Genomic DNA, 139,725 nt, shown 5'->3' with positions numbered 1-139,725 from the left:
CACCCGCCCCTGCCCCTCGCTCTGGGGTCCAGAGTCAGCGTCGAGGCCCCCCCCGCCCCCCGCACACCCTGCTGGCTCGTGGGGGCAGCCGCGTGCGATTTTTACATCTGCGCCCTCCACCGCCTGGTGGGCCTCCTATCTGCGTGTGCATTTCCGGGGAGCCCGGTTTTATCCGCCCCTCCTAGGTGACAGCCTGCTGCATCCCCTGGATGCCTAGGGGTTGAACGCCCTTTACTGGAGCATCTCCAAGAGAGTTTTCAGGCTAAAAGCCTTATTTTGCAAGAGCAAATTGGTTCTTTTCATTGTGATTGCGCTAGACCCTTGTAATAACGTTGGGGGCAGCTAGAACGGTCAGTATATGGGAAGCGTTTAAAACCTTTCTTCATCTGATCTTCGCTTGCCTTCTCGAGCTTATTCAAGGATCTATAGCGCTCAAATCATTGATCAACTAACGTATTTTGCTTTATTAGGACAAAAGTTTGATTAAGCCATTAAGTGATCATTAGAATCCCGAAGACAGCTACAGGTGTAAAGTGAAACCCTTTCGCTTCATCTCTGACATGGGCATCCTGTCCAGACCCTCAGACTCACCGGGAACAACCCAATAGGAACATACAGTGCTTGTGTTCAGGCCAAACCTAAGAAAATCTCATCCTTGGGGCACATGCGTCATTGGGCTAGGACTGTGCAGTTTGAACCAGTAATTTCTAATCTTTGGGGCTGATAAAGCTGATATTTACACGAAGAAAGAAATGTATTCTGAGGTGAGGCCTCCTACTCTGCCAAAAGGGTAACTGGGACTTGGGCTTTACTAATTAAAATTTAAATGGAAATATTCTTTAGAGGGTTTGCTTTTTGCTTTTCAGTGAAATGATGTTTTGTGAGAGCAGCAGGAGAAAGGAGGCCCAGAGCCCCAGGACAGCCCATTATGCTTTATTTCAGTGGGGACCACTGGACTTCGTTATATACAATGTCCGAAAAATGAGAGCGTTCACTTTCTGGGGTCTTTTATTGGTGATGTGATTTTCAACCAAATAATTAACTCACTTTCACACTTGCTTTGAAAGTGAGGTCGTTGGTGCTCATTACATCTGAGCCTTCTGAATATTTTATTTGCCTTTCTTTTGGCATTTGATGTTGAAATCCAGACAGTTCCACAATCAGGTTCAACTCCGTGCACAGTGTGTGGGTAGGAGCGTGACGGAAAGGAGAGGTGGAGGGAGGGTTGTTGTAGTTGTGAGGTGTGGCCCAGCTGGGCTCTGTGGGCTGAAGTCTGAGAGCTGGACACCCTGTAAGTGGGTGGTTCTTGTGTAGCCCTCTCCCCAGCAGACTGTACAGGCCACTCTGCAGTGGTGGGCTTCACTGGAGAAGGCTCTTCTCAGCATGTGTGGAGGTCTTATTTTATGAGATATGCCCTTTCCAAATCGAAACAGAAGCTGTGTGCTATCACTTAGAAATATTTTCGAAATTGTATTCTGGCGTTTTGGGAATTATAATTACAAATGAGTTACACTGTCCTAACTCAATTTGCACAGGAGTGTAAACCTTAAATTGCAGGGAAGAGAAATGGACTGAGGTTTAAGGTGGCATTTTAATGAAATATTAATACTTCTAAATACTGATAGGATGTAGTATTTAATCTCATGCACGTTAACCGGTACACTTGTAGCTCTGCAGGAGTGTGTTACGAATGAAGATGTGTGTACAGTCATTATTTAGTGTTGCTTAGAATGCCTGCGTATTACAAGTGGAAGGTGAAGAATGGTCCATCAGGTGGAATTGTGGGGCATTATCAGGTGCCCTGACTTCAAGTGGAATTACTTCTGCTCTGCAAATGTAGACATAAGCTGTCATCCTGGGGTTGCTAAGTCTTTCATTCACACTCTGCATGGTGTTTGAAGCCTGCAGTCTGTGGAGTCCTGTCATGTAGAGGGCCAGTCTCTCCCCACCTTCCAAATCTTGGTAGGTGACTAATTTAGGTAGAAATCTTCAAACTTAAGAAGTACAGCTATTCAGTTCAGATTTTGAGAGTTACTGAGAAATCTTTTAGGAAATTTGGAAAGTATAGGTAATAAAGTTTTTAATTTTTTTTTTTTTTTTTTTTACTTTATGGTTTATTATAACAGGGGCGCCTGGGTGGCACAGCGGTTAAGTGTCTGCCTTCGGCTCAGGGCATGACCCCGGCGTTCTGGGATGGAGCCCCACATCAGGCTCCTCCGCTGGGAGCCTGCTTCTTCCTCTCCCACTCCCCCTGCTTGTGTTCCCTCTCTCGCTGTCTCTATCTCTGTCAAATAAATCTTTGAAAAAAAAGATTTATTATAACAACAGGTGATAATGAATTTCTTATTGGATTCAGGGGTAGAATCCAGTGATTCATCAGTTGTATATAACTCCCAGTGCTTATTATACCACGTGCCCTCCTTAATTAAGCCCATCCCCCACTTACCCCACCCCCTCCCCTCCAGCAACCCTCAGTTTGTTTCCTATTATTAAGAGTCTCTTATGGTTTGCCTCCCTCTGTTTTCATCTTATTTTGTTTGTCCTTCCCTTCCCCTATGTTCCATCTACTTTGTTTCTTAAATTCCACATATGAGTAAAATCATATGGTATATTGTCTTTCTCTGAAGTTTTATTTTAAGTTAATTTTAGTTTTTTAGAGAGTGCGTGGGTGCAGAGGGAGAGAGAGAGAGAGCCTCAAGCAGGCTTCACACCCAGTGCGGAGCCGGATGTGGGGCTCAGTCTCACGGCTCTGAGATAATGACCTGAGCTGAAATTGAGTCAGATGCTTAGTTGACTGTGTCACCCAGGTGCCCCGTTTTTAAGTTTTAAAAGAAGACTTTCTGGCTCTTATTCCCTTTTTGTCACAGTGGTTGCATGGGACAAGAGTCATTGGAGCCCAGCTTAAAGACCTTCATTTTAGGTCTTTCATTTTCCCTTGATTATGTTTATAGTTTGATTAGTTTCCTCTGTGAAATCCTGGACTTTAATTAAAAGTTGGAAATACCCTGCTTTGCGTCTGTATTTCTTTAAGCTGTATTTTAATGCAAATTGATCCCATTCAAAGTAGAACACTTTGAAATTTCTACAAGTAAATAGCAACAAATACAAGTAAATGAGATGAATTTGCTATCTCTTATCTTTGTTACATAAAAATACTTTTACACGTGTTAAATTTTTTTTTCATGGCTTAAATATAATGGCTAGTGTTACAGTTGGATGGAGCTGATGTTTGAAGTCCCAGCCCATTGGCAGTGGGTGGATCACAGTGGCTCTGTGCTCTGGCCCTGAGTGGCCTGCAGACCAGGTGGGAAGCCTAGAGCTTGCAGCTGGTGGAGGCACGCCTTGGAGACGTGCACCTCAGTGTGGGCTTCCCCATTTGCAGTCCAGGGCACCTTTTTTTTTTTTTTTTTAATTTTATTTATTTGACAGAGAGAGACAGCTAGAGAGCACAGCAGGGGGAGTGGGAGAGAGAAGTAGCCTCTTTGCTGAGCAGGGAGCCCGATGAGGGGCTTGATCCCAGGACCCTGGGATCATGACCTGAGCTGAAGGCAGACGCCTGACCCCGGAGCCACCCGGGCACCCCCAGGGCACCTTCCTCTACTGTGCCACTGTACTTCAGGTATAAGGAATAGAATTAATCCTTTGTAGCCCTCTTTACTCTCCTCATTTGTGATTTTACTTGTTACGAATGCAGCAGTACCTTCTTCCATGTGAATTCCTGTAGCCGTTAGCCCGGGGACCTCAGCCCAGGTGCGAGCCGCGTGACTCTACCAAATTGAATATGTTCGGGCTTAACTGGTGCTGAGATGCTGAGCATCTCAAAATGCATTTTGGTTTGATACATAACAGTTCTTCCAGATGGAATGTTTGTGTAACATGGGAATGGCTTAAACAGGTTTTTTGAATAAGATTTAAATTGGAGGGAAATACTGGAATTGCATGAGAAAAATTAAGTTAACATAATTTAGACTTGTAAGTAGCTATTTGAAATGCATGGTGATACTGACTACAGGGCATGTGATGGGACAATTGAAACCATTAAACCTTAACAAGCTAGCCTTACTTTTTCTCTCCTAAAACCTCGTCTGTTGACATTTGGGTGTCGAAGTGAACAACCGTTTCACTTCGTGTGTGACACGCTTGGTGTGTTAAATCTAGACTTTAAATAACTAAGGTTGGTGCCGGAGTGGATTGGTTTCAAGCAGGATACCGCTTTGTGAGCCTCTTGAGAAGGGTTGTGACTTGCAGTGGGTCACGCTCCATGCGCGCTACTCAGGTGCGCCTGAGATAAAATCATCAGAATGCGACGGTGTGGATAGAGCTGGCTCCTTTTGCCTTTGCCCTGCCTCTGGTTGCAGAGCCTGGTGCCCTTAGAAATCTCCTGTCTGTGCTGACGTCGGTGATGCTGGACAAACACAGGAGCAAACAGGACTGTTAATTCCAAACTATATTAAGTACGGTGAAACTATTGAGTGCTTTTCTTGGTAAAGAGACAAAGTTTTTTTATGACTAATAAAGTAAAAGGATCTTGCCGGAGGAAACCAAATTGAGATTTTTTACCTTTTTTTTAATCAAAAAGAAGATAAAATTAAGGTTTTGAAGTAGTTTTTAAAAAAACCCATGAAAACCCCGTAATCACATCACCCTAACTTGTTTAGGGTTATCTTAAACTTGGGTGAAAAGCTCACACAAATGCTCTCTTAATAAGGAAAATGGGTGAGAGGAAAAGAACACTTTCCTTAGATTTAAAACCAGAAGTGTTTTGACAACCTGAACTACATAAGTACTTAAAAATCTACCAGAGACAACTGTTTTTTGAAGACAGACAGATAGTACGAAATAAAGGTCGTACTTTACAGCAGGATCTGAAGGATCTGATCTGCGCTTTAGGTTTTTGGTCAGTTTCATTGACGGGTAGGTAGCTGGCAACAAAATTGTTTTTAGATTAAAATTTTGCAGGGTGCCTGGGTGGCTCAGTTGTTAAGCGTCTGCCTTTGGCTAGGTCATGATCCCAGGGTTCTGGGATCGAGCCCCATGTCGGGCTTCCTGCTCAGCAGGAAGCCTGCTTCTTCCTCTCCTACTCCCTCTGCTTGTGTTCCCTCTCTCGCTGCCCCTCTCTCTGTCAAATAAATAAATAAAATCTTTAAAAAAATTTTTTTGCACAAAGGATCAATTAGATAATAGAACTTCGGATTTTGTTATCTTTAGAAAAGAATTAGAAACTCAGAGAGAAATTTGAATTGGATCATGTTTCAGTCCAGTTCTGTCCTTGTATTGGAGCTGCTTTGGAGACCTGTGGAACTTGCTCAGAGGTGACTTCAAATGTCACAGGGATGGCAATTTCTCTAGCCTCCACAATTACAGAGTCATAGGTTTGTGAACACTATTAGAAATTGGAGTGGCCATGTGGTCTGCACTCCACCCCCATCCCTGCTCTCCCTTGGGTAAACTGGGCTCAGGACATTTTCCCTGATCATTTTGGAGCCAGCAGCCTTCTAGCGGGGGTTTTCTTGTTCACCGGACTATGACCAACCTTGGGCTACCTTGTTGGCACCTGCTTTGAAATATCTGTTTTACTGTAACCTTTTCCTTCCATTCCCATCATCACTGGCCTAGCTGAAGCTCTCAAGCCCACAGACCTAAGTGAATGCCTTTCTCAGTCTTAGATTGAAATACTTCTACCAGTCAGCCTTAAGACCCTGCTGATCCTTTCATCACTCCCTCTTTCAAATACTTCATATTCTATTGCCTTTAATAAATCAGGTAAAACTGACCTAAAAAGACCCATATAATCTTGGTTTTAGAAGTTGAGATTAACAGCACTTCTAACCATACCCTGTGATTTTCTTCAAATATAATTTTACCTTTATTAAAGTTATGCATTTACTTAGTAACTCTGGGTTTTAACTTTCATAAGCAGCCGCTTCTAACCCCTCTGTTTCTGTTTGATAATCATCTGTCTCAGGATCGCATTCAGCTGCCAGTAGCACAACCAGCTAACAGCAACTTAACCAAAATCAAGGTGCCTTCTGTCTCCTGTGGGATTGGGATGTGGGCAGGGCAGGGCTAGTAAACAGCTCATTCCAACAAGTCCTCGGGGACCTGGGCCCTTTCCTGCTCTTGGTCTAGCATCTGATGGTGGCTGTCCCCTCTGCATTCCAGGCAGCAGGGCGAAGGTGTTGTGTTACTGTGGAAGAGGGGAAGGATCTGGGATGTTGTGCTTACTTACCAGTTCTTGCCTCAAATTCCACGTTTCTGTACAGTGTGCTTTATATTACTGATTTCTGATTTTTGTGTTTTAGACATTATCTATTGACTTCTTACTGTGGAAGAGAAGCTTACAGAACTTGTATATACCTTCTCTGCCCACCTGTCCTCTGTCTCCCTTTTTCCAAATATGGTTATGTAATAATTTGTGTTTAAACTGGTAGTGTTTATGTTGTTCTCGCTAGGTTAAATATCTTAACTAAGCCACACAGGATGCAGTTAGTTCCCTCTCTTTACTGAGACAGGGAATTATTTCTGTGTTTATTGGAATGAGTTATGTTTCTTCCTCTAGCTTCGATGCCAGCGTACGGTGCTAAGTATAGTCCTTGGTTTGAAGCTAGAATATCTCAGCACTGTAACGCACCTTGCACGTGCCCCACTCAGCCTGTCACCTTCCACCCCCGAAGCCTTTTCTGTTCCTGTTCTCATTGAGGCTGTGCTCTAGGCCCAGTGTGTAGCAGTATTCCTAGCATTTCTCTTCATTCCTTGTGGGAATTTTTTTGGTGTCTCTCTGTTGAATTCCCCTTTCTGGATTTCATGTCTTTCTCCTTTTGGTACAGTGTGTCTTCTAGTGGCTTCCTGAGAAAGGGTTCATCAGAGATAAATTTTTGAGACCTACACTGTCTGAAAATGCCTTTTCCTCCCTCACAGTTGAGTGATAGACTGCCTGGGTACTGGATTTAGGTTGGGAGTCATTTCCTCCGAAGTTTGAAGGTGTTGCTCTATCACTGTCCACCTTCCCTTGTTGGTATTGAGCAGCCAGACCCCACAGTGACCCCTAGGACTTTGTGTGACTTGTCTTATCTGGGAATTCTGTCTACTCCCAGCGTTCTTGGTGGGTCTCTCTGGTGGGGACACTGGGTCCTTCAGCTCTGGAAAATTTTCTATATTGTCTCTTGGTGATCTCTTCCGTGGTTTCTCCACTGTAGCCTTCTTGATCCCATGTTGCTCACTTGTTGGACCTTCTGGAGTGTTCTGCTAATTTCCTTTTCCTGCTTTTTTCTGTTCATTTAGCTGCTGCTTCTGAGTTTTCTGGAAGAGGTCCTCAACTATATCTTCTAGTCCTTACACTGAATTTTTATTTCTTTCGTCGTATCTTTCATTACTAAGTGTTTTTGTTCTCACCATTCCTTTTTATAACATCCTGTTTTCGTTTCATGAAGGCAATGCACTTTTTTTTTTTTAATTTTATTTATTTGAGAGAGACCGAATGCCTGCACACAAGCTAGGGGGAGGGGCAGAGGGAGAAGCAGATTCTCCGCCTGATGGAGCCTGATGCGGGGCTCTACCCCAGGACTCCAGGATCACCACTGAGCCCAAGCAGACATTCAACCAACTGAGCCACCCAGGCGCCCTGGCAATGTACTTCTATAAAGATTTTTTTAAATTGATTTATTTGTACACATTTATGTTATATAGACATTTTCTTTTGTTTTCTGTGTTGTCGCTCTTCTGAGTCCTTGTTCTCCTCTTTCCTGCTTTGGTCTTTGTCTTTGATGTCACAAGCATTTCTCCAGATGTCTGCTGATTATTGCCTATCTTTTCATAATTGTGAGGGGGCTGATTAGAAATTCCCCATGTGCACGGACAAACTTTTAAGTGTTGAGTCTCACCGTTAGGAAATAGGATGGGGACCTGCCAATTTGAGGGTCACTACCAGAAGTTGCTAAAGTAATTCTTTCTTTGGGCCTGTCAGTTTCCCCAGAGAGGGGTTTCTGGTGTCCTGCTTGGGCAGTGGGGAGTAGTGTGGGATATGCTGGCTTTGGGGGAAGGTAGGGTAAGGTGGAGAGTTGATGGAAGAGGGAGGGAACAGAAGGAGGAGGGTGTCGCTGCTTCTCGTATAGATTTGAAGCCAGTCCTGTTTTCTCTCTGTTCACATTTAGACCCTCAGAGATCCCAGTGCTTCTGATCATTCCCGAGTCGCCTTACCCCACCTCACACACAATAACTGTCGGTTTTCTAGCTTTGCTGAATTAGTCATGGCTTGTGCATTGGCTTTTCCCACTGTGCAGAGTTTTGCTGACATTTCTAGGCTGCTGTCATCTCTTGTCACTCGTTCAACAGGTATTTTTAAGGACTTTAAAAGTCCTATGCACTGCAATGATGAACAGAATCCCTGTTCTCCTGGGGCTCATGTTATCCTTGAGGCTGTGTCCCGTGGTAATCATAAGCTATCATTTTAGTAGCATTTTCATGTGGTGTAAGGCTAAGGCGGGTGTTCTGAAAGGTATCCTAGTTTTTTCATCACTGTGTGAAGTCGGAATGATTTCTGTTTTCTTTGACTTGGTTGTATTGGCATTTCTATTTGTATGCTTACTCATGTATTAGAAGGCTTCCCCTGTAAGTAGAAGGAAGACATGGGAAATAAGGACAAGTTTTTCTCTAGGAACTGCATCCTAGTGGAAGGGGAGTAGGAAAGGGATGTGAAGAGTGGGGAGTTATAGTATGGGTGTGCTGAAAAGGAAAAGGGGTGCCTGGAAAGTGCTTCTTCAGTTGGCTGGGGAGCAGCTCCTCTAGGGTGGGCGCAGGGGTGAAGCAGGGAGGGACCTCTGGAGACCTGCAGTGTGGAGATGTTTGCAGTTGGCGTGGGTGTGTGTGTGTGTGTTTGTGACCCAGAGACCATGTGCATAAGCTTTGATCTTTCTTGAACTGACATGGAGCTGATTCTGTTTAAATTCTTGGTATGAAGGAAGGTATCACCAACTATTTATTTAGGTATTTATTTGAGACAGAGCATGTGTGCGCCTGCGCCCCATCGAGCACACAAGGTGGGGGGAGGGGCGGAAGAAGAAGCAGACTCCCCACTGAGCAGGGACCCTGACCAGGTGCTCTACCCCAGGACCCTGAGATCATGATCTGAGCCAAGGGCAAGTGCTTAACCAACCAAGCCACCCATGCGCCCCAGGTATCACCAGTTTAAAATCAAGAGCAGAAGAAGAAATGTTCTTGCCACTCATAATTTTCTAAAAATAAATAACAGAAATGAAATCCAAAGGTAAATAGACCTCCCTTACCATGACACCCAAATTACATTTTAAGGCTGTTGCTCTGTTGTGTTTTACCCTTTTCATGTGAAAGAATTAAACTGAAACATTGAATTTCTCTCATTTTGTTTAAAAAAATTAAAATCAGGGAGCTGAATTTATTTTAATTTATATGTTATTTTTAACTGGAAATAGTATTATTTATTTATTTATTTTAGTTTAATTTTTTTAAAAGTAGGCTCCACACCCAATGTTGGGCTTGAACTGATGACCCTGAGATCAAGAGTCACATGCTTTCACACTGAGACAGCCAGGCGCCCCTGGAAATAGCATTTTTATTCTTCGCTATTGAGAAAGATGTTGATTTCATAATTAGTGGGTATACAGTAATCTTTTAAAAATAATTTTGCAGCTCTGTCGCAAATGGACTTGCTTCTTTTTTAACTGCAAGTATTTGAGATCAGATTGTTGAAAAGTCTTTTAAGTGTATTAACAAGTCAGTCTTCTGATGTACCTTTAAAGTTAATCTGGGAAAATGTCAGTAAAGCACTGCTTTTGAATATGTGGGATATATTGTCTCGCAGCAAGTTGGAAAGTTACTGGGAGTGCTCTATTCCCAATTTCAACAGTTAATTAACGTATCAAGAATGGCATTTATATTAGACTGTATCAGGACAAGAAATGTTTCTGAAAACATCAGCATTATGGTTTTATGTAACCAAAGTGATAAGCCTGGGTATATTTCCTTCTACAAATATTTAATTATTTTTTTTAAAAGCAAGGTTTGCCTTTATGAAGTTTTGATAATCCTTGTGAAATAATACGTGAAGAGGGTTACTGGAACAAAAACTGATGTCTGTCAGCAAGATGAGAGAAACTTAAACTGCACGGCTGATTGAGTTTATTTTAGTGGGAAAGAAAGATTTCTCTGGCATTTACAGTTACCAGCTAGTTTATTTACTTTCTTTTTCTTTCTTTTTTTGGTAATAGCGTTATTGAGATATAATTTGCACACAATTTACCTGTTCAAATTATACAGTCCAGTAGCTTTAATATATTCATAGAGTTATGTAACTACCTCCACTGTTGAATCACAAACATTTTCATCACCTCTGAAAGAAACCCTGTACCTTTTAGCTGTCAGCCCTAAGCAACCACTGATCTCGTCTCATTATATATTTGCCTGTTTTAGACATTTCCTGTGGTCTTATGTGACTGGATCCTTTTCACTTAACATAATGTTTTCAAGGATATTTCTTTTTTTTTTTTTTTAAAGATTTTATTTATTTATTCGACAGAGATAGAGACAGCCAGCGAGAGAGGGAGCACAAGCAGGGGGAGTGGGAGAGGAAGAAGCAGGCTCATAGCAGAGGAGCCTGATGTGGGGCTCGATCCCATAACGCTGGGATCACGCCCTGAGCCGAAGGCAGACGCTTAACCTCTGTGCCACCCAGGCGCCCCAAGGATATTTCTGTATTTTGTCCCTTTCAATTCCAAATAACATTCCATTACATAGATAGTTCACGTTTTGTTTATCCGTCCATCAGTTGATGAACATTTGGGTTGTTTCTGCCTTTCAGCTATTACGAAGAATGCTGCTGGGAACATTACTGTACCAGTTTTGGTGTGGACATATGTTTTCGTTTCTCTTGGGTGTATACCCGGGAGTAGAATTGCTGGTTATTCAGTAACTATGCTTAGTGTTTTGGGGAACTTCCAGACTGTTTTCTGTAGCTGCTGTACCAGTATACATTTCCACCAGCAGCATGTAAGACTTCCAGTTTGTCCATATTCTTGTCAACACTTGCTATTGTCTCCTTTATTCTAGCCATTCTAGTGAATGGTGTCTCATTTTAGTTTTGATTTACTTTTCTGTAAAGGCTCATAGTGTCGAACATCCTTTCTTGTGTGTGTTGGTTATTTGTATATATTCTTTGGAGAAATGTCTGTTCTTTTGCCCACTTTTAAATTGTGTTGTCTTTCTGTTGTTGAGTTGTAAGAGTTCTTTATATATTCTGGATATTAAACCTTTACCAAATGTATGATTTGCAAATATTTTCCTATATACTGTGGGTTGTCATTTCACATTCTTGATGGTTTCCTTTGAAGCACCTAAGTTTTAAATTTTGATGAAGTTTATTAAATTTTGTTGACTTCGGTGTCATATCTAAGAATCCATTGCCAAGTGGCACCAGGGTGGCCCAGTCCGTGAAGCGTCTGCCTTTGGTTCAGGTCATGATCTCAGGGTCCTGGGATCCAGCCCGGCCTCCTCTGGCTCCCTGCTCAGCAGGAAGTCTGCTTCTCTCTCTGCCCTTCTCCCGCTTATGCTCGCTCTTTCTCTCACACAAATAAATAAATAAATAAATACATACATACATACATACATACATACATACATACATACTCCATTGCCAAATCCGAGGTCACAAAGATTTATACCTGTGTTTTCTTCTAAGGGTTTTATAGTTTCAGATCTTACATGTAGGTCTTTGATCCATTTTGATTCAGTTTTTGTATATGGTATGAGATAGGGAACCACATTTGTTTATCTTTCTTTTGCATGTGCATATCCTGTTATCCTAGCACCATTTATTGAAGAGACTGTTCTTTTCCCAGGGAGTAATCTTGCATCCTTGTCAAAATCAGTTAATAAATGTATGGGTTTATTCTGGGCTCTCAGTTGTGTTCTTTTGATATTTATGCCAATCCTTATGCCAGTACCAATACTCTCTTGATTACTGTTGTTTTGTAGAAAAGTTTAGAATTCAGGAAGTACAAGTCCTCCAACTTTGTTCTTTTTCAAGATTGTTTTGGCTATTTTGAGTTTCTTGAATTTCCATATGAATTTTAGGATCAGCTTGTCAGTTTCTATAAAGAAGCCATCTGGGATTCTGATAGAGATTGTGTTGGATCTGTAGGTGAATTTGGGGAGTATTGCTATTTTTTTATAATAATTTATTATTATGTTAGTCACCATACAGTACATCCCTAGGGGGAGTATTGCTATTTTAACAATATTAAGTCTTCTGTCTGTGAACATAATGTCTTTCCACTTATTTAGAGCTTTACAATTTTTTTTTTCAAAAGTATTTGGTAATTTTCAGAGCTTAATGTGCTTGTTTTTACTTTTTTATTGTGGCATAATGTGTATATATAAAATTTGCCATTTTAACTTTATAAGTGTTTTTTCGGTTACATTAATTTATTTACAAAACACAGTATAACATTTGCAATTATTTTGTTAAATTATTCCTAAGATTTTTTTCACGCTATCGTAAATGGAATTTTTTATTTTTTAAGATTTTATTTATTTGTTAGAGAGACAGCCAGTGAGAGAGGGAATGCAAGCAGGGGGAGTGGGAGAGGAAGAAGCAGGCTCCCAGTGGAGCAGGGAGCCCGATGCGGGGCTGGATCCCAGGACCCTCGAATTACGCCCTGGGCCGAAGGCAGACCGAGCCACCCAGGCACCCCTGGAATTGTTTTCTTAATCTCATTTTCAGATTGTTCATCGCAAATGTATACAAACAACAATGGATTTTTAAAAATATTGATCTGGTATCTTGCAAAATTGCTGAACTCATTTATTCTAATAGTTTTTAGTGGATTCCTTAGGATTTTTATATGTAAGATTATGTCACCTGTGACGAGAAATAGTTTGCTTTTTCCTTTGCAGGCTGGATGTTCTTTCTTGGTGTCACCTAATTGCCCTGGCTAGAACCTCCAGTGCAGTGTAGGATAGAAGGGATGAAGCATCGAAGTCTTTCACCATTAAGTATGCTCGTAGCTGTGAGTTTTCATAGATGCCCTTTATCAGGTTGAGGAAGTTTCCTTCTATTCCTAGTTTATTGAGTGTTTTTTCATAAAAGGGTGTTGTGTTTTGTCAACTTTTTCTGGGTCCATTGAGATAATCATGTTGCTTTTGTTTTTTATTCTGTTGATATATGGTGTATTACATTAATTATTGTATGTTAAACTAACCTTACATTCCTGGAATAAATCCCACTTGGTCATGGTGTACAATTCTTTTTCTGTGTTGGCTGGATTTGGTTTGCTAGTACTTTGTTGTGGATTTTTACATCAATATTTGTAAGAGATACCAGTTTGTGGTTTTTTCTTTCTTTGAATGTCTTTGTCTGGTTTTGATATCAGGGTTAATACTGGACTTATAAAATGAGTTAGAAGGTGTACTGTCTTTTTTTTTTTTTCTTTAGAGTTTCTGAAAATTTTGTATTCTTTAAATGTTTGATTTTCAGGAACTGCCAGATTCCCAGTAAACCTGGGAAGCTGTCTGGGCTTTTCTTTGGTTAGTTTTTGAATTACTAATTCAACCCCTGTACTTGTACATCTGTTCACATTTTCTCTTTCTTCTTGAGTCAGTTTTATAATTTTTATCTTTTTTAGGAATTTGTCCATTTCATCTAGATTAATTTGTTGGCGTAGAGTCCATTCATAGTACTTCTTAATCCTTTCATTTCTGTAAGATCTGTAGGAATGTTTTTTTTTTTTTTTTTTTGGTGATTTGCTAGAGTCTTTTCATAGCGAGGAGAGGGTGTGTGTTACATAATTACGTATATATGTATATGTGTATATGTGTGTATATATGTATGTGTATGTAACATTCCCCTTATAGAGATCAAGGGTAGTAATCTTTACAAGCTATTGAATGTCTAAAAATGCCTTATTGTCCCCTCATTTTATTGGTGTTTGCTTCACTGAGTATGGAATTCTAGGTTCACAGTGTCTCCCTCTTGAAGAAGTTTCTGCTTCGCGATCGTGGTGAGGTGGTGGGTGGCCATGAGTTCCTCTCTTTTTGAGGATATTAATCAGAATGTTTTAACGTTTTCTTCTCTGATTTTTCTGTTTCTTTTGAGACCAGTTCTTTGTTCACCTTGGAACTTTTCCTTCCAGTGATTTTTTTCCTTCGAATACGGGTAGTCGTTGGATTTCCATTTGTCATGGATTATTTAGGAAATTTTCCAAAAATAATATAAAATTACTAGTGACCATTGAATGGTGATAAAAATTTTTGAGTATTGCCAGATCCTTAGTTGATCAGATTTTATATTTCTTCTTCAGTAGCATTTTCATCACAATTGGTTTGTAATATAAATAAAACTTCATTACCTCTAAGACTAAAAGCTTCAAAAATCCATGTCATTCACCACCATTCTTATGGTTTATTTTTTACTCGCTGTAGTAATTCTTGTTGACTGTATTGCAAATTTAATGATGCTTAAAATATTATATATATATATTTTTAAAGTTTTAGTCTGAAGACTTTTTTTTTTTAGATTTTATTTTATTATTTATTTGACGTAGAGAGAAGCAGTGAGAGATGGAACACCAGCAGGGGGAGTGGGAGAGGAAGAAGCAGGCTCCCAGCAGAGGAGCCTGATGCAGGGCTCGATCCCAGTACCCCGGGATCACGCCCTGAGCCGAAGGCAGACGCTTAATGACTGAGCCACCCAGGTGCCCCTAAAACATTATATTTATTATCTGAGAAAAATATTTTGCAATAATGAACTTTAAATATTTTTAAAAATAAAGATTGGTATGGAGAAGTATAACTCTTTTTCACTTTTCATGAAGTGTTCTCCAGCACCACAGTTGAAAGGGAGTCTTTGGGTAAACATTTAGCAATAGGAGTATCTCAGTTCGCCTTTTGAAAGCAGAGTTCAAAGTACTGCTGTACCAGTATGATTCAGGTTCAGGATATACATTAGTATGCTGAATACTGAAACCATTAGTCATGTCAGCTTTGCAGAGTTTGTCAGAATTTTTACCAGCTCATAAAAGTGTTTTATGACCAGAAGGAATGCCAGCAATAAAACAAACGAGGTCATAACAAACAAACCGGGTGTGTAGCTGATTTTCATGTCCGGATATGCTTCCAGTGAGGGGAACTCCTGTGTCCTTTGCAGCAAGAGCTGGTTGTGGTTTCAAGTCAGTCATTCTGGTTTGAGTATGTGTACAAGGAGACTAATTTTTCAAAACTGGCTAGCCTAGCGTCCCATGTCAAGCCTTCAGCTGTCCTCTGTTTAGATAAGAAATAGCAGATGACCCCCTGTATGAAAATGTCATTCCTTTTTTGGAGTGGCTTGAATTTTTCATCTGTTGATATTCTTTATTTTCATAAATAGTATTAATAAAAGTGGTAGCAATTGGAAGTATTTCCTATGCAAATTTAGATCTCTTTTATTATAGGAAATTTCGGCCATTAAGAAGTAGAGAGTGGAATGATGAACTCCTGTGTCTGTCGCCCTTAATTCAACTGTTGTCAGATCGTGGTCAGTCTGCGTCATTTTTACCCCCCCATTCCCCAAAGAGCTTTATTTTGAGGCAAATCCAAGACATCTGTGGTCTCATTTGTAAATATTTCAGTATATACTTTAAGAAGATAAGGGCTTTCTTTAAAAACATAGATGGGGCACCTGGGTGGCTCAGTCGTTAAGCAGAGTTAAGTGTCTATCTTCGGCTCAGGTCATGATCCCAGGGTCCCCGGGATCGAGCGACGCATCGGGCTCCCTGCCTAGCGGGGAGCCTGCTTCTCCCTCTGCCTCTCTTAGTCTCTCAGATAAATAAATAAATAAAATCTTTAACAATAATAATAATAATAAATTTTTAAAAACATAGCCATAGTGACATTACAACATTGAAAAGCTAACAGATTTTTCAGTACCACCACATACTCAGTCATGGTTTAAATTTCCTCTTTCTGTTGGTATTTTCAGTCACTTGTTCTGTAGCAGCCCTGACAAAGTCTGGTTTGTATGGCGTGCCTCCTGAGTCTCTTAACCTGCAGGCTCCCCCCCCCCACCCCCACTTTCAGTTCTTTTGTTGAAGTTCTTTGCCCCATCCTGCTCACACCATTTTAACTTCTTTTTAGTGTTTTCCTAGCTGGACAAATAAGGTTGGTGGCAAATCATTCTTACACTGTTGACCTAGTATATTTTGTGGGAAATAGAGTTATTTGGGGTTAGGCAATCGTTGTAAAAAATGAGATATTTTTTACTTTATTTCCAAATGTTTTGTTGGTGTTTGTGTGTTTGTGTGCGTTTTTACTGTTGTGAGGTGTGTTTTTCATCAGCGGCTAACTTGGCTTAGGATCCTGAGTGCGGGCCGGGTGTTGGGTCAGCTGTGACTGAGGTTGGTGGTTAATATTCCAAATGGTGATGCAGGGGTGGGATCATTTACTGCCTCCTCCTCCGAGGTCCTGTTGACGTGCTGCCTCCTGAGCGTGGCCATGGGGACCCACCTTTCCTCCCCTACCCACGCCTCTGATTCACCCCCCCCCATGGCTTCCCCAGAGGGCATCTTAATGAACACTATGAACATTTAAAGAGTTGATTAATGTTTAGCTAAAATCCTTCCCTTTTCCCCATACTTTACATTGGCTTGGTCAGCTTTTTCCTATCAGTTTCTTAGCACGCTTTAGAGTAGGGAAATTAACCCCTTTTTTATATATGTTTTTCTTTGTTTGCCTTTTGTCAGCACTTGCTGGTTTTATTCTGAGTTTATGACTTTAAGTTGAAATATGGGGTGCTGGGGCCTGAGCTCTCAAGTGCTGTCCTCCTTTGTAGCTGGATGTCCCCCCTTCCTGGGCTGGCTGGCCCCCTTTCCTTTGCTGGGTGTCCCCCACCTTCCTGTGCTGGGTGTCTCTTCCTCCCCCATTCTTTGCCTGGTGGCCCCCCCTTCCTGTGCTGCATGTCGTTCCCCCCTTTCTGTGCTGGATGGTGGGGAGGGTAGTCTCTGTCACCAGTTTCCGACAGCCGCAGAGACAGACAAAATACTATGCGGCCCCAGGTTGCGAAGCAGGTCCTTTGGTTTTCATTGTGTCTGGATGTGTGAGAAGTCATGGGAGCACGTGGCCTCCCTCCCTCCCTCGCTGGGGTTGGCAGGTATCGGGCGGAAGTGTCCCAAGAGGCGAGGTCCATGGTGGCAAGCCATGGGGGCAGGGAGAAGCCAGAGGTGCAGGCCGGGTGACTCAGGGCAGCACAGAGGGACCCTGCAGAACACGGTGTGAGGAGGCCTCCGTAGATGTGGTGGGGTGTTGGTGTTGAAGAAAGTGAGGAGTCTGAATGTCATAAGGCCTTTGGTTCTGTAACCGAACTTAAGAAAAGTTAGGTCATCCTCATCCGTGTCTGTGCTCTCTGGTATATCCAGCTCTTCATTCCTTTAATCCAGCTCCGAAAGGTTGAGCCGGGCGGGCAGTCCTGCCCGGGAGGCCAGGGGCAAGGCTGTGCTTTTGAAGGGTTAGGGGAGGGAGGTGGTGGTCAAGAAGGCAAGAAGGCAAAGCAAGAAGGCAAGAGCTGAGTGTGGGTGTATGTAAATATTCAGTTCACTCAGAAGCCCCAGAGATTCTGGGAAAGTGTGATTTTGTGTGTGTGTGATCAAATGTTATAGTTCATTTTCACCAAAGGACTGGTTTAAGGAGAATGTGGTTTTGATGGATCTTTTAGCATGCAAATGCAGACTGCACAAAGCTAGATGTCCTTTTCTGAAGTGTTAAACATTTGCCCACCTTCCAATAAAATTATACTGATTTACGGCAGTCTCCTGTCATTTGCCATCTTTTTAGTGTGTCTCATCTCTAGCCATCTAGTGGGAAGAGGACCGGCTTACCAATGGCTGGGTGAAACCAGAGTAATACTTTAAAAAGTCTTAGATAAAAGCAGCTTCCTTACTCCCTATTAATTAATTTATTTTGGGGACAGTGATTTAAAGGTAAAAGATTCAAGAGAGCATCTATCCTTCTTCTCTCCCAAGTGTCTCGATTATTTTCCTTTGTGTTGTTTTTCTTTTATGCTGTCATTTTTATATTACTGAAAAAGTATCAAACACAGAGGGTTTGTTTTCTTATTTAAAAACATACCTCAGAAATGCATAGGTTCAGTTGGATAATATGACATACCATTTAATGTGGATAGTGGACAAATTTAATTGTTGACATTGAATCGATTTGCATTTCAAACGAGTGAAGCTTTTTTTTTTTATCACATCTAAAATATTACTGCCCCTCAAACAGTTTTTATAAGCCTCTTTTTAGGAAAAAGAAAACTAGATTCTTTTACATGTTTAGAAGCATTTTGATAAGGCACTGTCTCCGCCTTAGCCCCGTTGGCCAGTGCACCTGGGAGCGGGAGCCTCTTTGAGCTGAGGCAGGTGACAGCTGGTGGAAGGTGGCCGCTGGCCCTCCTGTTAGGGGTCGAGATCAGGTGAAGAAGCTGGGAGGGAAGTGAGTGTATCACTCTCAGAGCAGCGTGGTCAGTTCCTCCCTGTGGTTCAGAAGCAGTAGCCTTAAAGTCCATTACCTACTGGAGTGGCTGCAAGGGCTGCCCTTTCGAATCTTCCTTTCCTGCTTGTTTCCACGTCAGGCTGCTGGGGGCTGCACTCTGGTGTTCCTTTGTAGCCTCAGGTGTCTGGCAAAGGACTAGGTTCCAGAAGAGTCATATAATTTTTTAAAAATATTGTATTTATTTGACAGAGCACAAGCCAGGGGACAGAGGCAGAGGGAGAAGCAGGCTTCCCACTGAGCGAGGAGTCAGATGCAGGACTCAATCCCAGGACCCTGGGATCATGACCTGAGCCAAAGGCAGACACTTAACCCACTGAGCCACCCAGGCGCCCTATATGGAAGGTTTAAATGGGACTCTCCTGGTCTCAGGGTGTGTGCTAGAGTTTTGTTTTTTTTTTTTTCTTGTATCACTGGCATAAATTTGTTTTTCTAGTATTTTACAGTTGAGTGAGTTTACATAACAGTCCTTTTATACAAGAATCCCGTGTACTTGTATTCAGATTAAAGAAGGATGCTCCATACGTAAAGGTCATGAGTGTGCAATATAGTGAAGGGCTTAGATGACATTGAAATAGGGCGGGGCTGTGAGGTCAGGGGCTCTGTTAGAGCCCTCTGCTAAGTGCTAGTGAAAGAAAGGAATGACAGAAATGGCGGGAAGGACTGGAGCAGCTGGCAGGCTGTGCACTAGTGGCAGTTTCCGGCTCATGGCGACAAGGGAGGGAAGGCTTGTGTCCCTGGGGAGCACCAGAGGTGTGGTGTCCACACCTCCTGAGCACAGACTGTGTTTCTGTGAGAAAAAGAATCAAGAGTGGGAAGGGGAGCAGTGAGTCTTACAGTGATGAACAGGTGATCATAACGTGATTCTAGTGGCTCTGTGTATTTTTTTTTTTAAAGATTTTATTTGTTTCTTTGACAGAGAGAGAGCGCACAAGCAGGGAAAGCAGCAGGCAGAGGGGGAGGGAAAAGTAGGCTCCCTACTGAGCAGGGAGCCCAATGCAGGGCTCGATCCCAGGACTCCAGGATCATGACCTGACCCAAAGGCAGACCTCAACCAACTGAGCCACCAGGCGCCCCAGGCTCTGTGTATTGATATAGTAGCATTGTGCTTGCTCATGGCTTATGTCCACGGTCTCACTTAACCCTTCCAGTAACCCTCAGTACAGGGTTACCCCTCATTGACTGAAGAGGAGGCTGGAGCTCAGATGAAGTAGCTTGTGACACCAGTGGGGTGGCTGAGTCCAGCTCCCGTGTCTGCTCTCAGCTGCTGTGTCTGCTGCTTCATTCCAGTAATTTCTTTAAATATTCTTAGTACCTTTTGAATAAATGAATGAATGAATGAATCATGGACCCTTGCAGGCTCCGTCGTGACCCCCCCTCCCCCAGTGTATAACCCCTTTTCCCAGTAGTAAGCACTGTTGTGAACCATGTCACAGATTAGTCATGCCTGTATTTAAGTGATCTTAATATCACGGAATTGTACAACAGTTACCACTTTCTAGTTCTAGGACATTTTTACCACCCCTAAAAGAAACCCTGTACCCATTAGTAGTCCCCATCTCCCTCCCCCTAACCCCTGGCGTCCTGCTCTGTCTCTGTGGATTTTGTATAAATGGCTGTGCGCTGTGTGGTGCTCTGTGGCTCCTTTCATTTAGCACAGTGTTCGTAAGCTCTGTGCATGTTGTACTTGTATCCGTGTTTTCCTTTTATGACTGAGTAATATTTCATTGTGTGGGTAGACCACATTTGGTTTATCCATGCATCAGGTGATAGAGTTGGGCTGTATCTTGTTTTTGGCTGCTCTGGATAATGCTGTGAATATTTGTGTGCAAGTTTTTGTATAGACATGTTTTCATTTCTGTCGAGTATGCACCTAGCAGTGGAATTGCTGAGTTTTGGGGTAACTCCACGTTTGGCATTTTGAGGAACTACTAGACTGTTTTCCACCTACATCATTGTACAGTCCTGCTAACGGTGTATGGAGGTTCTCGGTTTTCCACCTCCTTGCCAACACCTGTTATGATTTGTCTTATTTTATTCTAGCCATCCTGGTGGGTGCATTTCTCTGATGCTGGTGTTGAGCATCTTTTCACGTGTCTGTTGGCCATCTGTATGTCTTCTTTGGAGAAATGTCTTTTCACATCCTTTGGCCATTTTTAAATTGGATGATTAAAATAAATTGGATGATTTTTCTTTTTTTTTCTTTTTTCTTTTTTTTTTTGAGAGAGAGAGAGAGTGGGAGGGGGTGCAAGGGAGAGGAGCAGAGGAAGAGGGAGAGAGATAATCTCAAAGGGAGAGGGAGAGAGAATCTCAGGCAGGTTCCATACCCAGTGCAGAGCCCCATGGGGCTTGTTCTCATAACCCTGAGATCATGACCTGAGCGGAAATCAAAGCTGGACGCCCAACTGACTGAGCCCCCCAGGCGTCCTGATTTGTCTTTTCATTAGTGAGTTGTCCGTGGGGTGCCTGGGTGGCTCAGGCGGTTAAGCCTCTGACTTCAGCTAAGGTCATGATCTCAGGGTCGCGGGATCACTGGGCTCCCCGATCAGGGGGACGTCTGCTTGTCCCTCTCCCTCTCTCTCTGCCCCTCCCCCTGCTTGTGCTTACATGTGCTTGAGCTCTCTCTCTCTCTCATAAATAAAATCTTAAAAAAAAAAAAAGCAGGTATTAGTGAATTGTGTTTTGGTATATTTTGGATACAAGCTCCTTACCAGATTTATGAATTTGTGCATAATTGCAGATTTGCATGTATTTTTTCCATTCTGTAGTTTGTCATTTCATTTTCATTGGTGTCCTTGGAAGTGCAAACATTTTTAGTTTTGATGAAGTTCAATTTATTTTTAAAATTTTTCTTATGTTTTTGGTTTCATATGTAAGAAACTGTTGTGTAATCCAGGGTCACAAAGATTTATACCTATGCTTTCTTCAAGAGTTAAAGTTTTAGCTCTTACTTTTAGGTCTTTGATTCTTTCTTTCTTTTTTTTTTTTTTTAAAGATTTTATTTATTTATTTGACAGAAAGAGAGACAGCCAGTGAGAGAGGGAACACAAGCAGGGAGAGTGGGAGAGGAAGAAGCAGGCTCCCAGCAGAGGAGCCTGATGTGGGGCTAGATCCCAGGACTCTGGGATCACGCCCTGAGCCAAAGGCAGATGCCTAACGACTAAGCCACCCAGGCGCCCCAAGGTCTTTGATTCTTTCTGAGTTACTTTTTGTATTTGGTGTGAGGTAGGGGCTCATATTTATTCCTTTGTATGTGGGTATCCAGTTGTCTTAGCACTATTAGTCTCACTTCCTCATGGCATTCTTGCGGTGCTGTGTCTGTTTCTGAGCTTCCGACAGTGGAATCATGTTACAGTATGCATCTGCTCTCTTCAGCTTCACACTGTGTCCTTGAGATTAATCCGTGTTGTGTGTAGACGCAGTTCATTCTTTCGATGTGTGGTGTTCCATTGCACGAGTACTGCACATTATTTATCCATTCTCCTCTTAGTGTGCGTTTGCATTGTTACCGGTTTATGATGGGTTGACTAAAGCTGCCATGAACACTCCTGTATTTTTTTGGTAGACATAGCTGGGTCGTCAGGGTACACATATGTCAGCTTGGGAGATACAAACATGAATGGGGGAACAGAAGGGTGATAAATAATCTGTTTAGAGGAGCATGAAAGAATTGTTTACTTTGGTTCCAGATTTTAAAGAATTTGAATGAAATACTTCCTGTAACCAAAATGTACTGGCTACCACTGACTGTTCGTTCCACAGAAGGTGTACTAATCACGAAAGCAGAAGCAGCTATGATTTTACAGTGCGGTACGAAAGCCAGACTGCTCTGAATTTGTAGCGGAGGTGCCCACAGAAAATCTGATTGCACATGGCCGACTGGATGCCAGAACAATAAGAAAAATAAGTGCAGTTTTTTGTCTCATTTTAAAATTGGAAATTTTTAATGTAAGAAATATGAATAATTATATATGTGAGAAATAAAGATAAAAGAAGAATTAAAGTACCAGACATTTATATGAACGTGGACTTTGTGTTTTCTTAGTTTACTTCTCTGTCAAAAGCAGGTCATAATCTCTGTCCTGCAGGTTTTAGACATTGTTTTGCGACCTCCCTGACCCATGTGTAGATGTTCAGAGAGTGGTAGCTGTCATTCACAATGGGATAGATTTAATATTTTATCAAATATTCAGGGTGGAAGAAAGAGTGAAAGACAGTTGTATTCAGCCAGTTTCCTACCTTCTCATGCCTCTTAGTGCCGTGACTGTGGCGTAAATTTGAGTGGATTGTAACGTAAGGTTGGTGGATGTTATTTGGTTGCTGAAAGTTCCCCCAAATTACTGATGACTGAAATTCAGTCACCTTTTTTTTTAATGTGTTGATTTGCCAATGGAGGCTTTGCAGACTTCCACCTTCTGATTTTACTTCCCCCCTACTCCCTTCTCTTACCTGAGAGTCGGAACCAGGAGCCGCAGGTTAGGACTCACTCTGTCCCAGGACTCCAGTCTCAGTCACACAACACGCCCCATTCTGGGGGGAAGAGATGTAGACAGTTCCTGGCCTTGCTGTCCTGCCCGGCTTCCTGCCCCACCGGTCAGCAGCCCAGCTGTAAGCGTACCAGAGGCATTTCGTGTCTGGTCGGGGTGGCTCTGGCTTTGTGCTGGGCAGCGGGGAGGAGGCCATCTTTGACTTGCCGTCCTGCCGTGGGGACTGTTTCCCACGGTCCTCGTCCTGAGCACTCCCAGGGAGGCCCGGTCTTGGTGCTGGGTGTGCAGGCTCTCCCCCCGCTGACCTGGGGGCACCCTTTGTAGCCAGAGAATGCCCAGCACTGTGCGCTCGTGGCCTGCTTTTTGTTTTTAACTAAATAGAATGCTAAAGGTAAACTTTGTCCGTCACTGAGATTCCTGGATATCTAGTTAACGCAGTAAGACTGAGATTATAAAACCACCTCTGGGGCGGCTGTGGTGCCGTATCGCTGGACTAAAGGGCTGCACTGATGGCAGGTGCTCTCAAGTACCTCGGTTTGGCACACTGGGGAATCTGTGTATTATCAAAAAAAAAAAAATTGTGTGTGTGCGTGTGTGTGTCATCCCAGCAGTTTACTCGATAAAGCAGTATGTGTTGTGCTCTTTATATTTCACCAAATATATATATTTTTTACCAAAATTAGTTTTTTTAAATTTTTTAAATAATTTTTTTAAAGATTTTATTTATTTGACAGAGAGACAGCCAGCGAGAGAGGGAAGAACACAGGCAGAGGGAGTGGGAGAGGAAGAAGCAGGCTCCCAGCGGAGGAGCCTGATGTGGGGCTGGATCCCAGAATGCCGGGATCACGCCCTGAACTGAAGGCAGACGCTTAAGGACTGAGCCACCCAGGCGACCCTAAATAATTTTTAATATATATTTTACCAAAATTAGTTTTTTACTCAAAATTCAGTAGAGAAAGATGAGGAAAAACTAAAGAAAAAAAAGCTTTTGAGTAAAATCATTAATTTCTACCCAAAAAACCCAAAACAAAATCCAAAGAGCTAGTGCGGGCGAGCAGGCCCCTCCCAGGAGACACCGCTGAGGCACCGGGCAGAGCCACAGAAATACCGAGTGTCCTTAACGTCCGGTGTAAGGAGGTGGCTGTATTCTGTGGATTGCTTATTGAAGCTTGGGTCATTGAATTGATGAGCTTGGATTTATGGTTCACTGTTAGCATCTAAACCGGTGAAAATGAACTGTTTGCTTATAACATCTTTGATGTCAGTTATGCAGACGCCTTCCTGTCCCTACCACCCAGCTCGATGAGGTTCATTGATCGGCATGATGTGAGCTTGGTTTTGGAATGGATCACCTTTAACCTCTGTTCCAAGATGAATGGTTTTTGTTTTTGTGTTTACAGAACATTTGTTGAGAATGACTTCACTCAATCTAACCTATGTGCTTTTGTTTACCAGTAGAGTCTTGAGAGTGACGTGTTCTCCCTGTGTTCACTGCCTCTTCTCCCATTCTCAGGCTCGCTTGAATCAGACTTTCGTCCCTCACTACTCCCCGAAAGCTGCTTCTGTGTCAGGGTCATCTGTGGTCTCTCCGTGGCAAAAACCAGTGCTCAATCCTCAGCCCCCACTGCCTTCCGGACGCACGTCCCAGTTCTCGAGCACTGTGCAGCTTCCTTCTCTTCCCCTCAGCCTCCCAACAGCGAAGGGGGCCAGCCTGTGGTCCCCCCTGTATCTCTGCTAACCCCCAGGGATCTCATCCGTGCTGGTGACTGATGTCAGCTGTATACGAGGACCCACACTCAGCCTGAGCCCAGGCTCCGGTATCCAGCTGCCTTCCGACAGGCTGGTGCCTCTCACCCACGGTCCGCTCCGTCCACGCCTGCCCATCTCACTCACTGACAGCTCCGTCGTCCCTGGCGCTTAGGCCAGCACCCTGGGTAATTCTCACTCGGCACATCCAATCCTGCAGGAAAGCCTGTGCGCTCCACCTTCAAAATCCAGTCAGAACCTGACCCCACCACTTGGCCGGCTTCTGTCCAGGCTGCCGGCGCTGTAGAAACGACTCTCCTCCCTTACTCTACAACATTTCCCAGTTTCCCTGCTTTTTCTCCTTTTATCTGAAGATGATTATCTTCTGTATAACTGACTTGTTCCTCACACGTATGAGGAAGGTAGGGACTTTTGTTCACAGATCTACCCATACTGCCGAGGATAGTTCCTGGAAAACAGCAGATGCTTCATAAGTATTTGTTTCATTGATTCTGATCAATTTTAGAACCTGTAAATAAAACCTTTTGGGTATTTATTGGTGAGGTGGTAGTCACTCCATTAGGGACAACAAGCGCTTTCGTACAATATTGTAGTTTATGAAATGCTTTTTTTTTTTTTTTTAAGATTTTGTTTATTTTAGAGATAGATAGAGATAGCAAGAGAGAGCATGAGCAGGGAGGAGAGGGAGAAGCAGGCTCCCCATGGAGCAGGGAGCCCGACTCGGGAGTCGATCCCTGGGCCCCAGGATCATGACCTGAGCTGAAGGGAGACACTTTACCAACTGAGCACCCAGGTGTCCCTCGAAATGCTTTCACGTGATGTCTTGTGTAGTCATTTACTCAGTCAACAAACTTGAGTCAGCATAACGTCCCCCGGTACAGAATCCTGGTGTCCTCGCTGTGCCGTTCCAGGTGAGAGGAAGATGCTAGTTAGGTCTGTGTTCATGTTGGCCCGTCCCACCTGCTCAGCCCCTGCATGGAACTTACACGACACCCTTGCCCTGCTTCTGCCCTCTCGGACGGAGAGCGCGCGTCCCCGTCTCCGTACGTCTGCTCACACTGCTCCTGCTTACACGTGTGCACACACAGACAGTCTCGTGTCTAACACAGAAGCAGGACTTCAGGATTGATTTAGCTTTTACTCATTTTCCCTCCTTCCTCTCTCCTCTGCGTCCCCCTTCAAAGAAAATATTGTAACGTTCCCTCCCTTGCACCCTCACAGCTGGTTTCTTTTCTCTTTCACCCACACAGCTTGTTCCTTAAAATTCTTTGTAGCTCTCACCTTGCTTGTGCATGTGCTGTGTTCAGTGCGTCCCTGTCCCTGCTCTCTGCTAAGCCAAGAGGATTTGATGTCAGGGTGGCCTTCCCTAGGTGTTCCCAGTCAGGCTTTCCCTAGGACATAGGGTTTGGATTGAATTTGGACCAGAGGCCTGCGTTCCTTGCATCTGGCAGGGCATGTCTGAGATGGCTGAGAAGCAGGTCCTTCCACTGGATCGAGCACTCCAGGACAAAGCCAGAGGGTCACGATGAGGTGATGCTGTTTACGACAAAGGTGCCTGTGTGTAGCCGCGGTCCACGTGGTTGTGGCGGGGGACTGGCAGCCAGCCTCCACTTCTGTCTGCTCACATAGCTGGGCCTTTTTGAATTCACCCTCCTGGGGAATAACCCCAGATGTTAAAGCAAAATATCTTCAGATCTGTGGCATTTGAAGAGCAGTACAGGTGAAGGAAGGGTGTGGAGGACGGCTCAAAGATGGCTGAGAGGCCCTGGGGGATGCACAGTGCTGAAGGGATGAGGAGCTGGGCTTGGTCCTGGTGAGAAGGAGAAGCAGCTTATAAATGGTTTCACTCGGCGTTTGGGTGGTTCTTCATCCGTAAGCACGTCAGTGAAAGAAACAGACAAGTCCTGCACTAAATTGTGATTTTTCTGACTTAAACTTTGGGGTCGGGGACTTTAGAGGGTAACAGAAACCTGAAACATGTCTTCTCTCTGCCTGTGCGAGTACCAGTCCCAGAGCCCGAAGGTCACTTAGCCCCTGAGGGAGGGCGTGGGAAGGCCCCTCCAGATCAGGCCTCGGCTCCATAATCTGAGACTGCCCAAGGGTGAGACAGCCACCCCACCAGGACTCAGACACCCAACCCCAGTGCCCTGAAGAGACACAGACTGTGGACATCGCATCAGCCTTGGGTTCAAGCTCTGCAGCCGGGGGCACAGATCTGGGGTTTCTTTCGTTATAAAAGGGGACAGTGCTCCCAACCTCAAAGGATTGCTGGGGGTGGGTGGGCAGCAGTAAGGCGTTTGGTGCAGACGCAGGGCCTGCTGTTTGTGGTTTGACCTTTGCAGGTAAAATCCTCCTCGTCTCCCCCATTTGAGCAGGTCCAGGAGCCACTGGCCGGTTGCAGCCCCGACGTGGAAGCTGTGTGCATGGGCTGCCCTCCGCCCTCCCCAGAGCAGAGCACCACCCTCCGGGGCTGTGGGGGCCCCTTTTCTAGTACTCGGTTTACAGGGCTACCTAGTGGCGATTACTGAGTGCCACCTGGGTGTTACCCGGGTGTGATCTGCCTGGTGAAACGTGTTCCTAACAGCTACACCTTCCTGGTTGGTAGTTCAGCCGGATACTAGGGTAATTTTGGTGATAGAGCTGGTTTACTTACGGCTTGATGTGACATCTGAGGAACACTCATGTCTTTGATGAGAGAACACTGCCACCCAGAAGCTGGGGCTGCTGTTCCAGGAGGATGTACTGTGTGCCCCACAGAGAGCTCAGTGCTGGGGCTGGGGGGTTCGGACAGAATGCAGCATTCCCACTCAATTGTTGGGTGAGCACTGTTATTCTCAGCAGGCGAGGAGACAGCCTTCGAAGAGCCGAGTAAATCTGCCAGGTCCACGCAGTGGCCCAGCGGTGCTGCGGTTTAATGTCTGGCCCCAGGTTGTTTGCCCGGCCGTGAGGATGTGCCTTCTGCTCAGTGATGGAATGGTGACCTCGGGGGGATTCTCTCCCGCCCCCGCCCCCTGCCGTCTGATAACCAGCAGGTGTTCTGTACTGTAGATTTTCCTGTTTCTTAAATTTAGAATGTACACATTCGGCATGCTTCCAGTGACTCACGGGAGAAATGGCCTGAAACTGGCTTTCTCGCTGGCGTAAGCACCAAAGCATCATGCAGTCTCCTCTTTGTGCCTTTGGTGCATTTGCGTCACTTGTGTATATGCCTCAGTTGGCTCTGTTCCATGACGTTCTGGCGTACACTTGGGTTTTTTTTTTTTTTTTTAACTTAAACATATATTTATATTCATCTCTGCAGGGAAGTTGGTTTTACAAGACAGACGTATGTTGTGAATTTCACTCACTTTGCATAATTTCTTTGCTTTGACAGAGGAATCCCAAAGGACAGTGCCCCAGCAGTTTGTGGGGGAGACTTGCTGTTTTGGAATTGTGGCCTCCTTCGCTGGGCTGCCGCTTTCAGGTAGAGAGGACAGACACTTCTAAGTGATACACAGCAGTGAGGCAATAGGATTTTATTTCGGTAATTTACAGAGCAAGATGGACAAGTGACAGTGATTTGAGAAAAACAATCAGCCGTTGAGTGGACGCGAAGAGGAAGGGATGAGGCTGAGCCTGAGTGCGTCCTGAAACCAGGTCTGAGCAAGGTTAGCCCAGGTGGGGCGAGCTGGCCTTCGTGTGAGAGCAGGCTGTCGGAATGAGACCTTTCCTGGTTTATTGTTGACTCAGTGCAGCCTCCCCACCCTTTCCCCCACCCTAGCTTCTCCGATTTTTCCTGACTCAGTCTCTACCTTACTTGCCTTCTGAGTCAGAGCAGTGTAAAAGGGCTTCCCTTTCAGGTCTCTAAAACCTGAAATTGCATTAAAATTTAATGTTTGTTTACTTTACAACAGTATAGTTCCTGATTATCAGCCTGTGTGGTCAAGTCCAAATTTACAGAACTTTATTTGGGAGTCGATAGGGCTTCCCGGAAGATTCAGAACTGGTGATTTATAACCAGACGGATCTGTGACGGACTCCCTACGGAGGAGAGTGTTCTGTCATTTAACAGAAGTGGGTATTAAAACAAACCTTGTTTGACGTGAGTTAAGCACGTTTTCAGAAACTACGACGGGTGTGAGTCTTCTGTAGGTGTATCCATCTGAACTGTGAGGTTGAATTTGAAGCAGTTTGGGACCTGGAACTCTAAGCTGGTACTTGGAGGAAAGCGTCAGCTTTCCCTGCCACTAGCTAGATGGCATGCCGACTCTCTCCATCCTGCCCCGCTCTCCAGCTCTCAGTGTGTGCTCGTCAGAGTCGGGCATGCCCTGCCTGCTTTAGTGTTCTGCTGTGGACACACTCCTGGTCCTTGGGCTGCTGTCCGGGCCGCTTCTCCTCAGCAGACACCAGGTCCCTGGTCTACCGGCATGTTCCTGGCCTTCTGCCTTGGGGCTTCCAGTGCCCTCTGGGCTCCTCCCCGTACCCAGCCAGCTGGGGGGTTGCTGCTCTGTGCTGTGGCCTCTGGATGGGACCACAGCTGCAGCTGACAGCTGCCAGGGGAGGACTTCTAGGAGTGGAGCACCCCACCGTGGAGCGGAGCTGACTCTTGGCCTTTGGTCCCTTGGCCTTTGGGGCCCCTGTTTCTTTGGTAGTAAATGTAGTATTTGGACTGGATAATCTGTAACATTTCCATTTCCAAATATATGACCAGTGAGTGGCTGAGGCTGGAGCAGCAGAGAGAGTAGGTGACGGGGGTGCAGTGCAGGTCGAGTCCAGGGGGAGGCCAGGGTATGTGCTAGGAAGGGACAGAATGGGACTTCCCGTCTGCCTTCCTCTGTGCTGCTGCCCTGTGACACAGTCCTCTTTCCTCTGACTGTCCCTCCCTGGGCACTCCTTCCAGCCACTCTGATCTTATTTCCTCTCTGGCTAAACACACCAATGAGGAGGGAGGGGGCATCAGTTTCTCATTTCACAATGATTTTCTGTCAGTTTCAGCCAAGGATCCTCCCTCTGCCCCCGGTTCTTCCTGGCAAAGTGTTTCCTGTTTAAAGGGAACACTGGACTCCAGTTTTTCCTTACTGTTGGGATCTCCTGTTGGCCAGTGGGTTGCCCGCGATGGATTGATTAATTCATTGCTTAATTCAGGGCATCAAGAGAAGTTCTACTGGGGACAATCTTGGGTTGTGGAAGAATGAGGAGATTAGGGGGAAAAATCTAATAAACATTTAGCTCTCTAAGGGCTAAAGCTTTATTCAGTCTTTTTTGGTGGAAAGTGCCCCAGGTTGTTAAGTATTTTTACCTTGGGAACTCTGCCTGGCCATCCTGTAGAGGAAGTAACCTTTCCTGATGGCGCATCATGACGCGGTCCCTCAGTCAGCTGTGTTCCCATCCTTGCGCTAGGAGCCCGGGGAGCAGGCGTTAACAGGGTGGAGGTAGCCCTGCTTCCTGGGACTCCTAGTCCAGTGGGGAAGATGGCAGCGAGCCTACTTCTGAGGGGATTCACAGGCTCCTGACCTGGCCAGTTGGCTGGAGTTGGGGGTCACCTCCCCTTCTGCCTCAGGGATCCCAGGGATGAGCAGGAGCTGGCGGGGGTGAGAGGGCTGTCCTGGGGAGAGATTCTGCTTAGGAAGACCCAGGGTTGACTGAGGGCCTGAATAACAGAAGACCCCAGGTAATGCGGGATCGAGGGGAACACAGGGGTGAAGCTGGGCGAGGCTGGAGTGGGAGCGGGGGGAGGCAGGAGGGCCTGCACATGCAGTAGGCTCTGTGAGCATGCACATTCTAGCCAAGAGCCATGGAAAGCTGTGGAGGAATCGTAAGTGGGGAAGTGATGTCATTACCTTGGCTCTGGCAAAGGCGGTGCTGTGGCCTTGTGGGACCAGAGCACTGGAGAGGCTGGCGAGTGGGGGCTTGGGGCACAGGCCGGCGAATGATGAGGTCTGCCTCAGAGGGACAGGAAAAGGTGGCTTTGGGACTGACCAAGGGGTTGGGGGTGGCGGGGAGCGGTCTGAGATGGTGCACAGGCGCAGCTGCAGGGAGAGGTGTGTGTGGTACACGACCCGGGGCGGAGCTAGGCTCCCACAAGGGCCCGCTGTCAGCCTGGGCCACCGTCAGCCTGGGCCGCGCTGCTCTGTCCTCAGTGCGGTCTCCAGGTGCTGGCGCATCGGAGGTGCCCAGTGAGTACTTGCTGAGTTCGTACCTTTTGTGTGTGTGTCCATGGGACGCGAAGGAGAGGTAACTTCACCCTTCACAAAATTTATAACAGTTATCTGTGTCGTACTTCAGAATCTACAAGTTCACCATCACCGTGAAAATGAAACATTTTAAGCAGTACAGCTGATCTGTTTTCTTCAAGTTACGTAAGATGTCCGTCTTCTAGGAGAACCTTGGTGTAAACGATACTGAAAACGAGTCCTTAATGGTGTTTCCATTGCTGTGGTTTTACTTTGCATCCTGTGTATTTTAAGAATGTGACAAGCTGTGTCACACCCCAGTGGATATAATTCATAAAATTTTGCCTGTAACATTCTGTTCTGAGAGCATCCCGAGCCCTGGATTAAGTCAGTAGGTAACGTTGGTAGACAGAAAAGTGTTAAAAAATGCCGGTGCCTTCCTTCCTCCCAGGGAGCTCTGTCTCCAGTTTCCTGGCAGTAGACTCTTCTCCCCTCCGGGCCTCACCGCTTCTCCACCCCCATGGCAGCTGGTGCTTCCGAAGTGATGCTTTTTTGAAAGTATGAAACAGCAGTAGGATTTTACAAGGTTGGTCTCTTCGCTGTCTTGGGCTCCGCAGCGGAAACTGTGGAATACTTTGACTCCACGGCTCCCTCACTGCTCCCTCCCCCACCCAAGCCTGCTCATTCCTGGGTCTGTCCGCTGTGAGTTGGTGGCACCATCCACATGGGCAGTCCCCCGAGTCTCCTCTGCTTCTCCCCCCATCGCAGATCTTTGCACTTCGGGAGCCTAACCCGGGTGCGGCCTTTTCCTCCTTGTGTCCAGGGAGCACATCGCTGTCACTGTCATTGTCATTGTGGGCCTCGAAGCCACCGTTGCTGTCTCCTGTGGGGAGGCAGCACCCTCTGCTCTCTCTGCTTCCACTCCTGCTCCCTACAGACTGCTTTCCAGATCGCAAGAGAGAATCTTTAAAAAGATGTTTAAAAATTTTTTTGAAACATGTTCAAACTCAGAGAAAAGTTGCAAATAACAAGCAGTACACAGAAGTGCCCCCAACTCTTTGAGGGTGAGTTGCTCTTCCAAGCCCATGGAAGGGCCACCAGCCCGCTGATATTCCCCTCCGTGGCACCCGGGCCTGCACAGAGCCATACGCTGCCCCTCCTCGGCCTGGCCCTTCCGTTCCCTTCCGTGTGAACAGTTCCTCAGACTTGGCCTTGACTTTCGTGACCCTAAAATTTTTGAACATTGCGGGCTGCTTTGTAGAATGTTCCTTTAATTTAGGCTTACCTCCTGTTTCCTCATGATTACATTCAGGTTATGTAACTTTGGCAGAAAAATACAGAAGCGACGCTGCCTTTCCTCACTATGTCCTGTTGGGTGACGGCACAATTGCACTTTGCCACGTAATGGTGATCACGTTCACTCCACTGGCTTGACTTAGGTACGAGTGTCTGCCAGACGTCACTGGAAAGCCACTTGTTTCCCTTTGTCACTGAGATCTGTTTCGTTTGGATGTGCTTTGAGACTATATATAAGTCTCTCATTTCTCATCAGATTTTTTAAATTTATGAATATCAGTATGGACTCCTGGTTTCCTGTTTCATTTGTGCAGTCTGTGACTGTTAGTGCTTACTTTGATTAACCATTACTCTTGGACCATGTCTTTCCTTTCTGGCACAAGATGTCCCAGCCTGGGCTCTGGAGTGGCTCGAGGAGCCCTGGTTCCTCTGCAGGAGACCAGGCGCTCCATGTGCTTGTGGCTGGGGTGTTGCTGCCCCCAGGCCCTCTGTGGGTGGAGCGAGGTCGCAGTGGATGTATGCAGCCATTTATGTCTGTGTTTTGATAGCTCTGTACGTTGAAAATCAAGAGGTCACACTGATGCCTCTGATTCTAGTCCAGTACTGCACGATTCGTAACTTATTCACAGTTCCCTTCTCTGATGGCGAGGAACCAGGCTCCCCTTCCCTGAGTCTGTTTACTTATTTGATCCGTCCTCCTGGATAGAACAGATCTCCCCTCCCTGTTCACCCTGTTCCGTTTCCCTGCAGGGACATCCTCCTGACCTCAGCATCTCCCTGGTTGGGCTCTGACCCTGGCTCCCTGTTGGGCTCTGCCTAAAGGGTGCTAGTAGGAGACTAGAGGGGGCGGAGGAGGCAGAAGGGACTGGGGACTTTCTGCCTGCTCCTCTTCCCTTGAGTGATGCCCTTGGGAACCCTTCCTCCTGCCCAGAGTGCCTGCTAGCAGTAGGCCGCTGGTCCCAGGTGGGCCTTCTCCCACACTTGGGGAGACCCCAGCATCAGCTGGCCTTGGCTCCCTCGCAGCTCCCTGGCTCCCAGCCCGTGGGATCCACCTTTGAGCTTAGAGACCCCAGTACCAGCGGTAGCAGCCCACCCTCAGCTTAACGGAGCCCTTTGCCGGGGTTTCCAAAATTTCAGCATTTTCCCTCGGTTCCCCTGATCCTTTGGGCAGTAGAGTTGCTTCCTGTGTCTGCTGTCTCTGTGGTAAGTTCCCTTACTGTTTTTTAGTTACCTTGTTAACAGTTTTTTATGTTAGATTTTCTTATTCATATAACGGTGTGTTTTCTGTCTCTTGACTCTACAGTCCGGATGGTGGGGTCACCCTGTTTTTGTATTGATACTGATTGACAGCCCATTTGAAATGTCACCCTTTCTGCTTTTCACCTGTTAAGTCCTGTCCGATCAGTGTGATTTCATGGCCCCTTACACCTGTGTGCTTATTAGCAGGGTGGTCTGCTGCTACCGTGTGGTTCTCTATTCTGGTTTTAGTGCAGTCTTAGTAATTTTTACACACCAGTGTCATATTTTTACTGTTCTCAGAACTGCTGGATATCGTTTCAAGTGTTCATCTCTGTTTCCATGGTTTTTCCCGTTTATCTGACTGGCCCTGATGAACCCATGTCCATCCATTTCAGGGAAATCTGTGCAGAACTGTGTACAAGGCAAAAAAGGCAACAAAATGCTTCTATCAAAGAGTAGGAGGGGGCATCTAGGTGGCTCAGTGGGCTAAGTGTCTGCCTTTGGCTCAGGTCACAATCCCCTGAAGCCCGCGTCCATCTGCTTCTCCCTCTCCCCCCTACTCTTTCACTTACTCTCTCAAATAAGTAAATACAATCTTTAAAAAAAAAAAAAAAAAGGAAACTTGATGAGGAAGGTAAGTAAGATGATGTGGAAAGAGCAGAGACAGAGGGATTAGGGCATGTGGGTGGCAGCCTTGCCACGAGGCCCTTTCACCTACCTTGGTGTCATTGTTAGTGGGCCTGGGCCCCTGATGTGGGCAGGGAAGGCGTTTTGCCCATTTTATGGGTGAGGAAAGTTAATCACAGAGGACGGCATGACTTCCCTAGGATGGCCGGCTACCAGCTGGTGCGCTTGGGGCCCTGCGGAGCTCTCCCCACCCCTGCAGACTGGGCCACTTATATATGCAGAGATGGTTATGGGGGAGAGTAACCCTTCACGCTCCAGCAGCAGGCGCCAACAACAAAGGACAGGTTAATGACTTTCAAAAGCCATTTAGCAAAAAGCAGGATTGAATACCAGATCTGGAAAGAGTTGATAACTTTCTAAGCCTTTTTTTTTTTTCTTAAAGATTTTATTTAGTTATTTGACAGAGAGAGGCAGCCAGCGAGAGGGGGAGCACAGGCAGGGGGAGTGGGAGAGGAAGAAGCAGGCTCCCAGCGGAGGAGCCCGATGAGGGCCTCGATACTAGGACTCCTGGATCATGACCTTAGTCGAAGGCAGACGCTTAACGACTGAGCCACCCAGGTGCCCCTCTAAGTCTTAATAGTAAAGTGACAAAGGAAGAATGAATCAATTCGGTTTTATTAAAAATACTTTTATTAAAAGTAATAATTTCTATGCAATAATATAATTCAGATGAAAAGCGGGAACATAATGGAGGCGTGGTATTTACAGGTATGAAGTCTGACAAAGAATAAAGCCCTACGCAGTTGGTTAACAAGATTAAAACCGATTAGCAAGCAAATGGGATGAGTGGATCATCCCAGTAATAGGGCAAACAGCTGGCTTCACTGGGCCTCAGAGAACTGCGGGTTTCAAAGGCAGGTGAGACGTCCTCCTATGGTGTTGGGGCAGGAGTGGTGACTCAGGAGATAGTCTGGAGGCAGATTAGGAGCCGTAGAAAACAACAGTGTGCTTGGGAGAGTCCTGGAGTTTCATCCTAAAAGTTATTTTAAAATAGTAAAAAAGCTTGTGTGCATGAAAATGTTCATCGTGAAGTTACTCCCTGTTAAGAAAATAGTTTTTATTTAATTATATTTATTTATTTGTCAGAGAGGGAGAGAAAGCACGAGCAGGGGGAGCTGGAGAGGAAGAGGGAGAAGCAGGCTCCCCGCAGAGCAAGGAGCCCCATGCGGGGCTCAGTCCCAGGACCCCGAGATCATGACCTGAGCTGAAGGCAGATGCTTCACTGACTGAGCCACCCAGGCGTCCCAAGAAGATAATGGTTTTAAAAATGAAATGTTTAGGGATGCCTGGGCGGCAGCTTAGTCAATAAAGTGCCTGACTTCGGCTTGGTCGTGATCTCAGAGTCCTGGGATCCAGCTCCAGGTCACCGGGCACTGTGCTCAGCACTCAGTCAGCATCTCCCTCTCCCTGTCCCTCTGCTCTTCTCAGTCTCGTGCATGCATACACTCTCTCTCTCAAATAAATAAAATCTTTTTGAAAATAATGAGGGGTGCCTGGGGGGCATGGTCGGTTAAGTGTCCCAACTCTTGGTTTCAGTTCAGGTTGTGATCTCAGGGTCGTGGGGTTGAGCCCGTGTCAGGCTCCGCACTCAGCACAGAGTCTGCTTCGGATTCTCTCTCCCTCTGCCCCTCCTGCTCGTGTGCACTTTCTCTCCTCTCTCAAATAAATAAATCTTTAAAAAAAAAAAAGTTTAACCTGTCTGTCCAACAGATGTACCATTTACAGTTGTTGGTGTGTCAACTTAGGAAATAGAATGCATCTGTTAAAATGATAATTGAGTACAGAGACATGAAATGTCCAAGAAAATAAAAGAATACAGAAGATATGAAACATGGACTGTGTCTACGAGCAAGATGGAATGGGGACATGGACAAATTAAAGTGACTTGTGGCATGATTCCGGGTGGAATTTTCTTTGATTTTCATGACTGTTGGTTTGTACAACAGGGGCTACCACATTTGGTGAGTGGTTCGGGTATTTGTGGAAGAGTCCGGAGCGTTGCATTGTGCCTCTGCAGGCAGATGTTCTGTGGCGTGTGCTAGCCTGTGCTTGGTGGTGGACTTTGTTCGTAGCTGGTCAGCGTGCTTTCCTTTCTGTAGCTCTCTCCTCTGGTGGTAAAACAGATCAGATCAGATTTGGGTTTTTTTCCTTCATTGTAGAAGGAATGGTACCATGTGGTTCCCCGAGAAGAAACCAAGAGAGGTTGAGGTTTTTGGTGGCTTTTTGAAGGACATATTCCCATTTGGAGTTCTGGGAATGGTTATTTTGGGTGATATTTGAAAGAAATAAAGATGAGCCATGATGACCTTTCAAGTTGTAGCTCAAGGGTTTTCTTTAGCCTGGCCTGTTTTTTTTTTAAACCAGGCTCTATGTGTTCTGTTCCCTAATCTCTGTGCCCATGGGCATCTACCCCAGTAGTGGTAATAGTTCACTATCTGTAGGCACCGAGAACCTTCCGGTGCTCTGGCTTTTGTTACCATCATCAGTGAACCATGGTGATCGAATCTTAGTGGTATTTATTAAGCCTCTAGTTAGGAAAACTATAGCGTTAGGTTAATAATATGGAGCTCAGTTAGAAGCCCAGGAAGTGTCATACTGCAGGTTTTGTTTTGGCTTGTTTTGGAGATGATGGTAGATGCAGGTGTAGTTGCAAGAAATAATACAGAAACCGCCCTTGTACACTTTGCCCAGTTTCCCCCAGTGGAAATGTTTCACAAAGCTAGTAGTGGAGAATTTGAAAAAAAGAACTGTATAGAATACAGGTTAGCATCAAATGGGGATTTAGGCCTGGAGGTGACAATAATAAGAACAGGTGTGAGAGATGTGATTAACTAAATGGATGTCAGACCAAGGGCAGGACGGGTGGCGGTGGAGAGGGTGCTGCCCCTGGGGTGAACCGCGTGAATCTGTCAGTGTGCTGCCACTTGCTCTGTTCCTGGAAGCAAGTTACCCGCGCTCTGGAGTGGTTTCCATGAACTGGGGGGTGGTGTAACACAACTGAGCCCTCTTCTGCCCACAGTTCTGGAGGTCAGAAGTCCAAAGTCAAGGTGTGAGCAGGCTGTGCCCCCTGGAGGCCCTTGGGAGGACTCCGTCTCTTCCAGCTTCTGGCAGCGGCAGTGTTCCTTGTCTTGTGACAGAATCGCTCCAGTTTCTGCCTCCATCTTCACGGGACTTTTTCTTTCTGCGTCCAAATTCCCTCATTTTAATAAGGACTCCAGTCCTATTGGATTTAGGGCCCATCTCATTCCTGTTTGTGACTTCACCTTAATTTGCAAAGACCCCACTTCCAAATAAGGCCACGTTCCCAGGTTCTGGGTGGACACCATTGATTGGGGGGCGGGGCAGGGGGAGACACGACACTGTTCAGCCCGGTACACTGTCCACAGAAACGTGGCTCAGTTTCCTCTTCCTAAAATTCAGAACATGTGAGTACCATGGCAAGTGCTTCTCCCCATTTCTTACTGAGGTCATGGTTAGGGGTTCCATGCTGTTAGCAAGGATGGTTACAATGTCCGGGAGCACTGCCCGCACTGTAAAGGTCGCCACCATTCTTGGAGAATGTCTCGTGTTTCCCCAGCTGCCCTTTGGCTGCGCTGAGCTGACGGGTGGAGCCCGGCGCTCACTCACCTGGAGGATAGCTAGTTTCGTGGGCTGCAGTGGGCAGTCGCTGCGGGGCAGCTGGGAATGGGCCCCGCAGTTGCTTTCCCAGCGAGGTAGACCCTAGCTTTAGTGATTTTTACCCGGGGATCTTTGTGTGGCACTGTTTGTTAACAACAGAGAGTGACGTGTAGGCACGATGAGAAATACCTACGTTAATTGAGCATAAACACGGACTTTCTAAAACTTGCCAGATATTAAACATTTAAAAAGTAAACTTTTTTCCTAAAAAAGCTGTGTGATTTAGTAGAATGCCCCCAGTCAATTGAATTTTTATGTAGTCTCAACTTAAAAGAGTAAAATGTTGATTTCGCTTTTTTAAATTTGTAGCCAAACCATTTACACAACTGGTGAAGGAGATGCAACTTCATCGAGAAGACTTCGAAATAATTAAAGTGATCGGAAGAGGGGCTTTTGGAGAGGTAAGATCAACTCCACTGTGCTGACTGTGCCTGACGGCCAAAACAGCAATAGCTCCCATCCAGCATTTTTAGGACCCCTTGCATTGCTCTGGGAGGGGGTCATTATTGAGATGGTTGGGAGAGTGGTTCTTGGCGGGCGGGCAGAGTCTAAAAGATAGAATTAAGAGAAAAGGAGAAACAGAAGCTTGTGACAGGTGAGTTGCCCTGAATATTGCTTTTTAGAGACAAAGAAGTCTATTAAAAATCCATCTGTTAATTGAAAAATGGCTCGGTGGTCCTTTTCTACAGAGTGCAAGGACGGCAAAGCAACAGCCCTTCTCCTCCTGGGCAGCTCAGCTCGCCTGCTGTCAGTGCTCAGGCCGCTCACGAGCCCGGCTGGGGAGGGGATCTACAGCGAGCAGGGTCCTCCCGACCTCCGCTCATCTCTGGCATGCTGGCCTCGCTGCCCTGGGCTGGACAGCCAAGCCCCGGAGGCCATGGCCTCTGCCCCAAGTGCCGTTGTTGGCGTCGTGCCCCTGCCAGGGCTGAGGCTCAGGTTCCCACAGTGGACCAGGATCAGGTGGTTTTACAGTCAGTGTGGAAGAGCTGCATCTCTTAAACTTTGACATGAATTGACCCCTCTGCTTAACTTTCCCTTTAGCTCTCCTGGGCTGGGGAAGCCTGTGTGTGTGCATATGTGCGTGTGTGCGCGCACGCACGGAGGGGGTTCTGAGGAAAAATCCAGCAGTGACACGCTGTCCCACCATAGCAGCAGATGAGTATGTCTCAGGAAGGGGAGGGCAGAGGGGCAGCAGCACCACAGGGAAAAAAGTGAGTTCTGCTCAGAGATAACATATCTCTGAGCTTAGGTAGGTTATGTGATGACGTAAGATCTGGTTTTGTTGTGTCATGAGGAGAAAGAGAAGGCCTTTTGAAATTGACACCTGACTCAGGGCAGTGTATACTTTTGCTGACCGTCTTCCTTGTACCAGGACCTGGGCCAGGCTCTGGGCGCAGACACAAGCAAGGCCCAGGCCCTCACAGAGATCTGTGGTTACAGGCTGTAGCCATAGCAGAGGGTTCAGGAGGGGCAGGAAGATGCCCAAGGGCAGGACAGAGAAAACGAAAGAACTGGAGACAACAGTATTGTTCCCAAATATGTTAGTTAGTTTTAGTGCCCTCCTCTGCCAGAGAACTTAATGCAAAACTCAGTTTTCTGAGTTTCAAAGAAGATGACCTATATTACCTTTTAAGTTCTTCCTAAACTAAGAGAAATCCACCCTTGCCCGGACCTTTGCAAAGGCCTCGGATTCTCTGCCTTCCCTTTGCTCCTGTCCAGCCTTTAGCAGCCTGTGTAAGTCTCGCCCCCACCCCTGCGCCCCACTGCCATGACTAGAATTTTGGATTCTTAATGGTTCTACCATTACATGGCACTCTGTGGTAATGAGGCATTATTGCCGTTGCCTCCCTAGGATATTCTTGTCATCACGTACCTGAAGTGTGCCCAATTTCAGTGCCGGTCAGTGCCGGTACTGAGCAGATCACAGAAATGAGGTCTTTGTCAATGTTGGGACCGTCTGTATGAAGAATATGTTCTAACTGAGCTATTTTTTCCTAATGACATGCCAGGGGAGGGTAGGTGTCTGTGAGTGTCTGCAGTGGAGCCCAGGTATGTGGACCCATACCACCGAGACCACGGGATGTGCTGCTCGGGAGCCCCCTCCCAGAGTGATCAATCAGTCCAGAACTCCCTCCACATCCCATGGCGGGAGCATATGAAATGTGGAGCTCAGAATTGCACCCCCCGCCACCACCACTCAGAGTTGAGAGAAACATTTCCGGATGATTCTGTAAACAAGGTTGGGAAAATTTGGGGTGTTACCCTTTTCCTTGAGCACGATGGCTTTGGAAACACTTTCGGGATCGTGGGGACAGCTGGTCTGGGAAGTGCTTTCATCAGTGCGGGAGCACCGACACCTTCTAGCCCCCACCTGTATACCGCTCCACCAGAAAGATGACAGACTGAGGCCTGTGGGCCCAGGGTGGCTTGTGCTGGAGCTGGACTTGAATCCCACCTGCCTGACCCAAAGCCCATGGGCTCAGCCACTCAGCACTGCTGTCTCTTATTCCCAGAATGACTTTTTAAAAAGAAACAAAGCTTTGAAAGCTTTGTTTGGAAGCAATTTCAAAGTAACAGAACAGACGCATGAATAAAATAGTTCAAAGATCACCCTAGCCCTTTACCCAGATTGCCTTTTGTTAGTTAACATCTTGTCTCATTTGCTTTATCGTAGGGGCTATGCTCCCCCCGCAATGCAATGCGTATGTTAGTGTTTGATTCTTTCTGAAGGACAGAGAGTAATGTGCCTGCCTCAGCAAGGTGCTTCCCCTGATATTTCAGAGACTGTTTTCTCATTGGAGATAGTCTTTTAGGTAGTCACAGTTCATGAATGTGCATTTTCCCTTAGCATACTTTTTTGTCTGATCTGTCTTATACCAGTTTTGTCAGTTGACGGTAACGTTCTCCACAGCCTTCTTTCTGGTCCCTCCAGACCAGACCTGGGCTGGCAGCAGGTATCACACACAGATGGTCGTCAGGTCCCCACGCCCCCAAATCGTTTTCTAATGTTTTATAAAGTTATTTTAGTTTGTATTTCCTTATGGAAATGTCTGATTTTGGAGATACTTGTAGTACCATCATCACCTCATTTACACAGTTAAGACTGAGTTTTGGGCCAAGAAGAAGCTTCTGGTAAACTAAACAAGATTTTTACAAACTGTTTATTTTATAAGTTGTACGATAGAGGAGGCTTGTTTAATATATGAGGTTTTTTTGTTTGTTTTTACATTTGTTTGACTCCTACATTTCACTTCTACATATTCCCTACTTGACAGGTGTTTTTCTGTGGACAGATACATTCTTTCTCCTTCTGGGTATTTATCAGATGCGTTGGCGTGTCTCCTGGACATAGCCTGTGTCCTGGTGAACCCTTCTGAAGAACTAAGCTTCTGGTGAGCGTTCAGACTGTACTGCATCTTGTTTTAGCAAGATCTGGATTGTTCCTGAGGCTTGTAATCTTCCGAATTTCATTACTTTCCTCAAATGTTATCAGCTCCACCATTTCTTCCCAGTTAGACCACGTCTGTAGTTAATACTGTGCAGTGTTTTTCCTCCCTGTTTCGCCCACCTGGCAACCACCACGTTGTTCTCGCATCTGTGCGTCTGTTTCTGTTTTGTTCCATTCTTTAGATTCTACATGTAAAGGAAATCATATGGTGTTTGTCTTTCTGTGACCGACTGACTTCCCTTAGCATAATACTCTCCAGCTCCATCCGTGTTGTTGCAAATGGCAAGACTTCATTCTTTATATGGCTGAATAGTTTACGTTGTGTATGTGCCGTCCCTTCTTCATCCGTTCCTCTGTTGACGGACGCTTGGCTTATTTCCGCATCTTGGCTGTTATAATAAACATAGGAGTGCTTCTGTCTCTTAGAATTAGTGTTTTCATTTTCTTTGGATAAATACCCAGAAGTGGAATTGCTAGATTGAATGGTAGTTACATTTTTTATTTTTTTTTGAGGAACCTCCATACTGTTTTCCAGAGTGGCTGCACCAGTTTGCATTCCCACCGACAGTGCACGAGGGTTCCCCGTTCTCCCACATCCTTGCTGACACTTATTTTTTCTTGTCTTTTTGATAATAGCATTCTGACAGGTGTGAGGTGGTGTCTCACTGTAGTTTTGATTTGCATTTCCCTGATGATGAGTGATGTTGAGCCTCTTTTCATGTGTCTCTTGGCCAACTGGATGTCTTCCTTGGAGAAATGTCTGCTTAAGTTTTCTGGCTATTTTTTAAATTGGATTGTTTGGTTTTTTTATATTGAGTTGTGTATGATCATTATATATTTTAGATATTAACCCCTTATGGGATATATCATTTGCAAATATCTTCTCCCATTCAGTAGGCTGCCTCTTTGTTTTGTTGATGGTTTCCTTCATTGTGCAGAAGCTTTTTGGTTTGATGTAGTCTTAATAGTTTTGTTTCCCTAACCTGGGGAGAGAGATCCAGAAAAATATTGCTAAGACTGATGTCCAGGAGATTACTGCCTATGTTTTCTTTTAGGATTTTTATGGTTTCAGGTGCTATATTTAAGTCTTTAATCCATTTTGAGTTTATTTTTGTGTTTGTGTATGGTGTAAGAAAATGGTCCAGTTTCATTCTTTTGAATATGCCTGTCCAGTTTTCCCAGCACCATTTGTTGAATAGACTGTCTTTTCCTTATCGCTTATTCTTGCCTCCTTTGTCGAAGGTTAGTTAATTTTATAAGCATGAGTTTATCTCTGGACTCTGTTTTGCTCTCTTGGTCTGTGTGTCGTCTTTGCGCCAGGACGTGGTGTTTGACCACTACCGCTTTGTAGGATAGCGTGAAATCGGGGCATGTGATGCCTCCAGCTTTGTTCTTTCTCAGGGTGGCTTTGGCTCTCAGGGGTCTTTGGTGTTCCATACAATTTTGAGGATTTTTTGTTCTAATTCTGTGAAAAATACCATTGATATTTTGATACGGATTGCATTATAGTAGCTTTTTTTTTTTTTACACTAATAGTTCACCTATTGATTGTAGCCGGTTTCCAAGAAGAAACCGACACTCCTGTTGAGATGACAGACCACGTGCCCAGAGTTGTTGTTAGACACGTTGGGGAGCTCGCAGACCTTCTATTCAGACCCTCTGTTCTTTGTGCAGAACTGTAGCGAGCTTGGTCGGTGAATCTAAGGCCATGGCTAAGACAAGCAACTTGAGGAGGTGTGGTGTGCTGAGTGGGGCCGCCACAGTGAGCGCCAGGCTGGCAGTGAGAGGGATGACCAAGGGAGGTGACCGGAGGACGATGTCATTCCACAGGGTCCACACGGTGGGCAGCGGGAGCCTGGCTGCAAGCCACAGAGTGTGGGAGGCGCCCACGACGCTCAGCAGGCTCTGGGGTTCCTTCAGGGTGTGTTTGTTGTGGACCCCTGCTCCCCCCACCCCCCGCCGGTGTTCAGGCCCATGGAAGGTGACATTTAATTGTGACTATCTTTATAAGGTAATGCTCACCTGCATGCATTCGAGGGTGAGCCTCTGCCACTGCTTAGCGTGTTGTTTCAACCTCCCCGCCTTGGATTCCCTATCTGTAAAACAGGGCTGGAAACACAGCTGCCATGGAGGATCATGGTGAGGATTACCCAAGACGGTGCAGGCCAACTACTCAGCACGGTCCAGCGTGGGGAAAGTGCCCAGGGCATGTGAGCTTGTGTGCTTACTTTGATGGTGTTATTGTTTAGAAAGCCAGGAAGTAAATAATTCAGTTGATACGTGCTGTGTGGCTGCCTGCCGTTGGCCGCAGAAAGGTACAGCCAATAGGTAAGCAGCTTACCGTTCTGTGATGGAGACTTAGTGATGCAAGAGCTCATCTGAGATTTGGTGGGGGTCAGGAAATCAAGTGGGACTTCTTGGAAGAGGTGGCATTTGAGTTGTACCTTGAAGAATGTGGCTGACAGCCAACATGCTGTGTGCCTAAAACCATTCTGAGCACATTTAAGCATATTGGCTCATTTTATCCTCATACCAGTCTTAAGTCAGTACTGCTATTACCCCTTTTCTAGTTGTAGAAACCCAAAGAAAAGAATTTGCCCAAGTCACACTCCAGAGCCCATGTGGGTACTCATCACATCTTGAAGATCTCAGGGGCAAGAGCTGGCACATGCAGAGGCTGGCGGTGGGAGTGCGAGAGAGGAGTGAGCACCAGTGGGGCGGGTAGGAACACTGTGGGGACGGAGCCGTCGAACACGGGGAAGAAGACTTGGGAGCAGTGGTGGATTTTTAAAGTTTTTCTGATGAGAATCCCAGGCATGCACCAAAGAAGACGGCGAACCCCCTGTGTACACACGGCTCACCACGGGGGGTTTTGAACTGAACGAGTGAGGTGCCAGGCGCAGCGTGGTTAACATCAAGTCTGATGCTTAAAAGGGCAAATCTTTGTTCACATAAAAAACTCTTCTTTCCTCAGCAGCTCATTTTCCAGCGTTTCATTTCCCCCAGGCAATTAAGATTTCACTGTAGTTATATGACAATGTGCTGGCCTTTTGTTCCATTAACTACAGTTTTGTTAAAGCCCTCTTTGTATTCCAGGTTGCTGTTGTCAAAATGAAGAACACTGAACGGATCTATGCCATGAAAATCCTCAACAAGTGGGAAATGCTTAAAAGAGCAGAGGTAAGTTTGGAGTGGTGACTAGTCAACAGGTGAACGGGGGCTTATGTGAGAGGAGAAGGGCCACGACGCTGCGTGGGGTCTGGACCACAGCCCTCCCAGACCTGGGCCTCCCTTCCTGACCAAACCGAACTGCTTTTTGTCGCCACGATGCCAGCGCCGTCCTGGCGCGCGCTCCGTTCTGCCCTGCTGTCCGCTGCACTGCGGAGCCCCTCCCCTGCGAGGGCTGTTTACTGCAAGGGCACATTAAAGCCTTCACGGAAATTTTAGGCATTTATTGCAGTTATGCCTCATGCACAAAAGGCATTATTGCATTTGGAGCCTACTTGAGTACAGAAATGTCTTTAATCCTCGCTCCTAGGAGGAGGATGGAGATCGTAAGTAGAAGTAGATGCTGACCGCTTGGGGGTTTCAGACGTGTTTTTCCTGAGTCCTGTGTCCATGTCTGGGGTGCCTGTCTCACGTTCCCGGCCCCTGACGGAGACAGGTGAGGCTGCGGAGCGAGCCCGAGCTTTTCCCCCGTGCTGTCCAGACTCGCCCCCCAGTCTGCCCTCACCAGCCTGTGAGGCTGTGCTGCTCCGCTTCGCGTCGGGGAGCCGAGCATCCTTCCTTTCCCGGGCTCCGTCACTTACTGTGTGTCCTCTCGCTGGACTACCCCAGGCACAGTGCCCTCCGCGCACCTGTGGCAGGGGCCCAGCCTCGCCCGTTCCCCCGTCCTCGCCACCTCTGCGGCGTCCCAGCTGTGAAGCAGGCTCACCCTGGGCCCGCACGCCCCTAGGATTGGCCGCCTCCTGCTTTGAGAACTCCTTCCCTGGTCCTGTCACTCTGAGCCTTCCTTGTAATTTAGGCGGCCCTTCCTCCTGTGTTCTGTGGTTCTTACCTGGGGCGATGGTGCCCCCTTGGGCAAATAGCAGCACACATGTTTATCCTGGTCCGATCACTCTCCTGAGCGCAGGGTGTCATTAACTAGGTGGGTGGGCATTCTCACTCAGCATCTTGAGTTCATCATGTCTGCCATTTACAGCTTGTTCTGTCCCGTGTGTACCACTCCTCTTTCCTGCCGTGCGCCCAGCCAGCACTAGGCCTCATACCCCGGATTGCTCCCTGGAACCATCACCATTTGTGCGGTCACCCGGGTTCCAAATGGCGGTGGCCCGTGGCTCTGCCTTGGCCCCACTGGTCTCTACTCCTCACCCTCACATTGTCTTCCTTATCTGGCGCCCCAGCAGCCCTCGTGCGCGGCACCACTGGTGCTCTGGTCGTCACGGGAACGTAGCTGAAGTGACTCTTCTGTGGGAACACAATAGCTAGTGTTACATAGAAGTTTGGGGGAAGAATCAGCGTTTGGGGGACTAAATGCTAGTAGCAAATTCATTTAAGTTTACATTTTTATAGGAGAGAGAAGTCTCAAGATTAGGGAGGGGTGATTCTCACCCTTTCATACTAGTTAGTATTTACCCAAATGGCATGGTGGGTACATTTTAAAATTATGGAATTTTGAAACTTAAATCTGGTTAGAATCCTGTCTAATTGGCATACTCTGCAAAGTCCAAGAATTATTGTGATTATATATGATTTATGATGAAAATTATTATGATTATCTCAGAATACATGTAATGGGATATATGTGTGTGATATGTATAAAAACATAATATTGATATAAAATGCTGGTTAAAATTATTTTTTTATTCTTATTTAAGCTTATTTTGAACATTAAATTTTATATTAACTTTTAAAAATCTTTAAAAGCATGTAGTCAACAAGAGGAGACAGAGAAGTTGCAAAGCCATGTGAATTCATAACCTGTGGCTCGTGCTGGGCTTTTAGCTCATCTGTTTTGCTCATTAAAGAAAAAAAGTCCCAGGGCACCTGGGTGGCTCAGTCGTTAAGCATCTGCCTTCGGCTCAGGTCATGATCCCAGTGTCCTGGGATCGAGCCTGGCGTTGGGCTCCCTGTTCAGCAGGAAGCCTGCTTCTCCCTCTCCCTCTGCTTGTGTTCCCTCTCTCACTGTGTCTCTGTCAAATAAAATCTTTAAAAAAAGAGAGAGAGAAAGTCCTGAAAGTTTGCTCTCAAAACAAAACACAATTGCTGAATCATACGTATATTTCCTGTCTGTGGGTCACGATGCTGCTGATCCTTGGGTTAAGAATGGCTTCCATTCTAAATGTGGCTAGGTCGATGCTTGAGAATGTGGAACGTCTTGCGGCCGCCCTGCACCAGGCCCTGTGGTCTCAGTGGCCACTGGCTGAGGGACCACTGGTCTCTGTACGTCCGGACATTGTAAGCTGATTGCTGGCCCACTCCAGTCATTTTCTCTGCTTTTAATTAGTAGAACTGAGGCACATCTACCTCAGTCATTTATTTTTGAAAGAAGAATTTTAGAAAGCAAGTGTAGAACAGAAAACTTGTAGGAAAAAAGTTGTACAGGCCACTGTGAGTCTCCTGAGAGAACGGGCAGAATTCTCCAGTGCTTGGCCGACAAGGCCCCTGTTAGTGCCACTCTGATTTTTGTGAAGCTTTGCAAGTTTCAGATATAAGAAGGAGTTTAAATGCTCTGTGCTCGGTAAAGAGAACGCTTTGTTCTAATTGTGCCAGAGAGCCTGGGCATTTTAAATACAGGGGCCGCCTGTGCAGTGAAGCCATTAAACCATGACAGCCTGAAAGCTAGCCTTTACCCACATGTGACGGGCCAGGTCTTCATAGCACCCCATCAGGGTCGTGTGCATCCCGCCTCAGATCAGGAAGCAGGTGTGTGCCCCTCCTGCCCACCATGCGGTCTGTGACAGACGGGCAGACACGGGGTGGCCACACCATAGGCCATCAAGACGAAGCTGGCCTGGTCAGGAGAAGTCAGTCATTGCTGGGTGGGAGGGGCTGGCATCCATCGTCGAGCCAGGCGGAACGTCCCATGCTGGCTGGAGCAGTGGGCACGCAGTGGTGGTGGCGGGGGGAGGGGGACAAAGGCCCATCATGAGGAAGGAGTTCTCAGCAGCCCACAGTGCCCGTGTGGGCAGGAGCGGGAACGAACCTGGAGGTGCTCGGCCTCTCAGCCTGTGCGGGTAAAGAACGACTGAGGAGCGGGTGGGAGCCGCCTGGGGGGTGGGGTTCTAGGTGAGGGAGGGAGGCCGGGCTTCCTGCACTATCTCCAGAGCTTGGGTCACAGCAGGGTCCCCTCTGTTTGGGACTGTACTTCTTAGATGGACACAGACCGACTCTCCCCGATTCCTTACAGACTGCTTGTTTCCGAGAAGAACGTGATGTGCTGGTGAACGGGGACTGCCAGTGGATCACGACGCTGCACTACGCCTTTCAGGACGAGAACTACCTGGTACGTGTGGGTCTCCAGGAGCCGAGGCTCTGTCGGACGGTGTGCGGCTCATTCCTGTTGTTGGTGCCTTTGTGCTGTTACTAGAAACTGAGTAAGACGGTTTGACATTGACGTCGTTTAAACGTATATAGGACCAGAGAAGACTTCGGGGTTTGTTTTAATGTGGTAATCAGGTGGAGTTTTTTAAAAAATAGACTCATGAGATTGTATACTTTGTTTTTCTAATCACTCGATAACCTGATTATTTTGTTCACTGGGTTTGTTCCCTTTCCGTAAGCTGGGATGTCACACACTTTCCATCTTGAGTCAACGTGTAAGAATGAGAGAGTGCTGCAGAGGCTCACAGGGTCAGCCCTTTATGCCAGGCGGCTGTTGCCACCTCTGTTGCTTGGCGACAGCCCGGACACTGAGCTGGTTTGCAGTCCTCCCGGGTGGACGAGCCGGACTCTCTGAGGCCTTCTGACATGGGTTTTTGGGGAACTCATGCCATCTGTTTCTCCTGACTTGAGCTGGGATTTCAGTCTTGACCAGTCAGCTGTGTGATTCACATGTGTGCCTGGACGTGAACATAGACACCTGGGAGCACAGATGCAACAGCTCACGAGTGAAGGGAAACCAAACCTTGGGTCTCAGGCACTTTGGATTCCTCGAGTGACTCTAGGTTCACCTAAACCTGACGTCCTCACGTGCAGCTCCAGGTGTCGGGGGAGCACAGACCTCAGAGAAGCTGGTCTCTGCCTCGCTCCTCTAGCCCGCATGGCTCCAGCCATGGCCACAGGGCCTTCGAGGGTCAGCACAGCCTCAGGGCAGGGACCTCCTCGCTAGTGTGCTCTGTTTCCTACAGCAAGCCGAGCGGCGTAGGGTCTCTCTTACTCATCTTAGAACAATCTCTTTCAAACATCAAAGAAACCCCTTAGATTGAAATGCCCAGAATTAGGTAAAAGGGTTTATTATACCTTTTATTTAGAATTTAGAATAGGAGCGCCTGGGTGGCTCGGTTGAGCATCTGACTCTTGGCTTTGGCTCAGGTCATGGTCTCAGGGTTGAGAGATCAAGCCCCGCATCGGGCTCCGTGCTCAGTGCGGAGTCTGCTTGGGATTCTTTCCCTCTTCCTCTGCGTCCACCCGCCCCCCGCCCCCTCTGCTAACTCATGCATGTGTGCTCTGTCTAAAATTAAAAAAATAAAAGAATTTAAAATATATGCTTGTTTCTGCAGAGGGGACCATTATGTTTACTGAGCAGAGATGCATGGGTCACCTCAGTCCCATCTTCCCAGGGACCCCCGTGGGTTAGGCATTCATGGTTATCACCACTTCTTAAATGGGGCGTCTGGAGAAGGAAAGGATGAAGTCATTTGCCCAGGGTTGTCGCACAGATGCAGGGGCTGAGCAAGGACCGCAGCCCGGCCTGTGGCAGGAAGTGGTGCGCAGTGCCCTTCGCCACAGACCGCAAGTCCTTACGCCCTGGGGCCCTCTCCACTTAAATCCCTGCTCAGAGGCGACTGGCTCCAGCCCATTTCCGATTTGAATAAGGCTTCTGAGTGGTCTAGGCACCGTGGGTCTGTGCAGAGGGAAAGGAGCATGTCTTCCCTGAGATCAGCACGGCACGTTGCAGTCTGAAATGTGAGGCATTACCAGACGTATTCTGAGCGCGGCGGTCAGTTAGGCATTCCAGCCAAGAAGCCATCTTCTTGAGTTTTTGTTGTTGCACAAATAAAGGTACAGTGACAATTAGGGAGAAGAAGAGCAGGGATTCTGGGGCCTTCTTGGGTCCTTGTACTGGGGTTGGCAGACCAGGGTCTGGCTGCTGTCTCTGCCGCCCCCGCGTGGTGCGTTCGGCAAGTTCCTTCTCTCTGGGACAGTGGCGGTCAGCACCTTTGTGGGGCAGGTGCGAAGCAGGCCCAGCAAGCTCGGGCCCGAGTGCTGCGCGGGGCGGGCTGTGTTCGGTATCCCTCTTCGTGTGGATTCCTTGGGCTGCCCTGCTGAGCCAGTTCATGTTATGATTTGTCTTGTAGGTTTCTAAACTTCGCCTGCCATAAAAATTAAACCTGTTTCACCAGTAACTAAAAGGGCGTTGCCTTACCCACATAGAATCCTGTGTTACGTGACAGAGGAAGTAATTGGTCTAGTTCTTATTCTAAAAGTGAGTTTCTGTGTGTCTGCCTTATAAGCCCTTACAGTTTACTTTTTTTACAGATTCGTTTTCCAGGAGCCTATCAGTCATATTTAGCCCTGCTATACTATGTTTTTATTTTTATTTTTTTTAGATTTCTAGGCAGAAGTGGAAACCGTTGAGTTTCAGCTAGAACGAACTTCGCTGTTCGTTCACCAACCCCTCACCCCGCGTGCATCTGGCAGCAGGTGCTCTGGTCTTTGCCTCCAGATATCCATGATGATCCGTCCTCTCTGCCCTCCCCAGTGCCTGTCCTCCTCACCTTCTGCCTGGACCAGCCACATCATGGCCTCCCAGCCCCTCTCCTGGCCTGCTCTTGGCCCTCATCCTCTAGTCTCTCCTTCCTGGGCAGGCAGAGAAAGCTCATAGTAAATCAGATTGTAGCTTCCTAGCCCAGGACCTCCAGGCAGCTTCCCGGCTCTTAGAGTGGGGCCTGGCCTCACCCCCACCCCTGCTCGCGCTCCAGCCATAGTCACTGTTCTCTCTTTCCCCCAACAGGCCACGTCCTTCTCTTTGCACATGTCCCTTTGTCTGGAACATGATCCCCGGCCCATGCCAAGGCCAGCTTCTGCCTGTCGCGTAGGCCCCAGACATCTGCCTGATGGTCCATGCAGCCTGGTCGTGCTCTAACATGCTGTGTGGTTCCGTTTTCTTCTGTGCTTAGCGCTCCCTGAGAGTACTGTGACCATCTCCATACTTACTTAGGGTCTCTGGCACTCCCCTCAACGTCAGTTCTGTGGAGGAGCACCCTTGCCTTAGAGGGGTGCCAAGGGCTCCTGGCTGAGAATGAGCAAATCAGAGTGAACGTGGGAAAGCACTAGCTCGGTGGGTGCCTTTGAGGGTCTTCAGTGAAACAGGAGTTGTTGTGGGTACTGGTGGGGGGGGGGCGTGATTACACAGGACTCTCGCTCTTGGACAGGCGGGCTGCAGTGCCACAGTGCCATGAGAGCAGGCAGAGAGGTGGGGTCAGTCGAGGTGAGTCTTGAGAGTGGTTTGTGAGGCAGGATGGGAGGTTGTCAGTACAAGTGCTTTTGAGAGCAGGGGCCTAGAGCGAAGGCTCCGCTCCTCAGATGAGGCCAGCTGCATGGTGGCCACTCTCTTCTCTCATGGGGCACCGAGGGCCATGTTTGCCATTGTGGGCCTGGGTCTGATTGCTTGTGTTCAGATCCTGGCTCTGTCATTTACTGGCTGGGTGACTTCGGGCGTGTCATCGAGCCTCATTTCCTCGCCTGTAAAAGGGGATCATGCTCGTGCCTGTGGTGAGGGCTGCGGTGGGCATTCGCAGACGTGACGGGCGTGAATCAGAGCCTGAACGCACAGAACATAGTAGCTGCCCCCTGAGTGGGAGCTCTTGCCGTTGTTAGGGTCTCAGCAAATACGAAGTGATTGTTCCTCTCCCTCGGTAAACAAGGTGGTGGTATTTCTCCTCTGTTGGTTAGTTAGGTTAACTGTTCAGACGAGAGCAGCCATCTCTTCAAAGGAAACTGGCTTCAAAGGAGGTGATTGCTCTGAGGTGGGGCCTGCCTGCTTCTCCAGCAGTCCCTGAGATGTGGTGACCCCAGCAGCTGCCACCCTGACTCTGGCTGTGACAGTCTCACCTGTCCTGGGCCTCCCTGACCTGTGAGATGCCCCATCAGGCATCAGAGCATTCAGGGTGCTGCGCCGAGAGGCTGTTCTCAGACAGAAGGCCGCCCTGCACCTCTGGTCCTGGGACGAGCCGGCTCCGAGGGGAGGCCTTGGCTCAGTCCCATTAGCAGGACACCAGCATCTGGATGTTTTTCTCTCGTGGCTTTAATTTCTACATAAGCAGTAAATGTTCTGATTTTTCATGGGGTGTACTCACAAGTACCTACTTTTCAGCTTGTTCATGGGATCACCTTTCTAATAGGAGCTGCTGGTTTCATGTGATTTTAGATAACTCACCTCCCCTCTCCAGTCCAATGTCCTCTTCCTGTGATGTAACGGCCTGTAGAATGATTTCAAACCCAGCAGAACTTGATAGATCACGAATCGTGTTACTGCTTTGGCTCTCTAGCTTTTATTGTGCCTTCTGCAGCATCAAGCCCTTCAGTCACTTTCTCCATTGGTTAAATGTACTATCTCTTGTTGTTCTCCGCCAAATGCCTAACTTGAAAGTACAGCAGCATTAGGATACATCAAAGTGAGAAAATCCTGGATGAGGTGGGAGCAAGCCATCGATCCAGACTTGAAGAGCCAAAGAACTTCCGGTGGGAGTTTGGCCTTTAGCTGTCAGGCTTGGTGCTGACTAAATACTCTCTTCTCTCTCGTCTCTTCCCAATTTGTAGTACTTAGTCATGGATTACTATGTGGGAGGTGATTTACTGACCCTGCTCAGTAAATTTGAAGACAAGCTTCCAGAAGATATGGCAAGATTCTACATTGGTGAAATGGTGTTGGCCATCGATTCCATCCATCAGCTTCACTATGTGCACAGGTAATCACCTCTTACGTTTTACAGAAACTGCATTTGATGTGTTAAAATACCCTTTCAGGGTTTTCTGTGTCACAGACCCCAGGTTCCAGGCCCCCCAGAGAGGTCGTGCAGTTAGCAGTACTCACTCTGAGCTGCCCCAGCGCCTGGCTGCAGGGGATCCCAGCATTACTATGACGATTATGATGCTCGAGTGCCGGTCACCTGAAGCCACCTTTGATATTTACCTGACGTTGGCTCACCCCTACCCTGCTGATCCCTCCTCCCTAGGATGCCCGCCCCCTAGCTCGCGGGTTCCCTGCCCGTGCGTCCGCTTTCTCAGCAATGCCTTCTCTGTTCTGTGGCCTGCAACAAAACACAGAGGAAGACGAGGCTGAAGAGAGTGGCTCACACCCCAGCAGCCTGAGCGAGAGTGTGCCTGGCTCTCGAGGAGGAGTCATTGTGGCTGGCTGCCTCTCGCTGTCCGGGTCCTCTGCTGAGCCCACTCCCTCTTGGGCGAGGGTGCCGCATCCGTCTCTTTCTCCCATTTAAGACCGCGAATCCGTGCTGGGGGGTTGTTTGTTTCATTTTTATCAAAGTCAGATAGCTGTGTATGAGTCTCCTGCCCTGCCCAGATTCCACTGGCCACAGGTAGCTTGTCAACTTCCTTAACTGTTTCTTCTGGTATTTACCTCATATTTCTAAATAACAGGCTTCTCTTGCTTTTCTCTTTTTTGCGGAGGAGGGAGAGTTAGATCACATCTTTTAAAATGGAGATTTACTCTTTACAGAAGCATCTCTCTCCCAGCCCTCTCCCACACACACTCTCCATCCTCCCCCTCCTGTACCTTCCCAATCCATAAATGATAGTTTTGGTTAAATTGGTGTTTAGTGTTTGTAATAGAGTGCCTGTGTAAGCATTACACATGAACCTTGCAGTTACAGCATTTACACTTGTTGTGTAACTTGTCTCCTCCAGAATTAGTAGTGGCCCTGTTTTTTCACAAGTGTACTTTTCCGCGGTAGCCATCACTAATTATCCCCAAACATCGTGACCAAAGTGTACAGCTCTTCACACACAGACATGGTGGGTAGCCTTGGTCTGGTTTTCTTGGAGCTGCCTCTTTCTTCCTTCCCATTCCCTCCTGCCCTCGGTGCTCTCTGAGCCTACTGCTCTGCCCTTATTCTGAGAGTTCTTGCCCCCGGATGGGTTCCCTTCCCATCTCCCTGGGATTGGAACCCTTGCTTTCTGAGTCACGTTTCCTCTTTCTTGGTTCATTCTTTCGATTTGGTAGCACATATTCTCTGTAATTTCTGGAAAAGGAGGCTCTTGAGATCCTTTTTTTTTTTTTGAGATCGGCATCTTAATTCCATCAATATGTATGACTGGTGAATGATCCAGTATGGGATTTTAGATTGGAAATCACCTTCTTCTTAGGACTGTGAAGGCATCACTGTCCCGTGTTCGGAGTCTCGGGGCCGCCACGATCCCCTGGCCTTGCAGTGCGCTTGGCTGCCGCTCCGCTTGGGGCCCGGCCTGTGCGGCCTGTCAGGAGATGTTCCGCGGCCAGCTCAGCTCCTGCTCCCAGGGTAGCCACGGCACCCGATGTGAAGAGAACAGCCCGTCAGGTCTGGCCATGATGTTACCTCACTGCTCAGTGGGGAAACTGAGACGCGGGGGCCTGGGACAGCTTGCCTCCGGCCACATGTTCTGCCAGGGCACTGTGCCACAGGTCCCGTGTGTCACAGAGTAAGCAGAGGGAGCTGCCCCCAAATAACTGTCACTTCTTTTAGGGCAATGAGGTTTTGGAAAGTGCATTTTCTCTTTTTTCATGGATTCCTTAATGTCGTTGTGCCTGGTTTTATAACAGTTCATTGTAGTTGTTTTCATCCTTTGATTTTATGTTCTACCTTTCTGACAGACTGTGCCTGATTCATAGCAGACACAAATGTCTTTGCATTTGTCACTGATCTCCAGGGAAATTAATCTGACCACCTTATTAACAGTGTATTCTTTCCCTGTTTACCCTAATTAGAAAGCTTTCTCCTTATTTTCTTAATTGGCTACGTAGAAGCTTCACTCTGTCGTTTGACCTCCAGGCATAGGAAGAGAATTACATATGTAATTAGCACCCCGTCAACTCAGGATTCAGACGTAGCACCTGAACGGCCCAGTCTAAAAACAAAGCTTTGCATTTTTGGTAGTAAGTTCACAAAGTCAGGTTTTGTAGGAAGCCAGTCCTACCCCAGCCTCCGGTAGTGGACACAGTGTGAGTGGTTTGAAACGACATTTGGTAGCGCCAGAAAGAAGTGTGTTTTGTCAGCACGAGTGATAACCCTGCTGGATTTAACACGCACAATGCACACCCTGTGCCACAGCCCACGGCCTGTTTCTGTGGCTGCCTGTGGGCCGTGCTGACTTCAGGCAGCGCCCACTGCCCCACGGCTGGGCTTCTGTGACATGGGAAGCAGTGGGTGGCCAGCACCCGTCTTCTGAGAGGTCGGCCCCAGGTCCAGCAAAGGCAGAAACAAAGAGTCCCAGGTTCACAAAGCCTTGCCATTGGAGGACATCACATCCCCGGAGAGAACAGAGAGTATGGCTCAGCAATGGAAGAAGGACGGTGCAGTTTTATGAGAAGGAATATTCAGAGGAAAAAAAAACGGTCTTGGAAAAGGAAAAGCTAGAACAAAGAGCTGCATGGATGAGAACGCAGGATAGCGCAGAGGAAATATGACCAAGATGGAGAGGTGGGGGGGCCAGCTCTGCAGCGCCTCCCCAGGAATGGCTCTTACGTTATCTTGAAGAGGCCTTCCCGTTGTCCCAAGAGCCGCTTACTTACTCAGGTGTCTCTCTGCCCCAGTGGATGGAGAGGACATCCTCATCACGTCCGCAGTCCTCATGTGGTTTGTTTTTGGACATTCTGTCCTGTCCCTTCGTCTGTCTCTCTGCACCAGAGCCCTGCTGCGTTGATCGTGGAGGCTAAGCCCGTGGAGGCCTGGTCGCCCCATCAGACCCCTTGCTTTCTCCTCATGGTTTTCCTGGCTGCCGTCACACAGTAACCGATCCCTGTGACCTTCAGTATCGACTTGTCTGGCCCCAAAAAACAGGACATTGAAAAATGTTAAATGTGATGGGCCCATCAGTCTGTCAGTGCAGGTCTTTTTTTTACTTCTGGAAAGTTCTCTCAGGTTGTAGTTTCAAGTATTGGTTATGTTTTATTGTTTGGTTTTTTCGGGGACCCCGTTACTTGTGTGCGGGGTCCTCTTAGCCCGTCTTCCACTTCACTCCAGCTGCTCGCTCTGACCCTGTCACCACTTTGTCTCACTCTTATTCTTCTAGATCTTTCCCTCCCTTTCTTCAGTGCCTTTCATCACATCTTTATTTGAATTTGTTCTTCTCTGGTCACCTTATAATTTAGTCACCATTTCTGATAAGATTTTGTCTTTTTCTTCTATTTCTCCCTGAGTTAAATCAGCTCTCTTCATTTCTTCCTGTTTCTGTCTGGTTCTGTTCTTAGTTTGTATTTTCCCGACTCGTTGAGGGTCTGTTTCAGTTTGGAGTGCTGTGCTAGTTTTCTTTTGCTTTGTGGGAGTTTCATGGGTAAGAATTGTCCTCTTCTGCTCACTTTGGTTTGTGGGACTCGTCCCCGACGTTGGGCGTAGCTGGTGCGCGTTTGTTCTCCCGGCGGCGTGGCATTCCGTCGTGCGGCACGCACCTACTCCTGGTGAGCGTCAGCCTGCCTTTACTCCTCAAGTTTGTGTTCCTTTCATGCCGTCCTGTCGTTCGAGCTTATTTTGCCAGGAGGGAGGGTTTGTGCTTTAGAAATAGTCCCCCAACCCGGGGCCCACGTTTGCAAGGACACAGAACAGCAGGTACGGCCGTGGGCTTACTCTCCTGACACAGGCGCTTACATGGTAACTGGTCTTCAGTCCCTGGGTCTTCGTCCGTCAGATACAGCATAGGGTACGCAGTGCCCTGTTGGCCTACTGCGCTCCTGCCCCAGAGCCCCACCTGCCTCCTGCTCTCAGCCACCCTCTGCCTCGTTTTCGACTTGCTCACATTTCTTCCACAGCACTTACCACGTGTCGTACTCTGGTGCTGAAACCACATGCGTGTCTGTGCGGTGTCGTGTTCATTTTCTGCCACCTCGGCTGGTGGGACGCTTCGTGAAGGCGGGGGCCGCGGGGTCTGGTTACTGTTGTAGACCTAGGGTCGAGCGCAGCACCTGGCATAAAGGAGACGCTTAGGAGACCTCGTCAGCCACGTGGTGGGAACAAGAGCGGGGTGTCACCCTACTGACTAGGGTTAAGCTCCCGCATAGGGGTGGTAGTGGTGATGACCGCCACTGCATACCCAAGTAAAGCATCACGGGGAGACATTTTCCAAGATGGTCACAGCTGATACGCCACTCATTAAGGGCTTTGACCTGCCTGATGCGTAGCATGGAAATGGTTAACTCGTTTATTTATTTTACTAACAGAGACATTAAACCTGACAATGTCCTTTTGGACGTGAATGGTCATATTCGCCTGGCTGACTTTGGATCATGCTTGAAGATGAATGACGATGGAACTGTAGGTATTTTGTTGGAGCTTTTCCATTTGATTTGGGGTTTGCTTGTAATTAGAAGGGACTTAAAATTTCAATTTGAGACCCAGTGAAGAAACTAAGTTTATGAATGTAAATTAAAAAGATAAATCCATTTAGGTGACAGTTGAAATGTTCTACTCAAGTATGAAACCTCTTTTTTGCTTTCTGTGTTTACAAAAGTCATGCGTATGCCTTCTCTACTGGGGGGGTTGTGAGGTTTCCTCACGTGGCTGGGCAGCTAAAGTCATATCAGCACCGCAGTGGATGACAGGCAATGCTTGGGTCCTTTCTTGAAACCCCCTGTGCAGGCCGGTCAGGTGGACAGACATTCGCTGTAACTACCCCTCCCATTTCTGTCTGTGGGCAGCTAACGTCCTGTCAGTGAGGGGTTTTCTTTCGGGCATTGTAGATCTGGAAGCAGGGGTCCCTGATGCTAGACTTTTCTCTCTTTCCAACAAGCTGGTCTCTTATTTCACCACATATTGATGAGTTGATATATTGGTGCTGTCGTCAAATCCAGTCTTCCGACGATAAGAGCATGGCCTCAGACTGAGCTGGAGTGTTGGTTCGCTTTCTTACCCGCACATGTGGACACTCGTCCAGTGTCATCACCTCATGCTCTGGTCTTCCACTCTCTGCCTCGGAGCTCCTGCAGCTGGGCGGTCAAGCTGCGGAGCAGTGACTGGTCACATGACAGAGGCAGACCTCCCTGCTGATTCAGTCTGACCTGGGGCACTGCTTGCACCCCATGGCCCTCTCCTCAGACACGACCCGAGGGCGAGTCAGGCCTTCTGTGATTCTTTCTCCCTCAGTCTTATGGACTGTTCTCCATGTGCTCGAGACCAGTCTGATTTCTCAGCTGACTCACTCCCTCTTGCTTTCTTTGTGATGATTGCTACCCTCTCTGGCCACAGATTTCGGTAGAGATGTCACAGGCCTGTGCCTGCTAACATCAGTAGCCGAGGGACTGTTCTTTCCCCTTTAGGGGCCTTAGCCTCCTGCTTCCCCATTTGGGGAATTCCAGCACCCAGCTAAGTGCCTGGACCTACTTCCGGATGTTCCCATTTGGGAGACTGAAGGATAGGCTCTCGGTGAGCCACCTTAGCATCTCTGGGAGCATATTGGAGTTCGGCGTCTTGGGCCGCACCCCAGAATCTGTTCTACCAGAGCCCAGGTGGCCTGTGTGTCCACAGAGGTGGCGAAGGGTCAGCCTGAACACACGTGGCCCCAGGACCACACTTCAGGCAGTGACAGAGCGTGTGGGACATGCCACCCTTTGAGGGACTGCAGTGCCCTTTGGGGGCTGAGGTGGGCCTTTGGCTTCTCTCGCACAGAGAGACCAGGTGTGCGAGACAGTCTCGTGCATTCTGGAAAGTATGTAGTGTTGCAGGAGAACAGTTATTCGCATTGAACTTCAAATTAACAGGTTTTTAATGATGATCATGTGTCAGTTTTATTTCACAGTGGTTTCGTTATTGTCCCTATTTTAGAGAAGGTAGTTAGGACTTTGACATGAGAGCTTTCCCCCCCAACACCACCCTCTCCCCTAAGGTCCAGTCCTCTGTGGCCGTGGGCACTCCTGACTACATCTCACCTGAGATCCTGCAGGCGATGGAGGACGGCATGGGCAAGTACGGCCCTGAGTGTGACTGGTGGTCGCTGGGTGTCTGCATGTACGAGATGCTGTACGGAGAAACGCCCTTCTATGCAGAGTCACTCGTGGAGACCTATGGAAAGATCATGAACCACGAAGTAAGACTTTGCATTTCCACGTCCTCTTGGTTTGAGTCCCGAGGCACAGGCCTGGAGGTGGGAGGGCCGCTCGGAAGCTGTTAGCGTCTTTGGCGAAGAGGTGGTAGGGCTGGAGCAGGCTGCTGGACGCCCAAACAGGAGCAGAGAGATTGTGGCAGTGGAGTTCGCACCGGCGTCCAACACACGACGTGTGGGCATGAGGGGAGGAGAGCTTGCGGGTCAGTGCCCAGGAGAAGCGTGCTGAGCGTGCGCGGCCCCCGGACGGCAGGGATAAGGAGCAGTTGGGCACTGCACCTGAGGGTCTAGATTCACCAGCTGTCGCGACGGGGCCACGCACCTCGCGTAGCGGCATCCTTCTGCCTCCCAGATCCTGTTCCTTTTCCCTTTCCCAGCTGTGTATTTTCCACTCTGACCTCGCCTCCGCTCTGCCTCTCCTCCATTTCTCATTTGCTTTACCATTTGCTCTTCTTCCTCGTGTTTCTGTCATCTGCTTCCCTCAGTCATGTATGTCTTCTCACGCCGCTCCCACCCTCTGTCAGCGTGCTCTCAGCGTCCTTCCACGCCTCTCCAAGGGTGCCCCCCTCCACTGACCCATCCTTGCCCTGTCCCTCACTAACTGCTCGAGTGGGGAGCAGATGGACATGAAAGTGGTGGGTGGTCTTCCCTTTAACTCCCAGTCAGAGCAAGCCATACTGGTAAAAAACACTTTTCCCAAAGTAGAAATAAATGTTTTCACTTATAAATTAATATATACTTACCATAAAAACGCCAGACAACACAAAAGGGCAGAGTGTACATAGTGGAAATCACCCCATCCACTTCTCCGTGATAAGTGCTGTTAAGGCGCCGATCGGGACTCTGAACCCTAAAGAGCCTGCTGGTACTGAGTGTGCGCGGCGCTCCCTCTCGGGCCTGGTCCAGCGCTTTCTGTGCGCACACTCGCCTGATCCCCAGCGCAGCCCTGGGAGGCGGTGCTGCTGTCCCCAGTTCTAGACCACGGAGGTGGTGGGCCTGGGCCTCGGGGGGGGATGGGGGGTGTTGGAATGAATGGCATCATGTCGCATAGAACCCGGTGGTTTGTCCCTGTGTTTTTGTCATCTGTCTGTCCAGTGCATAGAACCAGACTGTTCTCTTGGCATGTGTGTGCCCTGTTTTTTAGCAAGTCTCTCTTTGATGAGCATTTAGGTAACTTGCAGTTTACTTGGTGAGAATATAATGCTCTTGTGAACATGTTAGGTGTTCCCTCTGTGACTATTTCTGTAGAATACAGTTTTCGGAGCAGAATTGCCATAGATCCTGGCAAAACGCCCTCTGAAAGAGCTGGGCCGTCCTTGGCCGCTTTGATGGGTGACAGTCTGTCATTGTTGTAATTTACATGTAATGTGGTACCAAGTCTGCCACGCATAAAAGCAGCAAGACTAATGATTCTCCGTCTGTCTTTCTGGAATTGGGTCTCACTGCTGAGGCTTGCACTCTGGTTACCGTGAAGTTAGACTGACTGCTGCTTTGGAGCGATTGCCTCTGTTTTGTTTGCTGTAACGTTGGTAGAGCTTCGATTTTTCTGAGTAAGTTTTCACCCTGTGTGCACCGACCTCCCCCACCCCCCAGGAGCGATTTCAGTTTCCGTCCCATGTCACCGACGTGTCTGAAGAAGCCAAAGACCTCATTCAGAGACTCATCTGCAGCAGAGAGCGCCGGCTGGGACAGAACGGGATAGAGGACTTCAAAAAGCACGCGTTCTTTGAAGGTCTGAATTGGGAAAACATACGGAACCTGGAAGCACCTTATATTCCTGATGTGAGCAGCCCTTCTGACACCTCCAACTTTGATGTGGATGACGACATGCTAAGAAATATTGTAAGTGTCCGTGCTGTCTCGTCCTTGTGTGGTGTCCCGGTGGGCCCGAATATTGGCAGTGTTCTGTGGGAGGTGATGCTGTCAATATGATATATCTTAGGGCTGTGTTGTTTTTTTTAAAAATCTGGTAGTTGTTTTAAGAAAATACACCTTTTATTCCAACCTTCAATTTGGTCCTTAATGTCCTTTTGAACAAGTAAGGGTTACAGGCACACCTCATTTTACCGTGCTTTGCAGATCCTGGATTTTTTACAGACTGAAGGGTTGCGGCCCCCCTGCTTCCAGCACGTCTGTGGGCACCATTTTTCCAACCACGTTTGCTCACTTCATGTCTCTGTGTCACATTCTGGTGATTCTCACCATATATCAAATTTTTTCATTATTACTGTATTTGTTACAGTGATCCGTGACCAGTACTTACGCCTGCTGAAAACTCGGGTGATGGTTAGCGTTTCTTAGCAGTAGAGTATTTTTAAATGTATACTTCATTCTGCTATAATGCTGTCACACATCTAATAGACTGTTGTGTGGTGTGACCTCAATTTCTGCGTGCACTGGGAAACCACACGACACACTTGACTCGCTGTGTTGCAATATTCACTTTCTTGTGCTGGTCTGGAACCAGACCTGCAATTTCTCTGAGGGATGCTTGTCCTCAGCAGGAGTAAAATCGAGTTAAACGGCTCTTCTCCTTTGGAACTCCTCAGACATACTTGTGTTGTATTTTCATGGTATTCAGCAGTGCCACCGATGCCACCATCTTGAAGCTTCGCCCCAGCCCTGTCACCGCTTCCAGACTTAGAGGCCCTGAGCAGGCGAGGAGCCCGGCCTGCATCGCTACCATGGGCTTGCAAGCCTCTGGGGCTCCAGTCCCCACGCATGAGCATGTAGGCTTCCTGCTGTCACATGCTCTTGGTGTCTACACGTGTTTGTGTGGCAGGGTTTGGGAGCAACAGTGACCGTGTGTGGTCCTCCCACTGACGTCACGGATCCTCCAGGTTGGGTCTTGGCTCTAGGGCCGCCTGGTGCTTGGCTGGTCCCACAGGGCCTCTGGTGCACGAGTCGTCACGTTAAGCTTCAAAGAGTTGTGCTCAGAGGCTGTCAAGTTATTTTGATCTCCTCGAACCCAGCCTTTTTTAGTCCATACGTGTGACCTGGTTTGGGGCTAGAGGGACTGAGGGTCAACCAAGTAGAAGGATCTTCTTGATTGCTCCCTAGAGAACTCCTCTTACTCAAATAGGAGCTGAACTACAGACCACACAGAGAAAAGTAGTGTCCCGTGGAAAGGGTTTTCCTGGACTCCAAAGAAACTATTTCCACACTGACATTTCCCAGATGAATTATAAATTTGTTTCATGTTTGATAAAGAAGGATGCTGAAACTGAAAAATAAGAGTTTGTAACATATTTGCCTAAAATACTCTAGCTTGGCTTTCAGGCCTCCCTCTGCCTTTGGGCTCTGTCTCTGCTGAGAGCCTGGGGGCCCCAGCCTCTGCCCCACATCCTCCGGGGGCTGTGCCTCTGTGCCCTGTCTGCTCACCTCCACTCAGGGCCATGTCGAGCCGTGAGCGGGGGCGTCAGCAGGTTTGGTCTTTGGGCCTGCGACATTATCTGAAGCAGTGTGTTTGTCCTCTCTGCTGCATTGTGTTTGCAGCGGGCCAGAGAACCACAGATCTGCCCCTGCTGTGCTCCCTTATGGGAAACGCTGTGTCTTCTGTGTCCTAGAAAGCCACACGATTCTCTTCTTGTGCACCCCTGGTTTCACCAATAGGTAACATTCTTTCCTCCCCCTTTTCCTTTGTTTGAACACCGATTTCATTTTGTTGTATGTGTTCTTATGCAGGAAATATTACCTCCTGGTTCTCATACAGGCTTCTCTGGGCTACATTTGCCATTCATCGGTTTTACTTTCACAACGGAAAGGTAGGTGTAGATTTATCATTCCCCAGGCACAGCCTTCCCTTGGGCTAGATGAGCAGTCTGGGGGGCTACTCCTGTGCGGGTGCGTGCCTACGTCAGTGTTGGGGGGGCCCGTGTCCTTTAAAAGGGCCACCTGATGACTCAGCCGACTTCTTCCAAAGGGTGGTCTCTGTTATATAGTCTTCTTTTCTAACAATCATTTGGAAGTGTGAAACCCATCCTTATCTCATGGGGGGGCAGTTAGCTGACTTGTGACTCACAGGCCATCAGTGTTGGCAAGATTTGTTCTGAGAGGATGTCAGTGGCCGTGGCCAGTGGCCCCATTCCCCGGTCATGCCCAGCTTTCATGAGGATTTTACTGTAGCTTCCACCGTGGGGCTGGAGCACAGGCCCAGACGTAATGGAAATCTGAAGAGCTGGGAGCAGAAGCCCCATGTGTAGTCCCAGCCCCCGAGCTCCATGGGGCTCTCTGTCTTGAATGGGCCTCTTTGCCACGTTGTCAGCAGCTTCTAAAGGAATTGGGCCAGGAGGAGAGGGGAAGGAGGAAAGGCGGGCAAAAGGAAGCAGATGGAACTGCACAGCGCCTGAAGGAGGGCAACACAACTTGACTCCTGGCACCTTCCAGCAGCTCCTACCTGCATTGATGAGAATTCCTTCAGGAGAGGGCTGTTTCTGCTTGAGCTCCTAGAAGCTCCCTTGGCGTGAGGTGCCAGGGTTACGCAGCCCTTGAGCCAGAATGACAGCTGAGGCCTTGTAGTCCACAGGAAGCCGTCCGAGATGCCGTAGGCATAATGACCTATTAATCGTTCATGCAGAGGTTCCTCATTTTTCTGGTCTGTTCTAGCTCAGTGGGTGCTTGTTAAACCTGGGGGTTCCAGGCCCACCTGCCAAGGCTCCAGTTTGGCAGGTCGGGCCCAGGGCCTTCCTTCTGGAACAGACCCTGCAGTGCTGGCCTGCACAGCATTCTCAGGCCACTGAGAAAAACACCAGCGAGGCCCTTCTGTGAATGTGTGTGTCCTGGTGCCTTTGCCGCACTCAGTATAGCAGGACTTAGGAGTCTCCCTGGCATTGTTGTCATGTTAAAAGCAAGAGAACTGAATAACTTGTGAACCAGTTCAGGAATTAAGCTCTGAGAGAGAGAAGCACTGTGGGCTTTAATCTGTGCAGGTGGCATGCGCTGCAGGCCCGTCACAGAGGAGGAGCTGGGCCGCCCATGGTGCTGGAGTTGAGAGAACCACGCGGGTTGTTCGGTCTGCAGGGGACCATGAGCCCTGGAGGGTGGAGCGGCCCATCCCCACAAATCCTCGGCCAGTCAGCAGCAGGAGGAGGGAAGCCCTCGGTGGCCTGGGAATGCAGGGCCGACCACTGTGGCCTCTGCCAGGCCCTCACACCCAGATGCCCACACAATACCGTCTCCTGTTGAATTTCCGGTCGAGCGTAAGCCATGCCATAGGGATTACAGTCCCTCCTTTGCAGAGGCGTTTTCTTTGACCACCTTGGAGGGCACATCCTTGTCAGTCACCCCCTGTCATCCCACCATTAGCCCTAAGGAAGATTCTTCTAAATTCTGGCTCCATAAACAATAGTCTTTTCACAGGCAATTTTGTCAGCTTCCTTGAAAGACATGTGTTTTGTCCTGGGAAGTTTTAAAACACTAATGAACTCACTGTGGATTCTCAGTGGATGAGAAAACCCTGTTGCTTTACTTGCAGCTGCTTTTCCGACCGAGGCTCTCTGAAGAGCATAATGCAGTCCAGCACCTTGACCAAAGACGAGGGTGTGCAGCGGGACCTGGAGAACAGCCTGCAGGTGGAAGCCTATGAGCGGCGGATCCGGAGGCTGGAGCAGGAGAAGCTGGAGCTGAGCCGGAAGCTGCAGGGTGAGGGCACAGCCCGGCCTCCCACAGCCCCGGTCAGCCCGGCCTCGGTGCCATCCTGCCTCACGCCCATCTCCCTCCCCTAGAGTCCACCCAGACCGTGCAGTCGCTGCACGGCTCTGCCCGCGCCCTGGGTGGCGCGGCCCGGGACAAAGAAATCAAAAAGCTCAATGAGGAGATCGAGCGTCTGAAGAATAAAATAGCAGGTAGGTGGTCTGTGTTCTTGGGCGTTGATCCCTTCAGAGAAATTGTTCGGTCGTTTTCATAAGGTGGAAAAGGAGAAGAAAAGCTTTGGTCTCAGTGAACCTGTTTAAAGGTCTCTTCTGTCAGTTCAGTTGAGATGATCTCTCCACCTTGGCTTGGCTCCAATAATAGCATTTTATAGTTGCAGCTAGAGTCTGTTTCTAGTATTTCATCCACAAATTCTCAGAACATTTTACGTTTCTATGTCTTAATTTGCCTCTTTGTAGCCCTGAGACAGAATCGCCACGGCTTATTTCTTCCTGAGGCTTCCCTCAGTGGCTTACTTTCCTCGGTATTTTAGGTGCTGGCTTTGTCCTCCCCCCTCCATCTTCTGTGGTTCCTAGATTATCCAAGCTTCCTAAAGACTGAAGTCACTTTTGAGTCTTAACCCTCAAACTGACACATGGGTCAGCCCGGCAGTTGACTCATCTCCAAACCTGTTCTTTCTCTCCATTTCCTGCCTAGAATCCCTCAGCTGCCCTATTCTCGCTCACACAAGTTAGCAGCCCCTGAGACGGGCGGCTGAGTGCCACCCCACGGCTCACAGCCCCCGGGGCAGAGCCGTTACCCAGATGGGCAGCTCACGTGTGTGAGAAAGTCAGAAAGCTTCTAAATGATAAAGAGCGTGAGGAATTATTAAATAATTCACTCGCAGGAAGTCAGATGGTCTGTTTTCTCTTTCACTCAGATTCAAACAGGCTTGAGCGGCAGCTGGAGGACACGGTGACGCTTCGCCAAGAACACGAGGACTCCACACATCGGCTGAAAGGCCTGGAAAAGCAGTACCGTGTGGTGCGGCAGGAGAAGGAGGATTTTCACAAGGTAGTCAAGGGTGTGATTTGACATGAGAAAGGTGTAAATCATTTTACAAGTCGTGAGGTTGCAGTCGTGCAGGGGTCTGAGGCCTCTTCCAGGACCCTCGTGTGTGTCCTGGGCTGTGCCGTGTGCAGCCCCTGAGGGGCACGACTGCCCGAGGATCCTGCCGGGCCGCTGGCCACTGTCTCCAGGGTGGCTGGCCATGACTTCGTGGTCCTCCTCCCGGTTCCTGACCACAAGCCTGCCCTGTGGGCCGTACCCCCTGGTGAAAGGAAGGACTTGGCGATGCATGGGGTCCCCATGTCTCAGCGTCCGCGGCAACCAACCCAGTTGGGTTCACACGCTCATATCTGGAGCCAGAGTCCTCGCCCTCCCTGCTCCATCAGGCCCCCTGAAGCAGCCTCTGCCCCCCCCCCTTCTTTCAGAAGTGAGCTCTTCCTTATGACAGGGCACCACTAGAGAAACCATTTGTTAAAATTCGGGTGATTCCCCCCAATAGTCTTTCATAAATTTGATTTTCAGTAAAATATATCAAATTGCATGCTCATATGGTATGTTCATACCACAGGATCGTGTTTTCTGAAATACATTCTTTAACTCACTTAAGTCGTTAAACCTATAGTTTGTGATCCGTTCTCTAGAATGTGCAGGATTTCAAACCCAGATTGTTCAGTTCATGGTATCCGACCACGGCGCTTTGTCTGGAAGTGCAGTGTGGGACAGGAGACCCCCTCCTTACCCTAGCTACAGTAGCGCCCTGAGCCTGGCCCGCAGGGGACTGGTGGAGCCAGTTCCCTCCCCGTGTGGGAGCCTCTGCACTAACCTGTTCATATCCGCTCCTTACAGTCAGACAGGTGCCACAGTGGCTCTGCCACCCAGGGGTTGAGTGATCGGCTGCAGGGACGGGAGGCTGCCAGGGCAGCCAGTGGTGAGGCCATGTCACCCATGCAGCCAGAGGGACAACCACACCCATCTCTCTCTCTAGTGAGGGGTTAGCTAGCCTATAATCGTTTTTGTGATTCCTTACTTTGGTGGAAATCTTAAGGTTTTTCATATGTAATATGTTCTTTCCTGGTTCTGCTGTTTAAAATACTGGATTAGTGACCATATTCCTGCTTCATCCCCCTTTGTGATTGTGTGGATGAGCCAGACTTGGCACTGTGAGCTGGCCTTCAGGCTGGCTGGGAAAGCTTGCCTTCTGGTCACCGTGTTGTTGGGGGTCCTTCCTGGAGTGAGGTTGATGCTTAGCACCTCAGCTCAGGTGGGCTTCTTCCAGGCAGCTCACAGGTGTGCTGGGGCTGAGCAAAGGGCTTTTTCCAAGAAGGTGAGCTCTCGGATCTTGGCCGTGGTCTGTCGGTGGCATTTGCTGGGGAAGACTGAGCTTCCACGTCTCTGTCAAGCAAATGTAAAACCTCTCTCGTTCTTTCTGTTCAGCAATTGGTTGAAGCTTCAGAGCGATTGAAATCCCAGGCCAGAGAACTCAAAGATGCCCACCAGCAGCGAAAGCTGGCCTTGCAGGAGTTCTCGGAGCTCAACGAGCGCATGGCAGAGCTCCGCTCCCAGAAGCAGAAGGTGTCCCGGCAGCTCCGCGACAAAGAGGAGGAGGCGGAGGTGGCCATGCAGAAGATCGACTCCATGCGGCAGGAAATGCGCAAGTCTGAGAAGTTCAGGAAAGAGGTAGCTTTTTAGCTGTTCCAGGGATTGTACTGTTTGGACCTTTGTACGATCTTAATAAAACATCTTGAGAACTCGGGCTGAATTACATAAATTACTTTATATTGAATTTTATGATAAACTAAGGAAGTTGGCCTGCCAAGTATTTATTTTGTATTTCTTGGCCCTCGATACCTATTTGTGAAATTATTAAGAGATGTCTTAGGGTGCTGATTTTTAAAAATTCCCTTTTAAAGCAAATAGAGGATATTTCTGCCTAACAGATGTAACGTAGACGTGTTGTGATGTGATTGACACAGCACAGCCTAAGCAGGCATGAACTGCATGTCCGTGGTGGGTGGGGAGGAGTAGGAAGCCCAGGCTCAGCCAGTCACACCTCATGTCAGCCCAGTGGCTCTGAAACTTTGCTTTCAGGATGGCTTTTTGCTCTTAAAGATTGTGAGACCCCCAAAGAGCTTTTGTTTGTGTCCGTTACAGCCCTTCACGTTTACCATGTTAGAAATTAAGATACTGTCTTCAGTTTAACAATAAACCCATTACATGTTAACGTAAGTAACATTTTTTATGAAAAATAACTGCCCTCCCCTGTGTAATGAGAAGAGTGGCATTTTTACATTTTTGTGCTTTTCTTAAATAACTAGCTTAATAAACACATAGGTTGTCATACCTATCTCCGCATTCAGTCTGTCATGTTACACTGTTCTGGATAAAGCGTTTGAAGAAAATCCAGGTAATTAGAAAGAGAAGGGCCTTTTATTCCCCCTGAAATGGCCTCAAGACCCGACTTTGAGAACTGGCTGCCCAACATGCTCCAGGTGACGTTTGTCATTTAATAGATGCATTCGTGTTCTCCAGACATCCGAAGTACTTGTTTCACCACTCAGCATCCTTTCTTGAAATTTAATGACAAATCATTGATTTAAATTAGAATTTAAACTTGTTTATTACTAACCAGTTGTCTTGAAGTGAGTTTCTCAGCCTTTAAGTGGGGGTGAAATCGGATGAGGGAAGGATTCAGAGGTCCTTGGGACTGCGCTGGCCGAGGGCCCCTGTTGGGAGGGCCGGCTTCATGCCAGTAAACTGCTGGCGTTCTTCTTGCAGCTGGAAGCTCGGCTGGAGGATGCCATTGCTGAGGCCTCCAGGGAGCGCAAGCTTCGTGAACACAGCGAGAACTTCTCCAAGCAAGTGGAAAGTGAGCTTGAGGCCCTGAAGGTAGTGCCTGCTGGAGGCCAGACTGTCACCCTTACTGACTGTCGTGGTGGGCTTGTCGGGGAAGGGCAGGTGCAGACGAGACGCAGGTCGTGGAGAACATGCCTTTATGACAGCTTTTCACTTTTAACACCCAAGTTCCTTCATGTTTATCTTCTATAAAATGTCTCAGGTAGTTTATAGGAAGCCCTGGTAAACTAACACCTAATAACTGCCGTTTATCTTGAGTTTCTTTTTATTATTTAAGATTTTATTTATTTGAGAGAGAGCGAAAACCTGTGCAGGCACGGGCAGGAGTGGGGAGGGGGAGGGGCAGAGGAGGAGGGAGAAGCAGGCTTCCCACTGAGCAGGGAGCCCGATGCAGGGCTCGATCCCAGGACCCTGGGATCATGACTGGAGCCAAAGGCAGACACTTCACTGACTGAACCACCCAGGTGCCCTTATCACGTGTTTCTAAATTCAGTGGAGTCCATTTCTGGAAATGTTCCTTAGAGCCCATGTCCTGCCACTGAAGTTGTAGAGACAGGCTGGTGGCCGGGCGGGGCAGCCAGGTGCCTCAGGAGAGAGGGGGGGAGCAAGTGAGCAGAGAGGTGCTAGTGGCAGGAACAGGGGTGAGGAGGTGGTGGGTCTCCTTGCTAGCCTAGTGTGATCTCAGGTGCACAAGTCCCCATTTTGAGCCTTGGTTTCCTTGTCTGTGAAGTGGAGACAACGGGCCTTCTCTTCCCCTGGCACATACTCCGAGGTGCCTGTTCTCTTCATTGTCCTTGCTGTGCTCTGGTCCGGCTGGCAGCAGCCCCATAGGCCTAGACTTCTGCCCCTTGTGCCCGAGTGCCTTTCGCCACCCAGAGTGACAGTCCATGCTCCACACAGCAGCCAGAGCGAGCTTGTTGGTCATAGTGGGAGCATGTCCTATCCTTAGTGCCCACCAGCAGCTTCCCACAGCTCCGGAGTGATGGCGCCCCTCCTGTTACGCACACAGCGCACTCCCAGCTCAGCACCTTTGACTTGCTGCTCGTCACCTGACATGGCGCGTCATGTGTCACCACCTCAGTGCCCCCTTCTCTGACAGTCCGCTTCATGCCGCCCCCCATTCTTTGTTGCAGTGCCTTGTGTTAGCGCCTTGTTGCTTATTACTGGTTTGTCATCTGTCCCCTCTGCCGCACAAGAGCAGAGAGCTCGGTGTAACTGTGTTACCACAGAGGCACCTGACACATGATCAGCCCTCAAAAGAATATTGTTGTGGATGAACAAACAGTGGGAGGAGGCTTTGAAGACCGTGTTAGGGTGTAGAGACAGAGCTTCTGGGGTCTGGCAGATCTGGGTACATCCCTTCAGCAGGGCAGATACTGTCGGCCCCTGGAATCAGCCTGACCAAGGCCAGATGCGTCAAGTGCAGTGCCTGTCACGGGGGGGGAGTGGGGATGACGGGCCGCGTGGCCATTGGGAAGACACAGAGCTCTGTGATTTACTTTATTTAACCTTTATCTTCAGATGAAGCAAGGAGGCCGGGGACCGGGGGCCACCTTAGAACATCAGCAGGAGATTTCCAAAATCAAATCTGAGCTTGAGAAGAAAGTCCTGTTTTATGAAGAGGAATTGGTCAGGCGTGAGGCCTCCCATGTGCTGGAAGTCAAAAACGTGAAGAAGGAGGTGCACGATTCGGAGAGCCACCAGCTGGCCCTGCAAAAAGAAGTTCTTATGTTAAAAGACAAATTGGAGAAGTCAAAGCGAGAGCGGTACGTGTCTGCGTGCTCTTCAGTGCGGCGAGTGCGGGCTTGTGTCTCTGCCCCCTGGGGGGCTGGCTCATGGGCTTCTGACTCCCTTCGCTCTCGTACCTTCCCAGGCACACAGAAATGGAGGAGGCGGTAGGCACAGTAAGAGATAAGTATGAGCGCGAGAGAGCCTTGCTGCTGGAGGAGAACAAGAAGCTCACGGCTGAGAACGAGAGGGTAATCTGCGCCCCAGCCTGCGGCCGCGATGTCCTCAGTCATGCATCCTGGGAGCTTACTGCTTACGGGAAGTCCTAGGTTTATCTTCTGAACGAGGTGTTTCACTGGGTTAAAAGCTGCTAATTACCTAAAACCACTAGCTCGTACCTCTTGGTCAGATTTGTATAGAGATGTGACGGAAGTTAGATACACTCGAAAAGTCTACATTGAAAACTAAGTTTGGAACAATATCTCGTAACGAGGAAAGCTTTCCAACTCTTCAGAAGATCTTCGGCTGTAATAATGCTAACATCCTATTTGAAGGGCACCCTGTTAGCTTCTAGCTTCCCACAGAGATTCCCAGAGCGTACAAAAGTTCAAAATCTTAAAAAAAAAAAAAAATTTAAAGGGCACCAAATTAACGAGTCGTGTGGTACAATTGTTTAATTTCAGCTTTGTTCCTTTGTGGATAAACTCACAGCTCAAAATAGACAGCTGGAGGATGAGCTGCAGGACCTGGCAGCCAAGAAGGAGTCGGTTGCCCACTGGGAAGCTCAGATTGCAGAGATCATTCAGTGGTATGTGCGTGCCGCCCGCGGTTGTCCCTAGTCCTGCCTGTGCCCGTTGGGCTCTCCTCACCAATGGTTTCTCTGAGGCCTTGGCACAGGCCTCGCTGCTCTTTCCCCAAATTGCTAACGTCTGAGGGCAGCAGTTCTGTCCAGTGGTCATCACATTGGACTGAAGGTGGAGAGACTGCACCGAGTCACTGACGGTGTGGGTCGGGCTTGTGTGCCCCCCGCATTCTGGTGAGCGGGAGGCCGGGCCTCTGCACAGCACAGCAGGAAGGGACTGGGGCGGCTCTTGCTAGTGGAGGCATTCATCAGTCGTGGGCCACTGTTCTGGCTGATAGGACATGCTGTCAGTCTGTCCTGTGGGAGGCAGGTACCTGTTCACGTTTTCGGCTCCTCTCACTCCCGGGGTATGGTCCTCCTCTAGGGTCAGCGACGAGAAAGATGCCCGAGGTTATCTTCAGGCCCTTGCTTCGAAGATGACCGAAGAGCTTGAGACTCTGAGGAGCTCCAGTCTGGGGTCAAGAGCACTGGTAGGCTTTGTTCTGAATTCTGCATTTTTATGGCAATAGAAGTCATTAATGGCTTTCTGTTGAGCGAGCGTGCAGCTCACTACCAGGCAGGTCATGTTGGTGATGTGGGATTTCCGTGTGGCCAGTGAAAGCTGCCGAGTTTGAGGAGCTCAGGGTCTGTGAGTTACCAGGAGATATAGCCCCTTCCAATACCGCACACTCACGCACAAGTAATCACTAAGTGCCAGGCTCCGTGGAGGGATCCTCAGCAGGACAGGGCTGCTGCCCTCATGGAGGTTGGTCTTGTTCATTCTGTCACCTGCCCGGGCAGTGGTCAGTGTGTTTGAGTGCCGGGAGTGTGGCGAGCTCTGGGCTGAATGCAGCACCGTTTCCGCCCAGGCTCACTCCTGGGCACAGCCACACGCGTCCCTTCTACTCCCGTTTGCTGTTTGTACAATACGTGTATGTGTGTGTAAGTTACTGTGTGGGTAACATACACAAGTAACAAGGAAGGTATAGTGAAATAGCTCTATTAGAATTTTATCTAGAACTTAATAAACCCAAATTTTCATCCCGTGTTTTGCTGGCTTGAAGGTATATTTACCCGAAAGGGGCAGCAACTTTGAATGTCATTAACCACTCATCCCCTGTCACCCAAGCACCTGGTACATTCATACCATCTTATCAAAGAATACAGCCATGTTCTTTGCTCCCTAATTGGAAAACATGGTCGTTTTTAGATTTTAGATTTATAAAAACCAATTCAAATAACGAACAAGTATTTTTCATTTCTACATTTTCTCTTTTCTTCCTATCACGTTTCCATGGATACTTGCACTTACGAGCTGCACTGAATAAACTTAGTGCACAAACCTTATAAAAGATGAAGGAATGCAGTCATAGGTCCTTTAACAAAAGGGGTTGATGGCGATTCTTGTTGCAGAACACTCCTATTGGAGGACTCACTGGATGAAAGTATATTTCCTTTCTGTCCCGAGAAGTGTATTGTTCACCTATCGAGTGAGGAAATCGTGTAGGACGCAGTCATCTGAAGACTTGATGAGATTTCTCTCATTTGCTGGATTTCAGCATAGTCGTTAGCGTCTAGATGCAGCGCCACCCTCTGTCCCTGCGCACCTGCACTGGGCTGTCTGTCTTCTCTGTGCTGTGTGGAAGGAAAAGGAAAAATCCTGTGTTTAGTGAAAACTTTAAAAAGGTCTATCAAAGTGGTATCCCCGGACTTCTATCCGTCTTGAAAGTGGATGGCCTATGTCTGGCTCTGCAGGAGTAGGACACTGTCGTCAGGCTGGTTTCGCTCAGTTACCTCATCCTTCTGGGCACTCCATCCTTCCTCCCTCCATTTGTTGTTGTAGTCTTTCATCCTAGGTAGGAATAACTGATGAGGACTGACATAGTTTCTCAGTGAGTGAAACAGCAGAATGTCTCAAGATAAAGGAAAAGTAAGACAGCTGAGACCCTTAGGTTTGTAAGAAAGTCTAATGGGCTCAAATAGAAATTACACTTGAGTTTCAGTTTTATTCTTTTAAAAAATAAGAAAAGGTACATCCCATTCTTTAGAAGATCTCTAAGTAAGAATAAAAGTCATGAAATGCCCAAACTAAAATTGGGCCTGATGGACTTTGATAATATCTAATAGTATCAAATTAATAAGTATTTAAATGTGATAATAAAAGTTTTAGAAAAAAGATGAAGTACTTGCCAGCATTTTGTTAAATAAAAAAATAGCTTAACCGCGTATCTGCAATATTTCATCTGCAGGATCCCCTTTGGAAAGTTCGCCGGAGTCAGAAGCTAGACATGTCCGCACGGCTAGAACTGCAGTCTGCTCTTGAGGCAGAGATCCGGGCCAAACAGCTTGTTCAAGAGGAGCTGAGGAAAGTCAAAGACACGAATCTCTCCTTTGAAAGGTACCTGGTACTGTGGTCTGACCACGCAGGGGGCTGTGTGACCTTGGGCACGCCCCCACGCTGTGACATCAGTTGATGGAAGGACCTCTGAGCAGTGGGACATTTCGGGCACCTAGTCAGTGGTCGGTAAGAACCAATTGGACGAATGTGGAAATGCCCTTCACCTACTGCTGGAGGGTTATGCCGGTGTTTCCAAGGAAGAGTGAGAGTGGTGTGAGTTCATCGTTCTGAAGGGCCGGCGTCTGTATGTGTCAAGGGTGATGCTTGTCTTCCCAGTGCTGGGTGACAGGACGCGTCCACATGTCAGGTGGGCCCCTCCCTGGGCTTCTTGTTCACCTTAGTGTGCTGTTCAGTTCATCAGCTTTGAATTGTTCTTTTTAACCTGAAACTTACTTTAAAATACAGGTTGAAGATGGTGTGCCTATCTGAAAACTCTCTTCCAGCTTCATACAGCCGTAGGAGTAGTGTTTATGCACAACAGTACATTCAGCCAGTGTGTGACCAGGGGCCACTGTCAGCAGATACTGCCTGACATGCTCAGGACACAGGGATGACCCGCTGCTTCATAAAACCAGGCCTCCCTACTTGTAGGAGTAACTGCTGGTGTGGAAGGGGGGCAGGCTCCTCCCTGAAGGGGCCTGGGTGTCACGAGGGATGTCCCTGATGGGATTACTGAGTCACACATTTCTTTGGGGCTCAAAGAGTAATAATAGCTGCCATTTAAATATGTCCCTGGGAGGCCAGCAGCCCTGCAACTCCATTTTGCAGATGATGGGACAGGCAGAGGTGCGGTGGGTCAGCCAGCGTCCCCCTGCTAGTTCCGCACAGAACCCCCACTTGGCTCCTGGACTGTGCCGCGCACTTCCCGGCCAGACGTTAACCGCCTCGGCCTGACTGCTCTGTCGCCGTGTGACTGCATGGGAGCCCCAGGACCCCCGGTGCTCCGGCAGTGGTCGTGGTCTCAGGTGCAGCCCGCCATCTTTCCAACTATGGAAAAGACGTCTGGAGGTCGTGTGTCCTCGGAGGACAAAGGACACCTCTGGAAAGAGACTAAGAGTATCAGAAACTCCATGACAGGCTCAAGAGATAGACCTGCAGTAACCGTGATTCTTAAAATCTGTGTCTGTTTTTAATTTGAAAGTATCTGTACTCTCCATAACATGCTCAGCAGGCTCACCCAGGCCAAGAGTGGATCTGTGTTTCTGTTCAGAGAGCCTGCCGTGTTCCGGCACTTTCCTAGGCCCTGGAGACGAGCCCCTGCCCTCACACTCTGACACTTGCTGAGTCGACGTGTGGATGATCTATTCTCAGTGTGCTTAAAGCCATTTATTTATTTTTTATTTTAGTAAACTAAAGGATTCCGAAGCCAAAAATAGAGAATTATTAGAAGAAATGGAAATTTTGAAGAAAAGGATGGAAGAAAAATTTAGAGCAGATACTGGTAAATTAAAATTACAAGCTTCTGAATTATTTAAATACAAGCTTTTCTTTAACAACGTGGTTTTGTTTTAGATTTGTTTTTAGTCACATAAAAAAAGCCCTTAACACGATTTCAAAACCAATATTCTGAAATAGGGTACATTCAAAGATACCTTCCCTAAGGGTAACCTCAGGCTTTGGTTTATTCTTGCCGTTGAATCTTGGCGTATGCGGCAAATACATGTGTGTGTAAAGGCACGCATCCGTATTGCCCTGGTTACGCAAGGCAGCCTGCTCTGGGCTCCACTCTGTGCACGGGTAGGGCCATGGCGGGCAGGGTGGTCCCAGGTCCCATCCCCTCATGGCTGCGCCGCACGGCGCTCTGCTGGGGGCTGCGGACGGTGCTGGGCTGTTCTCTTGCCGTCACAGAAAAGCCATATGTGTGCGACGTTTCCTCCTTCTATGCATGTGTTTTCTGGAGTGGGGTTGTCGGTTATAGGGTAAGCGTGCAGCCACTCATGCTAGCCATTGCCGGACTCCGCCCCAGAGGCTCGCATGTGTGCCTCCCTGCCAGCAGGCAGGCGAGGGCTCCCACCCCCAGCCTCTCCCGCAGAGCGGTTGTGCGTGCTGAAGAGGCGAGGAGTAGCATCGAAATAGAGTTCGCTGGGGTTTCTCGTACCGTGAGCAAGATCGAGCACCTTCGTGTATGTTTAAGGGCTATTTGTATTTCTTACTCTGCAATTTTATATATTTGTATCTTTTGTCCATTTTTAAAAATTCATGTGGTTTCTTCTAGAAGCTTTTCATATATCGAGGATTAGAGCCTTTTGTTTGTGATAGAAGCTGCAAAATATTTCCTGGTTTGTCTTTTGTCTTTTTTACTTTGCTTATGTTTTGGGGTTTTTTTGTTTTTTCAGGGGGCTTGTTTTGTTTTGTTTTTCTATGAAGCTGATGTTTTTTGGTGCTTTTTTATTTTTAATTTTTGTACATTAAATTTGTCATTCTTTTCCCTTTTTTCGAGTCATAGGGAAATATTCCCAAATCCCCAGGTATTCCAAGTAATTCAGTCCTATTTTCAAATACTGGTATGGTTTCATTTGTTAAATTCAGATTACTGATTCAGTTGGAATTGACTGTGATGTACATTTTGAGGAATTGATCCAGTTTCCTCTTTTTCCTGTGGCTGATTAGTTGCCTAATACCAGTTGTTGAAAAGTCCCTCTCCGTACTGATTTCACACGTGCACGTGACTCTTCCCACGTGAGATTCCCCTGAGCACCTGAGTCTGTCTCTGCATTTTTCCTCCTTGCTCATTGTTGACTTGATCGTGATTAAAGACGCTTTGGGGAACCTGTTTTAATACCTGGTAGATCTCCTCTTCCAACCCCCTTTTAGAAGGATTTCTGAGACCGTCTTCCTTGGTGACCCTCCCAAACGAACGTGACTAGAACCGCATCAGATTTATCGGTTAGCTTGTGGAGGATTGACATCTTAATGCCGTTGTGTCTTCCCATCTAAGCACAAGAGACCATCTTTTAAACCTGCCTTGACTGGTCTTTGTTTCTTCTTCACAGGACTCAAACTTGCAGATTTTCAGGATTCTATTTTTGAGTATTTCAACACTGCACCTCTTGCACACGATCTGACGTTTCGAGTAAGTAGTTATTTTTAAAAGTGACAAACGAATGGATGTTAAGTTAGAGCTAGTATGACATGCCCTGACCCCGCGTGGGGCCACCCACACTCTCTAACAGCTTTCTCCCTCATGCAGACCTGTCACTGACTCGGGATGTTCAGTGTATGAGGTCAGACACATGTAAGGCACTCGAACTGTTCGCAGAGAAGCATCCTCAGGTTAAGTGGAAGTTGATTAAGAAAGTGCTCAGCATCTTCGGGGAAGAAGTCTACCCTACCTCTGGCTGTGTGCTGAGTATTTCACACAGTTTTTGTTTTTGTTTTTTGCTTTATCTATTTGTCAGAGAGCATAAGCAGGGGGAGCGGCAGGCAGAGGGAGAGGGAGAGGGAGAAGCAGGCTCCCCGCTGAGCAGGGAGCCCGACGCGGGGCTCGATCCCAGGACCCTGAGGCCATGACCCGAGCCGAAGGCAGACGCGTAACCGACTTAGCCACCCGGGCATCCCATGGCAGTTTTGAAAATACAAATTCTCATACCGCAGCAAAGGAAGAATAAGCCAGTCTCATTATCCTTCCAGTGACTCCTCTATGGCTGTGAAGTTTGGTCTTAAGGATGGATGGAGGAAAGGTGGTTTATGAGGACAGTCCAGCCCCAGGTACCCCGTCGCCGGCCTGGTGGTGCAGTTCAGTGTGGCGCCTCGGCTCCGGGAGTGACCCCCACGGGAGTAGGTCGGAGCCACCTGGGGAAGTGGCTGTTGGCGCTGCGTAAGCCCCACTTCATCCCTGCACGCACTGCAGCCGGTCCCAGGACAGCCTTTCCCTCTCGTTCCAAAATGCTAGGGGTGGATCCTTACTAACAACCCTTGAAACGAGCCAGAAAGTGAAAGTAATGAAAACAATTCTCGTTAATGGGACTTCTGACAAAGTGTCATTGTTTTTGTTGATTTCCAACTTTTTATTTAGAAAATTACAAACCTGCAGGAAAGTTGAAAGAATAGTACAGTAAACATACAGGTATCTGTCACCTGTGTGACCCCACATATATGCACAGACATGCCCCCTAACACTCCCGGGTCTATTTCCTGAGATCAGCGGTGTTCTCCTCACATAGCCACACTGTCGCTAGCAGGTGGAGGACGATTCGCACTGATGCCAAAGCTGAGCACACGTTTATTTTTCCCTTGTTGCCCCAGCAAAGTCCTTTGCTGATGGCTGGCTTCCTCTGGTCAGGCTCCAGCCAGAGCTCATAGGTTATAAGTTGGTATTTCTGTGGCCATAGCAGCTGTCCTGCAGAAGGTCCTGATAGTTCGTCGTGACTAGAAGCGGGTCTAACACAGTGGCACAGATTCTGCCCAGGAGACGTTGGGTATTTCCCGCGTGTGTAGGGTTGGTGATGCCAGGCTTCATCATTAGGGTGAGGTGGTGTCCACCAGACCCCACCCCCCCCTTCATAAGATGGGGCCTTTGGGATGGCTGCTGGCTGGCTATCTGTCCGCTGGTGGGCTGGTGTCCGTCAGCAACCCTTGCCTGGGATCAGTTACAAAACCAAGCAGGTTCTGGCTCCTACCTGCTTCTGTTCACCTGTCAAAATGATTTCTTATCAAATTGGAGATGCTTGTCTTTTCCCTGAAGTCCTCGGTTTTAAGAAGCAAATAGCTTTACCCGGTCCTCACAAGCCGGTTCCTTCAGAAACCTGCTGCCTCCTGAGTCTGGTGCCTCTCCCACTGCGGGAGCGCCAGGCACATCCCGGCGGACCGAGGGCTGCTCTTGTCACTGGGTGGAGGTGGCCTGGACAGCCGCGGCGTTTCTGCACAATTAGGGCAAGAGGAGCGGTCACTGGGGAGGTGGTCTCGTCGCAGAGCTTGACAGAGGACGGCGTATCCAGAGGCAGCCGGCGCTCCTGCAGTGTCTGTGTTTGGCCTTAGTCCGTCCTTCCCTCTGTGGTTTGAGGAACAAGGACACTCGTTGATGGAAAGGAAAAGTCCTTGGTCAGAGTCGGGGTTTGTCAGGAGGTGTTTCCAGACCTGAGGGTCTTTTAGAAGCTTCTACCCTGCTTTCTCTGTATGAACACGTCGTTAAATACTACAGTGTTGGCCACGGTGATGGAATCAGTGTGTTCTTGTGCAAGCTTTCATTGGGCGGGAGGTGATGGTTCTCATTCCCCCAGCTGTTGCAGTTAAGGACTCTGCCTCCTCCCCACCTCTTCTGCCAGCCTCTAGGGAAGGAGGAAGTCACTGCCCGTACTGGCCCCCTGCCTCCCTCCCTGTGTCCCTCGCAGCCCTCAGATGTGGACGGCTCCTCATCCTTACTTCCCGTCCTCGGACTCCCCAACCAAGGGAAACTAGCCAGGCGGTTACATGGCTGCAGTTCAGTTACCTGATGTTCTTTTACTCTTCATTTATCTAGAGATGGAACTCTAATCCATGTAACATACCTTATTTATGGGAGAAATTTGCTTAGTTTGTGCTTTGATGATTAGTTAACTGACGTAGCGTCTCCCTCGCGAATTTGTTAGCAGATCAAATACCGAAGTACACAGTTGGGCGTGTTGGTGTGCACACACCTGCCCATCTGAATTCGGCTCCTTATACAGGAGCCTCAATATTTACGACTTTTAGAAAGTGTTTCTTTGGTTTGCTTCATTGGGATTTCAATGTGGAACGCGAGATAAAGCTGTAAACTGCTCCTGTAGGCACCTGCCGGCCGCCTCTGTGTCACGGGGCTAACACAGCACATACCGTAGTTTATGTGCGTCTGTGCAAATAGTCACAGCCTTCCGTGAGGAAATTATAATTGCAGGAACGCTCAAAATGAGGTCCTTTTTAAGTGGTTTTAAAATGAGCTTCAAATTAGATTCAAAGCTTTTGCTTCAGTTTCACATTGTGAAATTAATTTGGGAATCTTGAGTTCTTAGAACAAAACATTGCCTTCCTGTGTTGTAAAACTTTCAGAGAAATTCTTTCTTCTGGGTCACAGGCCCCAGACTCCTCTTGATGCCAGAATTTCTTCTTGGCTCCTGAAATGAGGTTAAAAAGTATTTAACTCCTTTATCTTAACAATACCAGGTATAGATAAAGTCACTTCTGAACTAGACCAGTGGGTCGGCGGTTTTCAGTTCCTGCCCCTTAAATGAGGGGCAGCAGGGAGAGCGGGCAGTCAGAGCTGCGGGTGGAGGGCGAGGCAGGTGGCCTCTGTCCTTTGGCGATGACTGTGACTTGACAGACCACGCAGTCAGTCACCACCTCTGTCTTTGAGTGCCAAGGGTAGTGGTCCTCGGGGAAGGCAGTGCAGCTGTGAGTGAGGTGGGCTCTGATGGGATGTGACGGGAGCACGGGACTGTGCGGGACCGTGGGTCCCCAGTGGTACAGACCGTGTAATCGGTGTGACTTTTGCGGAAGTTCTCTCCTTCCCACTAGGTTTCTGGTTTTGTTTTCACAGGTCGGCTCAGCTGGGGAGCAAGAAACACAGGCTCCGAAGCCAGAGGTGTCCCCATCGGTTTCTTTGGCCGCAAGCACAGAACAGCAGGAAGTAAGCAGTGTTGCCCTGTTGCTCCCCTGCGAGCCCTTGGGTCCCCTCCCCACCCATGCCCTTGATGGGCAGAGGCTGTGCTCATGCCAGGGAGGCCCCCCGCCCCCCAAGTCCTGCCTCGCACCCTGTAGCAAGATCCTCTGCCAGCTGCCGAGCCTAGCTTGTGTCTCAGTTACTATTGTTAGTGTATCAGCTGGACCGGGGCTGCTCTGACAGATGTCTCAACAATGTAGGAAATTAAACATGCCGTTCATTATTAATCAGTTTTAGAGCGAAACGAATCCCAGGCAAAGTATGACATGTAAGAGCAGTAGCGAGCTCAGAGGATGTTCACCTGTCCCTGCTTGTCCCTAGGACATGGCTCGGGCCATGCAGAGGCCACCCACTGTGCCGCTGCCCACCACGCAGCCCCTCGCTCTGGCCGGACCAAAGGTAGGGCCTGGCTTTGCACTCGTGCCACCTTCTCACTTTTAGAAGGTAACTTTGTATAAATAAGACTTATTTTTGTATGCACGGTGAGACCCTGGTGTCCTAGTAATGGTTTGCTGTGAGCAGTGTGTGGTCCGTGAAGTGTCAGGATCCTGTGTCTCTCTTTTTTTTTAAGAATTTATTTATTTGAGAGAGTGTGTGTGAGGGAACACAAACAGGGGGGAAAGACAGAGGGAGAAGCAGACTCCCCACTGAGCAGGGAGCCTGATGCAAGGCTCGATCCCAGGACCCTGGGACCATGATCTGAGCTGAAGGCAGACGCTTCACCCACTGAGCCACCCCGGTGCCCCTGACGCTGTGTCTCCTTAATTCAACCAGTGAATGACTCATGGTCGCATGTTAATTGCAAAATTTCAGAATTCAGTTTCCTCTTCTTCATCTCCCAGATCGTACTCCCTTCGGCAGTGACCACTCTGGTCACGTGTCCACTGCGGTCCTTCCAGCACTTCTGTCCATCTGCCCTTGGAACAGAAGAACCATGTGGTTTGTGGAGGGGCGTTCCCCCCCCCCCAGTAGGCGGAACAGCACCCAGAGTGCAGTCCTGTACCTCGTCTTTCCCAGAAGTGTGTGTGGAGAGCTGCACACCAGCTCTCGGAGTTCTCGTTGTGAGGAGGCCCGAAGTTTCCATATTAGCAAGTGTTTGGCTTGATGCGCTTAGATGCTTCGTTCTCCGTTAACAAGGCATGGCCTCAGCCATAGACAGCGGGCCAGCTAGACACTGATTTTGTTAGGCTCTGGGCTTAGGTTCCTGTAGCGTCCGGGGAACTGCCCTCTGCATTTCGTGTTGCCCATTCCTTTGCTTCTTACACGTGGTCCCATAGAATTTGTGTCCCCGAGTAGTAATCCTTTCTTCTGCTGTGTCAGAGCTTTACACGCTCGCCGTCCCGAGTGTCTCCAGCTTGCTGCTCTGTTCAGCCTCACAGTTCGTTCCGTCGTGGATTGTGTCGTGATGCGCCTGCCCTCCCAACAAGGGACAGCTGGTCCGTCCAGGCCCTTGCTCTTAGGAACAGGGCTGCCGTTCGTTTCTTGCGTGCCTCTGGGTCTCACATGCAAACACAGCCCTGCGTGGCAGCCCCCGTCAAAACGTGGCCCCGTCAGTCTCCAGGAGGCGAGCCACCTGCGCCAGAGCGCGTCGGTTGTGCCAGCGCGGCTCCCCCGCCCCGCCACCCTGCTGTCTCTGGGCGCAGGAGCGCTCGCCAGAGGAGGCATGTGCTGACTTCTTTTCTGGCTCAAGCTCGGTAGGTGGGTGGTAAGCACTACTCTTCGGTCAACTCCGACCGGTCAGGAGCATACACGCATCAGAGTGAAACTGCACATTCTCCGCCTCAGGGTCATCCCCAAGTTTATCAGTTTGATCACAAGCAGACTGATGGTCTCTGCTCGGAGCCTGGGTCTCACCTTCTCGGTGTTCTTCCTCCAGCCAAAAGCTCACCAGTTCAGCATCAAGTCCTTCTCCAGCCCAACACAGTGCAGCCACTGCACATCCCTGATGGTGGGGCTGATCCGGCAGGGCTACGCCTGCGAGGGTGAGTGGCGGCCACAGGCCACGGGGGCGAGAGCGAGTGACTGGGGCTCACCGGGGCGGGGGGGAGGGAGCAGTTACTCTAAAGTCAGATGGGGCTGGAATATGGAGCCAGTGGGGATTTAGCCGAGGACAGATTCTCTCTTCTTTAGTTTTATAAACGCTCAGTCGAGCTTTGGGAGACAACAGTCCCAACTCCTTTCTGCCGCGGGAGAGCACAAGATTAGGGAGAGCACAGGGTGACGCGGGTTTTCTGTGGGCTATTGTTCACTGTGAAATGAAATGTCCATGGTTCTTCTGGAAAGTCAGGAAGAGCAGAGACTAAACAGAACTTTACGCTCTTCCCCTGTCACGTCATCTGAGGGTAAGCACCGGTGTTTGTCTCTGCTGGCGTCATTGTTGGCCTCGTAACCTCTGAGTGCACGGCTGCCCTGTGCCACATGCACGCTCGCCAACATGACCGATTCGGTGCAGTGTGATCGCCAGTCTCAGATGAGCAGCCAGCTGAAGTCACACACGAGGACAGGTGACAGCAGCTGGGCAACAGTGCTCTGCAAAAGCGGCTTTATGTACTTCTTCCTGGTAGCAGAAGGCTTTTCCTTTGTTCCCTGGCAGGCCTTCTGATCGGCTGCCAGGACCCCCCTCTGTCCTTGAAGCTGCTGCCCCGTCACATGCCTGCAGGTGGTTTCCTCTGTAGGCAATCTGGGGACAGAGCTATGGGGAGTGAGGCCCAGCTTCCTGGGGGAGCAGTACGTACATGCTCGAGGGCTGCTCAGTGCCAGAGTCCCTGGGCTTTGTGGGAACTGTTCCAGAAACCGTGTGCTCCACTGCCTGTCCAGGCCGCTGCCCTGACGTGGGGATTACCGCGTGGCCGCATCTGTGGCCTATACTCTCCCGCGGTTTCTGCTCTGGAGGATGCAGGTTCTGATGGCGGTGCTCCTTCGCTTTTCCAGTGTGCTCGTTTGCTTGCCATGTGTCCTGCAAAGAGAGCGCTCCCCAGGTGTGCCCCATCCCTCCTGAGCAGTCCAAGCGGCCTCTGGGCGTGGACGTGCAGAGGGGCATAGGAACAGCTTACAAGGGCTACGTCAAGGTAGGACGTGTGAAGGCCCGGGCGGGGGAGGGCACTTTGCATCAGCTCCACTCTCCCCATCTCGGGCGTGATGACCCACAGTCACGCCGTACTGCTCTTGACAGCCGACCTTTGTTGCTTTGTGAAGTGACCTTTGTGCTGGTCCTGGGAGGCCTCCCTCCTGGGCAGTAAGGCATTCAGGCCCAGGTTCTGGGGACCCCAGAAACATCCTCCGTCCTCCAAGCCCCCCGTCCACCTTTCAGTCACTTAAAGACACTTAAAGGTAGGGTTCCAGAGCCGAGTGCTGTTTGATAACCAGTGTCCGGACAGCCTCAGAGCTACGACGTTCCAAGATGCTCTGTGTGTGGTATGAACACACCTGTTTGCTGAGTTGCCCACTTTGTCCCCTGCATCATCTTATATCCTGTATGGACCCCTCCCCAGTCGTGCCCTGAGTCTTCCTGAGCCCAGACCCCGCTCTGGCCACCAGTCTGGGAGGGTCATGGGGGAGCTGTCCCTGGAGAAGTAGGCCAGCCACGCAGCAGCTGGAAGGAAACCCTTGGCAAGGAGGCTCCTGGGGCCCGGGGCCTGCACTTCCCGCTGCCTGGACGTGTGCGGCTGGCCTTTCCGGTCCATTGGAATGTGCTCACTGTTATCTGTAGGTCCCGAAGCCCACTGGGGTGAAGAAAGGATGGCAGCGGGCTTACGCAGTAGTCTGTGACTGCAAGCTGTTTCTGTATGACCTGCCCGAAGGAAAATCCACCCAGCCTGGTGTTGTCGCCAGCCAGGTCCTGGACCTCAGGTCTGTTCTGTGTGGAGTTCTGACCGACTTCTCTTTAGCCCAAAATGGGAATTTGTTGCCGGGTAATCTTTAACCTCATGTATACTTTCATATCCTTGGTCATCATGCAGTTCTAAAAACAGGTGCTTGACGCGCGTGCTAGAAACTTCCCCGTGTGGGTATTTTTGCACTCAACAATTTGGCATATAGGTATTTAACATAAGACTACCTGCCCCAGGAACGGGAAAAGACTTCCCAGAAACACACTGCCCAGCCTAAGGTGTAAGCACCTGCACATCCTCTCTGTGACGGAAATCTAGAGCCCAGAGCTCTGCCGCATGACACCCTCCCTCACCATGCATCTCTCATCACCTGCCTTCCTCGCATTTGAGAGACAGAGGCGGCAAAGCATCCCCCCTCCCTCCCGGCTTCTCTTAGGACTGGTGTCCAGCTCTGTGTTTCCCTATTTGTAAAATGGGCATGATGACATCATTAGGTCGGAGGTTTGTTGTGAAGATCAAAGCACTTCCTAGAAGGCGCATGCTCAGCACAGGGTCTGGTGTCCCGTCTGCCCGTCGGCATCTGCCGTGGGCGAGGGCCTGGCGCCTCAGTCTCCACACTGGTGCCTGGGGGCCACGGGCTGCCCCAGGTGCCCCTGACTACAGCTTCAGGGACAGACGTGTAGCTGAGTCACCTCCACAGCACCCCCCACTTCCACATCCCCAGGCGACCCTGCTTGTCTGTCAGTGGGCACAGGTGGCCCCAGGATGTGGTGTCAGGTGCAGCCCAGGATTTAGTGACTGACGGGGCTTACACGACTGTTTGTGCAGGTTGTGCCATGTTCTTTAGGGGCCGTCACCAAGCGGCCACTTGATTGTAGCCAAGTACGGGCCAAATGAGCGTATGTTTGTGTCTGGAAGCGTCTGGCACAGACTAGAACCATGTGGCTCAGGGAAAGTGCTTTTAGTCTCACACGTCCCTCATCACTGAAACACCTGCAGGATTCTCGAGTCTGTGAGCTTTGTCAGCATAAGCGCTTTCTTATCCCGGTGGAGGCAAGGGGCCAACATTATATTCTAGAAAGTAGAGCCATGGAAGTATCCTTTCTCAGGAGATTGGTAGCACAGGGGGTGGGGGACAGTCCCATGTGCATATTTCTTTCTGATGTTCCAAGTGTTCTGTTTCTTACCAGAGATGAGGAGTTCTCAGTGAGCTCAGTCCTGGCCTCAGACGTCATACATGCTTCCCGCCGAGACATCCCGTGTATCTTCAGGGTATGCGTCTTTGTTTCTTAGAGATGTTTCGTTCATCCTAAAAAAGAAATCCTGTGGTTAAAATGGAACAGTTCTTGGGAGCATTTCACTGTGCGGTAGCAAGGGGCCAGCAGACCGGGAGTAGGCGTTCTGTTCATGCACCTCCTGTCTTGTTCCAGACGCCTTCCCTTGTGTTGGGGTCCCGTCGCCCCCACGTCACCAGCACTGCCTTCCATCGTGCACCTCACGCAGTCTGTACGTGCATTCACAGCCGCCACGTGGTCCTTTATGGATGGCATATGCCGCCGCGGCTCCCCTCCCTGGGACTTACTGTCCTCAACTGGAGGAAACAGACGGAGTCAGTAGACGTTTCCCGGCAGTATTTTTGTTGGCTGAGATGGAGCGTCCCCCACTGAGTTCATGTTAGATGGTGTGGCATTAGGAAGCCTCTAAGCGATTGTAGATTAGGGAAAGAATCACCCCCAACACCTCTGTTCGGAATTTTTATAAACACAGAAGAATTTTCACTGACCACAAAATGAAGTCCAAGAATCGTCTTTTCTGAACTCGCCTATCCGTTCAGAAACTGCCTCATACGTATGATGCAGAAAAGTGTCATCCCGTGTGCTTAAAAGCTGACCATTCTAGCAGCCGGCGCCTTCCAGGCTCCTGCTTCCTGCTCAGGGGATGCTCACGGGGAAGCATGTGTGGGCAGAGTGTTTTTGTGGGAGATTCGGTTTTCCCTGTTCTTTGTTAATTATAGTAAGGTCATTCAAGAAACCCGTCATAAAATGGGGTAGCTCCATCACACTGTTGGCAAGAGCGAAATCCGACAGGGACGCAGGGCCCCTGTCTATGGCAGCAGAGCCCCTCACAGCCTCTGTGGGCACCCCAGAATCGGGACTCCGAGGTTGCCCTGAGTCAGAGTGCTGGGCCGCATGCCCTCCAGCATGAGGTGGTGGCCAGGCCAGGCTGTGGGCGTCTGTGTGCTGTGCTTTGGTTGTCTTATGGCTCTTTTCTTTGTCTGTCACGAAGGTGACAGCCTCTCTCTTAGGGACACCTTCTAAGACCAGCTCACTGCTCATTCTGACAGAAAATGAGAACGAAAAGAGGAAGTGGGTTGGTATTCTAGAAGGACTGCAGTCAATCCTCCACAAGAACCGCTTGAGGAACCAGGTCGTGCATGTCCCGCAGGAGGCCTACGACAGCACTCTGCCTCTCATCAAGGCCGTCCTGAGCGCCGCCGTCCTGGGTGCGTGCGTGGGGCCACGCTCTTGAAGCGCGGAACAGCAGAGTGTTAGCGGGTGCTGTGGTCTCTGATCTGCCCTCCAGCAGACGGCGGCCACGTGTTGTCCATTGGAACCAAGTTCCTGCATCTGCTTTGAGAAACCAGTGATATGTGTCGACAGTACTGACGTTCATGTCTTGTTCTTACCTCTCCTGCCTTGACAGATGGAGATAGGATCGTGGTTGGCCTGGAAGAAGGGCTCTATGTCATAGAGGTGACCCGCGATGGTGAGTGCACAGGAGCTGCTCTCCGTCCTCCCCGTTCCGTGCAGATAGGTGCGGGATGAGTAGCAGGAACCCGCACGAGCCAAGATGCATTCAGAGATGTGTGAATTACGTAAACAAAGGGAAAGGCAGACAGCTGAGAAATGTTATTTGCAACAGACAAGACAGATGTTCAGCGGATGTCTGGGGTGTCCACGGGTGCCTCAGGGCAGGGCCCTACCCACAGGCTCAGCAGAGCACAAGACCAGCCAGCACCACGGGTGGGCGCTCACTGAGCTCGTGAAGGAGAGGACTGAAGAGGGAGTTGGAGGCAGGGAGAGCCTCCTAGAAGGAGAATCATGTACTGAATTCCTCTGAGGCCTTACTGAAACTTTCCTTCTCTGCTTCAAAGTTTGACATTTCCTTCTTCTGGCAAGAAAATGCAAAGTATCCCACATCTCCCCTCTTCACCGCCCTGTGTCTCAGGAGAGAAATGGAAGACTAGAACCGGCCTGGGCCCTGGGCCATGCTCTTGGCACGTCCCCCAGAAATAAGGAGCTGCTCCATGGTGGGCAGCGTTCCCTTCCTGCTGAGCCCTGTGTGAACGCGTGTCACCTCCTGGGGTGGCCACTGTTCGTCCCGCATCCAGGGCTGTTGGTCCCTCAGGTTCCAGACCAAGGGCTCTGCTCAGAGAGCTCTTAGTGCAGGTCCTAAACCAGTTAGGGTATTGGGGATGTTGGGTTAAATTGGGGGCGGGTGCTTTCAGAGAGTTTATCTGAGGATCCAGCGAGGTTGAAGACAGACCTTTATTCCCCAGATGCAAACCCGAGGGTTCTTGTCTTCAGGGATGAACTGGAAAGAGGTCCAGATCCACCACCCCCAGGCCGCAGTGCACTCAGCATCTTCCAGCCGGGATGGGGGGGCTGGTACCACAGAGGCAGAGGGAGGAGTGTGAGAATGGTGGCCCCTGGGGGCTTCTGAAGGGGGGCGCTGCCCTGGCGTCTGTAGGACAGTGAGGTTGGCAGGGGTGGAGGCACATCCTAGAGCGTGTTCTAGAGCTGGCTGGCGGGGAAGGGAGTCGATGGGGAGGTTCCTGGCACGCTTGGGCTGCCGTGAGCCCATGAGCCGCTGTGAGATGCTGCTGTTCCCGTTCCCGCAGTGATCGTCCGTGTTGCCGACTACAAGAAAGTCTACCAGATCGAGCTTGCTCCCAAAGAGAAAGTCGCTGTCCTCCTCTGCGGCCGGAATCACCACGTCCATCTCTGTCCGTGGTCTGCCTTCGATGGGGCAGAAAGTAATGTCGACATCAAGCTTCCAGAAACAAAAGGCTGCCAGCTCATAGCGACCGCAACACTGAAGAAGAGCTCCTCCACCTGCCTGTTTGCGGCTGTGAAACGGCTGGTCCTTTGCTATGAGGTCCAGAGAACTAGGCCTTTCCACAGGAAGGTCAATGAAATTGTGGCCCCTGGCACTGTGCAGTGGATGGCCGTGCTCAAGGACAAGCTCTGTGTTGGCTACCCTTCTGGGTTCTCTCTGCTGAGCCCCCAGGGGGACGGGCAGGCTCTAACCCTGGTAAATCCCAATGACCCCTCGCTTACGTTCCTCTCACAGCAGTCTTTTGATGCCCTTTGTGCTGTGGAGCTCAAAAGCGAGGAGTACCTGCTTTGCTTCAGCCACATGGGACTGTACGTGGACCCACAAGGTCGGAGGTCACGCATGCAGGAGCTCATGTGGCCTGCGGCGCCTGTTGCCTGTAGTATGTATATGTTTTTCTGTTGCCATATCCCTGTTGCTGCTCTTCACCTCGACAGCATGCATTCTAGTTTGCTTTGGTTTGTGTCTCAGTTCCCTTAGTTGAGCCGTTAGAGAGGTGCCAGAGAGGCGGGCCCCATGCATTTCTTCAAGAGAAGGTGTGGTCCGCATCTCGGGCCAGCTGGGGGGTGGGGGGCTTCCCTCTAGCGCCAGCCTCTCTCGGAGCACCAGGGCTTTGCAGGGGCCTCTCAGCTGAAGAACCCTGAGGGGCATGATTTATAAACTCACACGGTGATAAAAACAAGATAAAGGGTTTTGGTAGCCAGAAAAAAAATTCAGCTCCAGTGTGCAGGTTAAAGTTCCTGCTGGGACAGACATGTCCCTGGAAATGCTGGGAGCCACGTCCCTTTGTTTGCCTAGTTTCAGTGGCTTTCTGTGGAACGGGGTCCCCGGACAGGAGTCTCTAAGGCCTGAGCCTGATGAGCCGGCGCCCCGAGTCGGCTCCGTGGGGCGCTTCCCACACTGTCTGTTGCTCTCAGCAGACTCTATGCACTCAGATCACCTGCTCGGTGTCTCCCAAGTCAGAGAAACAGCAGGTTGGACAAAGAGCAGGGAGTGATGAGACAGGCCGCAGGGTACACGCTGATGTTGAGCTGATGGGGGAGGAGGGGTGGGGTGGGAGGTGGAGGTGATATTTTTCCTTAATTATCTAAAACGATGACATTTTGTGTGCCTCGTTACTGGCCACACCAAGCTGGCAGAGTATCCACGGGTGCTGGAACCGGGACGTCAGGCCCTTGGGATCCGCCGGCGTTCGGCTCTCTGGGCCTCTGCATGTTCCTTCATTCGGTCAGCCCTCAGCCAGGGCAGTAGACAGACGGGCAGGCAGGTGGTGGCAGGCCAGGTCCCTTCCTTGCTGTGTCCCCTCCTCCTCATGGGCAGCCTGGACAGGAGTAGCCTCAGAGCCACATGGCAACCCTGCCTATCACAGTCTTTTCCTTCTGAACCCTGAGTTTTTGAAAAGTTTATTGTGGAAGGGTCACTGAGCGTGATGTTTTTGGCATCCTGGCTGTGTGGCTGGCACGCACGCCTAGTGCTCCTGTGTTGGCCTTTCCAGTTCTCACTACCCCCTTGTGGCCTTTTTGCTCCCTTGTGCATAGTACGGATGCCAGATCTGTTTTAGAGCTGGCGAAAAATAAGTCACTAACGTTCAGGCTGGAGAACTAAAACTCTGTTGCCTCCTCGTTCCACACCCGTGCTGAGAATTCACGTGTGTGCTCACCTGTGCCCAGTCACATAGGAGGCGCAGTCAGTCCCACCTGGCCAAGGAGGACAGAGGGCCGCGCATGCGGCACACAGTGGAGCCGGGCTCCAACGCCCATCTCTCAGGCTCCCCAGCCCGTCCTCTTGCTCCTGCTGTTGATGTTTTAAATTTACAGTTTTCTTTAGACTGGACGCCTCAGTTGATCACTTTTATGAGCAAGCCACACACACCGATCTCTCCTTGGCTCCTTGCAAAGGAAGCCCCACATGTCCCCAAGTAAGAGGAGCTGCCCCAGGGGCCTCTGTGTGGAGAACGGCCCTCTGAAAGTTACTTCAGAAAGTTTTTCTGCATGTCACTTCTGTGAAGGGCTGCTGGCTAGTTCCGGCCACTTGGCCACTTCCTAAACCCTGTTTCATTTTCCAGTGTGTATTCAAAAGAGGGGCTGAGCGCGCAGCCCATTGGGAAGTTGACGGCAACACATCAGGAGAAGCCTTTCAAAGGCTTCTGTTCAGTTAGTGATGCAGGGTGCGAGGGAGTTTAACTCAGCCTTCGAAGGCCGGAGGACCGGAGCCGGGGCGAGCCGTGCCGTCCACGGGGCTCTGTGCTTCCGCAGCGTGGCGCTGGGGACGCCACCGCATGCCTCGCACCTGCCTCGCCATCCCTGGCAGGCGCTCTCCTGCAGCCTGCTCTCCTTCCCCCGGTTCAGATAGTCTTACTGCAGTTCTGAAGGTGGGGACTGTCCCCTTAAACTTCGAGTGCCAGATGGGCCGGTCCTTGGTGTGTACCCGTGCCCACCTGGCAGTGTCCCATCACTGAGGACCAGGAGGGATCGGCCCCCCCGCTGCAGGGCTCGGCACAGGAAGCTGGGTGCCGGCCCGGGTGTGTTCCGACCGGCCTAGCAGAGGGCTGCCCGCGAACACCCCAAGGCCCAGTCTGAGAGCCAGCCAGTGGGTGAGCGGGGGGGCGGGGCCCAGCAGGACTGTGGCCCCAGAGCTAGGCAGCAGTTTCGTGTGAGGTTGTAAGTATTTACTCAGAAACCTGACTTTCTGGCATCTCTTAAAGGACTTTGCCTCAAAAGCAACGCCCGGGCCCTGCCTGTTTCAGATGCGTTGAGCCCGAAGCAGTTGTTTCTGCAGTAATGCTATAAGGAAGCTACGTGAAAGGCTAACTTTTTACACGACCGCCCTTCAGCGACTGCCCTGTGGTATCTGAAGTGCTGTTCAGTTACAGAGGGGCCGGGAAGGGTTCGAACGTGTGGGCTGTCTGTGAACTGGAAGCGAAGGTTCTTTCTCGAGCGGGCACGTGCAAGTTCCTGCCCTTTGAGCCGGTCGTGAGCCCTAGGCTGAGCGCGGCGTGGCCGTGGGTGGCCCTTGCTGGAGCGCCCCGGCGGTGGGGCCGGGCGCGCGGGTCGCTCACCTCCTTCGCCCCGTGTGCACTAGGTTGCAGCCCGTCCCACGTCACGGTGTACAGCGAGTACGGCGTGGACGTGTTCGACGTGCGCACCATGGAATGGGTTCAGACCATCGGCCTGCGCAGGGTAAGGCCCGGGGCGGGGCGGGGCGGCCTCCTGCCGGCCGCAGCCTCGCCGCTACCCTCCTGTCCGCCTCCCTCCCCACAGATCCGGCCGCTCAACGCCGACGGCACCCTCAACCTGCTCAGCTGCGAGCCGCCGCGCTTGATCTACTTCAAGAGCAAGTTCGCTGGTGAGGCGGCGGCGGCTGCGGCGGGGGGGCGGGGGGGGCCGCGTGGCACCGGCGGGANGGGAATCAGAAATTCTTTCCTTTCCCTCAGAGAGATGCTCAGAGACCCAGAACTGAGATCCAAAATGATATCCAACCCGACCAACTTCAACCACGTGGCCCACATGGGCCCGGGTGATGGAATGCAGGTGCTCATGGACTTGCCTCTGGTGAGCTCGCGGGGCGGGCAGGCGGGCAGGGGCGGAGCGGGGCGGAGGGGGGGCGGCGCCTCCCTGCCCGAGCCGGCCCCGCGGCTGCTCCCAGGGGCTGTGTGTGGATGTGCGTGACTCTGAACACCAGGGCATTTACACTCGTTTGGGGTCCGTGACCATTTCAGGCTGGTAGTATTTTATGAGGAAACTAGCTGTCAAAAATGGTTTCCCAGGAACATCTTCCTACAAGCAGGTAGCATGCTTCTTCACTTAAAAACGTGAGCTAGGATTTGACTCGGCCTACAGTTGTCATTCCCAATTCTTAGCTCAAAATGGGCCTGGCGCCACTGTGCAGAGAGTGAGGTCCCAGGACCCCGGCTGTGTTCTGTGGTGCCCCACCTGCTGGGCCAGGGGTCAGCCTGCGCTCCCAGCCTGGGCACCCGAGCCCGCTCACTGCCCTTCTCTCCACCCAGAGCGCCGTGCCCCCCTCCCAGGAGGAAAGGCCTGGCCCTGCTCCCCCCGGCCTGTCCCGGCAGCCTCCCCCCAGGAACAAGCCCTACATCTCGTGGCCCTCATCAGGTACCAAGGGTGTCTGAGGGTGGGGACCTGGCCTGCTGGGGTTCCGGACTCGTCTCCCTAAGATGGCGGCTCTCCTTTTCCGTAGGTGGGTCAGAGCCCGGAGTGGCTGTGCCTCTTAGGAGTATGTCCGACCCCGACCAGGACTTCGACAAAGAGGTAAGACCTGCCTCATTCCACAGACCCCCCCTGAGTGTCTGCAGCTCCTCACATGGAGGAGAATCAGAGTGGTGACAGCAGCTTCACCCCACCTGGAACAGCCGCGTGGGGCCCAGCGGCCCGGGAAAGAGGGGCAGGGGTACACCTGCATCACCACTGCAGAACGAAGAGCAGCCTGGGGAGTGTGGACCTGAGTGCTTCTCACCAGCGCCTCTGGAGCTCCCCACTCCTGACATTTCAGGCTGTGCCACAGGAGGGGTAGGACGGCACGGGCTCTGTGACCGTGTGCCTGTTGGGAGAAAGATGCGGATTCCCATTTCCGGGTAATGGCCTGAGCAGCACCGCGTTCCTCAATCAGACCAAGGCCTCTGGAGCCAGGCCTCCTTCCGGGCTCTGCTCCCGAGGGCCTGGGCCCTCCAGGAGCTGGTGGCCGCCCCGAGCATGGCGGGCGGGGGCCATAAGCCTCCTGGGCACTGATCGGTAGGGGCCGCCCTGCCGAACGACTGAGAAATGAAAGCCTTCCCAAGAAAAGCCCAGCCAGCTTCTCCTTTGTAGACTCCTCTGCGTGCTTGTGCGTATCTGGATGTAACATGCTGGTAGCTGCACGCGTTTTAACGCACAGGGGGCCTGGTGCATCTTGGAGAGCCTTCCATGTCAGTGTCTCCCCGTTCCTCTGATGGCCATTCGGGATCAGGGCGTGCGGGGCCAGCGCGGCTCGGGTCTTCTTTGGGCCTTCCAGACCCTGCCGTGGTGGGCACATCCTCGTGCACGCTGAGGCGCGTGTCGGTGAGAGAGGGGAGTGGGGACAGTGCGGGGGGACAGTGCGGGAGCCCGGGGCGGCACGGGGAGGCAAACACAGGTCTTACTCCACGTGTTGCTCCGTCTCCGAGGTCCACAGTCATTCCAAACGTGGGCCATTTCTTCCTCCGGGGTCCGGCTGCACACCTTCGCCCCCTCCTTCCCTGACTCCCAGAAGCTCTGTTCTCGCTGTGAACATGATCTGTGGCAGGTACTGATTCTCACGAAGCCCGGTCTGTCTTTCTCAGCTAAGGTAAACAGACGTTCCGGGTAGTGTCTTCAGGAGTTTGGCGAGGTTTCCCTTCTGTGTGTCACGCCTTCGTGACTGTGAGAAAGAGTGCCCTGACTCTGCATGTTTGTAGGCAAGGACCCTAGCTGAAGTATTTCGGAAGTGGATGGCACCCTGGCCCCATGCCATTTATTTCTCTCCAACTTGAAATGTTGTCTCTTTTATATAAAGTTAAGCTCCTTTATTTGTTTCTCTTTCTGAACAGTCCATCTACAAACCGGTGGATTCTTTTCCTCTGTCAGTGCCGCCTGTAGCAGACTGGGCAAAGCAGATCTTTTCGTTCCTCCTTTGTAACAGTTTTTTAGTTGTTTTTATTTTCCGCAAGTAAATTTTATTTCTTCTAAGTGTATTATAAGTCACATCTACACCCAGTGTGGGACTTGAACCCATGACCCTGGGATCAAGAGTCACATGCTCTTCCCACTGAGCCAGCCAGGCACCCCACTCCAAATGAATTTTAAAAGCAGCTTGTTGGCTTCACGGTAAAAAGGTAAAAATTGTGTTGAGCTTTTCATTGGGATTACATTGAATTTGTAGATTAATTTGGGGGATATTCATCATCTTGACCTTTCCTGTGTGGGAATATCGAATGTCTCTCCGTTGATGGTTCTCCTCCTACAGGTAGTGCATGTGTGTGGTAAGTTATTCTTAGGAATTTGAAGGTTTTTATTGCCGCTGTGAATGGACTGCAATCTTCCATTACATATCTGGTGGTTATTGCTGGTGTCTGCACAAGCTGGCGACTTTGGACTGTTCAGTGTCCAGCCACTTTGCTGAATTCTGATTAGCGCTCGTGTTTGGTTGATGGCCTTGGAGTTCTGTCTCTTTGACCCTGGGAGGGGGTGGGGTGGGGGTGCAGAGATGGGTGTTGCCTCACTCAGCGCACTGGCTGGGGCTCCCGAGAGCAGAGGTGTGGCCCGGCGACACCACGGGCTCTGTGCCCCCGCCCGGACTCCAGTAAGACTCCTGCCACCTGTCCGTTCTGGCTAAGGACGTGGTTTTCTCCTCCCAACTCAGGAAGAACTTTTTCGGTAAGGAAGGGGTGATGAACATTCATCAGATGCTTTCATCAGAGGTTCCCCGGTGACCACCTTCATGGGATTTCTCTCCAGCCTGTTCGTGTCAGAGTGGCCTTGCCTCCTGAGAGGAACTCCTCTCTGGTCGTGACATGCTGTTCTTATTTCAAATAGATGGCATCTGGGATCATTGTGTTGACAGTGTTTGTCGGTAAAGTTCGTGTCCTGTGCTGTCCTTGGCCGCCTTTGTCCTCAGAGCTGTGCTAGCCTGAACTTGGACTGACGAAGTTTGCATCTTGTAGTAGCCATAATATATCCATTTTCTTTTCTGGAAGGTTTCATAGAATGCCCTTAAACCTGCCTAAGACTGACGGCTCTAGAGGTAGGCCTTGGTTTTTTCTCTTATTACCTTTTTCCCCCTCAGCTGTGTATTTTGAAAATCTCAGACCTTCAGAAAAGTTGGAAGATTACTAGTGTGAACATCCCATGTGAGCTTTATCTAACCTACTTCTCCCTGTTTGGTTTGTGGGGGGAACCCAACAGAAAGGAAGGGGCAACATCACAACAGCCCCTGATCCAGTTCTCCGCGGATCTCCTGAGGGTGCAGGTGTCTCCTCCCGGATCGCAGGGCTCACATCCTGCCTTGGCATCCTGCCAGGGACCGTCTGTGCCCAGGGCCTGGCTGTTCTGAAACCAGAATCTGGTTAAGGCTCACACATTGCATCCTGTCGTCCTGGGTCTGGTCTGGGTCCAGCCTTTCTCTCTCCAATGACATTAAATTTGTTATGAAAAGTACAGTTCTTTTGCAAAATGTCCCTCCGTCAAGGCTCGTCTGAGCAACGACAGACCTTTGTTCTGTCTCTGTGGATTTACCTGTCACGGACATTCCGTATGAACAGAGGCGGATACTACGCGGCCTTTTGTGTCTGGCCTGTTTCACTTAGCCTGAGGTCTTCCAGATTGATCCGCATTCTAGCAGGGGTCAGTAGGTCGTTCCTTTCTGTTGCCAAACATTCCATCGTATGGATGTACCTCATTTTATGTCCTCATGATTCCCTGGTGGGCATGGGGGCTGGATCCAGCTCTGCAGACGCGAACGCGTGCGCGCCTGCCTTCGCCGGAGCGCCTGTGCTCACGGCTGGGTACGTCCGGAGCCGCAGAACAGGTTAAGCTGTTTGGGAACCATCCAGCTGCTTTCCACCACAGCTGTACCATTTCACGCCCGCCAGCGAAGTGTGAGGGTGACGATTTCTCCATCTCCTTGTCAACGCTTACTCTTCCTTTCCTTGTTTTTGGTGGTGGTGGTGGTGGTGTTTTCTGTAACCGCCATGGGGGGTGTGAAGTTCCTGTAGCGTACTGGGGCTTTGATGGGCATTTCCCTGATGACTGGTGAGGTTAAGCATCGTTTTCCTGTGCTTGTTGGCTGTTTCTGTACCTTCGGAGAAATGTCTAGTTGTTTGCCCGTTTTTGTAAATTGAGTTGTCTTTTGTTATTGGGTTGATGAGTACATTATGTCGTCTGGATACTTGACCCAGATGTGACACGCAAATATTTTCTCCCACTCTGTGTGTTGTGTTTTCACCTTTGTCATCATTTCCTTTGATGCTTCTAATTTGGGTGATACCCAATTTTTTTTCTTTTGTTGATTGTGCTTTTGAGGTCATATCTAAGAATTCATTGCTGAACCCAAAGTCATGAAGACTTATTCCTGTTTTCTTCTAAGTCTTAAGGTTTTAGCCTTCATATGTAGGTCACTGGTCTGCTTTGAGTTATTTTAAGGTGGAGATCTGACTTCAGTCTTCTGCATGTGGATGCCCGGCACTGCTTTCCCTCATTGAACAGTCTTGGCACCCTTGTCAAAAACCAGCCGCCCATGGTTGTACAGATTTACTTCTAGGCTCAGTTCTGTCCCACTGGTCTCTATGCCGACGCACGTCCCGTTGGGGGTACTGCTGCCTTTTAGTACATTTTGAAGGAGTAGGTTTGGGAAGTGTGGTTCCTCCCAGTTTTTTTCCTAGTATTGTTTTGACTACTCTGGGCCCCTTGCAATTCCATATGAATTTGAGGACTGCCATTTCCCATTTCTGGAAAAAGAGAGCACCATTAGAATTTCAGTAGGGACGGCATTGAGTCTGTGGATGGCTTCGGGGGAGTATTGCCGTCTTAACGCTGTTGGATCCTCCCGTCCGTGAACGTGAGATGTTCCGTATATTTAGGCCATCTTTAACTTCTGTCACCAATGCTCTCTGGCGTCAGCATGCAGGTGTTTCATGTCTTCGGTTAAATTGATTCCGGTGTGGCACGTCCAGCAGTGGTGAGAGCAGGCGTCCTCGTTTGTACCTTGTCCTCGCGGGAGATTGCGGCTTGCGCCATTCAGTATGAAGTGAGCTGTGGGTGTTTCATCGACACCCCTTGTTATGAAAGAGCGCCCTGACTGGTTTCTTCACTGTTGAGTTGCTCGTTCTTCTTTGTAACTATAATTACTGAGTTATTTGTGGGCTTCGGGTTGGGCTTTCATTTCTGATCTCAAGGACCCTGTGAAATGCTCAGAGAGAGTGTTGTCATAACCAGAAGGGAAGCAGCAGCTGTCCCATCTTCCCCCCCAGATGCTGGCGTCTGGCTGGCAGCGCGCCCCGCACAGGCCCAGGGCGGTTGGTTCTTATGCTGTCCCCCTCCTTTGTGTTAACAGCCTGACTCCGATTCGACCAAACACTCGACTCCATCAAACAGCTCCAACCCCAGCGGCCCCCCCAGCCCCAACTCACCGCACAGGAGCCAGCTCCCCCTTGAAGGCCTGGAGCAACCAGCCTACGACGCCTGAAGCCACCAGCCTCACCACCATGGGCTGGGGAGCTGGGCGTGTCCTCCATTGCCAGTGCCAAGACGGAGCCAACCCCCAGTGTTGTCCAAGGAAATGCAGACTCAATTTGTAGATACGGAGATAAAAGTCTTCATTATAATAACGATCAGTTTTATGCCACATGGTTGGTGGTGGGCCAGATCCGCTCACCCGCGCCGCTGTGGGACAGCACCGTTCCGTGTGCACGTAAAGGACCAGCACCCAGCCTCCCCCGCCCGGAACCGGCTGCGAAGGCACGTGGGGCCCTGCGGCCGCCAGCCTCCTCGCCAGCAAGCCCTGCACAGCTCTGCTGGGCCTCCGTGACAAGCCTGTTCCCTGAAACTTCCCTAGGACCTTAGGAGAATCGTAGGAAGTTGTGTTTCAGTCCCAGTGTCACTAGAATCTTAAAGACAGGAAAGCGGAGGTGAGTCGGTGGCCTTTCTATTCACGTAGCCATTACAGTCAGCTGCAGACCTCCTGCCGACCTTGCAGCCATGGCCAGAGGCCCCCGGTGAGCGACCCCTGCCCTGGGTCCCGTGTGTGTGCGTGTGTGCCCGGTCACAGCCATCAAGTGTCACCTGTCTCGCTACTGTGAAGTCCACGCGCTGGCACAGCTGCAGCCGGGCCGGGGGCCTGCCAGGTGACAGGAGGCTGGCACCCCCGGAGCCCCACCGCGGGCGCCAGGACGCCCTGCCCGCCCCGTCCCTGCATGGAGCCCCGTGATTAGTGCCCGTATGCATCACGTAGACTCGCCCGACACACTCCTGCACATTGGCTCTGCCCGTGGATTGACCCCCCCCTTCCTTGCTGCTGTGTTGAGTAATCAGGTTTGTGGCCTGTTGTGAAAGGCCTGGGATTAACCGGCCAGCAGACGTCGCTTGTCTTCAGCCCAGGACAGGCTCTCCCTGCTCTCCCGCTGGTCGACATTCTTGGCGACGCTGTTTAAGACGTGCACTTACCTTGAGTCGGCACTGAGTGACGTGGGCACCACGGCCCGCCTGTGCGTGTCACACACCCAGCACCTGCTGCCCACCCCACCCCACCCCCGGGCCTTCTGCTGGGGCTGGCACCTGCTGGGGGTTCTGGTTTTTACTTTTTTAATGTAAGTCTGAGTCTTTGTAATTATTGAATCGTGAGAACATTTTTGAACAATTTACCTGCCAATAAAGCAGAAGACAGCAGTTTTAAAGCTCTCTGTGGTTTGTCTGAATGTGATGACTTGTCACCTTGGCCTGTGTCTCCGTGGTGCCCTGTGCTGGAAGCTCCTCCCCGGAAGGCAGTGGGGAGCTGCCTTGTCTGCAGGCGTGGTCTTAGTCATTTGCTGGGCGGGNGGGGGGGGGGGGGGGGGGGGTCCTGCAAAAAGCACCTGTCTCCATGTGGCAGGAGCTGGTTTCAAAGAGTAGGACTCTGGCCCTCCAAGTCTATGATGGGGTCCTTCGTGGGGGGACACGCTGACAACGGTAGGCAGGGGTGGGCTTGGGCCACTGGGGGGAGAAAGGGGCCACCTGGCTGGGTGCTCCCGCCAGGCCTCCAGGTAGCCAGCCACAGCAGTTGGGTTGGAATTTCAACCTGAGAGAAGTAGGAGCCTTCAGGGGCCACGGGCAGGGCCAGGGGACACCCATGAGACCCTGCAACGCCGAGCAAGACCCCCAGGAGAGAAGCCGCAGAGGAGAGGTTCCCGTCTGTGCGTTTGCCTGGAGCAGCAGGGGGACCCTGTCCACACAGAAGCACAGTGGCCCCTCAGCGGCCCTAGAGGATGGCATGGGGCAGGCCAGAGTCACCAGGAGCCAGCAGAACTCCCGGCCGAGTGGGCAACCACCCCTGATGGCCTAATTTTACCCCGAGCCCCGAACATGTGCTTGGTAACACGCGCACCTGCCCGAGCGGGTGCTGTGAGGCTACAAAGGATGGAGAGCAGCCCGCCCAGCCCATGGTGGGGATGCTCGGGAGCTGTCCGCTGGGCGCCCCCTCTGCCCGCTCGGCCGTGCGCAGCCCATATCCCGTCTGCTCCCCTCGCCCTGGCACGTCACTCCACCCCCGCCACAGGGCACAGATGGCAGTCCTTGCCCCTGTTCCTGAAAGGGCCCGGGGTGTCCGAGCAGCGGGGACCATGCAAGGCACAGGTGGAGCCTTTTAGAGACACGAGTGAAATAGCTTCGGCTGCGAAAACTGACGGAGGAGCAGGGCCCGGCTGGGGCGCGCAGCTGGGGGCGGGGGTGCAGCGGAGGTCGGCTCCCCGTGGGGGTGGGGGCGAGCGTGAGGACCAGCGCAACAAAGCCTGACAGTCTGAACGACGCGAGCTCAGCCGCCTTGCAAAAGCCCAAGAGCCTGTGGAGCAGAAGCATGTGGGGTTCACGCCGCAGAGGGAAGCGCAGCCCCAGCAGTGAGGGGTCCACACCGCGCACGGAACCGACGGCCGGCACACACCCGCCGCACAGATGCCCCCGGGGCCCTGGCCCCACGCCGTCCCACCCACACTGTCCCACGCACACTGTCCCACTCAGTCCCACGCACACTGACCCACGCACAACCGCCGTCCCACGCACGAACACTGCTCCACGCACAGCCGTGTGAGGCACCCCGGCCCCCACACCCCAGGCCAGAGCAGCCCTCAGAAGGGGGTGAGCCTTGCAGCGGTGGACACCGGACACCAACCCCCAAGGACACCCCGTCAGCCCCGAGCTCCCGCTCTGTGTGGGGGTGGGGGCCGCAGAGCGGCTAGAGCCCCCCAGGCCCCTCAGGAGAGCATCCGGGTCTCTGGTGGCCGCGCAGGTGCTCAGCCCGGGCTGGGCAGTGTGAGCCCGAGGAAAGGATGCGGAGTTCCAGAGCGCGCACAGCCGGTCACCTCTCACTGCCCACCCGCCTGTCCTCCCGCCCACGGCAAGAAGCCTGCTCTCCTAGACCAGCAGCAGCAGGACCACCTTCTGGGAGCAGCCGGCCAATGAGAAACCGGCACCACCCTGAATTCTCAGTTTCCCCCCATGGACTTCCATTCCAAACCGCCTCTTCCAACTCCCTCCTTTTTCTCTATGATCCTGTTCCTCTCCTGTGGTCTCCAGACTTGCCGGCCTATGGTTTAGCCACAGCCTGAACATCCCTCCGTGCAATTCCTCTACCATTCCAGAATAAACCCGTTCTTCCGCTGAGGTGCCCGGCTGTTTTATTTGCAAGGTGGACATTACATGGTGTCAAATGCAGGATCCAGAGAAGACCCCCCAACCACCTGTGAGGCTGGTGAGCAAGGGGTCTCCCGCGCACTCGGCTTCTCCCAGCCTGGGAGGTGGAGGGCGGGTGTCCCCTGGATCCCAGCTCTGCCGTCCACGTGGTGAGCTCTCTAGCTTTACTTGGGATCTGTTGAAAGACTTTGTCCTTTTGAGGCATACTTGTGTTTCTGAGCTTTTAAGCTAAGAGTACAGGGTCTAAATCCACTAAGTTTTGTCAGGAGGGTCCTCCTGGAACCCCGGCCAGCTTTATGTTTACAAACCCTCCTCCTGCACATTTGTCACTAAATAAAGGTGATTTAGAGCTTCGGTAGTCATTAAGGGAAACTTCAGGTCTCCCCCAAGTTACTCTTCTCAAAATCAAATTAGAAGGCCATGGCTCTATGGGGCGCCTGGGTGGCTCAGTTGTTAAGCGTCTGCCTTCAGTTCAGGGCGTGATCCCAGGGTTCTGGGATCGAGCCCCGCATTGGGCTCCCTGCTCCGCTGGGAGCCTGCTTCTTCCTCTCCCACTCCCCCTGCTTGTGTTCCCTCTCTTGCTGGCTGTCTCTCTCTCTCTCTCAAAATAAATAAATCTTAAAAAAAAAAAAAAAGATGACCATGGCTCTAAATTTAAACAAGGTGAATGGAGTATCTACTTTAAATCAATGCCTGGAGCTTCCAAACGTGTTCAGAACTCTAAGATCGCCACTTTACAAAACACCGTTACCAAATTAACCAAGGCAAGAGACAGCTGAATGAAGTCACAAAGGCTCCTGAGGCCTCAGTTTCCCCTCCCAGCTGCCTTGTCATCTTGTGCCCACACCTGCCTCTGAGGCACCTCCCCAGCCTCCTTCATTCCAGTCCTCTCTGGACTTCCTCTTTTGCCAAAACTCTCCCCACTCTCCCCTGCACCTATCAGAACCTGCCCATTTAAAGTTAAGCCCTCTGAGGGTTGAACTGCTAAACCCTTAATCTCATATGTTCCCTGGGCCAAAGCTGAATTAGGACTCAGGATCCCACAGGCTCGCTGAGGAACTTACGGTAGTTACTCAACCTTCTCAACCCAGTCTCCCAGAAGTGAGTCTGTGGGTGAGGGTCAGGCCCCATGGGAAGGCCCTGGAAGGGATTTAGAGAAACAGACTAGGAAGCTGGGGACTTGCTAGAAAACTTCCAGAACAATTACTGAAGCTTTTCCTAAGCCTGTTGGTTGGCACGGAATTCAGCCTTGCACGCTGAACACCTGTTCATAACTGTTACCATCAACTACAGATTGCTTGGTCTGACTTTGGATGTCGATTCCACCCACGTAGCCTTGAACTCTCTGTTCATTACTGGGCGGATCTTCTAGTTAAAAGGACCAGGATGCAATGGGAAACTCGTCCACTCTAGATCAAGCCAGCTCCCGTGTCCTAGGTGATTCAATTCAAACCAAGACCTCTAAGATCCGTAATTCCCCACTCCCAACAAACGGAGGTCCCTAAACAAAACCAAGACCCTCCTGATCTTGACCATTATTCTAAAATGCCAGGCCTCTGTTGGACACAGAAGGGCTCCAGCCCCCTTCGGCCCTCTAACCGGCCTTTCCAGTCCCTCCCACCCCCCAGTGCCAGGGCTCCGAGGAACTACAGGGGCTCTTCCCATCCTCTCTCTACCACTCTGCAGCCTGGGAACTAGTGTCTCTCTGTCCTGATGGACACGAGAGCTACCCTCAGCGCTCAGCCCCACTCCCACCAAGAGCCCGGCTTCGGAAGGCCAACACGGGGCAGACGGCGAGGTCTCCAGTAAACCTCAGCAGGGTCCTGTCGAGGCACCTCTTCTCTCTTGCCTAGTCCGCCTTTCTCCTTAGCTCCTCGGCCCCTACTCCCTTACCGGGCCCAAATTTCGAGAAATATGCTGGAATTTCTCCCGAAAGGGGGAAATAATTCTAGGATTTGACAGCAGCAACCCAAATAGCCAACGAGGCGGACCTAGAGGCCCTTCCACATCTTTTCTTTGCTCCATCTCTGCCAGCCCCGGGCTGATCCAAGGCCCCGACGCAGGGCCCCTGACCAATCACCCACTGCACCCTCCTGGGCTAAACCCTCAGCCGACATCGGCAGAACCCACAGCACACCTCCCATCCAGATCCAAGCAGGGCGCTCAAAGCCTCTCCCCAGAACGAACCGGTACCCCCCAAATACAGAGACTGCAGGGCATCAGGACAATGACAGAACGCCGGGGGCCCGGGGCCTCAACCCCGGTCTAGCGCCACAACACCCCTCTTCTCCCTGTAAAAACCCAACGGCTGAGGAGGCAGGTTTGTCCTGGAACGCCAAGCCATGAATGACACGGTGACCCGAGGCCCCCCCCGTCGTTCCCGATCGCCACGCTCTGCCGGCCTCCATCTCGCCGTGGTCGGCATCTCCCGTGCCGGCTTCAGCATCTCTGTGGATGTGGCCGGCCGGGACCTCTGCTCCCCCGGGCAGGACGGCAGGACGCCGGGGCAGTCGCGCCACGGGATTTCTCACACACCTTACGAGCTGACTTCAGCGACACGAGGTTTTCTGGCAGCTCTGAGCTGTTACAGTACATACGGCACTTGCTTCTCCGCCCCGTTCCCAGGTTTCTCCACGGAGGCCGGCACCCCCTGTTCAAACTGCTAGCCTTACGAGAACAAAGTCTCCAAGGAAAATGGCAGTTTGCTCAAACTCACGTTCAAGATTTAGGGCACCTGATCTTGGAACCAGGACTCACTTAGAAGCGCGTGCTCTCTGCAGTATCCTGAACGTCCCGAAGCCAAAACCAAGCACCGGTTACAAGCGTTTCTAAGACAAGCTGGCTGTTAAGTTGGATTCCGAACTTCTCTCTTATGGCCCAATCTCTTATGTTTTCTAAAGAGACCAACAGGGGCACCTGGGTGGCTCAATCATTAAGCTTCTGCCTTCGGCTCAGGTCATGATCCCAGGGTCCTGGGATCGAGCCCCACATCAGGCTCCCTGCTCCGCGGGAAGCCTGCTTCCCCCTCTCCCACTCCTCCTGCTTGTGTTCCCTCTCTCGCTGTGTCTCTCTCTGTCAAATAAATAAAATCTTTAATAGAGAAAAGGAAGGGAGGGAGGGGAGGGGAGGGAGGGAGGAAGAAAAAGAACCCAACAAATCTGACCCTATTATTTGGGAAAATCAGGAATGACATAACCTTTGGGGCCTTAAAGAAAAGCTTAATGAGGCCGCCTGCCCTTGGACATCCTAATTATCAGCTCCCCTTTTTCTTTTTTTTATGCGAGGAGGAAGGGAATGCCATTCAAGTACCCACCCCAAAATGAGCCGTTCCCACCACCACCCTCTTGGCTAAGGCCAGTGAGGAGACAGTCCTGCGACCCCTGTAGCCATCCCCGTGCGGCCAGCAGTAGAGGTCCTCCTGAACACCCCCGCCCTCTGGCCTGTCATCCCCCTCCTATGAAATCCTCTTCCTAACCACTCCTTCCAGAACTCCTTCTCACTGCAGTCACCGTCTCCCTGCCACCCTGCGCCCTCCCGCGAGGACAACACCCCTCACCACTGCTGATAGATCACTTTCTGACTCTGATAACTTACAGGAAACTCCTCTAACCAAAGCAGGTTTTTCCTGGTTACCGATGGTTCGATTTGAAGAATGCAATCGGGAAACATCGAAAGAAGAAAGTTCAAGATGGCAGCGCAGTAGCGTCCCGGCTCACGTCATCCCACAGACACAGCGATCTACAGCCGTACTCAGAGTGATTCCCGGTAGGGGCCTGGACTCTGGGCGAACAGCGCCTCCCCAGCAAGGGCCGCGCAGAGACGGTGGAGGCGGCAGACATGCAATGTGAGGAGAACCTCGCTCCAGGTGCAGCACCTGCAGCGGAGAGGCTCTCAGGCACAGAGCTCTCCCTGTCAGGCACCCCAGAGCCAGACAAACCCCCCAAACACCCAGCTTCAAAAACTAACAGGGAGGAAAGTCTAGGAAAACTGCAGAACTGTAGGAAAAGGAAAACCCACTCTTAAATGGTTAATGCACAGACTCACTTGACTCAGAAACCAGTGCCACAACACCAGATAAAAAATGCACACACCATAGGGAGAGATGTACTTACAGGAGTGCCTGCCAGAGAGGGAGGAGACAGCAGGGCATCTCCCCAGGGACTGAGACACTGGAAGCAGCCATTTTTTCTAGCCCATTCTGCTGTGTGGACCCCAATGCTGGCAAGTGCCATTTTGAAATCCTCCCTCTAGACTGCTAACGACAGTGTGCACACCCCCGAGAGTTCGGCACAACCCTGCGTGTTGTCGAGGCCTCACAGCTGACGGATGATAACCCAGCCCACGAGTGCACTGCGGCAGGGAGTCCCCGCCAGCCAGACCGGGTGCCACCCCTGCCCACTGGCACGCCCACAGCAGTCACAGCTCCTCTGCAACAGAAGAGCACATGCCACCCACATAAGGGACACCCCTGGAGCACTTGGCTCTGGTGGCCAGGAGGGACTGCGCTTCTGGGCCCCACAGGCCACTTCCTACATCAGCCATTCCTTGAACACTGGGAGAAGTAACCAAACTACCTAATACATAGAAACAAACAGAACCAGGCAAAACAAACAGACATAGGAGTATATTCCAGACAAAACAACAAGACAAAACCTGAGAAAATAACTAAATGAAACAGAGATAAACTATCAGCCTGACAGAGTTCAAAATAATGGTCATAAAGATGCTTACCAAACTCAGGAGAAGAATGAATGAAACAGTGCAGACTTCAACAAAGAGAGAGAAAATGTGGGGCGCCTGGATGGCTCAGTTGGTTAAGTGTCTGCCCTCGGCTCAGGTCACAATCTGAGGGTCCTGGGATCAAGTTCCGCGTCGGGCTCCCTGTTGAGCGGGGTGTCTCCTTCTCCCTCTGCCCCTCCCTGCACTCGTGCTTGTGCTCATGTGCTCTCTCTCCGCCCCCTTCCTCTCTGAAATAAAACGTTTTAAAAAAGAGAGAGATAGAAAATGTAAGAAAACACCAGTCAGAATTGAAGAATGAAAACAGAAATGGAAAAGGTACTAGAGGGACTAAGCAACAGATTTGAGGATACAGAAGAATGAATCAGAGGTGAGAAAAACAGGGTAGTGGAAATCACCCAAAATGAAGAAAAGAAAAAAGAATTAAAAGAAATAAGAGTTTAAGGGACCTCTGGGACAACATCAAGTATACTGCATCTAACATTCGTATTACAGGGGCCCCAGAGAAGAGAGAGAAAGGAGCAAAAAACTTATTTCCAGAAATAGTAGAAAACTTCATTAACCTGGGAAAGGAAACAGACCAAGATCCAGGAAGCACAGAGAGCTCCAAACAAGATGAACCCAAAGAGATCCACACCAAGACACATTATAATTAAAATATCAAAAATTAAAGATACAGAGAGAATACTAAGCAGCAAAAGAAGCAATTAGTTATGTATAGGTAACTCCTTTTAGACTATCAGCTGATTTTTCAGCAGAAAGTTTGCTGGCCAGAATCAGTGGCATGATATATTCAAAGTGCTGAAAGAAAAAAAACACAACCAAGGATACTCTCTACCTGGCAAAGTCCACATTCAGGATTGAAGGAGAGATAGAGAGTTTCCCAGACAAGCAAAACTAAAGGCATTCAGGGGCACCTAGCTGGCTCATTCGGTAGAGCATGTGACTCTTGGTCATGAGTTTGAACCCCATGTTGGGTGTAGAGATTACTTAAATAAATAAAACTTTAAAAAAAAAAGTCAATATGAGGGTTAAAAGACAAAAGTAGTAAAATCAACTAAATCTACAATAATTTCTTAAGGTATATACTAAATAAAAAGATGTAAAATAGGATGTCAAAAACATAAAATGGTAGGGGAGATAAAATGCAGTGCTTCGAGAATGGATTTGAACCTAAACAACCGCCTACTTAAAACAGAATGCTCTATACACAGGTTTTTAAATATGAACCTCATGGTAATCACAAGCCAAAACCCTACAATATATACACAAAAATAACAGATGTAAATAAGTAATAAATAAAATTAATAAAATAAAAAATAAGCAAATAAATAAGAGATACACAAAAAATAGAGAGAAATGAATTTAAACATGACACTAAAGAAAGTCATCAAATCACAGGGGAAGAGAGCCAGAGAAGAACAGAGAAGAACTACAAAAACAACCAGGAAACAATTAACAAATTGGTAATAAGTACATACCTATCAATAATTACTTTAAATGTAAAAGGACTAAATGCTCCAATCAAAATACACAGGGAAGCTGAAAGGATTAAAAACAAACAAAAAACTAAAAAAAAACAAAAAATAAGACCCATCCAAATGCTGTCTATAAGAAACTCACTTCAGACCTAAGACACACACAGACTGAAAGTGAAGGGATGGAAAAAAGACATTGCATTCAAATGGAAACAAAAAACAGCTGGGATAACAATACCTATCAGAAAAAATAGACTGGAAGACAAAGGCTGGAACGAAAGACAAAGAAGTGCTTTGCACAATGATAAAGGGATCAATCCAGCAAAAGGATATAACGCTTGTCAATATTTATGCACCCAACAAAGGAGCACCTAAATACATGAAGTAAATATTAACACACACAAAGATTGAAATTGACAGCAATATAATAATAGTAGGGCACTTGGACACCTCCCTTACATCAATGATAGATCATCCGGACAGAAAATCAATAAGGAGACATTGACCTGCAGTCACACATTAGACTAGATGGACTTAAAAGATACATACAGAACATTCCAAAAACAGCAGAATAACATTCTTCTCAAGCGCACATGGGATGTTTTCCAAGATAGACCACATGTTAGGCCACAAAACAAGTTTCAATAAATTTAAGTAGGTTAAAATCATACCAAGCATCTTTTCTAACCACAGTGGTATGTGTTGGGCTGGCTGAGAAAAGGGGCCACTCAAAATGGCGGACACCCAAGATGGCCGAATCTCCCTCCAGAACTCCTGCAAGCAGCCACGTCAACCCCAGTAAACCGAAAGCTAAGCGGGAAACCGAAACTCTCCGCCCGGGACTCTAGCTGACCAATGGGCTACTTACAACCAGGCATAGTTACCAAAAAAGGAAAATTCTATCAGTTCTCCTACCTCCTCACCTTCCCCCCAGCGGTGCCCAATAAAAACCCTCGCTGCCCTGCCCTGGGCGCGACTTCCCCGACTCAACGCTCTTTCCCGAGTTGCGGAACCTCGACGGAGGGTGCTTGCAATAAAGCCCATCCTCTGGCCCACGTTTGCCTGTGCGGTCTCCGTTTTATTCGCGGCAAGAGAAACCTTACAGTATGAAACTAGAAATCAGTTACAGGAAAACGTACAGATATGTAGAGATAAAATGATGTGCTATTGAACAACCATGGGTCAATGAAGAAATTTAAAACCACCTTGAAGAAAAATAAAAATGAAAACACAATGCTCCAAAATCTGGGGACACAGCAAAAGCAGTTTGAAGAGGGAAATTTATAGCAATGCAGAGCCACCTCGAGAAATAAGAAAAATCTCAAACAATATAACCTTACACTTAAAGGAACTAGAAAAAGGACAAACTAAGCCCAAAGTTAGTAGAAGGAAGGAAATAATAAACATCAGAGCAGAAATAAATGAAATAGAGGCTTAAACAATAGAAAAGACTAATGAAACTAAGAGCCGGTTCTTCAAGAAAAAAAAAATTGATCAGCTATTAGCACAACTCATCAAGAAAAAAAAGAAAGAGAACTCAAGTAAATATAATTGGAAATGACAGAGAAGTTACAACCAACAACCACAGAACCATAAAGGATTACAGGAGACTACTATGAAAAATTACATGCCAACAAATTGAACAACCTAGAAGAAATTGATAAATTCCTAGAAACATACAAATCTTCTAAGACTGAATCAGGAAGAAAGAGAAAATCTGAACAGATTGATTACTAAATAATGAAATTGAATTCATAATAATAAAGCTCCCCAAAACAAAAGTCCAGGACCAGATGGCTTCACAGATGAATTCCACCAAACATTTGAAAGAGTTAATACCTATTCTTCTCAAACTGTTCCAAAAAATAGCAGAAGGAAGAGTGCTTCCAAATTCATTCTATGAAGCCTTATACCAAAACCAGGCAAAGATACTACAAAAAAAGGAAGGAAGGAAGGAAGGAAGGAAGGAAGGAAGGAAGGAAGGAAGGAGAGAAGAGAGAGAAGAGAAGAGAAGAGAAGAGAAGAGAAGAGAAGAGAAGAGAAGAGAAGAGAAGAGAAGAGAAGAGAAGAGAAAGAAGAGAAGAGAAGAAAGAGAATTACAGGTCAATAACTCTGATGAACATAGATACAGAAATCCTTGACAGGATATCAGCAAAATGAATTCAATAATATAGTAAAAGGATCATTCACCACAATCAATAGGATTTATCCCAGGGATGCAAAGATGATTCAAAATCTGCACAAAGTGATCTAGACATTAACAAAAGTAAGGATAAAAGTCATATGATCACCTCAATAGATGCAGAAAAAGCATTTGACAAAATTCAACATCTATTCATGATATAAATGCTCAACAAAGTAGGTAATAGAAGGAACATACGTTAACCTAATAAAGGCCTTATAGGAAACCCCACAGCTAACATAAAACTGATGAAAAGCTCAAAGTTTTTCCTCTAGGGGCGCCTGGGTGGCACAGCAGTTAAGCATCTGCCTTTGGCTCAGGGCGTGATCCCAGCGTTCTGGGATCGAGCCCCACATCAGGCTCTTCTGCTATGAGCCTGCTTCTTCCTCTCCCACTCCCCCTGCTTGTGTTCCCTCTCTCGCTGGCTGTCTCTATCTCTGTCAAATAAATAAATAAAATCTTTTTTTTTAATTTAAAAAAAAAGTTTTTCCTCTAAGATCAGGAACAAAACAAGAATATCAACTCACAACTTTTATTCAACATAGTACCAGAATTCCTAGCCACAGCAGCCAAACAAGAAAAGGGAATAAAAGCCATCCAAAATGATAAAAGAAGTGAAAGTAGCACTATTGTTAAATGAGATGATAATATATAGAGAAAACATGTAATATATACAGAACACTGTAAAGACTCCACCAAAATATTAGAATAAATGAATTCAGTAAAGTTGCAAGATACACAATTAATATGAAGAAATCTGTTTTGTTTTTATATACTAATAATAAACTAGCAGAAAGAGAAATTAAGAAAACATTCCCATTTACAATTGAAGAATAAAATACCCAGGAATACATTTAACCAAAGATGTGAAATAACTATGTTCTGAAAACAATACAACACTGATAAAATAAATTGAAGACAACACAAGTAAACGGAAAGATACACCAAGCTCATGGATTGGAAAACATTATATTGTTAAAATGTCCATACTACCCAAAGCAGTCTACAGATTCAGTGCAATAATCCCTATCAAAATGCTAAAAAAAATAAAAATAAAAAAGTATTTTTCACAGAACTAGAACAAATAATCCTTAAATTTGTATGGAACCACAAGACACCAAGTAGCCAAAGCAATCTTAAGAATAACTAAGCTGGAGGCGTCACACTTCCAGATTTTAAACTACATTACAAAGCTGTACTAATCAAAACAGTTTGCTACCAGCACAAAACAGATCGATGGAACATAATAATAAGAACAAAAGTATGCCCTTGCACGTATGCTCAATTAATCTATTGCAGAGGAGGCAGAAATATACAAGAGGGAAATACCGCGCTGGGAACAGCTACATGCAAAAGAGTGAAACTAGAGCACCTTCTTACACCATACAAAAAAAAAAAAAAAAAAAACTCAAAATGGATTAGAGACCTAAATGTGAGGCCTAAAACCATAGAAATCCTAGAAGAAAATAGGCAGTAAACTCTTGGACATCAGCCTTAGCAATATATATATATATATATATATATTTTTTTTTTATCTCTTTCCAAGCAACGAAAACAAGGGCAAAAATAAACAATTGGGACTACATCAAACTAAAAAGTTTTTGCACAGCAAAGTAAACCATCAACAAAATGGAAAGGCAACTACTATACGGGAGAGGCTATTTGCAAATAACATACCTGATAAAGGATTAACATCCAAAATACATAAATACATAAAGAACTCCTACAACTCAGTGCATGTATGCACACGTGTGTGTACATATGTCTGTATATATTACACACATACACGTATGTATGCATATGTGTGTACATATATGTGTACACACATAATCACAATCCAATTAAAAAATGGACAAAGGACCTAAATAAACATTTTCCAAGAAGACACAGAGATGGCCAATAGATACATGAAAAGATGCCCAGCACCACTAACCATCAGGGAAATGCCGACCCAAACCACAATGAGCTCACCGCTTCCTACCTGTCAGAAAGGCTAGTATGAAAAAGACAAAAAAGGACAAGTTGGTGTGGATGTGGAAAAAAAGAGAACCCTCGTGCCCTGTTGGTGGAAATGCAAACTGTGACAGCCACTGTGGAAAACCATATGGAGGCTTTTCAAAAAAATTAAAAATAGAAATACCATATAATCTACTAATCTCACTTCTGGGTATTTACCCAGAGAAAATGAGAACATTAATTTGAAAAGATCTATGCTCCTCTGTTTGCTGCAGCATTATTTACAATAGCCAAGATGTGGAAGCTGTCATAATGCCCACAGATAGAAGAATGGATAAAGAAGATGTGGTGGGTATCAACAATGGAAGATTACTCAGACAACCAAGAAGAAGAATGAAATCTTGCCACTTGCAACATGGACGGAACTAGAGGGTGTTATGCTATGAGAAATAAGTCAGAGAAGACAAATACCATATGATTTCACTTACATCTAGAATCTAAAAGTCAAAACACAGGAACAAACAAACGAACAGAAACAGACTCATAGATGCAAAGAACAAACTGGTGGTTTGCCGGGGGGGTGGGGGTGGGGAGAAGGGGGGTGAAACTGGCAAAGGGGATTAAAGGCACAACTTCCAATTGTAGGGCTCCCGGCTGGCTCGGTCAGTAGAACATCTGATTCTTGATCTCTGGGTTGTGAGTTCGGCCCCATGTTGGGTGTAAAGATTAAAAAATAAAATATAAATATAAGAATAAAACCTTTAAAAAATTTCCGATTATAAAATAAATCACAGGGGTGAAAAGTACAGCATAGGGAATATAGTCAGTAATATTGTCATACATTTGTATGGTGATAGATGGGGACTACACTTACCACGGAGAGCATATCGTAATGTCTGTAATTGCTAAATCACTATGTTGTACAAGTGGAGCTGATATCATGTACGTCAGCTGTGCTTCAACTAAAAGAAGTTTTAAAGAAAAAATAATCTCACAACTTCATCAAAAAGAATAAAATACCTAAACATAAATTTCACCAAGGAGGTGAAAGAACTGTAGTCTGAAAACTCTCAGATATTAATGGAAGAAATTGAAGATGACATACAAACAAAACATGGAAAAATCAACTCTGCTTGTGGGTTGGAAAAATTACTATTGTTAAAATGCCCATACCACCCGGGGCTCCTGGATGACTCAGTCGGTTAAGCGTCGGATTCATGATCTCAGCTCAGGTCTTGATCTCAGGGTCGTGAGTTCAAGCCCCTTGCTGGGCTCCACGCTGGGCATGGAAAGTACTTCAAAAAAAAAAAAAAAAGTCCAAAGCAACCTGCAGATTCAATGCAATCCCTGTCCAAATATTAATGGCATTTGTCACAGAATTAGAACAAATAATCCCATATTTATAAGGAACCACAGAAGACCATGAATAGCGGAAGCAATCTTGAAAATCAACAAAACTGGAATCATGCTCCCAGATTTCAAAGTATACCCCAAAGCTGGTACTGGCACAGAAACAGACACACAGATCATGGAACAAAACAGTAGGCCCAGAAATAAACCTCACACTTCCATAGTCACCTAATCCATGACAAAGGAGGCAGGAATCTACAGTGGGGAGAGGACAGTCTCTTCAAGAAACGGTGCTGGGAGAACAGGACAGTTGGCGCAGAATGCCACACACAAGAATGAACTCTAAATGGGTTAAAGACTTAACTGTGACGCCCAAAACCATAAAAATCCTAGAAGAAAACATAGGCAGTAAGCAGTCTGATATTGGTTTGAGCAATGCTTTTTTGATCTGTCTCCTCAGGCAAGGACAACAAAAGCAAAAATAATCAAATGGAACGACATCAAACTAAAAAGGTTTTGCAAAGTAAACCATCAACAAACAAAAAAAGCAACGTACTGGATAAGAGAAGCTATTTGCAGGGGCACCTGGGTGGCACAGCGGTTAAGCGTCTGCCTTCGGCTCAGGGCGTGATCCCGGTGTTATGGGATCGAGCCCCACATCAGGCTCCTCCGCTATGAGCCTGCTTCTTCCTCTCCCACTCCCCCTGCTTGTGTTCCCTCTCTCGCTGGCTGTCTCTATCTCTGTCGAATAAATAAATAAAATCTTAAAAAAAAAAGAGAAGCTATTTGCTAATAATATATCGGATAAGAGGTTAACATACAAAATATATAAAGAACTCCTACAATGCAGTATTTAAAAAACCGTCCAATTTTTTTAAATGGGCAGAAAATCTGAATAGACAGCTTTCCAAGAAGACATGCAGACAGCCAACAGACACAAGGAAAGATGCCCAACGTCACTGGCATCAGGGAAATGCCGACGCAAACCCCGATGAGACGCCTCCTCACGCCGGTCAGAATGGCGGAAGCTAACAACTCCGGAAACAACAGGTGCGGGGAGGATGCCGAGAAAGCGGAGCCTCGTGCAGTGTTGGTGGGAACACAAACTAGTGCGGCCACTCTGGAGAACAGGATGGGGGCTCCTCAAAAAGCTAAAAAGAGAGCCCCCCTACAACCCGGCAATCGCACTACTCGGTATTTACCTGAAGATAATGAAAACAGTCATTTGAAAAGACATTTGCTCCCCTGTGTTTCCTGCAGCATTATTGACAGTAGTCGAGATATGGAAGCAGCCCAATCGGTAGTTATGTGGTTCAGAAGATCCCTTCCTCCCTCCCCTCCCTCCCCTCCCTTCTCTCTCTCTCTCTCTCTCTCTCTCTCTCTCTCACACACACACACACGAATATTAGCCATAAAAAAGAATAAAACCTTGCCATTTGCAACATGGATGGATCTAGACGGTATTATGCTAAGTGAAATAAGTCGGAGAGAAAACAAATACCGTATGACTTCACTTATACGTGGAATCTAAAAAGCAAAGCAAACAAAACGGAAGTGAGCTCACAGATGCAGAGAACAGGCTGGTGGTTGCCAGAAGGGAGGGGGCAACGGGTGACATAGGTGAAGGGGATGAAGATGTACGTTCTTCCAGTTATAAAATAAGTAAGACGGGGGTTGTGGTGAACAGCACAGGGAGGACAGTCGATGGCACGGCCACAAATCTGGATGACGACTGATGGTAACGAGACTTATCATGGTAACCATTTCATGGATTACTTCCGCCCAACAGGCTGAGCGAGACGCTCTCTCTCAGGCTCGTATCTTAGCCAAGGGCCAAACCACAAACATCTATACCAACCGTCAGTATGCTTTGGGGTAGCCCAACAACAGGGTTGCCTTACCTCTAATGGGAATAAACTCAAAAATGGCTCTTATGCCCCAAATGGATTAGATGCCATACTTTTTTTTTTTTTAAGATTTTATTTATTAATTTGACAGAGAGAAACAGCCAGCGAGAGAGGGAACACAAGCAGGCGGAGTGGGAGAGGAAGAAGCAGGCTCCCAGCAGAGGAGCCTGATGTGGGGCTTGATCCCAGAACGCTGGGATCACGCCCTGAGCGGAAGGCAGACGCTTAACGACTGCGCCACCCAGGCGCTCCAGATGCCAAACTTTTGTCAGCTGCTCTATGATTAAGGTCTTGGCATTTCAGCCTTGACTCCCTGGAGGCAAAGGGAACCACCTCGTTGATATTTCCATCAAGAATGCTGCTCTCAAAGGAACCAACAACCAAACCTCTGTCGTGGTCCAAAGGGATGTTCCCCCAAATGACAATCTAGAAAAATCGACAAGAGAGGCCTACCAATTGGCCCCAGAGAGGGGAAAACAATATTGGAAATATAATTGTTCAATAAAAAGAGAGAACTCTGGCTGGGACCAAATAACAACCCAGTCCCACCTGAGACTCTAAAATTCCCATTACTGGCCATTGGGTGCAAGCATTCAGTCATTAGTCTGCTGATAAAATGATACGCTTTATGAACTAATACCAATAGGGAAATACCAGTAAGGCCACAGAACGTGGCCACCTTGCTTGTCCCACCTGCCCCAAATACAATCCTGGGAAACCTGTCCACCTCGCTCTCAGGCATTTTTTTTCAAGTTTTTAAATTCTAGTTAGTTACCATATATGGTAAAATTGGTTTCAGGAGTAGAATTTAGTGATTCATCACTTACATACAACACCCCGTGCTCATCCCAACAACTGCCCTCAACCCCCATCCCCCATCTAGCCCATCCCCCACCCACTTCATCAACCCTCAGTCTGTTCTCCTTCCCTCGGAGTCTCTCGAGGTTTACTTTGCTCTCTCTTCGCCCTCAGGCATTTTCATTGCCCGATGGAGCGTCTGAGGTTTGGCAAGGGATTTTACTCAGCTTCTCCCATCTCATGGATACAACATGATTTAGTCATGGGCTGTATGCTTTCTCACTGGACTGAGACTTTCCCTTGTGAACAAGCAATAGCGAAAGTCCTACTAGAAAAGATCATTCTGGGGCGCCTGGGGGCGGTCAGTCAGTTGAGCGTCTGACTCTTGATTTCAGCTCCGGTCACGAACTCAGGGTCCTGGGATGGAGCCCCGCATCTGAATCCATGCTCAATGGGGAGTCTGTGTGGGATTCTCCCCCTCCCTCTGTCCGTCCACCCACCCCCCTCTAAAATAAATAAATCTTTAAAAAAGATCATCCCTACCTGGGGAAATCTCGAACTTCACAGGTCAGGTGACAACAGGTCCGTGCTGCTCGGCGGGCCGGAAAGGCTCCCGCTCCACTTCCCAGCCTCCGTCCTCGGGTGTAGAGCACACTAAGGGCACTAGGACTCAACTGGCAAAATCTGGGAGGACCCTTCAACCCTCCCGCCGAAGCACTGCCAGTGGTCCTTCTAAACCGCAGCCCCACGCGCGCCCGAAGCGCAGACGCTCGCCCGCTGGGGTAGCCACGGCTCCTGCTCGCCCTGCTCCACAGGGAGGGGAGACACCCCAGCGTCGGGAGGCCTAATTCCTTCTACCGAGAACAGCTGTGCTTCAGGACAAGTTTTGCCACAGTACGTTCCCGTGAGATGAGACCTCACACATCGCCACTTGCAACCAGACATTTCAGCTACTAGAAAAGACACCCCCAGAAAGTCTCGTCAGCCTTGTTGGCAGGGCCCCCGCCCAGTGCTGTTCGCCAACCCTGCATAATCATGCCGAAGTCACGTACCCGCCGCCCGTCCGCCCTGTGCAGAAACAACAGGCGGTCCCAGCCCAGGGCTTCCAGGTGACCTCCGACACGTTCGACCTCAACAAGGCTCGGACTTCAGGGGTGCCTGGGTAGCGCAGTCCTTAAGCGTCTGCCTTCAGCTCAGGGCATGATCCCGGCGTTCTGGGATCGAGTCCCACATGGGGCCCCTTGGCTGGGAGACTGCTTCTTCCTCTCCTGCTCTCCTGCTGTGTTCCCTTTCTCTCTGGCTGTATCTCTGTCACATAAATAAATAAAATCTTTAAAAAAAACAAAACAAAACTCGGACTTCAGATGGGAAACACCTGAGGTCTTCCTCCAAGCCTTCGTCTTTTTTCAAATGTGGCCTTACATGCTTCTTACTGCTAAGAAGAAACTTTCTTACTACTCCGACGTGGGACCCAGCACCCAGGAAAGGTCCTTCCTGGTACCAAGGGACACAGATGGCACACTAATACTTTTTTTTTTTTTTTTTTTTTTTTTTTTTTTTTTTTTTTTTTTTTTAGAGGGCAGAGGAGCAGAGGAAGAGAGAGAGAATCCGAAGCAGGCCCCATGCCCAGCGTGCAGCCCGACATGGGGCTTGAACTCATGACCCTGAGATCATGACCTGAGCAGAAACCAAGAGTGGATGCCTAGCCGACTGAGCCCCCCAGGTGCCCCAACTCTTGATTGGTGGTGCTTTTGAGGAAATGGGAGGCTGAGGAAAGGATGCGGAGTTCCAGAGCGCGCACAGCCGGTCACCTCTCACTGCCCACCCGCCTGTCCTCCCGCCCACGGCAAGAAGCCTGCTCTCCTAGACCAGCAGCAGCAGGACCTTCTTCTGGGAGCAGCCGGCCAATGAGAAACCGGCACCACCCTGAATTCTCAGTTTCCCCCCATGGACTTCCATTCCAAACCGCCTCTTCCAACTCCCTCCTTTTTCTCTATGATCCTGTTCCTCTCCTGTGGTCTCCAGACTTGCCGGCCTATGGTTTAGCCACAGCCTGAACATCCCTCCGTGCAATTCCTCTACCATTCCAGAATAAACCCGTTCTTCCGCTGAGATGCCCGGCTGTTTTATTTGCAAGGTCGACAGCCTTTGGCATGATGTTGGGGGTGCCCTGGACAGCCAGCCTCACCAGGCGCCTCACGCCTGTGCTCTAGTCGCCTCCCTTTGCACCAGGGGCAGCCCCCTCCTTGTTCTGGGTTCAACTTTGCAGACTGCAATTTTCTGGTGGACCCGTTCTATAGGTAGTTCCCGGAGCTGCCCTTTGAGGATGGCCAGAAGGGAGGACTCGCAGGACCACCCCTCACCAATGGACGGACGAGGGCACTCTCCGCGCTCAAGCAAAGGCGTACGGGTGGGGGCACAGGAGACAACTGATAGCAGGTGCAGGAAACCTCTTTATTGGGCAAAGCCACCCTATTTTTGGCCTGCGGGGGACAAGGAGTGTGGAGAAGGGGGCGGGGATCTGGCAAGGTCAGGGACCCGTACATTTCGCGGGGGCGGCGGAGGGCAGAAGTGAGCGCTGGCCAGTCACACGGCTGCTCAGGCCTCTGTCTCCGCGAAAAGCGGGTTCACGAAGTAGCTGCGGCTGGTGCTGCTGTTTTCCACCTTGGTCGCGGGAGGCTGCGGGGTGCGTAGAATCAAGGGGAGGGGGCGCAGAGTCAAGGGGCGTCGGCGCCCAGCACAGCCCGCGGGCGGGCCGATACCCCTACCCGCCCCCTCACCGGCTCCACGGAGCCCGCCACGTCGAACACGGGGTTGGAGAAGCCCAGGGGGTCCACGACGGGCGCGGGGGCCGCTTCGTCTCGCCTACTCCATCTGGAGAACAAGGACGCACGTGAGCCCTCGTGGGGGCTCCGCACACCACTCCTGGTACCTGACTCGCCGCCCCCGAGGCCTCTCCGGGGCGCCAGCACCCGCGGACTCTCCCCGAAACCCCGCCCTGAGGCCCCGCCCCCGCGACCTGAGCCTCCACCCCGGGGCGGATGGGCCCCGCGGCCCCGCCCCACGACCCCGAAACCCGGCTGCCCCGGTCTCCGCCCCCCTGCAGATCCGCCCCGCGGCCCCACCGCCGCCCCCTCGCCCCCGACCCCGCAGCCCCGCCTGCGTACCTGAGCCTCGGAGCGCCGCGCAGCAGCAGCGCCCCCGCCACCAGCGCCAACAGCAACAGCAGCCCAGCGGTCACTCCGCCTGCCAGCTCCGCGCGCAAACCTGAACCGTCCAGCCCCTGCGCCGAGCCGTCCCCTACAGGCGCGCCCGACTCCCGGGCTGTAGCCGACAGGACCCCAAGGGGTTCACCTGCAAGGGCGCCGGCTCAGTCTCCCCAACGCGGGGCGGGGCAGGGGCCGGGAAAAGCGCACCCGCGGTTACCGTGCTCGGCGACGTCCGCCAGGAGGGCACGGGCCAGCCGTCCCGCGCCGCCCGTCTCGGGCCCGGTCTCTGTCAGCACCACCTGAATCTCCGTGTCCGCCTCCGCGCCTGCGGTCCCGCGGGGCCGTGGCGGGCGCGGCACCTTGGACACGGCCACTTGCAGCCCCTGGTACTGGGGCTGGGGAGGGAGACAGGGTTGTCCCAGGGACTTCGCCCTCGGACCTGCGGGGGCGTTGGCGGCAGGACGAGTGATGGGCAGGTGCGCAGAGTGACCGCGTCAGTGAGGCAAGGTGGGGTCCCGGGGTCCCTGCAGGGATGAAGGTCCCGGGCGGGGGCGGCGGGGCTGGTAGGGCTGGGGTGGGGGGGCGCGGGCCCATTACCAGGAAGCCTTGCAGCAGCCGCGCCCGGTACCGCTCAATGTCAAAGGTGGGGCCGTGGGTCAGCGACACGATGGCTCCTGCGACAGAAGGGTAGGGGTCGGCGCCGCGGGCCCAGGACCAACAGGGAAACTGAGGCTGCGGTCGAGCACACACGTGCCGGGAGGGGGCGCTCACCGCAGAGGTCGCAGCACTGCCCCTCGGGCCGGAGGGCGTCATGGCAGGCGGCCGGGGGACAGCGACCGCCCAAGGGCTGGAGCAGGGCCTCGCAGATCCAGGGCAGCGCCTGCAGGAGGGAAGCGGCCGTCAGCACGGAGACGGTGCGGGCCGGACCGCGGCGGCAGAGGGCCCGCTCCAGGCCCCCACCCCGAGCCCGGCCCCCGCACCCCGCTGCGGGCCGCGCTCACCTCGGTGTTGCCGCAGACGCAGCCCGACGCGTCGGCGCAGGCCCCGGGGTCCACGCTCAGAGCGCCCGGCCCGTGGAAGCGCAGGCGGCCGGCGCGGGACGCCAGGAACGCAGCCAGGTCCTCGTCGCGCGTGAACGTCTGCGGGGGGCCGGGTCACGAGCGGAGCCAGCCCGAGGAGGGGACAGCCTCTGAGTGCTCGGAACTCACGTGTGGGGACTGCCCGGGCCGAGGCGCGGAGAGGAGGCCCGAGCCCCGGCCCCGCGCGCCAGCTCACCTGGCCCAGAGCCCGGACGCTGCGGACGCGCGCGGGGCGGGCGCCCGGGCCGAGACCCACTCGAAAGGAGGCGTCGGACGGGAAGACGACGTCGTCGTGGCGGCAGGGCACGCGCTCGGCGTCCACGGAGAAGAGGCCGCGCGCCGCGTCCCCGGAGCGCCACAGGCGCGGGTCGTGCCACCAGAAGCGGTCGGGGTCGAGGAAGAGCGCGGGGGCGCCTGGGTGAGCGCGCGTCCCTGAGCTCCGCGGGCGGGGCGCCCCCCACCAGGCCCCGCCCGAACACGCCCCCCGGACAGGCCCCGCCCCCGGGCCCCTCACCGGTCCGGCAGTCCGGGTCCTGGCCGGCGTCCGGGGCGCTGAAGCCTGCCCCCGAGGCCAGGACGAATTCCCCGTCCCGCGGCAGGAGCTGCGGAAAGCACAGGCGGAGGGGCGCCTCGCGGGGGGCCAGGGTGCCACAGGGTCCCGCCCCCGCCTCCGTGTTCCCGGGGAGGGGTGAGCGTAGGTCACCGAGCGGGGAGGTGAGGTCAGGGGCTGGCGGCGCCTGGCCCTGGCTGAGGGTCAGAGAAGACGGAGGGAGCAGGACTGCAGGCCAAGGAGCCAGACCCAGCCTGAGACCTGGCGGCGTGAAGAGTTTGGGGCAAGGTGACACGAAGGTCACTGCCCTCTCCCGTCACCCCGAGAAACTGTATAAGCCAGGAACCCAAGCCGCGGGGCAGTGTGGAGGCAGCCCTGAACTGTGTGAGGGAGGGGGGCTGGTGGCAGGAAGGTACCGGCGCCTCAGAGTGGCCCCTGTCTCCCCTGCAGGCCTAGGCTCCGCCAGGGCAGCCCATTCACCACAAGTGGGGGGCCACAGCTCAGACCTCAGGTGTCAGAGGATCTGAGGCAGTGGGAAGGCCTGGTGAGGGAGGCCCGCGGCCCTCTCCCTCCCCATCCCCTCTGAGCCCCAGGATTTTTGACCCTCAGGGTTGGGGTTGGAGATGAGGGCTGGGCCAGGGGAGCTGAGCGGCACAGGGATCAGGAGGGGTTCGTCGTCATCTGAGGTAGTCCACCCAGGGCCCGGCCTCAAGTCCCATCTTGCTTGTCCCCTACCTGAGCATGGGCCCTGACCAAGAGGCGATGCCTGGAGGGATGCGAGGTCACACCTGGGAGTGGAGCCCTGTGAGAGCAAGGCAGGGCCACCCGCAGGTGCGGAGTGAGCCCTGGAGACAGATGGATACGCGACTCAGGAACAGGGGAGGCCTTGGCAGGGCAAGGCTGACCAAGAACCCGTTTTTGGAAAGAACCAAAGGGGGTTGAATCACTATACTGTACCCGGAAAGTAATATAACACTGTATGTTAACTATACTGGAATTAAGATTTAAACTTAATAATAAAAAGAACCAAAGGGGGAAAATATAAATAAGTTCCAGAACACGGAATAATTGAAAGGAAGAGCACACTAGGTGAGATAAACACGCGGACTGGTCCAGCTGGAGAAGCCCCAGTGACGGGTGTTTCTGGGAAGGGACTCTCTGGGCAGGATAGGGTGGAGCCCCCGAGAGGAGGGAGGATCGACACCCCAGTGCCAAAATGCAGATGCAAAGGAGGGGGGCGATATTGAAGAAGCAAGGAGGATGCGCTTTTCCGATTTGAAGAAAGCTGAGAAAGCTCAGATGGAAAGGCGTCACATGGCATGGGAAGCAAGGAAAATCAAACCCAGACACGTGGCAGTGTGTGTAGAGACATCAGCGACACAGAGAACATTCTAAAAGCTTCAGAGAGAAAGAACAGATCACCCAGCAAAGACGAAAAAACTCAGAGGTCAGGTTTAACAGCAACAACAATGGATACAAAAAGACAATGTAATAATAGTTTATGTATTAAAGGAACAGAAGGTCCCATCTCCCATCTAGAATTTTATACCCGGCCAACGGTCCATTCCAATGCAGAAGCATAATGGAAAGACTTCAGACAGCGGCAGAGACCTGCTCTGAAAACATAGTTGGAGGAAGAAGGAAAGAAACGGGAAAGAAACACACCAAAAGGACTTACTTGTTTGTGGGAAGACACACACACTGAGAAGCTTAAGAAATAAAAAGGACTGCCAGACTTGAAAACCTGGATGAAATGTATCAATTTCTAGAAAAATTCAAAATGTCGGGGGCGCCTGGGTGGCTCCGTTGTTAAGCGTCTGCCTTCGGCTCAGGGCGTGATCCCAGAGTTTCGGCTCAGGTCGTGATCTTGGGGTTGAGGGATCGGTGGTGACGGGCTCCTCACTCAGCAGGGAGTTGGCTTGGGATTCTCTCTCTCCCTCTGCCCCTCCCGCTCACACGCTCTCCCTCTAAAATAAATAAATAAATCTTTAAAATATATCTATATTAGCTGACTAGCTCCAATAGTGTATTTTTAAAATACATGGTGATCATGGGGTTCGGTCCCAGGACGGCTCCCATCCCCACTTCCCAGTGCGCATGATGGCGTCCCAGCAGACAGCAGTAAGCAGTTTGTGCCAACAAAACCGGGGCAGAGGGAAGTCAGGTGTCTTACAGAAAGGGCATGCTCCGACCCACACCTACAGGAAGGTGCCAGGAGGCCATCAGTCTCGCAATGACAGTTCAGCCTCAGGAAACCTCATTAACAGGCTGAAAAGAGGGAGGGGGCAATCGTATCTCACTCGATGTAAAAAACCCAATAACAACAACAACAAAAATGCCAGAGAAGTCTAACAAATCTATTTATGATTTTGTAAGAAGCTGCTAGCAAGCTATAATAGAATTTCCACAATTCAATAAAGTTTATGTACCAAAACCCTACAGCAAACATTACACTCCATGGAGAGACGTGACATGCCTTCTCTTTCATCCTGGAACGAGACACGGCTGCCCGCTTTTATCACTTTTGTTTAACCTAGGGGAGGGGTCCTGGACAATGTTATTTTTTTTAAGATTTATTTATTTGTTTTATAGAGATAGAGAGTGGGGGAAGGGGCAGAGGGAGCGGGGAGAGAGAATCCCAAGCAGACTCCCCGCTGGGCATAGGGCTCAACACAGGGCTCGATCCCACAACCCTGAGATCATGACCTGAGCCGAAACCAAGAGTCGGACACTGAACCAACTGAGCCACCCAGGCACCTCCTAGACAAAGCTATCTGGAAAGAAAAAGAAATAAAAGGAGTTAGGACTGGAAGGAAGGAGGAACAACTGTCATCACTTATAAAAATAAACAATCAGAACATAACAATTTTTAAAAATAGAGTACCGTTCCCAATAGAAACCACGTTACAAAGTGTTTATGAACGGGCCGATCTCTACAAGACTCTGTGGGGACCCCTCGAAAAGCACCGAGTTTTATGATGGATGACGTGAAACATTTGCAGAGAAATTCATGGCCTGTTGGTATAAATCGGGTGTTCATTCCCAAACCAAATTCCAGGGTTTTGTTGCGGCTGTTGCTATCTGATAAACCCACCCTCCCTTTCCTCTGCAACAATCCGATCCACAAAGAACTAGTTGGCCTCGTAGCAGAAGAGTGGACAGAGGAGTTGCCCCAGTGGGCATTCAGACCACCCACAGAGCCGCAGCGTGAGGACCATGGGGTGCCGGCAGCCACGGGAACAGGCAAAGGGACAAGAGAGGACTCTGAGACCTCCCTGCGGCGAGGGAGGCTGAGCCACAAGGCCAAGGGGCGAGGCTGTGGCTTGGAGGAAGACGTCAGAAGTGGGGCTTATTCTAAGGAGAAGATAAAGCTGGTTCCCTAGCTAGAGCCCCACTCCAGCGTGCGCCCCTGATGGCAGGATTGTGATGTAATCACCGAATAGACGGATGCTCGGCCATGGCCGTGACTCAGCAGCAGCCAAGGGAGTCTTAGAACACCGCAAACACCGTACAAGGCAGCAGGTCTGGCATCGCAGATTACACTGAGGGCTGCTGTTCGGCGAAGGGCACCACAGGCAGAAAGGGCACAGTGAGAAGACGCTTGCCGTCTGGCAACGCAACCATGGATCGATGGACAGAAGTTATGAGATTCCTCCAGACCAAGAGAACTGGGTGAATAGAAATGGGAGGGGAGAGGGGGTTCAGGAAGGAGAAAATCCCAGGGAGGGAAGCTCCAAACCTGAGAGGGACAAATGAAAACACAGCGGCAGCTGCCCCTGTTACTAGGGCCACATCTGGGCAGCCAGGTAATGCTGAGCAGCGGGGCTGGGGGGCGGTCCGGGGCAGCTCGGGGTCCATTCAACCTGTTACCGGGACCCTGGACAGTTCCCACCTGGGTCCTCCAGTGGGGGTGGGAGGGTGGGGTGAAGCCCCCGTGCAGGAGGAGGAGAGGCAGCGGAAGTGAGGGGGTGCCTCACGGGCCTCCAGGAAAGGAGGCGGGACTCGGATTTGGATAGCTGGGGATGGAAAGAAGGGCTAGATAGAGAGACCTGTCAGGCGATGAATGGATGAATGAATGTCTCTTTTAAGATCCTCAAACTCTTTCAAAGGAGATCATGAAAATGATCTGGAGAAGGGTCCCAGACCCCAGGCCCCCGCCCCCGCCCTGGCTGACCTCCTGCTCAAGGGTCCCACACCTGCTCTGGATGCCCCTCTTGGATGCCCCTCTCTTCCTGCTCCAGGCGGCTGCCTGCCTGGTTGCCACGGTTAGGCACGGGCAGGGGGAGTGGGCGCTGGGTCCGGCTGCTCCCCCCATGCCTCCCTTGCTCCTTCACCTGGCTGCTGCCCTCTTCCACACCTTAGTCTTTGGGTTGGGCAGATGTGAAAGGGCATCCCAACCCCAGATCTGCAGACTGGGACCCCCAGTCTCTGCCTGATGCCCCCTCCCTAGGCAGGGACAGCTCTGGCTCACACGGAGGGGTAGGACTCCCTTGCACTGATTTGTCCTGCCCCACGAGTGGCCGGGTCCCACCATGAATGCTGCTTTGGGAAACCATCCATTAGCCAAGACAACTCAGGGAGTGGAAATAAGGCCTGGGGTCCTCAGATCTTGCATATGAGCAAGAGATGGGGTGGGGCCAGGGCCACCCGGTGCCTCCCCCAACTCACCTGCCCGCACAAAACCCAGTGGCCTCTAAATGAGGACCCCAGCCCTGGCACCCACACCCAGAGCCCCCCTCCCCCAACTCCACCCTTGCTCAGGGCCGGCAACCCTCCGACAGGACAGTGATCCAACCCAGAGGACAGAGGGCGCTGTGGAGCCTCTTAATTAGGAGGGGCCCCTGAGACCCCCGGGTCTCGGGAAAGGACACTTTAAATCAGGGAGCAGTGGCCCTTTCTGCAAAGGGCCAGACAGAAAATACATTAAGATTTGAGGCCACACAGACTCCCTCATGTCCACTCAGCTCTGCCTGGTAGTGCGATGGCGGCCAGAGATGCTGGCGCCCCAACGGGCGGGGCTGTGTGCTGATAAAACTTTACTTACCGACATCGAGGTTCATGTTCTATAGTTCCCGTGCCACAAAAGTGTTCATCTTTTGGTTTTTTCCTCCCCCAACTCTTTAAAAATTTGAAAACCATTCTCAGCTCCGGCCACGCGGCTGCATTTGGGCAGTAAGGAGCTTGCTGACCCCGCCTTTCACAGACAGCCAGAGTCTTTCTCCCAGGCCTTATCAGAGCCCTTAACACATCCCGAAAGCTCCAGGCAAGCAAGCAGGCGGCGTCTCCCAAATTTACTGGCCACGGAACCTCTTCAACCCTCCTAATTCCCACCATTCTCTGGAACACTAGTGTCCTGCAAAGCAGTTTGAGAGAAAGACCCCGAGGTTTCTGATGGGAGGTCTTAGGTACTGGGAAAGAGAAAGACTTTGAGGAGAAGAGTGGGGGAAGGATGCTTCCTGGAGCACACCTTAGAGAAGACAGGCTACTGGGGGGCTGGAGGCCAGAAGCAGAGGTCATCCGGGACAGGAGGCACCTTCTGAACCCCTTTGCAAGGCTGGGGCACAGCCTGAGCTGGGACCACAGGACCAGTGTCTGCCCTCCCATATGGGTCCCACAACCTCGCAGAAGCCCCTCCGGAAGCCAAAGGCCCAAGGCCTGCACAGGTGATCTCGAGGGAAGAAAGGGGCTTCCCGTGGGCCGGCGGGACCCCCAGCCCCCCTCCGACCCGGGTCTCAGCCGCAGCCCCCTCACCATGTCTGAGATGCTGTGACCTTCTCGCACCAGGACTGACACCATCTGCAGGAAGAAGAGGCCTTGGTTAGCGGATCCCTTCTGTCTCTCCCCGACCCCTGGCCACCCAAGTCCCCATCCCAAACCTCCCGGGGAGGGGCGTGTGGGGAAGGCACCTTGTTTGCGGGGAACTCGACGGCAGCGCCTGCGCACGGGGTCCGGTTCTGGCTCCAGTTGGCGGCGGCTTCAAAGTCGGTGTTGGGGATCCAGAGTTTGTAGGCGGCCCGGGTCAGTGCTGGGGATGCGGATGACAGTGCTTCCTGCTCAGATGCCCCCACTCCCAGGCAGAGGGAAGGTTGGTCCCAGAGCCCGGGCGCAGATGGGGTAGCCAGGGCAGCCTAGACCCCGCGGGAGCCCCACCCCGGTGCTGACGAACTCCTACTGGATCTGCGGAGCCCGCTCCTATGTGCCCCCTCTAGGACGCTCTCCAAGGTCGCCTCATCGCCCCGCCCCCAGTTTGCCCATCGATGGAGCAGAGGGCTCGGCCAGGCAAGGACCGAGGGGCCGAGGTGAAGGGTAGCGGAGGCCTCTGCCAAGTAGAAGGGGCTGGAGGGCGGGCATTGACTGGGAGCTGTGTCCTGAGGGACCCGCGAGGGGCGTAAGAGAAGGGGGCGGGGGCGGGGCTGCAGTTTTCAAGCTCCCAGGCCTTGGGGGCGAACACCGAGGACGCGCGCCGGCCGGGGTGCAAAGGGGGAAGGTCAGCACGCCCTCGGGGACGGGGAAACTGAGTCGCTGCTGTGGGCAGGGCCTGGGGACAGTGCGCATCTCGCAAACCGACCACCGGCGCCCGAGGGCAGGGCGGGGCCCCGACGCTGGAGGGGGGTCTGGCCGAGGTCCTCGACTCTACAAGGCCAGGGAGCCTCTCCCGCTCCCGCCGCCCGCCCGGGGAGAGCCGAGGCCGTCGGGGGCGTGTGCGGCCCGCCGCCTCCGCCCCACCAGGGCGCCCCCAGCTTACCGCACAGCTGCAGCCACAGCAGGACCCGGCCCAGCGCGCCCATTCCGCCGCGCTCCCGCGTCGCCACCCGGAGACTTTGCCCCGCGGGGCCCACCTGACTGGGCGGGGCGGGGCGGGGCGGCCGGGCGGTTACAGATTTACCCCCGGGGCCCCTCGAGGCGCCGGTCGGACTCGCTCCTTCCCCATACTCAGCCCTCCCGGACCTGAGGACCTTGGGTGCCCAGGAAGAGGAGCTTGTCGCGACCCACCTGCTCCGGGACAAGGGTGTCTTGGGGGCGGGGGCTTGCTAAACCACCTCTGGTTTCCCTGCTGTCCCTGACTCTGTGTGGCTGGGGCTGCGCCTTCTCTGCCCACCTACTGGGGCTGGGTGTCCACCCTTCCATGCAGAGCCCTCCTGCCTCCTGGCCCGAAAGCACCGTGGATGCTGGCAGATGGGCTGTGCGGGGCAAGTGCCTGTGAACAAATGGGGAGCGGTTGGTAGCGGGTGCATGGTGAGTGGCGGAGGGTGCGTGCACTGGGTGGCCGTGGAGGAGGAACAGAAGGGTGGGGGGTGGTGAGTGAACGCAGGAATGCACAGGAATTGAGGGGCGGTGGTTGGAGGATGAGTCTTGTGCGATTGGGTAGTGCAAGGGTGTTGGGGAGTGGTGGGTGGTGGATGGATGGATGGAGGGGAGTGGATTGTGGAAGGAGGGCCAATGGATGGTGGATAGTGTTTGGGTGGGGAAGAATGGTAGACAAAAATGGTGCTTGGGTAAGTGGATGCGTGATGGGTGAAATATAAATTACAGGTGTCGGATGGAGTTTGTGGAGATGAACGGTGGGTGAGAAAAGGTTTCTGGCTGATGGCTGGCTGGTAGGTGAGACTGAACGGTGGATGAGTGGATGAACAGGACTTAGATGGACTGAATAGCAGGTTAGTAGAGGGCTGGCTGATGGGAGGATGAGAGCAGAGATCACAGCTGGATCAATGGATGGTTGGATGGATGGACAGGTGGACTGATTGTGTAGGGGTGTCTGAGGCATGGGGCTGGGGTGGATGTTGGGGAGTGGTGGAGGATGGATTTGTGGGGGATGGGATGGTAGAGGGTAGGTGGGTGGGTGGACAGACTGGGCACAGGAAACTGGATGATGAATAGTGGCTTATAGGTGGGGCAGATGGTGAATTGATCATCAGGGGATAGGGTGACCCGTGGATGATGGTGCCTTCTTGGTTACGGTTGATGGCAAGGGGAGGAGTGGCGAGTGGGCCACTGTGTCCAGGACGAGCTGGTGAGGGGAGAATGTGGAATGGGGGATGGAGGGCAGGTGATGGACATGGGTGGGAGGTGGAGGACTGTGTGTACTACCCATACGAGGGGAAGGACTTAGCCTTGGGGCTCCCTGGTGCCTTCCTCCCTCCTGCCTACCCTGCCCTTTCCTATATGCCCAACCCTCCCCTGCAGACCCCTGGAATTAGACTCTTCACTCTGACTGGTCTTGGGGTCTCCCCCATAGCCGGCATCTCATCCAAGGAGGATGCGACCTGCCACTGGGGCCATTCCAGCCTCTTCATGCACTGGGAAGGGGCAGGACTTCTCTGACTGGGATCAGGGAGGGAGCACGCCAGCTTGTGCCACCCTTCAGCCCAGTGGGATGCGGGCACCTGCTCTCAGGTGGGCAGCGGAGCCAGCCCTGCCGGAGGCGTCAGCACCAAGCCTGGCCTGGGTCAGGGAGGGGGTCTTCCTGGCCCTGGAATTTGGCCTTGTCTGCCTGTTGCGGAAGCCTTGACCAGGAACAGAGGGGCTATTTGGAGGTCACATCTGTTTTGTCTCCTTGTCTTGCTCCTTGCTGGGAAGTAGGCAGCTCTGTGGACTGGTGCTTCCTGGGACTCCAGCAGGGTGTCTGGCTCTGCTCCCCTCACCCCCTCCCACCACCCCACTTGTGGCTTTCAAGGCAGAGAGCTTGGGGGGCTCAGCGAACTTCACTCCCAGGGCCCAGAGCACTGTAGCCAAGCCTGGAAGTCCAGGCAGTTCTTCCCAAGGGTGGCGGCTCCTTTCTCTCAACTCAGAAAGTGGATTGCACTGAGGCCAAGGCCCAAGAGAGGCTCTAGAAGGGGGGTGGTCGGGCCTTGGGGAAATGGAACTTTCTGACCCACTTGGGCAGACCATTCCCAGAGATACTGTGCTGTCTGAACAGGGGAGCAAGGCTGCCTGGGCAGTCAGAGAAACCTTCCTGGAAGAGATGGCGTTAAAGTGGGGACTCAGAAGTCATGGCTGTAGCCGCAGTGTGGACAGTGGACTGGAGGTGGCAGAACAGGAAGAGCTGGGGCCGCTGGGCCGTGAGACATCGGCATCCATCTCCCCACCATCCTTGAGCAGCAGCTGGACTTGGGCCGCATGTGTCCCGCTGTCAGAGGGCGGCCCAGACTAGAGCCCATGCCGAGGCCAGAGGCAGGCAGCAGCCTGGCCAAGCTGGCCGGGAGCCGCTGGGATGCCTTGGGAGCAAAGACGTGATGCAGGGCACGGCCGGACCGCGCCACAGGAGCCCTGTGTTCACAGAAGACCCCGAACTGCCCGCGCGGGTGCCCTGGGCCCCCGGGTACGCATGTGGGCACATGCTTTGGAATCGGTCAGGACCTCAGGTGCAAGTAGGAGAAATGCAAAGTCCCAGGGTGAGTTTCTTCCAGTAACCAGCTGCCTCAGACGAGGTTGGGCTCCAGGGGCCAGCCAGCTCGTGGTCTCCGTGTCTGCCCGCGTGTCTCAGTCTCATTCTGTCTTGCCTTGATGGGCCCCGCGGTGTTGGTTTCCCTCTGCGCACGACCTTCTCCATGTGGCAGGAAAGATGGCCTGGGGGGAACTGGAGCCCACTCCTCCCTGACTAGGCCTCGCACGAGTTCCGGTTTCCAGTGCTGCACCAATCCCAGGGCGCAGGGACACTGTGCTCTGGTGGGCCACCTCAGCCCTCCCCTGATGTGAGGGCGTGTGAGTGACAGCCCTGCCGCCTGCGGGGTGGGGGGGTTCCCGCCTAGACTTGCAGAGCTATTGGGAATCACCCCCTTCCCACTCCCCCGCTTCTCTACAACTCTGTGGAAATGGATCTGGCCCCAAGAACATTTCCCCAGCTCCTTCACCCCATCTTTGTCCCTGATTTGCTGTGTGACCTTGGGTAGTCTCCTGCACATCTCTGGGCCTTCTCCAGCGTGCATGATTCTCTTCCCACACGGGGAAACAGGGGTGAGGTGGGGGCTGTGGGACGATGGGGTTGGAGCGCCTTTAAGACTCTGGTCTCTGCAGAAGTCACCTCTCCAGAGAGGCCATCGTGGGCCTCCCCACCATCAGCAACCTCCACCATGTGCCCTGGGGCTGACTAGGTACTGCCTGGAGCACAGGGGCCACCCCAAAAATCTGTACGGAAGGAAGGGATGGCCCACAGGCAGGCCCTGCAGCCCTGGAATAGTCCCCTCCCCTGAGCTGCGCTTTCCCTACGCACACCCCTGGGGCCAGACCTGTAGCGGGGGCTGGGAGCAAGGCCCTCCTGGGCTGGCTGTTGGCTGGGGAGGTGGAGGATGGACACACCACACCATTCTGAGCAGGGCTTGGAAGGAGGATGGATGGGGGAGCCAGAGTGTGCGGTGACTGCGAGGGAGCCACTGGGGCCAGGCGGCCAGGGCAGGCCTCTGTGAGGAGGTGCCATTGCAGACACCGAGTGACCCCCTGCACCCCAGCCGCAGGGGAGGGCCCAGCAGGCCAAGGTCAGCACCGAGTGAGTGTCTCCTGCCAGGCCGGTGGCCACCAGTGGCTGAGAGCATGTCCTCCCTGCCCCAAGAGCACTTTTCTCAGGGGCCTCCCGCCACCCCAGACGGCCTAACATGCTTTCCCCTCCCCGCTGGGGTCTGCGCCCACTGCGGGCCCCTCGCTGCCCTGGGGCCTGGGGGCGGGGAGTAGCTGCGGGGGTCTCTGAGTTCTGCCCTCCTCCAAGGCCAGCCCTGAGGGTCGAGGCGCAGACCTGCTCTGCAGACTTTCTGTTCCCCTCGCTGCGGGGGCCCTTTCACAGACCCCTCGGATTCAGGAGTTAGGTTCCACTGCGGTCCATTTTCAGGAAACCCACGCTTTACACCAAGCGGCCCCATCTCTAGGTCGTCACCCATCTGGGGTGCCGGGAGCGTCCTGCAGGGTGAACCACAGTCACAGAAGACCAGCAGAGCGAAGGGAGGGCTCTCCAGACCTCAATGTTCTCACTTCAAAGAGACCCTCGGAGACTGGACACGTCTGACCAAGTGCAGTCGTGCGGTGGCCTCAGACATTTTTCCAGGTTTGGTCCCCGGCCCGTGTGGGATGGGCCAGCTTCCGCGCGGGGTAGTAACACCAGGGGCCTGGAGCCAGCAGCGGGGCCGTGTTCCTGCACCCTTGCTCCGGGTGAGTTCCTAGTTCGTCCTCAGAAATCCTGCTTGAAAGGGTTTGGAACAGAGTGTCCCCACGCCAGCCCCCAGAGCCGCGGGAGGCAGTGAGAGTCACAGTGCCCTGCCTGGCCGCCTCCCTGGTCCCCCAGCTTGCTGGTAGAGCCAGGCTGCCCCCAACGCTGACGCCAGGGACCCAGGCCAAGGCCGTGGCTGGTCTGACTGCTGCGCCGCCACGCTCAGTCCTGGGAGTGGTCCGGGCTCGGGTGGAGGAGCTGCTCCGAGCACCCCATTTCTCATCGCACACGCTCTCCGCTGCTGGACAGTGGTCCAGATCTGCAGCCGCCTAGGCCCGAGTCCCTTTGGGCGCCTCTGGCCGAGATGCACCCACCAGGGGGCGCTCTTCTCCTGGGGTTTATGGCTCCCTTCCCTTCCTGAACAACTCAGGAAAGAACTCCAGAAGGCTGACAGAAAAGCATCCAGTTTCTGAAATTCTGGCTGAGTGCAACCCCTCAGAAGGAGCTGGAAAACCCCAAGTCCATGTGGCTCTGTGGCTGTCCAGCCCACAGAGCTGTCCACGCTGCTGGTAAGGGCTGTCCTCAGGGGTTCTGGCTTCTGGGCTGTGGGCCACCTGCAGTGTTGCTCAGTGGCCCTGGCGTGGTTGAGGCCATGGTGCGAGCTCAGGCCTGGGTGCCAGAGACGATGGAGCGCAAGGCTCTCAACACAGGGGTGGGCAGACTTGGGAGCCTCTAGGCAGAGGGAGACGGTGCCCTTCTCTGGGTTCTGGGTGTGGGCGCCTGCATTAGAAGAGCTGGGGGGCCCTGGGCTCCCTCCCCACTGTGTGCTTCACTGCAGGGCTGAGGGCATGGGGTGGGCAGGACTCTCTGGCGGGACCCCCAGCACCGGACAGCAGAAACAGTGTGGCCTAAGGGCCTGTGTAGAACTTCTGGACGGGTCCGCCCCTTCCTGCCACCGTGGAGCTCTAGTGGCCCAGTGAGGCTGCAGTGGTGACACCTGGAGGGGCAGGACCGTGGGGGAGGGTCTGGGCAGCTCCCATGGTTTTCGCACCAGTGCTGGAAAGCAAGCTTCACACTGCGTAATTTGGGGTGCCCTCAAGGGCTTCCTGCCCCTGGGCCTGCTCCATATAACTACCCAGAGACATGCTGACCTGGGAGGGGNGGAACTGGAGCCCACTCCTCCCTGACTAGGCCTCGCACGAGTTCCGGTTTCCAGTGCTGCACCAATCCCAGGGCGCAGGGACACTGTGCTCTGGTGGGCCACCTCAGCCCTCCCCTGATGTGAGGGCGTGTGAGTGACAGCCCTGCCGCCTGCGGGGTGGGGGGGTTCCCGCCTAGACTTGCAGAGCTATTGGGAATCACCCCCTTCCCACTCCCCCGCTTCTCTACAACTCTGTGGAAATGGATCTGGCCCCAAGAACATTTCCCCAGCTCCTTCACCCCATCTTTGTCCCTGATTTGCTGTGTGACCTTGGGTAGTCTCCTGCACATCTCTGGGCCTTCTCCAGCGTGCATGATTCTCTTCCCACACGGGGAAACAGGGGTGAGGTGGGGGCTGTGGGACGATGGGGTTGGAGCGCCTTTAAGACTCTGGTCTCTGCAGAAGTCACCTCTCCAGAGAGGCCATCGTGGGCCTCCCCACCATCAGCAACCTCCACCATGTGCCCTGGGGCTGACTAGGTACTGCCTGGAGCACAGGGGCCACCCCAAAAATCTGTACGGAAGGAAGGGATGGCCCACAGGCAGGCCCTGCAGCCCTGGAATAGTCCCCTCCCCTGAGCTGCGCTTTCCCTACGCACACCCCTGGGGCCAGACCTGTAGCGGGGGCTGGGAGCAAGGCCCTCCTGGGCTGGCTGTTGGCTGGGGAGGTGGAGGATGGACACACCACACCATTCTGAGCAGGGCTTGGAAGGAGGATGGATGGGGGAGCCAGAGTGTGCGGTGACTGCGAGGGAGCCACTGGGGCCAGGCGGCCAGGGCAGGCCTCTGTGAGGAGGTGCCATTGCAGACACCGAGTGACCCCCTGCACCCCAGCCGCAGGGGAGGGCCCAGCAGGCCAAGGTCAGCACCGAGTGAGTGTCTCCTGCCAGGCCGGTGGCCACCAGTGGCTGAGAGCATGTCCTCCCTGCCCCAAGAGCACTTTTCTCAGGGGCCTCCCGCCACCCCAGACGGCCTAACATGCTTTCCCCTCCCCGCTGGGGTCTGCGCCCACTGCGGGCCCCTCGCTGCCCTGGGGCCTGGGGGCGGGGAGTAGCTGCGGGGGTCTCTGAGTTCTGCCCTCCTCCAAGGCCAGCCCTGAGGGTCGAGGCGCAGACCTGCTCTGCAGACTTTCTGTTCCCCTCGCTGCGGGGGCCCTTTCACAGACCCCTCGGATTCAGGAGTTAGGTTCCACTGCGGTCCATTTTCAGGAAACCCACGCTTTACACCAAGCGGCCCCATCTCTAGGTCGTCACCCATCTGGGGTGCCGGGAGCGTCCTGCAGGGTGAACCACAGTCACAGAAGACCAGCAGAGCGAAGGGAGGGCTCTCCAGACCTCAATGTTCTCACTTCAAAGAGACCCTCGGAGACTGGACACGTCTGACCAAGTGCAGTCGTGCGGTGGCCTCAGACATTTTTCCAGGTTTGGTCCCCGGCCCGTGTGGGATGGGCCAGCTTCCGCGCGGGGTAGTAACACCAGGGGCCTGGAGCCAGCAGCGGGGCCGTGTTCCTGCACCCTTGCTCCGGGTGAGTTCCTAGTTCGTCCTCAGAAATCCTGCTTGAAAGGGTTTGGAACAGAGTGTCCCCACGCCAGCCCCCAGAGCCGCGGGAGGCAGTGAGAGTCACAGTGCCCTGCCTGGCCGCCTCCCTGGTCCCCCAGCTTGCTGGTAGAGCCAGGCTGCCCCCAACGCTGACGCCAGGGACCCAGGCCAAGGCCGTGGCTGGTCTGACTGCTGCGCCGCCACGCTCAGTCCTGGGAGTGGTCCGGGCTCGGGTGGAGGAGCTGCTCCGAGCACCCCATTTCTCATCGCACACGCTCTCCGCTGCTGGACAGTGGTCCAGATCTGCAGCCGCCTAGGCCCGAGTCCCTTTGGGCGCCTCTGGCCGAGATGCACCCACCAGGGGGCGCTCTTCTCCTGGGGTTTATGGCTCCCTTCCCTTCCTGAACAACTCAGGAAAGAACTCCAGAAGGCTGACAGAAAAGCATCCAGTTTCTGAAATTCTGGCTGAGTGCAACCCCTCAGAAGGAGCTGGAAAACCCCAAGTCCATGTGGCTCTGTGGCTGTCCAGCCCACAGAGCTGTCCACGCTGCTGGTAAGGGCTGTCCTCAGGGGTTCTGGCTTCTGGGCTGTGGGCCACCTGCAGTGTTGCTCAGTGGCCCTGGCGTGGTTGAGGCCATGGTGCGAGCTCAGGCCTGGGTGCCAGAGACGATGGAGCGCAAGGCTCTCAACACAGGGGTGGGCAGACTTGGGAGCCTCTAGGCAGAGGGAGACGGTGCCCTTCTCTGGGTTCTGGGTGTGGGCGCCTGCATTAGAAGAGCTGGGGGGCCCTGGGCTCCCTCCCCACTGTGTGCTTCACTGCAGGGCTGAGGGCATGGGGTGGGCAGGACTCTCTGGCGGGACCCCCAGCACCGGACAGCAGAAACAGTGTGGCCTAAGGGCCTGTGTAGAACTTCTGGACGGGTCCGCCCCTTCCTGCCACCGTGGAGCTCTAGTGGCCCAGTGAGGCTGCAGTGGTGACACCTGGAGGGGCAGGACCGTGGGGGAGGGTCTGGGCAGCTCCCATGGTTTTCGCACCAGTGCTGGAAAGCAAGCTTCACACTGCGTAATTTGGGGTGCCCTCAAGGGCTTCCTGCCCCTGGGCCTGCTCCATATAACTACCCAGAGACATGCTGACCTGGGAGGGGTCATGCTGGCCCTCTACCCCCTAACACTCCTATGAGCAGCTGTTTAGAGCTGATTGTCTGGGGGCTCCTGGCGGGCTCGGTTGGAAGAGCATGCAACTCTTGATCTCAAGGTCGTGAGTTAGAGCCCCATGGTGGGCGTAGCGGTTGCTGAAATAAGTATTAAAAACAAACCCTGGTTGCCTGGAGCCCTCACAAGATCAGCACTGAGCAGTTCTGTTCTTGTTTTTTTTCTAAGATTTATTTATTGGGGCGCCCAGTGGCACAGTCAGTTAAGTGTCCGACTCTTGGTTTCTGTTCAGGTGATGATCTCAGGGTCATGAGATCGAGTGCCGCATCGGGCTCCACACTGGGCACAGAGTCTCGAGCACAGACTCCACTGACTGAGCCACCCAGGCGCCCTGGTACAGCTTTTTAATTAACCACCTTTCAGAAAGGAGCTAGATGCTGTTCTTCCATTTGACAGATAAGGAACTGAAGCTCAAAGAGCCCAAAGCCCCCACGGCGGGTGAAGGCGGGCAGCTGGGTCGGTCCGGGGCCCCTCCCCCATGCCAGATACCCCGGCATGGGCCTGGCAGGAGGGCGAGGGTTACCTCCCCTGCTCGGGACCAAGCCGCAGACTTGAGAGCGCGACTGGTGGGTGCACCAGGCTCTGGGAGGCGCGGAGGTCAGAGCCCCACCTGCAGGGGGGGCCGGCAGGCCTCGGGCAGGAACCGCTGCATCGTCCGCAGGGTCTCCTGCAAACCGAGCGTGGGACCCCTTTTCCAAACACTGAGAGTTCTAAGACCATGACAGCAGAGCACGAAGCCAAGCGTGGGCCCTTCTGAGCGTGGGGCTGTGTGGCCACACAGGCCGCCGAGAAGGCCACGTCAGAGGGGAGAGGTGGGGAGGCCCCTTCGGAGGGAAAAAAGGCCCAGGGCACTGCCAGGAGCCTGTGAGAGACGTCGGAAAAAGAAAGCCAGACTCCTTAGTCAGATTTATTTTCCTCTAATCAGACAGTTCAGCATTTCAAAGTTTTGCATTCTACACTCTTACAAACTTTAGTTATTAGCATCAGAAACACAAAAACATCGCAAGACCTCAAAACACAAATAAATACCAAATAAAACCACACACGATATACAGTAAACGAAAATATAAAACATAATAATGCTATCAGAAAATGAGACATGTTGTTAACTCACATTAACAACATGATTATTGCTGAGCAATAACTTATACTGTCTTTTTGTTGTTTTTTCTTAGAAGAGCAGAAACACACAGGACGTGAATCACTGGTCACAATCACTTGGAGTGTCAAGATGGGTCCTCACAACGAGCGGTTACTACAGACGGCAATTTTTACAACAGGCAGATTAAAAATACAGAGTCAAATGAGAGATTGGCCTTCTTTGGTCTTTGTTTTTGGGTAAGAGAACTGAAGGAAGAGGTGTGCCACCAGAGAAAGAATGCGATTCTAAAACCTGACACGACTGCCTACGTGGATCCACACACTTCCTCGATCACAGATGTTACTCGACAGGTAATTCTGGTAGAAATCCTTGGAAATAGTGCCGGCTTTTGTGTTTACCAATTAACTCATTTAGTTTGCTGTTGAAGGTTATCTGACTTGTCTACTAGGGGACTGAGTTAGAAACACCAACCACCGGTGATGGCAGGAGTGGTTCAGCCATCCTGGACTTGAACCTCTTCTTCAAGGCGAGAGTTCACAAGAGACTCGAGATACAGCAGCAGCAGGAGAAATGAAAGGCAAGCACTGCTAGGTACCACTAGGGCCTCCTTGGACCGGACTAACCACCTCCACTCGGGACACACCCCTGGGACGCTCCCTTGCCCCGCGGGCCCTGTTTCCCCAGTGACAGCCTGCCCCACCCCGGGCAGATGGTAGTGATGACCAGGTCACCTGTCCACACGGGAGCCACACACAGACCTCATCTGACTTAGACCCCAGTGGACATATTCTACTTTGGAGGAAATAAAACTGTTGAGATTTGCAAACTGAAGACAGAATGATGGTCTTGGGCTGAGAAGCAGATTTGGGTGATAGACCCCTCATTCACCTCTCAAACGCTCACAAATGCAAAGGAGCTCCTGGAGCTCTCCCCCACAGTCTGAGAAAGATCTGGACCAGAAGTGAGAACACAGTATTTTACAGCCCTGCTCACCACCTAGAGCAGAGGGACGCGCTTCAGAGGGCTGAGGCTCAGGCAAGAGGCACCAGGAGTGTGACCTCCCGCCCCGCCCCTCGGAGACCGGCGGAGATGCCGGGAGCCGGTGCTGGTGGAGGCGCCCCTCCGTCATGCAGAGTAAGAAGGAGGTGCACACCCCCCAGGGTGTGAGTTGCAGACGGGGTCCTGCCACTCTGCCCACCGCCCTTGGGCTGGCAAGGAAAGGACCCACCATGGGACCTGGGTCTCCCGGACACCTTTTCCTCTGCTGGCTGTGGCCCTCCAGCTGCAGGACGCCAGGTCTGCCGTGGGTGATCACGACAATGCCTGCTGATGACAGCTGCAGGCCTCACGTGGGACGTGTGGTGAGGGACATGAGGACCCTGCCTCACCAAGGTGGGCCACAGTGGTATAGGGGAAGCCGCGGGGGTATCCGCAGTGCCAGAGAGCCCCCTGGAATCTGGTCAGCACGTGAAGGGCCCGGCGGAGGCGGCCGCCACGGAGGACAGGCTCTCCCGTGCTCCACAGCCCTCTGGGGTCACAAGGCAAGGAAAAACTGCATCGTGCAGGAAAGGAAAGGAGCATCTTGGCCAAGAGCTCCCTCACTCGGCTGGCTGCCTCCCAGACGCTGCTCGGGGAACAGGCTGCGAATTGGGGCTGGGGCACCGGCCCTCACGGTGCCTCCTCTGTCCACCTGCACCAATCACTCCCAGAGGGGCAGTGCCTCCCTCTTGTCGGACAGGTCTTAGAATAATTTACGTGAATTCCTACGGTCTCCTCTGTGTTACCCGCGGACCCTGGAAACTGGAACACCCAACTTCTAAAAGAGGCCCAGGGGAACGTTTTCCAGCTACCAAGTGCTGCTCGGCCACGCAAAGACTCCCAGTGTCCTGGGAAAAGCCCCTCACTCATGCCAACCACGCTGCATACCCCCAACCTGACGCCCACTCCTCACAGACAAGCCCAGCCCCGGGCATCCCCATCCTGCAGCCTCCATGGTCAGCACAGGGCTGAGCCAGAGTGCGCGTCCGGAGAACCCGAGGAGGCAAGCAGAGACAGGGAGTGGTCTTCGTGTCCAGTACGAGGCTGACAGGGAAGCCAACTGGCTCAACTCACGCACAAGACTTGGTGTTGGTTTCTCTAAACATCGTTAACAGTTTTGTCTCATGGGGAATTTTGTCACTTTTAGGAAATAGGAAAAGTGCACCCAATATACACTGTGTGCGACATGTTTCATTTGTGGCTGGGACCCTGTGAAGCCAGGAGGGCTGGCCGCTCCGGGGCCACAGCCTGAGGCCGGCCCTGGGCGCAAGCACCAGACCAGGGCACCGAGGAGTCAGGACGGAAGCCATGCCGGGTGTGTCCATCACAGGAGGCTGCATTCCAGAAAGTCCCAAGTGCACAAGAGGGAAGGGGGCACAGTGGCTAAAAGGCGTATGACCCCCCATTATCACCGACTATTTTCAAGCCACAGGATGAAGCTTCTGCTGTGACCCATCCTCATTCCAGGGGATGGTGCCGGTCCCTGATGCCATGTCCTATGGGCTCCCTGGGAGAAGGCCAAAAGGGCCCGTCATCTCCCACCAGGAGCGTGTCTGGGAGGGGCTGCTGGGAAAGTCCCCCCACTAAGGGACAGGGGCTTCCAGAAATGCTCCCAGGTGGCCCGCCCCCAGCAGAATTCCAACCAGGAGAGGCAAAGTATTGTTGTTGTTTTTTTACCAGACCGAGATGTTGCTTATCTCAAATTTGTTAATATTGTCCATACTTTTAATGAAGGGAAGTTGCAGGCTTGTCCCTGCTGGTAACCCCCAGCCCCAGGAAAGCCAACTGAGGCCAGGCAAGGACCACCTGGCGTCCACTCCCCGCTGGGTGTCCCGGGTAGAACCAGGGCAGGGTCTGGAGGAGGTCGGGGACAACTTCAAGGGGACAGGGGTCCTGCAGCACCTGCAGGACGTCCTTCGCTATGAACGGGGACACATGACTCCTCATGGACAGGACCAAGGACACAGACTCGCCCTCAAAGCAATGGTGGGGGGGACAGGGCGGAGAAAATAAAAAAGACGACTACAACAAGCACTGAACCGCAAAAGGGCGTGGCGGGTGCTGGGAACCAAGGAGGCCACTTACGGAAGGGGACGGTGTGCTAGGAGGGCACTTCCAGCAGGCACTGGGGCGGAGGCACGCCCAGGGCAGATGGCAGCACCAGAGACACGGCGGGCCACCGGGCACCAGCCCAACCGTCCCTGCGCGACCACGGGGGAGCCCAGAGGCAGGCAGTCTGAGTTGCGCGGCCCAGCTGGCCAATCGTGGGCGCGTCTTTTGGATGAGCGGCACAGATGCGGTGGTTCACACACATTGGTTTTGCCTAAGAAGCACCCGTCACGTGTAGCACCCATCAGTGGTAAGAGCACCCATGGAGCGTGGTGCATAGCACAGGGGCACAGGGAGGCAGGGCTCCGGCTTCTAATCACAGTTGGACCATTGAGAGAAGGTAAACAGTGAGTTGAGAAAATGCCGTCTGGGCAGGCGCAGGCCGGGTCGGTCCCGACACCACCCTTCCCGAGAGAATGGTGGTTCCGGGACCCTGTCGGTGAGCCCGGGCGGGCCCCCCGAGAGCGGCGGTCTCTGGAATGCTCAGAGGGTTCTGCTTCGTGGGGGCGGTGGGCTCCCACGACCCAGGTGGGGACCTGGAGAGGGGCTGTGGCTGCCCCCCCTCTTGCCCCAGGGGTGGGACCACGCCCGTGCTGGGACTGGGCAGCTCACTTTTGGGGCCCAGAGACTTGGAATCTGTGATAAGTGAGCAGTGGGCGCTCCAGAAGCTGCAGCTGAGCCTGGCTTCCTCAGCAGGAACGGGGCTGTCTGAGGGCCTGGAAGAGGCAGAGAGCTAGTGGTGGAGAGGAACGTCGGGTTAAGCGGTCACTTCTAGAGTGACAGTGCACACAAAGCCAGGGTCGAGAAGCAGCAGGTCGCGTCTAAGGCACATGTACAGATGCCACCACCTCTACGCACAGATGCTGCCTTTGGAGATCGTTCCCAAGACGCAGCAACGTGACAGCACGAAGACACACC

The 139,725-nt window shown here is 51.0% G+C and overlaps 3 protein-coding genes across 11 annotated transcripts in view; 1 reads left to right on the top strand and 2 right to left on the bottom strand.

Moving 5' to 3' along the window:
- The first annotated feature begins 38,138 nt into the window (after positions 1-38,138).
- CDC42BPB (CDC42 binding protein kinase beta) lies at positions 38,139-98,241 on the top strand. Of its 3 annotated transcripts, XM_034642068.1 has the most exons (34): positions 38,139-38,250; positions 44,394-44,477; positions 47,707-47,802; positions 52,281-52,429; positions 56,887-56,980; positions 58,548-58,748; positions 60,357-60,605; positions 62,448-62,527; positions 64,237-64,403; positions 64,487-64,606; positions 65,332-65,465; positions 66,894-67,136; positions 68,235-68,345; positions 69,834-70,078; positions 70,186-70,291; positions 70,724-70,848; positions 71,267-71,372; positions 73,131-73,279; positions 74,626-74,720; positions 76,273-76,352; positions 79,770-79,859; positions 80,214-80,291; positions 81,769-81,874; positions 82,824-82,960; positions 83,602-83,741; positions 84,913-84,994; positions 86,009-86,225; positions 86,426-86,488; positions 87,624-88,220; positions 90,920-91,017; positions 91,099-91,389; positions 91,845-91,950; positions 92,036-92,106; positions 96,899-98,241. In XM_034642068.1, exons 1-34 carry the CDS (start codon positions 38,188-38,190, stop codon positions 97,028-97,030), a joined length of 4,905 nt encoding a protein of 1,634 aa, XP_034497959.1. In that variant the 5' UTR covers positions 38,139-38,187; the 3' UTR covers positions 97,031-98,241. The 3 variants fall into 3 exon arrangements, with proteins under 3 accessions (XP_034497959.1, XP_034497960.1, XP_034497961.1); XM_034642069.1 differs by lacking the exon at positions 80,214-80,291 and having other exon boundaries at positions 96,899-97,036; XM_034642070.1 differs by lacking the exons at positions 91,845-91,950; positions 92,036-92,106; positions 96,899-98,241 and having other exon boundaries at positions 87,624-88,036; positions 91,099-91,208.
- An 18,833-nt stretch (positions 98,242-117,074) lies between these two features.
- Positions 117,075-126,290, bottom strand: AMN (amnion associated transmembrane protein). The gene is made up of 12 exons (XM_034642903.1): positions 126,216-126,290; positions 125,377-125,495; positions 125,222-125,266; positions 119,435-119,522; positions 119,117-119,334; positions 118,843-118,980; positions 118,613-118,721; positions 118,439-118,515; positions 118,059-118,236; positions 117,800-117,986; positions 117,413-117,506; positions 117,075-117,311 (listed from the first exon to the last, which is right to left on the bottom strand). Exons 1-12 carry the CDS (start codon positions 126,256-126,258, stop codon positions 117,231-117,233), a joined length of 1,377 nt encoding a protein of 458 aa, XP_034498794.1. The 5' UTR covers positions 126,259-126,290; the 3' UTR covers positions 117,075-117,230.
- A 9,162-nt stretch (positions 126,291-135,452) lies between these two features.
- The window catches only part of TRAF3 (TNF receptor associated factor 3), a 109,858-nt gene continuing 105,585 nt past the window's right edge, over positions 135,453-139,725 (bottom strand). For all 7 annotated transcript variants that reach the window (XM_034643192.1, XM_019799277.2, XM_034643193.1 and 4 more), the window contains one exon: positions 135,453-139,725. This exon is cut by the window's right edge and continues 1,596 nt beyond it. The gene's annotated coding sequence lies outside the window, so the exon portion shown is untranslated.

The sequence above is a fragment of the Ailuropoda melanoleuca genome, chromosome 14, assembly GCF_002007445.2.
Source record: "Ailuropoda melanoleuca isolate Jingjing chromosome 14, ASM200744v2, whole genome shotgun sequence".
Classification (NCBI taxonomy): domain Eukaryota; kingdom Metazoa; phylum Chordata; class Mammalia; order Carnivora; family Ursidae; genus Ailuropoda; species Ailuropoda melanoleuca.
Note: the sequence above shows the minus strand (reverse complement) of the source record. Positions and strands in the feature narration are given on the sequence as shown.

What these genes read in the sequence shown, in the direction of transcription:
- AMN (XM_034642903.1), bottom strand. Translation starts at nt 126,258, where the DNA reads ATGGGCGCGCTGGGCCGGGTCCTGCTGTGGCTGCAGCTGTGCG. An exon ending in GCTGTGGCTGCAGCTGTGCG is followed by an intron (nt 125,496 to 126,215) that starts GTAAGCTGGGGG and finishes CCGCATCCCCAG; the next exon opens with CACTGACCCGGGCCGCCTAC. An exon ending in GCAGTGCTGCGACCTCTGCG is followed by an intron (nt 118,516 to 118,612) that starts GTGAGCGCCCCC and finishes CTTCTGTCGCAG; the next exon opens with GAGCCATCGTGTCGCTGACC.